Consider the following 142,866-nt stretch of genomic DNA (forward strand, 5'->3'; position numbering starts at 1 on the left):
CAGACAATTCTTCTCGAAGCTGAGGTTGAAGTTTATTCGGAGATACACGGCAAAACAGATACAGAATAACAGAGGAGTCGGAATATGCGGGCAAAAACAGGAATGCAGACGGGCAGAGATTCGCTAGGAGGTCTGGCGGTGATAAGGCCCCGTGCTAGATCATGGTGTGGCACGATGGCATGATGGCGGTGGAATGGCAACAAGCAACAATAACAGGAGCTTCTTATACATTATGAGAACAAAGAAAGCTGCATTTTGCCGCAGAGGGCGTTAACATTATAATTCTAAGGCGTTTACATGGTAATTCTAGAGAAACGTGGTTTAGAACAGAGAATATAATGACATAATATGAAGATATTAATTAATGTTTCTCCAAGCAACACTAAAACCCATAAGTCATTGGTATCTATGGCTACTGTCCCAAAATCTTATCACTGCTTTCAGACTTGATACATAAATTCATGCATTTGACATTTTAATGATTCTTCTCTCCACCAACAATATCACATAAACACACATTGACCATATATTTGGTGACCCTATTCCCCTATTGATCCAATCTTCCTCTATGCACATCTACTGAGGTTGGTAGGAGAAATTATCTCATTTTCCATCCTCCATTTAGTATATTTTATTAGCTCTTTTGTAAAAGTTGAATCTTCTCTAACTTTCGACAAGATGGCTGCTAGAGACAATATGGCCGCTCAGTATATTATGGCTGACCATTCTCTTACACTCTCCAAACGTGACATGGCTTCCGATCTGAATTCCAGCCAATTTTGCATTGAAAAAGTCAAACGGCGCTCCTTCCATTCTGAGCTCTGCCATGCGCCGAAACAGTGGTCCCCCCACATATCAGGTATCGGCGTACTCAGGACAAACTGCACAATAACTTTTGTGTCCAATTTCTCCTGTTACCCTTGGTAAAATAAAAAAAATTGAACCTGAAGTTTGGTTTTTTTTGAAAAAAAGTTAAATGTTCATTTTTTTTAAATATTCAAAAAAAATTCCAGTGACGCACCTGACGGGTTAATAAAATTCTTGAATGTGGTTTTGAGCACCTTAAGGGGTGCAGTTTTTAGAATGGTGTCACTTTTGGGTATTTTCTATCATATAGACCCCTCAAAGTGGCTTCAAATGTGATGTGGTCCGTAAAAATAAAATGGTGTTGCAAAAATGAGAAATCGCTGGTCAACTTTTAACCCTTATAACTTCCTAACAAAAAAAAATTTTGGTTCCAAAATTGTGCTGATGTAATGTAAACATGTGGAAAATGTTATTTATTAAGTTTCTTGTGTGCCGTATCTCTGTGATTTAAGGGCATAAAAATTCAAAGTTGGAAAATTGCGAAAGTTTAAGAATTTTCGCCAAATTTCCGCTTTTTTCACAAATAAACGCAAGTTATTTGAATAAAATTTTACCACCAACATGAAGTACAATATGTCACGAGAAAACAATGTCAGAATCACCGGGATCCATCGAAGCGTTTCAGAGTTATTACCTCATAAAGGGACAGTGTTAAGAATTGTAAAAATTGGCCCGGGAGTTAACGTGCAAACCACCCCTGGTAGTGAAGGGGTTAATATTATGACCAGGTATTGGAAAATTTGGCTGTGTTATTTGTGATGTTTTGGGGGATTTGATATTCTTTCTAGTGAATTGCATATAACAGTAGGTACTATATTGATCACCTAATAATGTGTACAGTCATGGCCGAAAGTGTTGGCACCATTGAAATTGTTCCAGAAAATGAACTATTTTTCCCAGAAAACTATTGCAATTACACATTTTTTATTTCCTTTGTGTGTACTGGAACAACACAAAAAAACAGACAAAAAAGGCAAATTGGACATAAGGTTCCCATTTTTATTGTACATTATCCAGAATGTTCCTCCTATATCCATGCATGTTATATGCCACCCCCCGTATCATCTGAGCTACACATAAGCAGCCAGTTCTTTAGGCTTTCAAGTAGGGTGGATTCACACACATTTTTCTTTTTTACAGCATTTTTGCTGTTTTTATTCTAAGAAGCTCTTCGTGCTGTTTATACCCGTTCACCACCGTGCCTGGTAACAGGTGATCGGTGGTGGTGCCGGATGTTGACCCTCACCAATCTGGTATTAACCCCTTCACGACCTTTGACGCCACGTAGGCGTCATGAAAAGTCGTTGCAAAACGACCCATGACGCCTATGCGGCGTCATGAAAAGATCTCCCTCCTGCGGGTCGGGTGAGCGGGTTCAATGAAAGTTCACCCGACCCGCCGGTACAGGAGGACCTAGACTTGACCCCAGGGGGGGTGGCTTCGCCCCCCCGGGGATACGATCACTCCCAGTGACCTTTTTGTCACCCCCCTCGCATCTGATTGGAGCTAGCGTCCATGTGACGCTAGCCCTCCAATCAGATGTGGAGGGGCGGGATAAAATCATGGCTGCCTCGTTCCTCAACTTCATCCTGTCCGTGGAAGCTGAGGAACGAGGTGCCAGACTGCCGCCCTGACCTGCGATCGCCGCCACCGCCGCCGCTGTCATCGCCGCTGCCGCTGCCACCACTGCCTTCCGGTAGTATAACTTCCCCTCCACCTCCTAATTCCAGCCCCTCCCACCTCCGCTCACTCACCCCTGCCCCCTGATCCTCCCCCCAGCACCCCCGATCTCCCCCCAGCACCCCCGATCTCCCCCCAGCACCCCCGATCTCCCCCCAGCACCCCCGATCTCCCCCAGCACTCCCGATCATCCACCTGCTGTTACCTCTGCGCTCCTCAGCCGCCTACTGCCTTCTGTGACTGTGCCGCAGTAATCACCCTCATTAACCCCTGCCCCCCTGATTAACCCCTGCCCCCCTGATTAACCCCTGCCCCCCTGATTAACCCCTGCTGCTGCAGGTTTTTATTTCTTTATCTCCTCCGCCACCTCCTGCCCCCGGTGCCTGACAGCTCCCCTCTGCCCCTGATCATCCCCCAGCACCCTTGATCCTCCCCCAGCACCCCCGATCTCCCCCAGCACCCCCGATCTCCCCCAGCACCCCCCGATCTCCCCCAGCACTCCCGATCATCCACCTGCTGTTACCTCTTCTGCGCTCCTCAGCCGCCTACTGCCTCCTGTGACTGAGAGCCCCAGTAATCACCCTCATTAACCCCTGCCCCCCAATTAACCCCTGCCCCCCAATTAACCCCTGCCCCCCCGATTAACCCCTGCCCCCCTGATTAACCCCTGCTGCTGCAGGTTCTTTTATTTCTTTATCTCCTCCGCCACCTTCTGCCCCCCCCGGTGCCTGACAGCCCCCCTCTGCCCCTGGTGATCCCCCAGCACCCTTGATCCTCCCCCAGCACCCTTGATCCTCCCCCAGCACCCTTGATCCTCCCCCAGCACCCTTGATCTCCCCCAGCACCCCCGATCATCCACCTGCTGATCCACATCTGCGAGCTCCTCAGCCGCCTACTGCCTCCTGTCTGAGAGCCCCCTCCTGTGTCCCAGTGATCACCCTCATTAACCTCTGCCCCCCCTGATTAACCTCTGCCCCCCCTGATTAACCCCTGCCCCCCTGATTAACCCCTGATTATCCCCTGCTGCAGGTTTTTTTATTTCCTTATCTCCTCAGCCACCTCCTGCCCCCCGGTGCCTGACAGCCCCCCTCTGCCCCGATCACCCCCCAGCACCCCTGATCACCCCCACTGTTGCTGCCACCGCTGGTTCCGTCTCCACCTAATTCTCCTCAGCGCCCCCTGCGCGCCTGACAGTCCCCTCCTGCCCCCCGCGCGCCTGACAGTCCCCTCCTGCCCCCCGCGCGCCTGACAGTCCCCTCCTGCCCCCCGCGCGCCTGACAGTCCCCTCCTGCCCCCCGCGTGCCTGACAGTCCCCTCCTGACAGCCCATTCTCCAGTAAAAAGTTTCACCAAACACTCGCACATACACACGCACACGCACACTATAATAAAGGATTTTTACACACGCACACACACCACACGCACAATGTCCCGCTCATCCCAGTCCCAAAGGGTCTACTCAGTTGAGGAGGCATATGAAATTATTGCCTCTGATACTGATAGTGAGAGAGATGACCCCACCTTTCTCTATTCCTCCCACGCTTCCTCTTCCAGCGACACAGACTTGCCACCACCGAGATGTCGCAGGACGAGAAATCGTCCGGAGCCCAGAGAGGAAGAGTCGGAGGCCTTAGAGGAAGAGTCGGGTATCTTGGAGGAAGTCTCACAGCCAAGTGTGAGTTTCCCCCAACCTAGTGCTAGTGACGCCCAACCTAGCACTAGTGCTCCCTCCTGGACCCCCGTCCCTGAAAATTTTGCTCCACGGATTCCTGATTTTGTTCCCCAATCAGGAATCCAGTTTGAGACTGCCAACTTCAGGGAAATAGACTTTTTCAAAGTCTTTTTCTCGGAGTCAATCGTCAGTCTCATGGTGGAGCAAACAAACTTGTATGCCCAACAATTTTTGGCGGAACACCCAATTTCTTCATTCTCTACTTGGAGTCCTGTGGACTCTGTAGAAATGATTAAATATTGGGGACTGGTCCTTCACATGGGGATTGTGAAGAAACCAGAAATTCGCCAATACTGGAGTACTGATATTTTATATCAAACTCCAGTATTTGGCATGGTGATGACTCGGAAACGGTTTGAGGCTATTCATAAATTTCTTCATTTCAGGGACAACACTGAAATCCTTCCCCGCGATGACCCGAATTTTGATAGACTGTTCAAAATTCGGCCAGTCGTCGAACACTTCAACAACAAGTTTGCTGAAGTGTACATTCCCGAAAGGGAAATTTGTGTGGATGAATCCCTCATCCACTTCAAAGGGAGGCTTCAGTTCCGTCAGTACCTGCCCAGCAAAAGGGCAAGGTACGGGATGAAACTCTACAAGCTGTGTGAGAGTACCTCAGGGTACACTCTCAGCTTTAGAGTTTACCAAGGAAAGGACAGTAGGATCCAGCCCCCAGAATGTCCACTTGCTTTGGGGGTGAGTGGGAAAATAGTGTGGGATTTGGTCCACCCTCTGCTTGATAAAGGTTACCATCTGTACGTTGATAACTTTTATACAAGCATCACACTATTTCAATCCCTCTCTGCCAGAGCTACCGTCGCTTGCGGTACCGTGCGCAGAAACCAGAGGGGTCTCCCTTTGCCGCTAATTGAGCAGCCTCTCCGAAAGGGTGAGACTCGAGCCCAATGTAGCGGCAACATGCTTGTGGTCAAGTTCAAAGACAAAAGAGATGTCTTTGTCTTGACCACAATCCATGGTCCCGGCACCACGGCCACCACCATTCGAGGTACCCCAGTACCGGTCCACAAACCGGACTGTGTCCTGGCGTACAACCATCACATGGGGGGGGTTGATCTTTCTGATCAAGTCCTCCAGCCCTATAGTGCCATGCGGAAAACGAGGGTGTGGTACAAAAAACTGGCTGTGTACCCCGTACAAATGGCACTGTATAACGCATGCGTGCTATCACGATGTGCAGGCCAGAACCACTCCTTCCTTGATTTCCAGGAGGCGGTGATAAAGGCCATGATTTTTGGAGAGGAGGACGGAGCGCGCCCCAGCACCCCTGGAACTCAAGTTTCCCGTATGGTACCAGGGCAACATTTTCCCCGTGAGGAGAGAAAAAAAAAACGGTGCCGGGTATGCTATAAAAGGGGGACAAGAAGGGAAACTCGTTTCCAATGTGAAACGTGTCCCGACAAACCTGGACTGTGTTTGAATGAATGCTTCAGAATTCATCACACGTCCATGGACTAAACACATCCTGACACTCCACTACAGAACTCACCCACACCAGCCTGACATACACCACACCACACACACCAACCTGACGTACACCACACCACACACACCAACCTGACGTACACTACACCACACACACCAACCTGATGTAGTATCAGGTTGGTATGTGTGGCGTAGTGTACGTCAGGTTGGTGTGTGTGTGTGTGTGGCATTGTGTACTTCAGGTTGGTGTGTGTGGTGTATACTATACCACACACAGCAACCTGACGTACACTACACTACACCACACCACACACCAACCTGACGTACACTACGCCACACACACCAACCTGATGTAGTATCAGGTTGGTATGTGTGGCGTAGTGTACTGTACGTCAGGTTGGTGTGTGTGTGTGGCGTAGTGTACATCAGGTTGGTGTGTGTGTGTGGTGTGTACTACACCACACACACCAACCTGACGTACACTACACCACACACCAACCTGACGTACACTATGCCACACACACCAACCTGATGTATCAGATTGGTATGTGTGGCGTAGTGTACGTCAGGTTGGTGTGTGTGTGTGGCATAGTGTACATCAGGTTGGTGTGTGTGTGGTGTATACTATACCACACACACCAACCTGACGTACACCACACCACACACCAACCTGATGTACACTACGCAACACACACCAACCTGATGTAGTGTCAGGTTGGTATGTGTGGCGTAGTGTACGTCAGGTTGTTGTGTGTGTGTGGCATAGTGTACGTCAGATTGGTGTGTGGTGTATACTATACCACACACACCAACCTGACGTACACCACACCACACACCAACCTGACGTACACTACGCCACACACACCAACCTGATGTAGTGTCAGGTTGGTATGTGTGGCGTAGTGTACGTCAGGTTGGTGTGTATGTGGCGTAGTGTACGTCAGGTTGGTGTGTGTGTGTGTGGTGTGTACTACAACACACACACCAACCTGACGTACACTACACCACACACCAACCTGACGCACACTACGCCACACACACCAACCTGATGTAGTGTCAGGTTGGTATGTGTGGCGAAGTGTACGTCAGGTTGGTGTGTGTGTGTGTGGCGTAGTGTACGTCAGGTTGGTGGGTGTGTGGTGCATACCCTACCACACACACCAACCTGACGTACACTACATACTTTCCATAAGCGACCTGGTGTCCGCTAATGATTGGAGCTAACTTTCCATTCAAAAAGTCAAATGGCGCTCCTTCCCTTCAGGGCCCTGCCGTGCGCCCAAACAGTGGTTTATGACTACATATGAGGTATCAGTGTACTCAGGAGCAATTGCCCAACAAATTTTAGGATCCACTTTATCCTGTTGCCCATGAAAAAATGAAAAAGTGTAGGCAAAAAGAAATTTTTTGTAAAAAAAAAGTACTTTTTCATTTTTACAGATCGATTTGTGAAGTACCTGCGGGTTCAAAGTTCTCACTATGTATCTAGCTAAGTTCGTTGGGGTGTCTAGTTTCCAAAATGGGGTCACTTGTGGGGGTACTCCAATGTTTAGGCACACAGGGGCTCTCCAAACGCGACATGATGTCCGCTAACTATTGGAGCTAATTTTCCATTCCAAAAGTCAAATGGCGCTCCTTCCCTTCAGGGCCCTGCCGTGCGCCCAAACAGTGGTTTATGACCACATATGAGGTATCAGTGTACTCAGGAGAAATTACCCAACAAATTTTAGGACCCATTTAATCCTGTTGCCCAAGAAAAAATGAAAAAATGTAGGCAAAAAGAATTTTTTTGTGAAAAAAAAAGTACTTTTTCATTTTTACAGATCAATTTGTGAATTACCTGGGGGTTCAAAGTGCTCACTATGCATCTAGATAAGTTCGTTGGGGTGTCTAGTTTCCAAAATGGGGTCACTTGTGGGAGTACTCCAATGTTTAGGCACACAGGGGCAGTCCAAACACGACATGGTGTCCGCTAACTATTGGAGCTAATTTTCCATTCCAAAAGTCAAATGGCGCTCCTTCCCTCCAGGGCCCTGCCGTGCGCCCAAACAGTGGTTTATGACTACATATGAGGTATCAGTGTACTCAGGAGTAATTGCCCAACAAATTTTAGGATCCATTTTATCCTGCTGCCCATGAAAAAATGAAAAAATGTAGGCAAAAAGAAATTTTTTGTGAAAAAAAAAGTACTTTTTCATTTTTACAGATCAATTTGTGAAGTACCTGGGGGTTCAAAGTGCTCACTATGCATCTAGATAAGTTCGTTGGGGTGTCTAGTTTCCAAAATGGGGTCACTTGTGGGGGTACTCCAATGTTTAGGCACACAGGGGCAGTCCAAACATGACATGGTGTCTGCTAACTATTGGAGCTAATTTTCCATTCCAAAAGTCAAATGGCGCTCCTTCCCTTCAGGGCCCTGCCGTGCGCCCAAACAGTGGTTTATGACTACATATGAGGTATCAGTGTACTCAGGAGAAATTGCTCAACAAATTTTAGGATCCATTTTATCCTGTTGCCCAGGTGAAAATGAAAACATTGATGCTAAAAAAATAATTTTGTTGGAAAAATTAAAATGTCCTTTTTTTCCTTCCATGTTGCTTTAGTTCCTGTGAAGCACCTGAAGGGTTAATAATCTTCTTAAATGTAGTTTTGAGTAGCTTGAGGGGTGCAGTTTTTAGAATGGTGTCACTTTTGGGTATTTTCTGCCATATAGACCCCTCAAAGTGACTTTAAATGTGAGGTGGTCCCTAAAAAAAATGGTTTTGTAAATTTTGTTGTAAAAATGAGAAATCACTGGTTAACTTTTAACCCTTATAACTTCCTAACAAAAAAAAATGTTGTTTCCAAAATTGTGCTGATGTAAAGTAGACATGTTGGAAATGTTATTTATTAACTAGTTTGTGTCACATAACTCTCTGGTTTAACAGAATAAAAATTAAAAAATTGAAAATTGCAAAATTTTCAAAATTTTCGCTAAATTTCCATTTTTTTCACAAATAAACGCAAAAATTTTCAACCTAAATTTACCACTAACATGAAGCCCAATATGTCACGAAAAAACAATCTCAGAATCGCTAAGATGCGTTGAAGCGTTCCTGAGTTATTACCTCATAAAGGGACACTGGTCAGAAATGCAAAAAATGGCCAGGTCATTAAGGTCAAAATAGGCTGGGTCATGAAGGGGTTAATAACTTATCCTAAGAGAAGGTCATTAACCCCTTCATGACCCAGCCTATTTTGACCCTAATGACCTGGCCATTTTTTGCAATTCTGACCAGTGTCCCTTTATGAGGTAATAACTCAGGAACGCTTCAACGGATCCTAGTGATTCTGAGAATGTTTTTTCATGACATATTGGGCTTCATGTTAGTGGTAAATTTAGGTCGATAATTTTTGCACATATTTGTGAAAACAACGGAAATTTGGCAAAAATTTTGAAAATTTCGCAATTTTCAAATTTGGAATTTTTATTCTGTTAAACCAGAGAGTTATGTGACACAAAATAGTTAGAAAATAACATTTCCCAAATGTCTGCTTTACATCAGCACAATTTTGGAAACAAAACTTTTTTTTGTTAGGAAGTTATAAGGGTTAAAAGTTGACCAGCGATTTCTAATTTTTATAACAAAATTTACAAAATCATTTTTTTAGGGACCACCTCACATTTGAAGTCACTTTGAGGGGTCTATATGGCAGAAAATACCCAAAAGTGACACCATTCTAAAAACTGCACCCCTCAAGCTACTCAAAACTACATTCAAGTGCTTCACAGGAACTAAAGCAACGTGGAAGGAAAAAATGGACATTTTAAATTTTCCAACAAAAATTTTCTTTTAGCATCAATTTTTTCATTTTCACATGGGTAACAGGATAAAATGGATCCTAAAATTTGTTGGGCAATTTCTCCTGAGTACACCGATACCTCATATGTGGTTATAAACCACTGTTTGGGCGCACGGCAGGGCTCAGAACGGAAGCAGCGCCATTTGACTTTTTGAATGGAAAATACAGTTGTGGCCAAAAGTATTGACACCCCTGCAATTCTGTCAGATAATACTCAGTTTCTTCCTGAAAATGATTGTAAACACAAATTCTTTGGTATTATTATCTTCATTTAATTTGTCTTAAATGAAAAAAACACAAAAGAGAATGAAGCAAAAAGCAAAACATTGATCATTTCACACAAAACTCCAAAAATGGGCCGGACAAAAGTATTGGCACCCTCAGTCTAATACTTGGTTGCACAACCTTTAGCCAAAATAACTGCGACCAACCGCTTCCGGTAACCATCAATGAGTTTCTTACAATGCTCTGCTGGAATTTTAGACCATTCTTCTTTGGCAAACTGCTCCAGGTCCCTGATATTAGAAGGGTGCCTTCTCCAAACTGCCATTTTTAAATCTCTCCACAGGTGTTCTATGGGATTCAGGTCTGGACTCATTGCTGGCCACCTTTGAAGTCTCCAGTGCTTTCTCTCAAACCATTTTCTAGTGCTTTTTGAAGTGTGTTTTGGGTCATTGTCCTGCTGGAAGACCCATGACCTCTGAGGGAGACCCAGCTTTCTCACACTGGGCCCTACATTATGCTGCAAAATTTGTTGGTAGTCTTCAGACTTCATAATGCCATACACACAGTCAAGCAGTCCAGTGCCAGAGGCAGCAAAGCAACCCTAAAACATCAGGGAACCTCCGCCATGTTTGACTGTAGGGACCGTGTTCTTTTCTTTGAATGCCTCTTTTTTCTCCTGTAAACTCTATGTTGATGCCTTTGCCCAAATAGCTCTATTTTTGTCTCATCTGACCAGAGAACACGCTTCCAAAACGTTTTAGGCTTTTTCAGGTTAGTTTTTCATTCAGACGCCGACAGATAGTAAGGGTGGACACTGGTGTACCCTCGGACTGCAGGGCAGCTTGAACTTGTTTGGATGTTAGTTGAGGTTCTTTATACAACATCCGCACAATCTTGCGTTGAAATCTCTTGTCAATTTTTCTTTTCCGTCCACATCTAGGGAGGTTAGCCACAGTGCCATGGGCTTTAAACTTCTTGATGACACTGCACACGGTAGACACAGGAACATTCAGGTCTTTGGAGATGGACTTGTAGCCTTGAGATTGCTCATGCTTCCTCACAATTTGGTTTCTCAAGTCTTCAGACAGTTCTTTGGTCTTCCTTCTTTTCTCCATGCTCAATGTGGTACACACAATGACACAGGACAGAGGTTGAGTCAACTTTAATCCATGTCAACTGGCTGCAAGTGTGATCTAGTTATTGCCAACACCTGTTAGGTTTGATTTAGTTTTTGCCAACACCTGTTAGGTGCCACAGGTAAGTTACTGGTGCTGTTAGTTACACAAATCAGAGAAGCATCACATGATTTTTCGAACAGTGTCAATACTTTTGTCCACCCTCTTTTTTATGTTTGGTGTGGAATTATATCCAATTTGGCTTTAGGACAATTCTTTTTGTGTTTTTTCATTTAAGACAAATTAAATGAAGATAATAATACCAAAGAATTTGTGTTTGCAATCATGTTCAGGAAGAAACTGAGTATTATCTGACAGAATTGTAGGGGTGTCAATACTTTTGGCCACAACTGTATGCTGGAATATTTAGCGTTTGCCATGTCGCGTTTGGAGAGCCCCTGTGCGCCTAAACATTGGAGCTTCCCCACAAGTGACCCCATTTTGGAAACTAGACCCCCCAAGGAACTTATCTAGATGCATAGTGAGCACTTTGAACCCCCAGGTGCTTCACAAACTGATCCATAAAAAAAAAAAGGACTTCTTTTTCACAAAAATTTTCTTTTAGCCTCAGTTTATTCATTTTCACATGGGCAACAGGATAAAATGGATCCTAACATTTGTTGGGCAATTTCTCCTGAGTACACAGATACCTCATATGTGGTCATAAACCACTGTTTGGGCGCACGGCAGGGCCCGGAAGGGAAGGAGCACCATTTGACTTTTTGAATGGAAAATTAGCTCCAATCGTTAGCGGACACCATGTCGCGTTTGGAGAGCCCCTGTGTACCTAAACATTGGAGCTCCCCCACAAGTGACCCCATTTTGGAAACTAGACCCCCCAAGGAACTTATCTAGATGTGTGGTGGGCACTTTGAACCCCCAAGTGCTTCACAGAAGTTTATAACGCAGAGCAGTGAAAATAAAAAATCATTTTTTTCCTCAAAAATGATTTTTTAGCCTGCTATTTTTTATTTTCACAAGGCTAACATGAGAAATTGGACCACAAAAGTTGTTGTGCAATGTGTCCTGAGTACACCGATACCGCATATGTGGGGGGGGGGGACACCACATGACACTGGTCATAAACCACTTGGCGCATAGGAGAGCTCAGAAGGGAAGGAGCACGATTTTGGAATGCAGACTTTGATGGAATGTTCTGCGGCATCATGTTGCGTTTGCAGAGCCCCTGATGTGCCTAAACAGTAGAAACCCCCCACAAGTGACCACATTTTGGAAACTAGACCCCCCAAGGAGCTTATCTAGATATGTAGTGAGAACTTTGAACCCCCAAGTGCTTCACAGAAGTTTATAAATGCAGAGCTATGAAAATAAAAAATATTTTTTTTCCTCAAATTATTTTTAGCCCGCTATTTTTTATTTTCACAAGGGTAACAGGATAAATCGGACCCCTTAAGTTGTTGTTCAGTTTGTCCTGAGTAGGCTGGTACCCAATATGTTGGGGGAACCACTGTTTGGGCGCACGGCAGGGCTCAGAAGGGAAGGAGCGCCATTTGACTTTTTGAATGGAAAATTAGCTCCAATCGTTAGCGGACACCATGTCGTGTTTGGAGAGCCCCTGTGTGCCTAAACTTTGGAGCTCCCCCACAAATGACCACATTTTGGAAACTAGACCCCCTAAGGAACTTATCTAGATGCATAGTGAGCACTTTGAACCCCCAGGTGCTTCACAGAAGAGTATAAGGCTATATTCACAAGTGGCGTTTTTGCAGCGGTTTTAACCACTCGATTTTGCCGCGAAAAATAAGCATCCCATGCATTCCTATGGGATTCCACAATGCTGTGCTAATGCTGCGGTTTTTACCGCGGCGGAATCGCTTCGTGGCAAAAAACGCAGCATTCTCATTAATTTAGCGGTATCGCGGCGATCCTGCACCCATAAGAATGCATTGTTCTGCTTTCTTTCCGCATGTGGCTGTGCACACCATGCGAAAAGTAAGCAGAACATTTGCGGATGGTACCCACGGTCCGGAGGAGAGGAGACTGTCCTCCGGGCTTTGGGTACCATATCCCTGTAAAAAATAGAATTTAAAATAAAAAATATTGTTATTCTCACCTTCCGACGTCCCGCGCAGCCTTCCCGCCTCTCTCCACGCTCCCGGTCCCAGTAATCCTTTGCGAGCGATGACGGTAGTTCTCGCAGGATCGCGAAGTCTCGAGGTCATCGCGAATGACCGCGAGACGTCACGATCCCGCGAGAAAGGACGTCATCGCGGTAATTCTCACAAAGGATTACTGGGACCAGGAGCGTGGAGAGAGGCGGGAAGGCTGCGCGGGACGCCGGAAGGTAAGAATAACAATATATTTTTTTTATTATTATTTTCTACATTCTATCTTTTACTTTTGATGCCGCATAGGCAGCCTCAATAGTAAAAAGTTGGTCTCACTCGTCAAACACTATGTTTGACGAGTGTGACCAACCTGTCAATCAGTTCTCCAAGCGATGCTACAGATCGCTTGGAAAACACTAGCAATTCTGCAAGCTAATAACGCTTGCAAAATGCTAGTTTTTCCGCGGGAAGTTAAAATGCAATTTTCCCGCGGAATGGAATTCGGAATTCTCGCGGTAATTTCTGAGAGTTCCGCTACGTGTGAACGTAGCCTAACGCAGAGCAGTGAAAATAAAAATAATTTTTTTTCCCTCAAAAAATTATTTTTAGCCCACAATTTTTTATTTTCACAAGGTTAACAGGATAAATTGGACCCCAAAGTTGTTGTCTAGTTTGTCTTGAGTACGTACGCTGGTACCCCATATGTTGGGGGGAACCGCTGTTCAGGCACACGTCGGGGCTCGGAAGTAGTGACATTTTGAAATACCGACTTGATGGAATGGTCTGCGGGCGTCATGTTACGTTTGCAAAGCCTCTGATGTGCCTTAACAGTGGAAACGCCCCATAAGTGACCTCATTTTGGAAACTAGACCCCCTAAAGAACTTATCTAGATGCATAGTGAGCACTTTGAACCCCCAGGTGCTTCACAGAAGTGTATAACGCAGAGCAGTGAAAATAAAAATAATTTTTTTTAGCCCGCTATTTTTTATTTTCACAATGGTAACAGGAGAAATTGGACCCCAAAAGTTGTGGTCCAGTTTGTCCTGAGTACGCTGGTACCCCATATATGGGGAACCACTGTTCGGGCACACATCAGGGCTCGGAAGGGAAGTAGTGACGTTTTGAAATGTCGACTTTGATGGAATGGTCTGCGGGTGTCATGTACGTTTGCAGAGCCCCTGATGTGCCTAAACAGTAGAAACTCCCCACAAGTGACCCCATTTTGGAAACTAGACCACCCAAGGAACTTATCTAGATGTGTGGTGAGCACTTTGAACACCCAAGTGCTTCACAGAAGTTTACAATGCAGAGCTGTGAAAATAAAAAATCATTTTTCTCCCTCAAAAAATTATTTTTAGCCCACAATTTTTTATTTTCACAAGGTTAACAGGATAAATTGGACCCCAAAAGTTGTTGGCCAGTTTGTCCTGAGTACGCTGGCACCCCATATGTTGGGGGGAACCACTGTTCGGGCACACGTCTGGGCTCGGAAGTAGTGACATTTTGAAATACCGACTTGATGGAATGGTCTGCGGGCGTCATGTTACGTTTGCAGAGCCTCTGATGTGCCTAAACAGTGGAAACCCCCCAAAAGTGACCCCATTTTGGAAACTAGACCACCCAAGGAACTTATCTAGATGTGTGGTGAGCACTTTGAACCCCCAAGTGCTTCACAGAAGGTTATAACGCAGAGCCGTGAAAATAAAAGTTTTTTTTCCACAAAAATAATTTTTTTAGCCCCAAAATGTTTATTTTCCCAAGTGTAACAAGAGAAATTAGACCCCCAAAGTTGTGCAATTTTTCCTGAGTACGCTGATACCCCATATGTGGGGGTAAACCACTGTTTGGGAACACATCGGGGCTACGAATGGAGGGAGCGCTGTTCAACTTTTTGAACGCAAAATTGGCTGAAATAAGTCGTGGCGCCATGTCGCGTTTGGAGACCCCGTGATGCCTAAACAGTCAAAACCCCTCAGTTCTAACTCCAGCTATAACCCCAACACACCCCTAACCCAACCCTAATCATAACCCTAACCCCAACACACCCCTAACCCTAATCCCAAGTCTAACCCTAACCACAAGCCCAACCCTAATCCCAACCCACCCCTAACCCTATTCTTAACCCTAATTCTAACCCTAACCCTAATTCCACCCCTAACCCTAATTCCAACCCTAACCATAATTCTAACCCTAACCCTATTTCTAACCCTATTCCTAACCCTAACCCTAATTCTAACCCTAATGGAATGAAAAATGAATAGGCAGCCGGCAAATTCATTTTCCAAGATGGCGGCGCCCATGATCCGGGACGGCAGGACCCCGGGAGCCACAGCAGGACATCGGAGGTGCCGGGGGGGGTGAGGGAGGGATCGGAAGGTGGGGGGAGCAGATGATTACAGCGGCGACCGATCGCCCCCGCCAGTCGGTGTGGGGGGGTCGGGTCTCGGTGTCCAGCCATGTCCGATGCTATTGCAGCATCGGCCATGGCTGTATTGTAATATTTCACCAAATTTCATTGGTGAAATATTACAAATTGCTCTGATTGGCTGTTTCACTTTTGACAGCCAATCAGAGCTTTCATAGGCATGTGGGGGCTAAGCCACGCCCCCTGGGGGTTAACTCTCAAGTGTCCTCTGTGTGCGGGCCGGGTGACCTTTCAGTGACCCCGGTCACCTGACCCGCAGGGGGGCAATCAATTCATGACGCCACATAGGCGTCGTGGGTCGTATTGGCACAACTTTTCATGACACCTACGTGGCGTCAAAGGTCGGGAAGGGGTTAATATCGTATGCCAGGTTAACTCATTTATAAACCCACTTGTAAGCGGTGGAAAAAACTGAAGAAACCGGAGGAAACCCATGCAAACACGGGAAGAAGATACAAACTCCTTGCAGATGTTGTCCTTAGGGAGGATTCGCTATTAGCTGTATTGGAATATTGTAGTGGGATACTGTGGTAGTCGGTTACTACTCCACTTGGTAACAAGATCAGCAATAACTGGTCAGTGTGAGGGACATGAGCTTTTGAAAAATGTAAACGAAGAACCATTCTCACCATCATCAATGCTGGTTCTGGAGTGCGGAGAAGTGTTTTTGCTTGAACGCAATACGTAAGCAGCATAAAGAGAGGGATCCAGCTCCATGGAGTAAAATGGTCTTTATTAGTGTGCAATCAGACAGCAGTACAACACTGATGACGATTGCATTGCAGTGCATGGACTGGTCAGTGGCTCTCCTGACCCGAGTGTGATAGCATGTATTTCTACGCAGCAGTCACGCTTGGCTCAGGAGAGCCGCTGTCCAGTCCGAGCATTGCATCATTCGTCGTCCGTGCTATACTGCCGTCTGACTGCGCCTTTTTATTGAATGAACTCAATTACAAAGGTGAGAGTTAAAATCGCATATCGAAAGCATAGTATGATCATGATTAAGAGCGGATAACACCAGAAACGCTTAGATCGCCTGATTGATCGTTTGACCACGTAGTCATGGACTGTGCACCTACTTTTTAGCTTCGCTATGCCATGCTTTTGATATGACATTTTATCCCTCACCATTGGAATTGAATTCATTTACTAATAAAAAGAAAAAGGTTTTACTCCACAAAGATGGTCCCCTCTCTATGTTGAAAAATATGCAGAACAAAACTGGTATAATTAACAATCAAATACTTTAGTAATATAAATCCAATTAAAAAACAAACAACAGATACTGGACGTAGTAATGAGGGTCTCTAAAAATGTCAGGAATTCTAATCGTGTTTTAGGAATCAAAATGTATAGATATCTGGCATACAGAATCAAAATAAAGAACAAATCAATGACAATAGTGCCAAACAAACTGTACAGAGTAATACATGCTCCAAGAGAAACCAGTATAGAAACAGATGTGAAACAATCAGCGTATAGAAGCGTAATTATGGTCACCAACTGCAGGGACACATCAGACACACGTTGTACCAAATGCTTTCGCCCAGGGCTAGCTTGCATCGCTCACTTCTGCATTGGGAAGGCAGCGGTACTGACGACTTCGTGCCTGCAGTTATCAAGCGTGTGTTCCATTGTAATGAAAATACAGGTAAACGATGCCTTATAACTGTGCACGTATCACTGCAGGTGTGACATCAGTAGCAATGCATAAGTAAGCAACAAAAAAAGAAAACAAATGTCATGGTGAATGCAATTTATTTTTAAGTTTAGCGGGAGGCAATTTTGTATGTTCCAGTCCTGCCAATGAGGATGCCGAAATGCAGCCATATTACGACCATCCGAATAAGAATTTAACATCTTGCTTTCAAAAAGTATACCTTTTTTGAGTACAGTATACATGATTTTCTATGTCACTTGTTTCCAGTGGAGCATTGTTGAATTTATGGTAGAAAAGCTGGGCTCTTGCAGCTTCATTCTTCTCAATTCTTTACACAATGAATTACAATCACAGGTTAAAACCATTTTATGGTTTGTCAAATCTCGGAAAATTTCACAAAACTTTTTTTCGTAATTGCCAGTTTTGCATGAGTGAACCTGTTGTATTAAAGTCATTGATTGTTGCAAAAACATTTTTGATATAATGAGCATGGAAACAGCCCTTTCTCAGCCCTCTGATTTTTTTTTTTACAAAATACTTCCTATGGTATAAACAAATATGACTTTAAACAAGAGTGAAGTTTCTGATGGCTTGTTAGAGTTGATTTTTGAGTAAAACATTTTCCACATTCAGAACATGAAAACGGTTTCTCCCCTGTGTGAATTTTCAGATGCCTTACAAGATCTGATTTCTGGGAGAAAAATCTCTTACATTCCAAACATGAAAACGGCCTTTCCCCTGAGTGAGCTCTACGATGATAATCAAGTATAGATTTCTTGATAAAACATTTTCCACATTCAGAACATGAATATGGCTTGATTTCAGAGTGAATTTTTTGATGGTTAACAAGATATGATTTCTGGTTAAAACATTTTCCACATTCAGAACATGAAAATGGTTGCTCCCCTGTGTGAATTCTCTGATGATCCCTAAGTTTGGCTTTGGTAATAAAACATATTCCGCATTCTGAACACAAATATGGCTTTTCCCCTGTGTGAATCCTCTGATGTTCAACAAAAGAAGGTTTCTGAGCAAAACTTTTCCCACATTCAGAACATGAGTAAGGTTTCTCCCCTGTGTGAGTTCTCTGATGGTCCCTGACTCTGGCTTTACTAGAAAAACATTTTTGACATTCAGGACAAGAAAATGGTTTCTCCCCAGTGTGAGTTCTTTGATGTTGAACAAGGTGAGGTTTTTGGGTAAAACATTTCCCACATTCAGAACATGCAAACGGTTTCTCTCCTGTGTGAGTTGTTTTGTGGGTTAAAAGAAAGGATTTCTGATTAAAAGATTTCCCACATTCCAAACACGTAAACGGCTTCTGGCCTGTGTGAATCATTTCATGCTGAGTGAGACCCGATTTACGTGTGAAACATTTTCCACATTCTGAACAGGAGTATGGCTTCTTCCCTGTGTGAATTTTTTTATGTTGGAAAAGATTTGCATTTTTTGCAAATTGCTTTCCACATTCACCGCATTGAAACATTGCAGCCTCTGTCTGGCTTGTAACAATTTGTGATTGGTTAGGAGAATGCTCTTCAAGATTATAGAACTGCTCTGTAGTGTGAAGTTCCATATGTACATCATGGATGAGATTTTCTACTGATGAATGTTGCAAGGCATCATCTGCCACTTCTATATAATTTGGAGTTACACAGCAGCTTTCTTCCAAGTCCTTAGTGGGATTTTCAGCTAGATAAAAAATAGATTTGATTATACTTTTAGGTTTTACAAACCACAAAATAGACTTATTTCATAATACTTCTAAGATTATAAAAATTAATCCATTACAAAAACATGTATTTACAGGTATATGCAATAATTACCTTATCTGAACCTCCATCTCACCCTTGTTAGCATATTCGATCTACCCATACTGAGTATTCCAAATTATAACAGATTCCCTGAGTAAGGGGTATCTTTTCTCACAACTCTGGCCCATGGTTCAGGTCAGTCCTTTCTGGCTGTGAACAAGAGTTGTGCAAATTTCCTTACCTTCCGGGATCCCAGTCTTGGCTTATGATTAGCTTGGCTGACTAGATATTACCTGTACATTGAATCCCACACAGATAACATCACGTCAGACCAGTGAATCAAACACCATGCTGGGGAAGCAGAAAGCTCAGGAAGTTTGCGTAGCTCTTGGTCATGGCCCAAGAGCACTGATCTGGACCGTAAAACAGTTGCATGATGCGATCTGCTCATCTCGATACCTGAATATTATTTTTCTCTCTTTTTTCCAGGATAATTTCAACCCTTGTTATTTTTCGAATAGTTAATTTTAAGAGCATAATATGCTGTGTCACAGAATACACTTTGTTTGATTCTACTTAAAGTACCGATGAAAAGTTTGGACAGAGCTGTTCTTGCAATCATTTTTCTTATTATTATAGTAATGTGCACATTGTAGATACAGACTGAAGGCAGAAGAACCACAAAAACACACATATGAAAACAAGAAGTACATGTGAAACAAACCAGAATATGGTTCAGATTCCTCAAAGTACCCCTTTTTTTACTCTCCACATCCTTTGGCATTCTGCCCAGCAGCATCAGAAGGTAAAGCCACTTTTGGATTTTCTGGTTTGGTCAGAATGAAGTCCTGTGTCCCTGCATTTCGTGAGCAGTATGTGGCCAGCTGGCTGCAGCTTCCCTTTTTACTATTTAGTCACCTGGTACGCCTTTTGAAATGTACTGAAGTTTTTACCAGAGGTTCTAAGCACATGTTGGCTGCTTTATCTTCGCTTTGCTGGACAACTCATCCCAAACTATCTCAATTGGGTTGACGCTGGGAGATTATGGAGGCCACATTTTCTGACTAATCCTAGCGAACATATAGTTCACAGGGAGCGTTCAAGCCAAGCTCCAAACCAAATAATATCAATCATTCACATAGAATGATGATTCAATTGAGAAATTATTTTTCTCTTTAACTTACTTTCAATACCATATTACTAATTATCTTTATTGTAAAAAAGAACATAAAAATACATAAATACATTTCCAAATGTTCACCGCAACCTGCCCAAACTCAGCTGCACGCATATAAAGCGACACTGCAGCAGCCAAGCACACATCCTTCTCTCAACTGGTGCTGCCACTCACCACTGTGGATCAGTGTAATGAGTGGACACAGCAGACAGGAGAGAGGGATGTATGTGACTCATGCACTGACACTGTGTGCACTTTGCTCATGTAATGTCAGTTTGTGTGTGCAGGGATAACTTTTCAGTCCATAGTGATTAATATATAGCACTCCGAAAGTGTAGATTGGTGCCCGGGTAGGGTTCCAATTCGTAGCAGTATGTAAATGAAAAATTGGTAATCAGATAAATACAAGGAACAGAAGATATTTATTCATACAATCCAACAGATCCAAAATAATATGACGCTTCGGTCCAGTGTCTGGCCCTTCATCAGAATGAGACTGATTGCGTAAGGAATAGGATTGGGCATGTTTCCAGCGCTGAGGCAAGTGCGATGTTAGTCACTATCAGTAAGGAGCTGACTAAGTGTTTATCTGTTCATTGCATCAGTCTGAGGGCCGAGTTTTCATCTATGACTTTCCTTTCCACGTATTACTTGCTCTAGACAAGTGAAAGCTATCAAAAGAGGAGGCGGCGGAATGAAAAACGGAGAGCTTGGCCACAGCAAGGAAGCATCCAGCATAAGTCCCTTATATAACTATTTGATTAGTTCAAGTTGAGTTTTAGGGGTCTCAAATTCCCTTTAACATGTCATAATGGAATAAAACCCCAAGAGGTTCCACAAAAATCATAAGGTCCCATAACAAAAGTCCAAATTGCCACCCTTCACCCAGTAAGGTTGTAGCGCATAGAAGAATCTGTCCAGAAAGGTCTGTAGGTTCAGTTGCCTATTGGCATGTCCTGGGAGTCCGTACCACATTGGCAGAAGTGGCCGAACAGATGCTAGTCAGGGGTGGAGCGATTCAGCAGCTGCATGGTATGTCTCCATTGAGGGTCCACCACTGTATACAGTAACAGAGAAAAGTAATATGGTCCAGGATATGGCAAAATGACAGGTACATGGGCTGTAACATCTGTGCTGATAGTGCAAAGACAGAAGGCATTTCTCTACAGGGTGCACACTTTTTGACTATATCGGTATGATCCTTGCTGATGCTACATATTACAAATATTTATGTAGTCTGATAGGGGACAAGACCATTAGAAACTGGACTCCCCCAAGTTACAGGCCTCACAGCAGTTGTGTGACCTACTGCTATTGGTAGTACGCATAAGCATTATATAGTTGTAAATGAGTCTTGTGAAACCTCAGATTTAAAAAGCAGAAGTGGAGGTTTGTTGTGGAAAAAAAGAATCAAAAACACAAAAAACTGTATTAAAATGCAATGAAACAAGGATCAGTTCTGCTGAGTGCGATTATAAGGCTATGTGCACACGATGCATTTTTTATGCGTTTTCACGGCATTTTTTTCCACGCGTAAATGGTCCAAAAACGCAATGGAATGCTTATGCTAGGGGAAGAGTCCTGAGATCATTTGCATATTCCCAGTGCCTTCTGGGATAAGTGAAGAGTCTCCGCAAGCTCAACGATCACTGGATTTTGGCCGTTGCAGCTGAAAGAGGAAGTCGGTAAACCGCGCGCCGAATTTTGACTAATTTTTCAAATCACCTTAAACAATAACAATATGGAAGAGGCCAGGAGCCATTTGGTGAGCTGCATTTCTTGCTACATGTTCACAGACTTACCAGTGGAAAAGCCAAACTTCACATGCCACAAATGCAAGCTTGTGTCCCTGTTGGAGGAAAAGTTGCAAAATCTCGAAGAGAGGTTAGCTACGTTGAAGATCATTAAGGAAGGTGAACAGTTTCTTGGACAGAGCAGAATTATCTCTTCATGTTACAGAAAGAGAAGAAATTCGAGGTGCACCTGAAGAAACAGAGGAATGGAAAAATGTGACCCAGAGAAGCAGGAGTATCAGGAGGCAGTCAGCACCCATACTGCTCAGGAACCAGTACCAGGCTCTCACGCAGGAAAACGATGAAGAAATACATCAGGATAAGACTTTGCCCACAAACAGCAACCTTGTACGCCTTCAGAATCTTCCTGGATGGAGAAAGAAAAATGTTGTGAAGAAGAAACGGAGAGTGGTGGTCATGGGGGATTCCCTGTTGAGAGGAACAGAGGCCGCTATCTGCAGACCGGATATAACTTCAAGAGAAATGTGCTGTCTTCCAGGTGCAAAAATTAAAGATGTGTCTGACAGGATATCAGGACTCTTCAGACCTACAGATGACTACCCATTCCTGCTAATACATGTGGGGACAAATGACACAGCAAGAAACAACCTGGAAACCATCTGCAGAGACTTTGAAGACTTAGGCAAGAAAGTGAAAGAACTGGGAGCGCAGGTGGTCTTCTCTTCCATCCTCCCAGTGGATGGCCATGGAACAAGGAGGTGGAATAAGATTCTGCAGGTGAACAACTGGCTACGTCGATGGTGCCGTCAGCAAGGATTTGGATTTCTGGATCACGGAGTGAATTACTTATACGATGGACTACTTTTCTAGAGATGGGGTGCACCTTACGAAGACTGGAAAACATGTATTTGGAAGTCGCCTTGCTACACTCATCAGGAGAGCTTTAAACTAGGACAATGTGGGAAGGGAAGCAAAAGGCCAGAAAAAGCCATACACCTGACAAATGCTAATGGGAACTCTGCTATTAGAAGTGGGAGGAAAGAACAAAGACAAAAAAATCTAAATAATAAAAATATTGGAGAAAGAGAAACCAATCACAAACTAAAATGTTTCTATACTAATGCACAAAGCATGGGCAACAAACAAGGAGAATTGGAACTACTAACACAGGAAAAGAAATATGATGTCATTGGAATCACTGAAACTTGGTGGGACAATACACATGATTGGAATACAAGGCTAGAAGGATACAACTTATTTGCAAGAAACAGACTTGATAAACGAGGAGGAGGTGTCGCATTGTATGTTAGAAAAGCGTATATCTGCACAGAGATTGAAGCTTCAGAGACTGGGAGTTCTGTGGAAACTGTTTGGGTAAGAATACAAGGACAGAACAAAGGAAAGGACACCATTGTAGGCATTTACTACAGGCCGCCTGTGCAAGCTGAAGATATGGATGAACTCTTTATGAATCAAATGGCCAAGTTCTCCAAAAAATATGACATAGTTGTCATAGGAGATTTCAACTATCCAGACATTTGTTGGGAATCTCAGGCAAAACTAACAGGTCAAGGAAATTCTTATCCTCTCTTGCTATCAACTTTATCTTCCAAAAGGTAGGGGAGAAAACAAGGGGAACTGCTACCTTGGATCTAATCCTTATAAACAGGGAGGAAATGGTTGAGGAGGTAAGAGTGGCTGGGACCCTAGGAGGTAGCGACCATGCTATTTTAGAATTTTGGATAACTAGAGGAGGAAGACCTGTGAAGACTCAGACGTCAAGGTTAGATTTCAGAAAGGCAGATTTTAAGGGATTCAGAAAGAATTGGAGGGATCCAATGGCTGGATATCCTTAAAGACAAAAATGTACAGGAAGGATGGGAAATCTTGAAAAATGAAATTCTCAAAGCACAATTATTAACAATTCCGAAAAGAGGGAAGAATAGGAAGCATTTAACGGTACCAGGATGGATGAACACAGAACTTAAGCACATGCTAAAAAGAAAGAAAAAAATGTTTATAAAATGGAAAGAGGGAGGCATATCTAAAGAAGAATATAATGCTGTCTGCAGAACCTGCAGGGCACGAATCAGATTACTAAAGCTGACAATGAATTGAGGTTTGCAAGAGACGTCAAAAGCAATAATAAAGGATTTTAATTTCCTTTTATGACAGAATCACTGATTGGGTGGAACAGGGAAATTCTGTAGATACAGTATAGTATATCTTGACTTCAAAGCATTTGACAAAGTATCTAACACAATCCTTATTGAAAAAATGGCTAAGTATGGAATGGTCAAGGCAACTGTTAGGTTGATTCATAACTGGCTTAGTGATCGGACCCAAAGAGTGGTCATAAATGGCTGCACATCCAGTTGGAAGAATGTCTCAAGTGGGGTACCACAGGGCTCTGTCCTGGGCCCTGTATTGTTCAACATCTTTATCAACGATTTAGATGACGGAATTGAGGGTATACTAATAGATCACAGACTGAATATGAGTCAACAGTGTGATGCAGCAGCAAAAAAGGCAAATGCAATTCTAGGATGTATTAACAGAAGCATACAGTCTAGATCACGTGAAGTGATTATTGCCCTCTACTCCTCTTTGGTCAGACCTCATCTGGAATACTGTGTCCAGTTTTGGGCGCCACATTTTAAAAAAGACATCAACAAACTGGAGCAAGTTCAGAAAAGAGCGACCAGAATGGTGACCGATCTGCAAACCCTGTCTTATGAGGAAAGGCTGCAGGATTTGGGAATGTTTAGCTTGCAGAAGAGAAGACTGAGAGGATACTTAATAGCTGTCTACAAATATCTCAAGGGCTGTCACATTGTAGAAGGATCATCTTTATTCTCATTTGCACAAGGAAAGACTAGAAGCAATGAGATGAAACTGAATGGGAGGAGACACAGATTAGATATTAGAAAAAACTTTTTGACATTTTGACAGTTAGTGATCAATGAGTGGAACAAGCTGCCACGAGAGGTGGTGAGTTCTCCTTCAAGAGAAGTCTTCAAACAGAGGCTGGACAGACATCTGTCTGGGATAATTTAGCGAATCCTGCTTTGAGCAGGGGGTTGGACCAGATGGCCCAGGAGGTCCCTTCCAACTCTACGATTCTATGATACTAATTCAATGACAATCCTGAAGAGTTGTGCACATGATCCAGAAATTTCCATCCGTATTTGCAGCATTTTATTTTTTGCAGCATGTCAATTCTTTTTGCGTTTCTGCAGTGTTTTTGACTCATTGACTTCAATTGAGTCAGTCAAATCTGCAGCAAAAATGCAGGTGTAAAAAGGTTTGCGTCTTTGCTGCGTATTTACTGTTTATTTGCTGCAGATTTTCTGCCAAAAACGTTGCGAATTGTCAAAGGAAATTATGTCAGAAGGAGGAAGAGGGTGTGAGCGGAGAATGTGTGCGTTTCTGTGTGTGTCCATGTGTGTGTCCCCATGCAACAAACAGTCCACAGCGATTGTACTTAGGCATCGTCTGATGGGACAACTACTCCCATCCGGCTACGTCTTTTGTTACATATAACAGAGACCGCTTGAGCCGATGATGGGAGAATAGTCCCATCATCGGCGCCTGAGTTCAATTGTAAAGAAAAAAATCAAAACATTTAGATAATTACATACATATCCACAAAAAAATACATGTTTGCCGAATGCCTAATTCCCGATGCACACGTTTCCTGCAAACAATCAAAAATAATAAACCAACATATACTCCCCTTTCTGCCGTAATCCATTTACTCCCGAGTGTCCCATGGTCATCTCACGTGTAGAACAGTCACATCAAGAGATAAATAAATATATATATATATATATATATATATATATATATATATATACACATATAATATCACTTATATTTGTTTTGTGTGTGCAAACATAAATTTGAACATGGTATGTAATGACATTATGGTCTTCAATGGAGAATGAAAAAGAAGAGGTTGGACAAGGTAATGACCTCACAATTCTTTTTTTTTTTTAATAATATATCTTTAGTTCTATGGATTTACAAAAACGCAAGCAAAAACGCATAAAAAAGTGCATATTTTCCACTGTGTTTTTCTGCCAAGAGATGGAGAAACATTACAGAAATTTCTGCAAGCAAATACGCAATGTGCACACATAGCCTCACAGTCAGTCATTACATGTCCCACACTGTTAATGACCCTTGTCATTCAGTGTCCGGTCCATAGCCTGGCACAGCTCATCTACATATAAGAATGTGGATTTCTCTAGAATAAGACATCAGATTGCAGATACCAAGGTGTCATTTTATTCAGCTTCCTCTGACCCATATAGATGGCTTAGGAGGGTTGATCCTACTGACAGATTCCCTTTAACAAATGTGCGCCATGGCATATGGCGTTTCTGCTCAGTCTGGGCGCAGTGATGAAGTCTGAAGTTCCATGACAATTATATACACACCTTTTTAAGGACGAATACATGGGTGAAAATCCAGATCCCTAACAGAATATTAAATATGACAAGATGAAACATTATTGGAAGAAAACGCTGTTCCTTACCCATTCCAATATCTAATGGCATTTCCTCCTCCTTACACTGCGGATCAGCCTTCACATTAGTGGCCTCGTCTTCTCCGATAACTTCAGCCTTGATATCACACAGATGTTCACTCTGAACAGACAAGGAGGAAATATAGAAAGAACATGTAAGTTTGGTCTGCAGATGGAAGGTTATTATAGGAGGATATCTGACGTGCCTCCTACCTGACCGCTCTGCAGGACACCATATTTCTCTGCATTATCTGGAGAACTTAGAGGACTGGGGCTTCTGTCTGGTACATTTGTGCCCGTGGCGCCATCTGTGGTGGAAACAATGACACATTTATCAAGAAGTCAGTAATGAGGTGTAACTAAGGAAAGACAACTTGCATGCTCGGACACCGGTACTGTTATGTGAGCTTCAGTGGCCACTTACTCTTAAAGGGAATCTCTTACCCTGTTTTCTCTACCCCATCTGAGAGAAGCATAAAATCATTGTCTTATCTACTGCTGATCTACCAATTCTCTGGCATAAGGCCAAGTAGTCTTCTAGTGATAATCTACTGCTGATAAAATACTGATTTTACAAAAACTGCATCCAAGCAGCCCACTGAATGATACATTGATGGAATCAGGGTCTGTGTCCCTAAATCATGCTGCTCTCAGATTACATATTTCAAACCTCATGACTAATTGCCTTAAAACTTAGCTCCTGTTATATCTGTGTCCTCAGCGACTAGCACTAAGATGGCAGCTGCTTGTGGGAGCAGTAGTGAGGTGCCAAATTAAAAAGAGGTGACGAACATCTACAGGTGCCAGGATGATTTAGTGAGGTTAAACTTCAACCTACAGAGGGCAGATTTTTTCACACATGTGGATCCATTGCAAATGGTGGTGTGAAGGTTTCAACATGGCCCTTGTATGCATGGACTTACAGGAGTCTAAGTGTGGAGCCTGAATAAAAGCATATTTTGCACTGAGCCTGTCAGGAATCCTATTTTGCGATCCCACTTTCCAGTTCCGGTTAGGAACTTGCAGCTCTCTGGTGCCTCCCTCATCCTCAGGTCCATCAGGGAACTACATCTAGGGTAAGTAGTCACCAGAAAGGCTGCCTTGCCATGTACTAGCTATCAGGCACTCTGCAGTGAGGGCGGTATGTATATCCCCAGTCTCAGGCTGGAAATACACACTTAAAGGGAATCTGTCACCCCTTTTTTGAGATCATATAATGATATCATTCAATTGTGTGTCACATAAGGATTCTCTTAGTACTTTTGCTTCCCCCTGACCCCGCACCTTTCATGCATAAATACCTTGTTTATATCGGTTCAGATGTATGTAAACTGCCGCTGTCAGGTCCGCTGGGCGGGGCTTATTCAACTGCTCCTCCCCTCCCTGTCTTGCTCTATGCATTTCTTCTTGTGTAGAGCAAGACAGCGAGGGGGGAGCAGGTGAATAAGCCCAGCGGACCGGACAGCGGCAGTTTACATACATCTGAACCGATATAAAAAAGGTATTTATGCATGAAAGGTGCGGGGTCAGGGGGGAAGCAAAAGTACTAAGAGAATCCTTATGTGACACACAATTGAATGATACCATTATATGATATCTCAAAAAAGGGTGACAGATTCCCTTTAAACTTCAGTTCCGTCACAGCCGGGGTCTCCAAAATTCCCCAGAACACTTTGCTGCCACCAGCTCCTCGTTCGACATGAAAGCCAATATGGGGCCAGGAGCCCACCCACAGGGTAATGTAATTTAGCGTGGAGGTCGAGGTGGTTCGTTCTTAGAGCAAGGAAAACGAAACAAGTAAATTTTATAGATTTACTCCAGAAATTATAGGCAGTGTTTACAAAAATACAAAAAATGTTACAAAAGAGACAAAATACAGTATGTACAAACAGTTAGAAATAAAATGGATTAAAATAAGAACATACACATCTCAGTCCCTGGTATGACGTGTTGATGGTGGGAGAAGCACCTTCCACAAGGGAAAATGGTCTATCAGCACAGCTCCCTAGCTGGCACTCCGGGCGATTGACAACTTCCTCATGGAGCGGGTCAGCTTTATGCTTTTTTCCCTGCTCACTTCACGAGGTGGGCTGAGTTAGAGAATGCACATCTCTTTCTTAAAAGTTATTAAAACTTCTACTTGCCATATCTCTGGCCGTGGGGTTCACAGAGTGACGCCTGGGGTATCATATGTTTGCTTACGAATTTCTCTTTCATTTAAGACCGAACACCATATGTCTATGTATGACTGGGAGGCATATACCCTTTTCTCAGCTTCTGGTGGACGCACAAGTCGCAAAACGCTGCTGGGAATAGCTTTAATTATGCAGATTCAGGAAATATATGTGTCCTGCCCCTATGTTTAATCTGTGTTATTAAATTCAAGTTTGAATGAACAAAGAACATGTGCTCTAAACTTTACTTCCAGCTTGAGCCGGCAGACCAGGATCTCACATTACAAGAGGTGGTATAGCTGGTGGGAAGGGGCGAGTGGACATTCCATCAGGGGGAAAAGGAGAGAGGTTGATAGAATTATACTGTTTAGGGAGAGAGAACTGCAGCTACATGGCTGTACATGAAAAGCTCAGAGCTATACTGCACAAACGAGATGGGGGAGGGGCAGCAAGAGTCCTGGAAGTGTACATAGAATCTTAGGAATTATTCATATTTTCCTGACAGAGCTGAATACAGTTTTCCCTACCTGGTGATGTGAGAAGATGGTCAGTCATGATGTCCTTGTACAGATCCATGTGTCCTTCTATATACTCCCACTCCTCCATGGAGAAATGGACAGTGACATCCTGACACCTTATAGGAACCTGACACACAATGATACAGTCATCACCCAGACACATCATCCCTTGTGTTACTGTATAATGTCCCACTATTCTCAGCAGCGCTCACCTCTCCAGTCAGCAGCTCAATCATCTTGTTGGTGAGGTCCAGGATCTTCTGATCACTGTATCTCTCAGGTATCAGTGAGTGAGGCAGAGGCTCCATGATGGGGCTGTGGGTTCTGCTCCATTCTCCAGACACAGGATGATGGCTGCTTGGTGTGGCAGACTCAAATGTCTTCTTAGTTAATATGTAATCCTGAGTGCAGAGGGAAAAGATAAATATCACTTGGTAAATTCAAATGACAAAATGATATTAGATGTCAATTATTTCCCAAACATCCCAGCTACCAGCATGACACAGAATGGGAGGAGACACAGATTAGATATTAGAAAAAACTTTTTGACAGTGAGGGTGATCAATGAGTGGAACAGGCTGCCACAAAAGGTCTTTAAAACATCTTTAAAGATGTGTGCCTACTACTGGTATTCATGCTATTATAAATGTGATTGACCATTGGCAGTCATGATTATTTAGCATTTGTGCTTCCTTTTATTATTTACTTGTACTGCCTGCAGCTAAACACATGGCCATATTCATGTGTAACATATAGGATTGTAAAAGTCTTTCAATATATACCAATCTAATATTTATGGTAGCACCTAGCACTTTATCCCTTGTTAATAGGTAAACCTCTCTAGTCTCCATACTACGACCTTATTTACTGGTTTCCATAATGCTCCCTTCTTTGGGGATCATTGTGGGGTCTATAAATATATCCATCCTTTTCTGCACTTTCCCCCCTAGGAGGTCTTTTCCCCACCCTATCAATTAACTGTTTGTACAGATGTTATTAGTTTTAATAAAATGATTTGTATCTTTTACTTATGCTAGAATCTCTTGTTATTGACAGCAATAAATCTAGCTGCTATCAATTTGGTAACCATTCTATGATTCTATAACATTGTTTTCATTGTGTAAAAGCAGCAAAAAAAATCTATTTACAGTAAATCTGGTATCGCTGTAATTGTACTGACCCGAAGAGTAAAGCTACCTCATCACTTTTACCACATGGTGAATGGCATAAAAAACAACAAAACAATTCCTGAATTGTTGTTTTCTTGCATACTCTGCCGCCCAAAAAATGTAAAAGAAAGCGATCAAAAAATGTTATGTGCCCAAAAATCGTACCAATAAAAAACCCTACTCATTCCACAAAACAAAAGTTGACGCTCTTGGAAAAAAATTGGAAAATTTATATCTCTTAAAATTCGGCGATGCAAAAAACTTTTTCTATTGTGCAATTGTAGCAAAAAAGAAAAAAATATATTAATCTGGTATTCTAGTAATTGTAATCACCAGAAGAATAAATCCATCTAACATAGAAACATAGTTTTAAAGGCTGAAGGAAGACCTTATGTCCATCTAGTTCAGCCTATTTTTAGTGCAGCTGTTCTTCATTGTTGATCCTGGGTAAGGTAAAAAAAAAACTCACAGAGTAGAAGCCAATTTTCTCCATAGGGAAAAAAATTCCTTCCCCTAAGCTGGGTCAACCATCTACCTATAATATTCTGTTATTCGTAACCTTCTATATTGTTACTCACAAGAAAAGCATCCATTCCTTTCTTAAATTCATTCAGTGAGTTGGCCATCACCACTTCCTCAGGAAGAGAATTCCAGAGCCTCACTGCTCTTACCGTGAATAACCCTCTTCTATGCTGGTGCCGAAATTGTCTTTCCTCCAAACGAAGAGAATGCCCCCTTGTTCTTGTCACAGTCCTTGGTACAAACAGTTCATTGGAGAGATCTCGGTATTGCCCTCTGATATACTTGTACATATATATTAAGTCTCCCCTAAGTCTTCTCTTTTCTAGAGTAAATAGACCTACTTTTGATAACCTTTCTGGGTATTGTAGTGAACCAACTCCATTTATCATTTTAGTAGCCCGCCTTTGAACCCTTTCAAGTTCAGTAATGTCTTTCTTGAGCACCGGCGTCCAAAATTGCACACAATACTCCAAGTGTGGTCTGAAGAGTGATTTGTACAGAGGGAGAATTATGTTTTCATCTCGTATCCCCAGACCTCTTCTAATGCATCCCATGACCCTATTTGCTTTGGTGGCAGCTGCCTGACACTGGGCACTCCAATTTAGCTTCTTATTGACTAAGATGCCTAAGTCTTTTTCCATGTCTGATTTCCCCAGTAGTTTCCCATTTAGTAAGTAATTGTAGCATCTGTTTCTCCTTCCCATGTGAATAACCTTACACTTATCTGTGTTAAATCTCATTTGCCATTTTTCAGCCCAGTTCTCCAATTTACTCAAATCTGTCTGTAGTTGCAAACTGTCCTCCTTTGTGTTAACTACCTTACATAGTTTTGTATCATCTGCAAATACTGATATTTTACAGTGTAAGCCATCCACTAGATCATTAATAAATATATTAAATAGTAGGGGGCCCAATACAGAACCCTGTGGTACCCCACTAGTAACCCTGGCCCAATCTGAGTATGCACCATTAATAACCACTCTTTGTTTTCTATCACTAAGCCAGCTACCTACCCATCTACACACATTGTCCCCTAGCCCAAGCTTTCTCATCTTACTTACCAATCTTTTATGTGGGACAGTGTCAAATGCTTTAGAGAATGCGAGATAAATGACAGCCAACGATTCTCCTTGGTCCATTTGAGAGCTTACATCCTCATAGAAGCTGATCAGGTTAGTTTGACAGGAGCGATCCTTCATAAATCCATGTTGATATGGAGTTAAACATTTATTAACATTGAGATATTCCATAATGGTATCCCTTAGAAACCCTTCAAAAATTTTACCCACAACAGATGTTAAGCTTAAACAAAATGATACTCGCGCTATGAATCAATGGAGAATAAAAATATATATATATAGTTACCTGTAGGATCAAGGCAATAAACTCATAAGCATTAGATGTTAGAGGATACTGAGTATTGATGGATCAAACTTGCACATACACCCACTGTGACTATTACCTCTGAATAGGAGTGCAGTGGGAAACGCCCGATGGTTCACTAATGTGAACAGACTTTTAAACAGTAGATTCACCGCTGTGAGTGGACTTTTGCTTTTGAGCGGTAGAAGCCAGCGGCATATACTTGCTAATCGTTTAGGAAGTCTCTCAATCAGTAGAAAAAAAACAAATAAAACACCGAGCTCTGTTCCGGCCGGTAACAGGCTCCAGGTGCTGGCAAACGTCCGATAATTCTCCGATAGTGATAGATCCCGCGTGAATGGCGTGAGAGCAGGGAAACGAGCATAAATGATCGCTCACCGAAGTAGACACAGTCCAACGGCGGTCAGCATACCAGCCGCATTATAGATTGTAGACACCCGCGGTCAGTGTGGTGTGAATCTGGCAGGACCTGAGATGATAATCCAGATCAACGAGAGGCGCGCAATCACGTGATGTCTGATAACAAGAGTGCTGCTTGAGCCAAAATTCCAACTATTTTCGGAATATCACAGATTCCTTCCTCAGGGATGGCTCATCATGCACTCGGTGGGGTTAAATACCCTTGGCTCAGCAATGAATAGCTAGTACAAACAGATGATGTTAATCAAAAGCAAACAGTTCCACCTCATTATTAAGTCCCCTCGGTTTTAAAGTGTCCAATTCAAAAATCCACCTGGTTTCTTCTTTTGACAAAATTTAATAAAATCCCTATTGCGCCAGTGTTTATGGACCTTTTTGATACCCATTATTTTAATACCCCGCAAAGACCCCTTGTGAACAGAGGAAAAATGTCTAGATAGAGGATGATTGTCAGACTTAGATCTTATATTGCGAAGATGTTCCCCTATACGCTTATTAAGCGGCCGCTTAGTGCGTCCCACATACCGTACATTTTTCTGCACGGACATTCTATAACATAAATAACGCCTTGAGTAGTGCATGTAATGAAATCTGTTATTGGAAATTGTATATTATCATTTGAAATTACACTCTGCTGTTTAGTAGGATTGAGTGTTTTACACACCTTGCACTTTTTACAAGGAAAAAAAGTGCAAGTTTGAATTTTGCCACAGTCAACAAACCTTCTCTCCCACCTGAAACATGTCTCCCGAGGCTCTCTTTTTGTCCACAAAATATTTGTATCTCCCCTGGGCCCGAGAGATATTACGTCTGACTTCAGCCCAGAGGTTTTTTAAACATTGAACAGACCCCTCTGCCCCTGGACAACCAGAATCCACCCGAGAAAACTCCCCAAAATGCGGATTAAACCCATAGTTAATCAGGAATGGGGACATGTTGGTGGACTGACTCACCCGGTTGTTAAAAACGAATTCAGCCAACGGTAACGCATCACACCAATCCTCCTGTCTGGCGGAGGTCAGACACCTGAGAATTTGTTCCAGGGATTGATTGGTGCGTTCTGTCTGACCATTACTCTCCGGGTGACATGCCGACGAGAAGGAGAGTGAGATGCCCAATTTCATACAGAACGCCCTCCAAAATTTGGCCACAAACTGCAAACCTCTGTCAGACACAACATTCAGGGGTACCCCATGCAATCGGACCACATGCTGCACAAACAACCTTGACAATGTTTCTGCTGAAGGTAATGCTGCCAAGGGAATGAAATGGGCCTGTTTAGAAAACCTATCCACCACCACCCAGATCATGGTATTGCCCCTGGAAGGTGGAAGGCCGGTAATAAAATCCATGGAAAGATGAGTCCATGGCCTATCAGGAACCGGTAAAGGTATGAGTTCCCCAGCCGGTCGGTTATGCAAGCTTTTAGAACGGGCACACATGCCACAAGCAGAAACAAATTCCTTGACATCGGACCTTAATGAAGGCCACCAAAAACCCCTGGCTACTGCCTCTCTAGTGGCCGTGATACCTGGATAAGCACTCAGCCTAGACTCATGAAACTCCTGCAGAAGTCTAGGCCGCAATGAATCTGGAACAAACAGTTTATCCCCTGGCCTGGTTGCAGGACCTAGGGCCTGAGCCCTTAGAATTTCTTGTTCCAACTCAGTTGAGACCCTCGCCACTACCACCCCTGGGGGAAGAATGGAGGACGGCGGCTCAGGGGGAGACACTGGATCAAAACTTCTGGACAGGGCATCCGCTTTAACATTTTTGGACCCTGGTCGAAAAGTAATGGAGAACTGAAATCGTGAAAAAAAAAGTGACCAACGGGCCTGTCTAGGAGTAAGCCTCTTAGCAGATTCAAGGTATGCCAAATTTTTGTGATCCGTGACAACCGTGATAGGGTGAGCCGCCCCTTCCAAAAAGTGCCTCTATTCCTCAAACGCCAGCTTGACCGCAAGAAGTTCCCTATTGCCTACATCATGGTTTTTCTCAGCTGAAGAGAACTTCTTGGAGAAGGCATAGGGTTTGAGATTGGTAAGGGTGGCCGGACCCTGGGACAGCACTGCCCCCACCCCCACTTCAGAAGCATCCACCTCCACAATGAATGGTTTGGATGGGTCAGGTTGTACCAACACCGTGGCAGACATGAAACATTTCTTAATCGCTGAGAAGGATTCCTTAGCGAATACAGACCAATTTTTTACATCAGCGCCCTTCTGGGTAAGATCCGTGAGTGGTTTAACCATTTGTGAGAAACCTTTAATGAATTTCCGGTAATAGTTAGCAAATCATAAGAAGCGCTGGAGCCCCTTGAGATCTCGAGGCTGAACCCAGTCAGCGATCGCCAGCACCTTCTTAGGATCCATACGAAACCCCTCACAGGACACAATCAACCCCAAAAAAGACAGCTCCAGTACAAAAAACAAACATTTTTCCAATTTAGCGAACAATTGGTTCTCCCTGAGTCTCTGGACAACTGTCTTTAGATGTTGCAAGTGAGATTGACTGTCCGGGGAATACACCAAAATATCATCCAAATAAATAATAACAAAACGGCCTATCAGATCAGAAAACACAACATTGATGAAATTTTGGAAAATAGCGGGTGCATTAGTTAACCCAAACGGCATTACCAGGTTCTCAAAGAGTCCTTCTGATGTGAGGAATGCCGTTTTCCACTCGTCCCCTTCCCAAACCCTTATCAGATTGTAGGCCCCCCACAGATCTAACTTGGAGAACCATTGGGCCCCAGCTAACTGGTTACATAAGTCTGGGATGAGGGGAAGCGGGTAAGAGTTCCTAACCGTTATCTTGTTCAGTTCCCGAAAGTCGAGGCACGGCCGCAAACCACCATCTTTTTTTCTTCACAAAGAAGAACCCTATTGCCACAGGTGACACAAAAGGCCTGATATGCCCTTTGCGGAGGCTCTCCGCTATGTACTCCTTCATGGCTTGGCGCTCAGGCCCAGACAAATTGAACAATCGAGCCTTAGGTAACTTGGCTCCGGGTACTAAATCAATGGCACAATCATAGGGTCTATGTGGTGGCAGCGCCTCAGCCTCACTTTCGGAAAAAACGTCTTCGAAATCCTTCAGGTACCCCGGAATACCTTCAAGACTGACAGGCGACACAGACACGGATTTAACAGCGTTAACAAGATGTCCCAGGTTACCACATTTATTATTGCATCCCCATTGAGTGATTTCCCCTGTAACCCAATCAATGGTAGGATTATGGCGTTGAAGCCAAGGCATCCCCAGTACCAGTCCTGCAGGCAAGTTATCTAGCACAAGACAACTTAGTTTTTTCCACATGAGTGGAACCCACTTTTAGAGAAAAAAGTTCAGACCTGCAACAGATACCGTCTTGGGTAAGAGGAGATGAGTCAATTGCCACAAGTTTAACAGGATCGTGAAGCCTGATTGTCCCTATCTTATTAAGAGTCATAACCTTGGTATCAATCAGGTTCACAGCAGAACCGCAGTCAATAAAAGCAGTAGTCTGAACAGGACCATAACCAAGTTTCAGTTCCACCTGCAGCACCATTTTTGCACATGAGGAAAATTGTACTTGAAGGTCTGGGTAGCCTCCTCGACTACTACCCAGACCTAGTCGTTTCCCGCCATCTTGGAGGATGACGGACAGGAGGGGCAGTCCTTCTTCCAATGTCCAGATTTCCCACAATAGAAGCACAAATACTTTTCCCAGCGGCGTCTTCTTTCCTTTCCCTCACAGGTGACAGCGCTCACCTCCATAGCCATAGGAAGAGTCCGGGTCTCATCTCCACTGAAGAATAATGGTGTTTCCTGTTGCATAATGCCTCTAGCCCCCAGCCTGCGATCCATGTGAACCGCTTGGATCATGGCATCCTCCAGGGAGTCAGGCGGAGGATGAAGTGCCAAAGCATCCTTCAGACTTTCACAGAGGCCGAAGGGCAGCATCACTCCAGGAAATCTCGGCTGCCCAACGTCTGAATTCAGTACAGAACCATTCGGCCGAGTGCTCCCCCTGACAGACACTCATCACCTTGTCCTCAGCCAACCGCACTCTATCAGGCTCATCATAAATAAGCCCTAAGGCTTCAAAAAACGCATCCACAGACACTCTCTCAGGGGCAGAAGAGGAAAGCAAAAATGCCCAGGCTTGTGGGGACCCCCTAAGCAGGGACATCACCACCCCCACCCTCTGTTTCTCATCCCCAGAGGACCGGGGTCTTAAAGAGAAAAAGAGCTTACAGCCCTCCTTAAATGCCCTGAAATCATCCTTGTTACCAGAAAATGTATCTGGCAATTTAACCGGGGATTCGGGTGGGACTAAAATGACATCTCTATTCCCCACCTGCTGGAAGCCTGCGGAAAGCACCCCCTGAACTGAGTCCTCCACCCGCCATTGGGACAGGGCAAGAGGTTGGTGTTTCAAACTAAGCTTCTGCAGTGACTGAGTCAAGCATTTCACCTGCTCAGATAAAGCACACATTTGGTCCATGCTGCAGAAGTGAGGAGAGAAAAAAAAATTGTAGGCCAGTTATAATGTCAGGAACACCGCACTGAACTTGCTCACTGAGCCAGTGCGCGTGTCCTGAGTAAAGCGAACAGTGGTCAAAGATACCTGTGGAGCGGGCAGCAGCCGAGTAGATGTGTACTTCAGAGCCGCAGGACCTGAAGCACGTGACTGCTAGGGGCGTGGCCTAAACTCCACAGAGCTAGGAGCTGCAAGATAACTCCTAGCAGGGTAACTGCGAGACAAAGTTACCAGGGGGCATAGACAGGGAGAATAGTCAAGACGTAGCCAGTGAATCACACACAGAGATAGCTGGAAGGTACAAGAGGGGCGAGCAGAGAGTAGTCAGGTCACAGGCAATGAGTCATACACAGAGATAATAACGCAGTACAAAATCAACAGGCAAACTCACAACGGGAAACAGAACTGGGTCAGAACCATATAAACAAGCTATAGCAACAAACAGGCACACAGGGGTCAGCACACTAGGCCAAAAGGCAAAAGTATAACTGGCAGGGATTGACGCTTCCCAGGGGTTTAAGAAGCTCTCCCAGAACCAGAAAGAGGCCACAATTATTAAACCCAGGTGTGCAGGTCAAAACCTGCACCGAGCTCCAGACATTAACCCCAGGTGTGCAGCTCAAAAACCTGCACTGGGATCATGACACAAGTTGTGACAGATAATTATCCTTGGTCACTGACAGAAATTGGTTTCCTTTCTGAGATACGCAGGTTTCAGTTTCCCAGTCTATGTCGGGGTAGTTGAAGTCCCCCATAATAATCACCTCATTGTGATTTGCTGCTTTGTCTATTTGTTTCAATAATACATTTTCAGTGGCGTCTGTTATATTTGGTGGCTTATAACAAACCCCTATGAGGATTTTATTACTTTTCCCTCCTTGTATCTCCACCCATAGAGACTCCACCTCTTCATTTCCCTCTTGTATATCTTCTCTTAGTGTGGGCTTTAAAGTGGACTTTATATATAGACAGACTCCACCCCCTTTCCTATTTTTACGATCCCTCCTAAACAAATCATATCCTTGCAAGTTAGCCGCCCAGTCAAAGCTGTCGTCTAACCTTGTCTCAGTTATTCCTACTATGTCGTATTTTTCCTCATACATTACCAACTCCAGATCTTCAATCTTATTGGTCAGGCTTCTTGCGTTGGTCAGCATGCAGGAAAGAAGTTTTGCTTCCTTTTTCTTAGCTTCCTTCTGAGTACCCTGTCTTGGGTCCTCTTTACCACATCTAGTATCCTTGATTAGTTTGTCCTTCTGCTGCATGTTCTTGTCTGCTGTTTTTCCTCCCATCCCCTCTTCTTCTAGTTTAAAGCCCTCCTGATGAGTGTGGCAAGTCTTCTGGCGAATGTGTGTTTCCCAGGTTTTGCGAGGTGTATCCCATCTCTTGTGAGAAGTCCATCGTAGAGGTAATTCATGCCATGGTCCAAGAATCCAAATTCTTGCTGCCTGCACCACCGTTGTAGCCAGTTGTTCACCTCTAGTATCCTATTCCATCTTGATGCCATGACCATCGACTGGGAGGATTGATGAGAAAACAACCTGTACATTCCGTTCCTTTATTTTCTTCCCCATAATTTCAAAGTCTTCGCAGATAGTTGGTAGGTCATTTCTTGCCGTGTCGTTTGTGCCTACATGTATCAGTAGGAAAGGGTAGTCGTCCTTGGATTTGAGGATAGTTGGTATCCTGTTGGCCACATCCTTGATTTTTGCTCCTGGGAGCCAGCATACTTCTCATGCGGTTATGTCCAGCCTGCAGATAGTTGCCTCCGTGCCTCTTAGTAGTGAGTCGCCCATAACTACCACTCTTCTTTTCTTTCCGGACGCACTGCTTGTTGCTCGTGAGTGTTTTTGAGTGTCATTTGTTTCCGCTTTTGTTGACAGAGTAACTTCTTTTGTTGATAGTGTGTCTTCTCTTGCAGATACGGTATCATCCTGAGCTGTGCCATTTTCGTTCTCCAGCATGAGGGCTTCATATTGGTTGCTAAGCTGTGTGGGTGGTGATGACCACTTGATCCGTTTGCTTCTTTTCGTCACATGGCTCCAATTTTCAGCCTCTGTATGTGCTCTGAAGCTTTTCTTACTTTCCGTATCCTGAATGGTTGCTTCAGCTTCATCCAAGAAGTCCTCATGTTGCTATTCTTTCTTCCAGTCCCTGCACCTTTTCCTCTAAGAGGGCAACAAGTTTGCACTTCTGACAGGTAAAGTTGAGTTTTTGGGCTGGAAGATCCATAAACATGTAGCATGTGTTGCAGGTGACCATGTGGATTTTCTTCTCTTCCATATTGCTATTGCAGATGCAGTCTATGATGGGTGGAAACTCAGCGAGACCTGGCAAGTCCCAGCGATCGATCAGTTTATGGCGACTCGTCTCCTCTTCCCAGAATGCACCGGAAATATGCAGATGAGCTTCCTGCTTCTCCAATCCCATCTCATCACATACTTCATGGTGAATGGGGTAAAGAAAAAAAAAAAAATCTCGACCTGCTGTTGATTTGTTTATTCTGCCTCCCAAAGATCGCAGTAAGGCTCGACTCACATTTGTCCTGCATTCTGCACTGAGTGCTTACAACGTGGTGTCCATGTAATGTCTGAAAGATGCACAAAATCCCCAACAGAACATCTAATATATAAAGCTCAAAGTGTGTATGTATGTGTGTATGTATGTGTGTATGTCCGGGATAGGCATCCGCACCGTCGCAGCTACAGCCACAAAATTTGGCACAGTCACACGTCTGGACCCCGAGAGTGTCCTAAGCTATGTTGTGAGGTGAAATTTTAACCCCGCGCGTTCCAATTCACCAAACAATTTTGCCCCTGTCTACATACTGGGGAAAAAGTGTGTGCGCGTCAAGCCCCGCCCCTCATTATGATGTCACAATGGTTGCCATGGCGACGCTGATGTCATCATAGGTTGCAAGCCCTGCCGCCGCTCATTATGATGTCATAATGGTTGACCATGGGATGGAGGATGTGTGATGGGTATATGGGCACTGGACTATGGGATGGTGGATATGTATGACGGGAATATGGGCACAGGACTATGGGATGGAGGATGTGTGATGGGTATATGGGCACTTGACTATGGGATGGAGGATATGTTTGACGGGTATATGGGAACGGGACTATGGGATGGAGGATATGTTTGACGGGTATATGGGCACAGGACTATGGGATGGAGGATATGTATGATGGGTATATGGGCACGGGACTATGAGATGGCGGATATGTATGATGGGTATATGGGCACGGGACTATGGGATGGAGGATATGTATGATGGGTATATGGGCATGGGACTATGAGATGAAGGATGTGTGATGGGTATATGGGCACTCGACTATGGGATGGTGAATATGTATGATGGGTATATGAGCATGGGACTATGGAATGGAGAATATATTTATGATGGGTATATGGGCATGGGACTATGGAATGGAGAATATGTATGACGGGTATATGGGCATGGGACTATGGGATGGAGGATGTGTGATGGGTATATGGGCACTGGACAATGGGATGGAGGATATGTATGATGGGTATATGGGCACGGGCCTATGAGATGGCGGATATGTATGATGGGTATATGGGCACTCGACTATGGGATGGCGAATATGTATGATGGGTATATGGGCATGGGACTATGGGATGGAGGATGTGTGATGGGTATATGGGCATGGGACTATGGGATGGAGGATGCGTGATGGGTATATGGGCACTCAACTATGGGATGGAGGATGTGTATGATGGGTATATGGGCACGGGTCTATGGGATGGAGGATGTGTGATGGGTATATGGGCACGGGACTATGGGATGGAGGATAATTATAATTTGTTATAACTAACCACAGTTAGTTACTATGCCCGGGCAGCGCCGGGCTCTTCAGCTAGTTCCCTATAATAATGCAGATGGAGTCATTTTGGACTCCGTCTGATCTTTTATTCAGTGGTGTCCGTCTTTTTAGGTGTCCTTTTAGGCATGCACAAAAGCAAGATCGACCACAGTTTAATGCACCTCTGAAAAGACGGACATCGCTGAAAAGCCAAATAGAGTCTGGAGTAAATCATTGTGGCTCTTTAGTGAATGAATCTGTCGGGGGTTTCATCTGAATCACTTATTTTGGAGATTTAGATGGAAACATCAATGTACTGTAAGTGCTTAGCGTAAATCATAGGATAAATGTTATCCCAAATATTATGTACTCCAAAATGCTACCAATAAATGCTTCAACTAAACCCACAAAAACTAAGCCCCCACTCAAGTCTGTTGTCTGTTAACAGAAATATAGAGGGTTTTCACATTACTGGTAGCAAAAAGCCTCTGGAAAAGTGACAAAGATCCCATCAAAAGAAATCCAGTGATCTCTGTGTTCCAAATCCAAATGCCCCACTCTCTTCTGAGCCCCACAGTATGCCTAAACCGCAGCGGTGAGCCCACATCTTTACTGGCACATGTCAGCTGTTTTAAATAGCTGACATGTGACCAGAACAGCCGTGGGTGGAATCGCGATTCACCCACGGCTGTTATCTGGTTAAATGCTGCTGTCAAACTCTGACAGTAGCATTTAACGCGCACTTCCGGCAATCGAGCTGGAAATTCTGCCCATCGGTGACCCCGTCAGGTGATCTCGGGTCACCAATGGGTCGGCATGACAACCAGAGGTCTCCTCGAGATCTCTATGGTTGTCAATGCCAGACTGCTATGAGCACCACCCGGTGGTCGGCACTCATAGCAAGTCAACAATTCTGCTACATACAGGCGATCTGATCATCATGAGTAGTACAAAGTCAGGACGACAAAGAATAGCAGCAGGTGCATGTGGAATGAGAAATTGAGTTAGGCCGGGGTCACACTAGAGAGGAATACAGACGAGTGAGAGGTGTTAAAAGCACGCATTACACACGGACAAATGATTCTCCATGGGGCAGCTCCCAACAGCTGTATAATTCTCGTCCGTATTCTACAGTCCGTAGTACGCAAATGCAAGTCTATGGGTGCGCAAAAAATACGGATTACACACGGACCACACGTGTGACTTGCGAGAAATACGCAGGTCTTTTGGCAGGTGACAGGAAATGGGCCAATCCATCATCAGGAAGCCTAGACATGCTAATTAGCTCAAAAAGCGCTCCAGACATCCAGGAAGTACGCACCATCATGGCGCCATATTTCCTCAATGTGGAGATGCTGATTGTACTAGTGCTGGAGCGCCCGGAAATCTGGGACCAACGTGATGCCCATTATGCCAACCGGGCAAGAAAGGAGGCATCATGGAGGCGCATATGTCGCCAGATGTTCCACGATTTTGCTGATCGGCCACATGAGGAGCAGCAGCAACTGAGTAAGTACTACCCAAAAAATGTTTAAAATTACCTCACATCAAAAAAGGCATTTAGAATCAGTACCCTCCTTCCTGTGCTTGGACTTTTTGCCTCATGAGGCGGGTAGATTTTTATGTGACCCATGGTTTTACACTGCCATAATTTGGCCCAGGCCACAAGCTCCTCATCCTCCTAGCCAACCAAGTTATTAAGTGTAGTTACTTGATACCTGAACTATTGTGACCCTGTGTATCTGGCCTGGATGCCCCAATTATATATGCCACCCTGGGTAGAAAGCACACCCTAGAAGGCCACATGCCTAGGCTACTGGTAGCAAATCTGACCTAGCAAATATGTTAAATTGAGAATATTTCCTGTCACATTGCAGAGGAAGATGTGACGAGACACTGGTGCAGCATCCGCCACCAATAAAGGCGGGAACGTCAGCAGCGGGCCAGGAGTGGTGATGCGGGCCACACAAAGCGAAAATATATCTATTATGACCGCCTCTCCTTCCTCGCTCCAATTCTGGATCTGAGACCGTAAGTAAATACCTCACACCACATTACACAGATACTTTACAGGGCCAAAAAAATGGATTTATTTTTGGCTCTGTTCTATTTCATAACAGAACTCAGTCCAACCTTACGGAGAGAAACTGGCTCAGATACCGAGCCCATCATAGATCCTGGGTCTGTAGGGTAAGAGGTGGTTGGCCCATCTTCTCCCCCTCCAAGAAGCATGGGTGAAGATTCCTCTCAGGAAAACCCAGTGCCTGCACCACATACCCCACCACCAGGACCACATCCACAAGCAGGACCGTCTGCTGCTGCACCATCAGCCATACAGGAGGAGCAGGGCAACATCAGCAGCAGCCCAACTGCACAGATCCGGGGATCCCCACAGCCTGCTGGACCATCCCAGCGAGGAAGAAGAAGGCGCCAGATCCCTGCCCAAGATACCCGTACCAATGTGGACACAGGGGTACTGAACTATCTGGCTAGAGTCAATAATGATGATGGCGAGGAGGCATACACACGCAGAATGGCCCTTTATCTTCGTACCCTTTCCCGTGAGGTGAGGCTACGTATTCGAGGATGTTTTCAGATCCTGCTTGATGCAAGCACACACCCCAATCCCCCATATGAGTTATTTGAATATCTGGAGAGGTGGCAGCTTTTCCCCAGGAATCTGATGCGCCTTAGACACCCCACACACATGCTTGCTCAAGCAGGCTCTGAAGATCCTCAAATACGTGGGCCTACACCTCACTCCCTTCCTCCCCCTACCCAACCTTTCCTACAGCAGCCACATATGTCTGGCTCTAGCCAACCTCACCAATATGGCCACTTGTTGCCACCCAGTGTTGGAGGCTGGTCCCAACCTGGTTGGGGACGACATGGCTAATTTTGGTGGGTATGAGACACGGGCCTACCAGCCCCAACAAGAGGCCCCTCTCCAGTATCAATCTGGCCAGTACAAACCACAATCCCAGGAGGCAGTACACTACCCACATCATGGGCAACAGTATGCCCCCACAGAGGGCGATGGCCAAGTTGGGCAAAGTAGCCAGCAGCAAACAGAGGCTGGTCTTCCGCCTTCTCCTCCCCCGACCTACCAAAATTTATAATGTTGCCATTTTGGTATTGGCTAATGGTTTTGTGCTTGTTTTGTTTGTCAGAAAATGTTATTTGTTCCCAATTTTCACATCTGCACAAAGGCCAATTTGGCCCATTGCCACATTGATCATACTGCAATAATATATTTTTCTAAAAAAACAAATAAGGCAAAAGTAAACATTTGTCTACTACAATTTACGTTTCTGGCTCAATTCTAAAAAAAAAGGTGTCAGCATACTAACATACGCTTACCAATGCAATTAAACAGTCATAGAATCATAAGGGGTTTAAATATATATATTTAGACAGACATAAACCAAAAATTATAACAGACACAGCATGCTCATGCCAAGAAGTTTCCCCCTCAGGTGACATAGTAATCTGTGAAAATATCATGCACTTTGAGCCCAGAGAGCGGTCTACGTTGAGGGTTGATAGGTGGTCTCGCCCTACGCACATTGTCCGACTCACGCACAACACCAGCAGAGGAGGAACAATCATGTATCCTGATGAAGTTATGAAGAACCACACAGGCTTTAACTACTTCATTAACATTTTGTTCACTCAGCTGAATGGCAGACTGGAGTACCCGCCATTTGGCACAAAGAATGCCAAAGGAACACTCCACCAGTCGCTGAGCACGTGCTAGGCGCAAGTTAAAAATTCAGCGCCGGTGGTCCAGGTTGCGCCGGGGATATGGCCTCATGACATTGCGCGTTAACTAAAACGCCTCATCTGCCACAAGGACATAAGGGACTGATTCTTGAGTGGAGCCTGGTAGCTGGCATGGTGGTGGTAGATCCAACTGATTGGTGCGTAGCCGCCACCCATAATGGAAGTATTGAAGACTCGAGTGTCTCCCGTCCTTCCATAGGCCCCAATGTCGACAATTATAAACATGTATTGAGGGTCGGCCAGAGCCGACAATACAGCAGAAAAGTATTGTTTATAATTGAAGAATTGGAAGCCAAAAGTTCGGCGGCTTACGCACCCGGATATGTTTGCCATCAAGGGCCCCAATACAATTAGGAAACTGGCATTCCTCCTCAAAGTCCCTTGAAATCCTCAACCAGTCTTCCATCCTGGGCTCGGGCATGACGAGTTGATGTAGTCTTGACCATATTTCACTACATGTCGACCTGACTATGCCAGAAATGGTAGATCTTCCAATGAGAAACTCATGGTGGAGGGCGGCATAAGACAGGCCAGTGGACAGGAAGCTGAAGAACAACAGGAATGGAACATTTTAGAATGCACAAATTAACAAAACATCAGGTACATACTGTACACACAAAACTTTTTATTGATTCATATCTACTAACACACATATATTTGGTCGCACAATGACTACGTAATATTCCGGACATATTACACATAACATTCTGGTCTGTAAGTTTAAATATATCTGGAATAAGATGAGAGTATAAAACTTAGTCCAAAAATCAAAAAATACATACTTTGGGCAACACATCATGAACATAGAGAATGTGGTTGTGTAGTACATACCGTAATGTGAGTAGAAGTCGCTCCTCTGCAGATACAGCTTTGCACATCCTTGTGTCCTGAAAGGATATCCCAGGGCGCACTGTCTCCAGTAGTAGATCCAATGTTACAAGGCTCATGCAACAGTATTGGTAGAATTTAGCCGGGTGCTCCCGCAGAGAAGAATAGAGGTGGTGAAAATGACCTCTTGTGAGTCGTTGCCTCAAAAGTGGATGGACCCACATGCGTCTCCTCCTCCGCGGATCCACTATCACTGGGTATGGTTGGCCAAAGCGGCGTGACAAAAGCCAGTTGAAGAGAACCTGCTCAGTTGTGTTGAAAGTCAGACTGTCTGCCATGTTGCACATACAACAGCAACAGACCTAGTGAAGGCAAGGTCACAAATGGACAGAATGGAGGCAGCCACCTGTTCCTGAGCCAATAAATAGGGTGCAGGCTAATGACTTAAATAGTTTGCAGGCCTCAAAACCGTTAAATGTCCATTTCATGCAAGTAAATCTCGCCATACGGATGGCATACGGATTACATACGGATGCTGACATGCGCAAAATACGCGACCACACCTTGCTTACGGATGAGATACGGAGAACTATTTAGGGGTCATTCATCCGTATTACGCATGTAAAATACGTATTTTGCGTCGGTTAGTGTGACCCCGGCCTTAGTGTCATCCCCTGCCTGAGGTTAAACTTGTGTGAAATTGAAGATGATGAAGACAGCACGAGACCTGACAATCAAGCATCAAAGTGGAGTGTGTAAAGAGGATCAATGGGCTACCTGTCATGCTGACATGGTAAGCTGTATGCTCAATTGCTTGTGGATGACAGGTGTATAGTTAGCATCAAGCACAGAGACGAATATGGGATAGCCATGCTTTTAAACCCGCATCATAAAAGCAAAATAGGGAAATTGTCAAAATGGCTCATGCCAATAATTAAATTGAGCTTAGCATCTTTCTCCCTGTACATTGTGTTCTGTATTGTTCTTTTGCCACCAGTGTCTATGACCCCAGCCCAGACGAGCATTTACTGTCTGTCCATCATGTTATTCCTATTGCGTCCCTCAAAACCCTGGCAGTCGACATCAACAAAAGGGAAAAGCTTGCTCTGTACCATCCAGACAGGAGAGACAGGATCACTTCAGGAGCCCATGCAGCTTAAGGCCTGTTTCACACTTCAGTTTTTCGACATCAGTCAAAATCCGCCAAATTTTGAAAATGGCGGATACACCGTTTCTTCCCATTGAATTACATTAGTGGCGGATTTTGGCGGATGGTCGTCCGTTACGTCCGCTATTCGGCGGATCCGCCAGATTTCTGGTGGATTCCATCTGAGGTGGACGGACTTTGTAACGTTTTTTGTCTGCGTCAAAATGGCGGATCACGGCGGATCTGCCATCGTCCGCCATTCGATAGAATGGTCGCCTATGGGCGGCGGATCTGCCATTTAGCGGAATCCGCCGGCGGAATCCGCTTTTTCACACTGAGCATGCTCAGAAAAAAAGATACTTTTCCAGACAGTCCAAAAACTATATAAGGTGGGCTAATTGGGCCCAGACATGCAGTACCAGCATCAAGACGGAAGAGAGAAGATACCAGACACAGCCTGTCAGCCAGCCAGCATCTGCCAGCATCAAGAGGCCTGCCACAAGAACCAGCACCTGCTAACAGCAAGTCAGGACCAAGAGGCCTGCCACCACCGAGCCAGGACCGAGAGGCCTGCCAGTGCCAGCACCAACAGCCTGCCAGCAAAGACGCCTGCAAGTGTGAGTATAACCTATTTGTGTGTGACATTTCTGTGTGTGTCTGTGGCTTGTGTCTGTGTGTGTGGTTTGTGTGTGTATGTGTGTACTACCTGTGTGTGTGTGTACTACCTGTGTGTGTGTACTACCAGTGTGTGTGTACTACCTGTGTGTGTGTGTACTACCTGCGTGTGTGTGTGCTACATGCGTGTGTGTACTACATGCGAGTGTGTGTGTACTACCTGTGTGTGTGTACTACTTGTGTGTGTGTACTACCTACACGTGTGTGTGTGTGTACTATCTGTGTGTGTACTACTTGTGTGTGTACTACCTGTGTGTGTGTACTACCTGTGTGTGTGTACTACCTACACGTGTGTGTGTACTACCTGTGTGTGTGTACTACCTGTGTGTGTGTGTACTACCTGCGTGTGTGTACTACCTACACGTGTGTGTACTACCTGCGTGTGTGTGTGTGTGTACTACCTACACGTGTGTGTGTACTACCTGCGTGTGTGTGTGTACTACCTGCGTGTGTGTGTACTACCTGTGTGTGTGTACTACCTGTGTGTGTGTGTACTACCTGCGTGTGTGTACTACCTACACGTGTGTGTACTACCTGCGTGTGTGTGTGTGTGTACTACCTACACGTGTGTGTGTACTACCTGCGTGTGTGTGTGTACTACCTGCGTGTGTGTGTACTACCTGTGTGTGTGTACTACCTACGTGTGTGTGTGTATTTTTATTATGCGTTTTTTTTCATAGTTTACCTGTTTTATTTTTGTTGCATGTGTACTGCATTTTATTTTCATACTACTGTAATTTTATTTGAATATTTTAAAGTGTGCTGTGATTGTGTGTATTGTATGTGGTGTTACTGGTATTGTATGTGGTGTCACTGTAGCATGTGTTCAGCAATTTATTTTTTTTCATGTACTGTGGTATTTAAAATAAAGAGCATAGTAGCTCCTACTTGTCAAAAAATAAAATGAAAACAAAAAAAATTATAATAAATAAAAACTGTCTCCAAAAACTGTCAGTAGTATCATTGTAAAACCAGGTAACGTTAAGTGTTGGCATACGTGCAACAAGGTCACGTTAAGTGTTGGTATACGTGCAATACCTAAACAAGGTCACGTTAAGTTTGGGTATACGTGCAATACCTAAACAAGGTCACGTTAAGTGTGGGTATACTCTCACTGATAGATTCTCAGTTAACTCTGCATCAGGGAATTACACACATGCAATGCCAAAACAAGGTCACTTTAAAGTGTGGGTATACTCTCACTGATAGATTCTCAGTTAACTCTGTATCAGGGAATTACACACATGCAATACCAAAACAAGGTCACTTTAAAGTGTGGGTATACTCTCACTGATAGATTCTCAGTTAACTCTGTATCAGGGAATTACACACATGCAATACCAAAACAAGGTCACTTTAAAGTGTGGGTATACTCTCACTGATAGATTCTCAGATAACTCTGCATCAGGGAATTACACACATGCAATACCAAAACAAGGTCACTTCAAAGTGTGGGTATACTCTCACTGATAGATTCTCAGTTAACTCTGTATCAGGGAATTACACACATGCAATATCAAAACAAGGTCACTTTAAAGTGTGGGTATACTCTCACTGATAGATTCTCAGATAACTCTGTATCAGGGAATTACACACATGCAATACCAAAGCAAGGTCACTTTAAAGTGTGGGTATACTCTCACTGATAGATTCGCAGTTAACTCTGCATCAGGGAATTACACACATGCAATACCAAAACCAGGTCACTTTAATGTGTGGGTATACATACAATACCAAGGGTTTTTTTTAAAGGGTAACACGAGGTTTAGGGTTGGGAAGGTTGCGCATTTCACATATCAACATTCAATTTTTTGGGGTGTTTTTTCAATCAAAATATATCTGAACATTTTTTTTTAATCTTATTACAAGTGTGTTTATACTTGCAGGTCCATTCACAAAGAACCCGCAAACCATACTGCAGCAGACCCGCCATACCGCAGCACACCCACCAGACCGCAGCAAACTCAGAGAAAAAACTTAAATTTTCCCAGTAAGTATAATCTGAAAGCTTTTGTTATCCTTTGTATAGTAGCTTAACAAGTGTGTTTATACTTGCAGATCCATTCAGGAAGTACCGCAAACCGGACTGCAGCAGACCCGCCAGGCCGCAGCAAACCCAGAGAAAAGAGTTAAATTTTCTCAGTAAGTATAAAGGCCTGAAAGCTTTTGTTATCCTTTGTATAGTAGCTTAACAAGTGTCTTTATACTTGCAGATCAGTTCAGGAAGGACCGCAAACCGGACCGCAGCAGACCCGCCAGGCCACATCAAACCCAGAGAAAAGAGTTAAATTTTCTCAATAAGTATAAAGGCCTGAAAGCTTTTATTGCCAGAGAATATGGGAAGCAAGGTGTGCCACAGTCCGCGCTGCTGAGTCCACAAAATCACCTGGGATGCAAGATGTTGTAACAAAGTACTTCTTTATTCCTTCCTACGCGTTTCGGCGCCCTTCCTGGCACCTTCCTCAGGGATATTACACCAGCCATAGGAGCAGGGATTTTATAGCCCCTTCCATTAGCAATTATGGGTGTGTTCTGTTTACATATGATGTCATAATGGTCATCACTGGGGGAGGGGCCAGCATTTTTGGCACAATTTCACACAAATAACATAATAAAACAAGAAAATCCTTCACATCGTAGTGTCACTAGTGATAGGGCACTATTGCGCCTCTTGTTCCCCCACCCTTTTTGTATTGATACAGTGAATCATCGTTTCTGTGGGAGAGTGACGGTGGTTAGGGCTTAGCATCCCGTTTTGGAACAGAGTGCTGCATAAATTTTGCGTGATAAGATGGACTATTTGCGTGGAAGATTTGCTTCCAGAGAGAAGTTGATACAACGCACCATAGGTACTGGTCGAACATCTTCTGAGGATAATGTGACTGGTGGTGAGAACTTTAGCGATGAGGAACTTAAGACTATGAAGGAACTTTTGCATGCTTTGGAGGATGCCCTCAAAAAGGAGGTGCAGTATGGCATTGATGCCTGGTTTTTGACTGTTTACATAGAGGAGAACATCTGCCCCAGGGGGCTAAGACTGGTATTGAATTTTCCTTTTCCTGATGATAATGACTTTACCACAAATTGGAACTTTGTTTTGAGAAAATGTATGAACACGCTGTTGAGTATTTTATGTGATAAAAGGTCAAAACTTACAGATGCTGCAACAGAAGAAATTAACATAATCAGTGCAAGCTTGAATAGGTTTAATGCATGTACTGAATTTAAAAGAATATATTCTAATATCAGCACTAGTTTGACGCAAATCGAACACGATACAGTAATTAGGAAGTCCAGGAAGCTCAACAGAGATAGACAGGACTATTTCCAGTACAAACCTGATATGGAGAATAATACATATAGGAGGAATAGAACTCCCACACACCACAAAGAGCATAGAGGAAGGAGTTTCTCCAACAGCTCCAGGAGGGGTAAGACCCCTGGTGAGAGAGACACAAGAAATAACACTAGTAATAGTCAAGACAGTCAAAACACTATAGATTTTAGGAAGAATAATACGGAGATAGCACCTACCGGGAACAAAATGCAGACAGAGACAAAAACAGTGTCCAGGCACGGCCCTGAAAAATCCAGCACACAGGGACTGAACCTAAGATCCACGGTGACTGTGAGCACTAATGAAATTGAGACAATGGATGAGGAGGAAATAGATAGCAAAGAGGAGTCAAGCCTTTTTCCAGATGAAATATTTGATGATGAGGGTTTTATCGTGATAGAAAAATTACCTAGCAGCATGACAAGATTAATCAATGGGGATAGGAATATAAACAAAGAAGCATCCAATAACGAGCCAGCTAGCAGCAATCAAGTCATTACTGTAGCACAAGTACATACTAATGCAGAGGATCCAAAACCTGTTGGAACTGGAACAGTTAATGTTGATGAACATCTTAACAAAATCAAAGAACTCATCGATAGAATCAACAGAGAGAGGCCCCTAGACCCAATCATATTACATGACAATAATAAGCCATTGAAAAACAATAAAAACCCTGTACCCGACTTAATGATTATTACAGAAACTGATCAGAACCAGGAGGATTTAATCAGTATAGTAACACCAACACCTATAGAAACAAGTAGCAATACCCCTACACAAAAGGTTATATTAGACAACTCAAAAAATCAAAATAATGGCATAGTTCCTTTTTTAGCCGCTGTAAACGTAACAAATCAAAATATAACGAAATTTTTCAGTCCCACTCTTGGAAAAAGAAAAAAAGGGGAAAGAGAGGAAGAGGAAATAAAGAAAAAAGCAAAGATCACTTTTCGGGATTAAAACAGATAACGGTAACTAATAATAATGTCATTAATTTATCAGACTATTCATTGACAGAAGAAGAAAAGGAGCTTCTGAATAAGGGCTTACTTTTCTGCCCCACGAACCAACCAGACGATTTTAAACTTTTTATAGATGTGCATCAGTTTATTAGGAGGTTGACTCTCAAAAGGCATTTCTTATTAAAGCCAGATGACACGGAAGATAACAAAAGTGAAGCACCATCTGACCCTACTCTGAAAACAAAATCCAATTTCTATCCCTTGGAAAGTAGGGGCCATATACTAGAGACGTTCCAAGACTTACTATTAAAAGATCTTAAAAAGGACACCTTAATGAAGAAAGCCGGCAACATAAGGGGGGATAAGAATAATCTCACGAAGAAAGAGAGAGAAGCCCTGAAAAATTTGGGTAAGAATAGTGAAATAGTGATTCGGGCAGCCGATAAGGGGGGCGGCATAGTGATACAAAACACCAATGATTATAAAAAAGAAGCATTAAGATTATTGTCGGACACTAAATACTATGAGAAAGTAAAAAATAACCCGTACCCCACATTAACAAAAATACACAATCAAAAAATAAACATGGCATTCCAACAGGGGATAATCAATAAGGACTTAAAGAAGTTTCTAATAAAAAGGCAACCCCCCATTCCATTCCTATACCACTTGCCCAAGATTCATAAAAGGTAGGACAATCTCCCTGGGCGACCAATAATCTCAGGAATTGATTCCCTGACAAGTAACCTTGCCACCTACATTGATAGAAATTTACAGAAATACGTGGTGAAATTAGAAAGCTATATTAAGGATTCTACGGATATGATCAGGATTTTGGGAGGAATCACATGGAAAAAATCATATAGATTTGTCACCATGGATGTTACATCATTGTACACGAATATAGGTCATGAAATAGGATTACTCTGTATTGAATACTATCTAAAAAGAGACATACAATTGGATATAAGGAACATCAACTTCATTCTGGATGGCCTAAATTTCATATTAAACAATAACTTTTTCACCTTTGATGGTGACATGTACCATCAAAAGTATGGTACAGCTATGGGTTCGAAAACAGCTTGCTCGTACGCTAATCTTTTTATGGGTCTTTTTGAAGACATACATATATATGGAAACAAATACAAGAATGGCTTGGTTTTATATAAAAGGTTTATTGATGACTTATTCCTGATCTGGGACACGGAAGTTGGCGACATGGAGGAGTTTTTCAGTGACATAATTAATAACCACTGGGGGATAAATTTTGAATGAACAATACATGAAGAAAGCATCAATTTCCTGGACCTAACAATTTTCTCTGATGGCACAAGGATACATACAAAAACATACTTTAAGCCTACGGACAGGAATTCATATATTGACTTCAGGAGTGGACATTACACAAAATGGCTGCGTAATATACCGGCCAATCAATTTAGAAGGATAAAGAAGAATTGCACTTCCAAGGATGACTACGCTTCTCAATCTGAAATACTCAGAAAAAGATTCCTAGAGAAAGGATACCCAAAAAAATTGATATCCAGCACACAAAAGCACAGTGGAGAAATCCCGCAAGAAACCTTCCTTATACAGAAAGACAGAAAAGGGACAGAGAAGAACAAAGCATTTAATTTTATAACGACTTATAATAATTGTCACAAGTCAATCAAAAAATGCCTTCATACACACTGGCACTTACTTCTAAGTGATCCAATATTAAAATCCATTGTACCTGATAGACCAGGAATTACTTTCCGCAGGGCGCCAAACATTAAAGGGATAATAGCTCCTAGTAGGCTCAAACAGAAGACAACCACGAATTATGCCAAAGTACTGCAGAAAAAGACATCAAAATGTAGAAAAAATAGATGCCTTTGTTGTCGGAGCATCCAACAGACAAGCAGCTTTAAATCCGCATCAACGAATGAATCCTTTACCATTAAACATGACATGAATTGCTCTAGAGTTTGTAATTTACCTGCTTGAGTGTCCATGTGGCATGCAGTATGTTGGTAGAACTATCAGACCACTTCATGAGCGGCTAAACAAACATCGTTCAAATATAAAGAGTGGGTATAGAGCACATGGAGTGTCATTCCATTATGACACGTATCATAACAGAGATGCAACAGCAATCAAGATAACCCCGATCGATCATATAGCAGTGAATATACCCAACAGATTCGAGCTGCTCAAAAAACGTGAAAAATATTGGATGTTTAAACTGGACACATTAAAACCGAGAGGGCTAAACATAATTTCAGAACTAATATAAATTATAATCCCCCAACCCCCTCTCTTGGTCACATCCTGAGTGGGTAAGAAAGGCGCACCATAGTAGGAGGAATTCCTGCATCCTTATGTCACACACTTAAGCAAACCTCACTTTATTTTCTCATTCTATCTTTTTTCGTCTGACTACTTTCTTGATCGCACGGGTATATCTAAACACTTAATGACATACACCTAATGACACATTTTTTTTGTTTAAATATATATCAAAGTTGGTATCCTATCTAGAATTTCACAATTCCCTAATTTAATATGCATAAGCTCACAACAATTTATAATTTTTCCTGATTGTCTTTTGTACTATGTCATTTATGCCTGCATGGAGACCTTTGACTTTCCTGGGGACTAGAACCCAGGTGTGCTAGACCAACAGACACATGTTTTATGGGAGACACCACCACAATTAATATATAAAATAGTGACCATAACTACACGGAAGATGATAGACACTTTTTTCAGGCCATTTTTAATAATACGATTATATAATAGTAATTTTTAGATAATTCTTTATTGATAATAAATAATAAAAATAAAAATGAAAATAAAAGTTGTTTTTTTTAAAAGCAGTTAATTTTAGAAATAATCTATTTTATGAAGTTTATTTAATAGTAGCATCGCTCCTTGATTCCCTCCTACAAAACAAAAATAAAGAAAATTGTTCATTGCAATTTTTTATAATAATTTTTTAACAAACCATAGTATCACATATTTAACAGGATAGTTTTGTGAAAAAATAGTTCATAGAACCTATGTTCCAAAGGCAATGATACCAGCAGGACAGTGGCGCTCAACATAAGTCACAAGAGAAAACAATGAAACCAGTAAACACATGGGTTCTACTACCCTGAAAGTCGGGAGATAATGTTTTTAAAAAAATTTTTTTGTTTTTGCATTGACAGTTTGGATACTTTGGCAATGTTTCCGCTGCAATTTTTATGAAGGTCTTCATATCATTTTACTGGTAGGATTTTTATGTACATTTTAGCAAGTATTTTGAAGGATTTTCTTGTTTTATTATGTTATTTGTGTGAAATTGTGCCAAAAATGCTGGCCCCTCCCCCAGTGATGACCATTATGACATCATATGTAAACAGAACACACCCATAATTGCTAATGGAAGGGGCTATAAAATCCCTGCTCCTATGGCTGGTGTAATATCCCTGAGGAAGGTGCCAGGAAGGGCGCTGAAACGCGTAGGAAGGAATAAAGAAGTACTTTGTTACAACATCTTGCATCCCAGGTGATTTTGTGGACTCAGCAGCGCGGACTGTGGCACACCTTGCTTCCCATATTCTCTGGCAGTTTTTCCACGTTGGAGTGGTCGGTGGAGGTCCTGCAGCAGCTGATACTGTGTTAAGTTTTCAAGCCAGTTGTGGGTCACACAACTGGAATAGGTGAGTGGAACTGCATTACACCACTCACATCGTAGTGTCACTAGTGATAGGGCACTATTGCGCCTCTTGTTCCCCCACCCTTTTTGTATTGAAAGCTTTTATTATCCTTTGTATAGTAGCTTAACAAGTGTCTTTATACTTGCAGATCAGTTCAGGAAGGACCGCAAACATCATCAGTGAACTAAGGTAATATAAATAATGTTTTTTTCTTACTCTTATTTTACACAATTTTTTTTTTTAACAATATATGCATGTATTATGTTTTCACAGGAAGCTGAATCTGAGGCGCTTCCAGGAGGAGACATGCAGGGTGGAGAAATGCAAGGAGGGGGCGCGCAGAGTGTAAGTTTAGCAGATACAAACACTTACATACATAACGCTACACCCAACACAAACATTCATCACAGCACACACAATAACTAGGCATCCATCCAAGCACATAACTTTTTTTTTTTTTACAGTCTTCACAATCCAGTGTCCGCACTAGAGCGACTCCCAGGACAACCCAGCGTCGTCGAGGTGATGCTTCCGGTGATCGGCGAACAGTAAGTAACCCTTTATTTGAGTGATTGATTAATGAACCTCATGTGTCTGAATTTAATATTCCTTTTTTTTTTCACAGGTTTCACAGCGTGCTCCCCACAGACCAGTAGAAGAGGGGATGATCATCGAGGCTGTGCAACCGTGGGAGCCGCTGTGGGACATGGCAAACAGCTACCATGCTGACCAACCAACCACCCGACGGCTATGGGATAAAGTGTGTTCGGAGGTTATAGAGAACTGGGAGGAGCTCGATGCGAGGGCCAGGGATTTTGTGCGTAAGTAGTCCAATTTCAGTAACTTAATAATACAGCATGTGAAGTTTTTAATACTAACCACTTTTTTTTTTTTCCCCTTCACAGGTGACAGGGTTATCATATGGTGGCGGTCACTCAGGGATCGCTTCAAGAGGGACTTCAACAAGGAGATGCAGGCCCCGAGTGGATTGAGAGGACGCTGGAGCAGCCAATATAAACATTACCGAGCCCTGTCGTTCCTCCGGTCAACGATGGTGAGCAGAAGGTAAATATTCCACACACCATTTCTGTAGTACAAATGTTTACATGTTTAACCTAATTATTTTTTCAGCAAGGCCAAATGAAATATCAATATATTAATTTATTTTTTTTCTCTTTTCTAGCACCATCTGCAGCACTCAGGAGCCTGCTTCTGAGTAGCCTCCCTCTGGAGGGATCCCTTCGGGCACCACATCGAGGTATCCGACCCCTCTGTACCTTCCCTTTTGTCTCGTCCCTCTATCCCCTCCACCAGCACTAGGGCAGACTTCATCACATGAAGCTGCTGGTGATGACTTACAGTACCCTTTACCCCACCCCTCTGACACTGCCGCAACATCTCGACCAACTTTTGGTTCTGGACGGCAGCATCAGAGATGTCAGGAAAGGATGACTTTGTCTGACTGTTTGAATCTGAATTCAACCGTCCAGAATGCATTCTGACTTTTAGGACAGCAGATAACTTCTGGGTTGAACATGATAAATCAAAATATCATGGAACTCAGAAGTTATATGGAGCGGATGAATTCAGAGTCAAACCAGGCGCTGAGACATATTTTTTTTCAGTCAGTTGTCCGGCAAATGGAAGATTTAAATCCTCACCTACAGATGCGTGTGATGTAAGCATGTCACCATGCTCTAGTGACTGCAGTATCTCAGGCCTCCCAATCTACCCATGCACCTATTCCATCACCTTCTCATTCCACCGTCCATCCTCCCTCCGTCCACCATTCCACCGTCCATCCTCCCACCGTCCATCCTCCCTCCGTCCATCCTCCCTCCGTCCATCCTCCCACCACTCCTTCTCCTTTCTCTAGTTCCCCCTTCCATTCCTCCCAGTACCTTCCTTCCTCACTGCATTATACCCCAATGACCTCACCGTACCCACCCCCAGCCACATCTTCAATGTTCCCACAAACCTCCTCTGTCCATCAACTCCCATCCCAACCTCATATTTTAAACCCCCCTTCCACTTCTGATCCTCACCAACCTTGTTCCCAGTCCTCCCCACCCCCCCTCGATGTGGTCAACCCTGTTAACCCCTACGATGATATCTCCACCCAACAATTCTGGCATTCGTAAATTTGTTAAAGTCAAAAAAATAAATTATTTTTTGTTTCAAAACAATTTTATTGTGTGGTTTAATTTTTTTCTTTAGTGTTAAGTAAAAAAAAAAAACACCAGTGGTGTTGAGGTTAAATACACAACACTTGGGTAAAGGTAATACACAACACTTTGGTAAATTTAAAAAAAGGTTAGAGGTACACCGGTGGTGTACAGGTATATACTCAACACTTGGGTAAAGGTAATACACAACACTTTGGTAAATGAAATAAAAGGTTAAAGGTACACCAGTGGTGTACAGGTATATACACAACACTTTGATAAATGTACCATAACTCTGAAACAAAAAAAAGGAAAAATTACAAAAAAGTTTTTCTTATACAAAAAAGGAACCTTGGTATAAAATAACCAAAAAAAAAAAAAAATTATACCTTGTCATCTTGCCAGTCAGCTGTTCCTTCTGGTGACACAAAATAATCAGCAAATGTGTCCCTCATTCTTGTCACTGACACAGTACTCCGAACACTTGTCTGGTGATAATCCCACAAGGTGGTTTCACAAACATTTTCTTGGTTCCTTTGAAATTACAAAATTGTGCAGGATCACACATGCCTACACCACCTCATCCACAGTCTCAGTTTTCATTTTTATGGCAGTTAACAGCACTCTCCATTTTGATGTTAAAATCCCAAAAGTGCACTCCGCCACTCTTCGCACTCTTGTCAATCGATAGTTAAAGATTTTTTTTGTGGGTCAATCCATGACTTCCATATGGCTTCAGAAGATGTTTTGACAGTTGAAATACATTGTCTCCAACACACACAAATGGCATTGGTGGGCCAGTTGTTCCAGGGAGTGGTCTTGGAGGTGGGAATTCAAAATTGTCTCCATACTAACGACGGCCCATCGCGGACATCTTGAATACCTGCGAACTATTGCATCGACCATACGCACCAATGTCCACCGCAATAAATTTGCATTTTGAGTCTGCAATGGCCATCAATACAATTGAGAAGAATTTCTTATAGTTGAAAAATTCAGATCCGGATCCAATGGGTTTCACAATCCTTATGTGCTTCCCATCCACTGCACCAACACAATTCGGAAACTGGCAGATTTCTTGAAAGTTGTCAGCAATCTCCAGCCACCTTTCCTGTGTTGGCTGTGGGATGTACTCCTCCTTTAGACAATCCCACAATGCCCGGCAGGTCTGTTGGACTATTCCAGAGTTTGTCGATATCCCAAGCTGGAACTGGTAATGGAGGGAAGTGAAGGATTCTCCAGTTGCCAGGAATCTGTTAAAAAAAGGGTAAAAAGTAAAATTAATACAAACTACAAGCAATAACATGACAATCAAAGTCTGCAGAATCAGAAAACTTTAAAAAAAAAAAGATAACTTACTGAAGGGTCACCATCAAACACTCAGCCGGTGATATCGACAAATCGCATGTACGTGTCCCTTCTCTGGATTTGCACTCCGACACGCTCCACCAAAATTTCAAACAGGTCCTGTCTCATCTGCACATAATTGAAGAACTTGTCCGGATTATCCCTCAATTCTAGATAAAGTGTCGAAAAAACTCCAAGGGTCAATCTCTGTGCATTTATAGGATGAGTCCACTGCCGTCTCTTCCTTCTCCGACGCAGGATTCACAGTCTTCTTTCCTCCGTCTGCTGAGCAAGGATTGCCAAACGATTGCACTCAAAATCAAAATCCATACAGATGCTATTAATATTCGCTATTACTCCTTCCATCTCTGCCACTAGCTCTACAACCTTTCAAAGATATTGTGTTAAAACACCCTAGATATAGTTTTCCCTAGTTTCCAGGATCCAATCACATTTGGGAGCATTTTCCAAGAGTCAATCATATTTGGGAGCATCCCATTTTGAAAGTGTGGAAAAACGGATCCGTCAGAAAACGGACCCAACGGATGGCAAAAACGGATGCCAGCAGATGGTACGGATCCGTTTTTTGACGGATCCGTATAAAAATCCGTATAGCGGATCCGTCAAAAAACGGATCCTTACCATCCGCTTGCATCCGCTTTGTCACATTTTTAGCGGATCCGCCATTTTCAAAATTTGGCAGATTTTGACTGATGTCGAAAAACTGAAGTGTGAAACAGGCCTAAGAAAGGGGAATCTTTGAGACAAAATGAAAGAGAACTATGCGCAAGGCACAAGTAGTATCTACCGTCCTGACTACATCTACTTACTTATGCCCTGTATGTGGGTGAGCCTTCATGGCCCATACTGGCCTCATAAGTCTCTTCTGAACTCACAGCAGAGTCTCTTCTAAACCCTGAAGTCATGGTCATCTTTGTCTATGAAGTTTTCCTTTTTTTCGTGCTGTTCCAATACACACAAAGAAAATAAATATGTGCATAACAAAACATGTGTAATTGGGCAGCACGGTAGCTCAGTGGATAGCACTGCGGCCTTGCAGCGCTGGAGTCCTGGGTTTGAATCCCACCAAGGACAACATCTGCAAGGAGTTTGTATGTTCTCCCCGTGTTTGCGTGGGTTTGCTCCGGGTTCTCCGGTTTCCTCCCACATTCCAAAAACATACTGCCTTCATGGCCCATACTGGCCTCATAAGTCTCTTCTGAACTCACAGCAGAGTCTCTTCTAAACCCTGAAGTCATGGTCATCTTTGTCTATGAAGTTTTCCTTTTTTTCGTGCTGTTCCAATACACACAAAGAAAATAAATATGTGCATAGATTGAATTTAGATTGTGAGCCCCATCGGGGACAGTGATGATAATGTGTGCAAACTGTAAAGCGCTGCGGAATATGTTAGCGATATATAGAGATTATTATTATTATTACCATATTATTAATTTGGGAAAGTTATAAAATGTCCTTTAAATGTCTGTTCTGTTCCTGATCTAAGGATCTAGGCTTTTAGTTGAGATGAATCTGTGCTGCACTTTATGTACATGCTCAGTAGCGAGTCAGTGCTGTAGAGTGGACTTACAGTCGGAGTCGGAAGTCAGGGAAATTGAGAATTGTATGAAGCACTATGTGGGGACATTATACAGTATGGAGCACTATGTGTGGCCTATTATACAGTATGGAGCACTATGTGTGGCCTATTATATTTGTATGGAGCACCAGGGTTGTGAAGTCGAAGTTGTAGTTTGTGTCCATTTTGGTGTAGTCGGAGTGGGTATAAAATGGACCGATTCCCAACTCTCAGTAGTGAGGCAGTGCTGTGCAGTTGGAGTTACAGTCGAAAGTCAGGGAAATTGAGAAGTACTGTATGGAGCCCTATACGGGGCTATTATACTGCATGGAGCACTGTGTGGGTCCATTATACTGTATGGAGCACTATGTGGGGCCATTATACTGTATGGAGCACTATGTTGGGCCATTATACTGTATGGAACACTTTTTGTGGCATTATACTGTGTGGAGGGCTGTGTAGGGATTACAGTTGGAAAATCATACTGTTATAGGGTCACCATTCTTTGTCGGGGGGGATTGAAGGAAGGGTCATCATACCGTGAGGGAGGAGGGTACTGAGGAGGAAGTCACTATGGAGGCATCATACTGTGTTTGGATGCACTTCTGTTTGCATCATACTTTATTAGTCAGTATTATTTATTAGGCCATTGGGCCATATGCTTTTTACTGTGCTTACATAACATATTATAGTATTCCGATATTTTATTCTAAGATCTATTAATTAAAATGTACTTTGTTCATGGGACAATCCCAATAAGTTTGTTTCCATATGAAAAAATACAAAGTTATGTTTACTAATAAGGAAAAACTTCCTCAATTGTAGACATTTAATAAATAGTCTCGAGCCAACCTTGATATGTCCAAGATTTTAATTTTGGCCCACTGTGTATTTCAGTTTGATATTCCTGCTCTACAGAGTAAATGAACCTGAAACTAATCACCAAAAAGGGATCGACCAAACAAGGCAAACCTTTACTGTTCCAGCACTCCAACCACTCCATATACCAGACCTCTGCCTTTCCCCAGTGGCGTAGCAACTGTTTGTGGCGCCCGGGGCGGTCGTAAAATTTGCCGCCCCTTTGGTCGTTGATAATTCGGAAGCATCCGAAGAGCCCACACTACACTCAAAGATCTAATTTTTAGTCTGCTACTAACTCTGCTATTATTTCTAAATTTCTAGACTTTCAACTTCTTGCAGTTCTCTATATATATGTATGTATTAGCTTGATGATGCTGGATGAAGACCTAATGGCTTTTTTTAATAATAATTTTTAATAATGTGACAGAAAAAAAAACAGAAAGTACAAATTATTTTGGCGGACAGGGGGCGGACACTGACAGCTTGGGGTCCCTGTGCAAGAAATGTGTCCGGGCCCCCCTCCTTTTATGGCGTCAAAGCTACGTGTGTGTGTATATATATATATAGATAGATAGATTATTGATATTATATAGCCACACACACACATACAGGTATATATTACATAGTCTCCTTTATTATGTATATTGCTGTCCCATACACAGTGCCTTCTCTTGTTATGTACAGTTCCGTCCCTTACATATTGGATTATATAGAGCCCTGTTTTTTATTACATACCGTCCTGTCTTGTTAGCTGTATAATGCAATGATGGCTGATGGAGCATGGGAAAGCTTCCTTTCTAATGGAGGAGCTGATGGACTGGTCGTCTGGTCACCGGCTCCTCGATCAGCAGTCATTTTATATCTAACAAGAGAGGGGACCATGTAATAAAAGAGGGCGCTGTGAATAACAAAAATAACAAAAATACACTATGTAAGAGACAGCACTATACATAACAGCAGAGGAAGCTATATAATAAGGGACGGCACCATATATAACTAGAGAGGATGGTAGGTAATAAGGGGCGGTGTTATACATAATAAAAGAGGAAACTATGTAACTAAGGATGGTGTTATACAGAATTAGTGAGTACACTATATACTAAGGGACTGTGTTAGACATAATAAACGATAATGTCTTCCTCCACCTCCCCCTGTTCCTAAGGCCATTATAAGTCCCCCTTCCTCCCATCCCAATCCCCCACACCCCTCATTGTCCTCCTCCCCTCGCATCCCATTATTGTCCTCTCCCCCACCTCCATCATTTTCTTCTCCACCACTATCTTTGCTTTCTCCCCCACCACTCCCATCATTGCCCATTCCACCACCTCCATCATTTCCTCCTCCTCCACCACCCCCATTTATTGCCCTTTCCACCACCACCATCATTGCATTCTCACCCACCACCCCATCATTGCCCTCTCGACCATCACCCCATCATTGTCTTCTCCCCATCACTGCCTTCTCCATCACCCCATCACTGTGCCTTCTCCCCATCACTCCCATCATTGCCTGCTCCATCACCCCATCACTCCCATCATTGTCTGCTCCATCACCCCATCATTGCCTGCTCCATCACCCCCATCATTGCCTGCTCCATCACCCCATCACTGCCTTCTCCATCACCCCATCACTGCCTGCTCCATCACCCCATCACTCCCATTATTGTCTGCTCCATCACCCCATCACTGCCTGCTCCATCACTCCCATAATTGTCTGCTCCATCACCCCCATCATTGCCTGCTCCATCACCCCCATCACTCCCCTCATTGCCTGCTCCATCACCCCATCATTGCCTGCTCCATCACCCCCATCATTGCCTGCTCCATCACCCTATCACTGCCTTCTCCATCACCCCATCACTGCCTGCTCCATCACCCCCATCACTCCCCTCATTGCCTGCTCCATCACCCCATCATTGCCTGCTCCATCACCCCCATCATTGCCTGCTCCATCACCCCCATCACTCCCCTCATTGCCTGCTTCATCACCCCATCATTGCCTGCTCCATCACCCTATCACTGCCTTCTCCATTACCCCATCACTGCCTGCTCCATCACCCCCATCACTCCCCTCATTGCCTGCTCCATCACCCCATCACTGCCTGCTCCATCACCCCCATCATTGTCTGCTCCATCACCCCATAATTGCCTGCTCCATCACCCCATCATTGTCTGCTCCATCACTCCCCTCATTGCCTGCTCCATCACCCCATCATTGCCTGCTCCATCACCCCATCATTGCCTGCTCCATCACCCCCATCATTGCCTGCTCCATCACCCTATCATTGCCTGCTCCATCACTGCCTGCTCCATCACCCCATCATTGCCTGCTCCATCACCCCATCATTGCCTGCTCCATCACCCCATCATTGCCTGCTCCATCACCCCATCATTGCCTGCTCCATCACCCCCATCATTGCCTGCTCCATCACCCCATCACTGCCTTCTCCATCACCCCATCACTGCCTGCTCCATCACCCCATCACTCCCATCATTGTCTGCTCCATCACCCCATCACTGCCTGCTCCATCACTCCCATAATTGTCTGCTCCATCACCCCCATCATTGCCTGCTCCATCACCCCCATCACTCCCCTCATTGCCTGCTCCATCACCCCATCATTGCCTGCTCCATCACCCCCATCATTGCCTGCTCCATCACCCTATCACTGCCTTCTCCATCACCCCATCACTGCCTGCTCCATCACCCCCATCACTCCCCTCATTGCCTGCTCCATCACCCCATCATTGCCTGCTCCATCACCCCCATCATTGCCTGCTCCATCACCCCCATCACTCCCCTCATTGCCTGCTTCATCACCCCATCATTGCCTGCTCCATCACCCTATCACTGCCTTCTCCATTACCCCATCACTGCCTGCTCCATCACCCCCATCACTCCCCTCATTGCCTGCTCCATCACCCCATCACTGCCTGCTCCATCACCCCCATCATTGTCTGCTCCATCACCCCATAATTGCCTGCTCCATCACCCCATCATTGTCTGCTCCATCACTCCCCTCATTGCCTGCTCCATCACCCCATCATTGCCTGCTCCATCACCCCATCATTGCCTGCTCCATCACCCCCATCATTGCCTGCTCCATCACCCTATCATTGCCTGCTCCATCACTGCCTGCTCCATCACCCCATCATTGCCTGCTCCATCACCCCATCATTGCCTGCTCCATCACCCCATCATTGCCTGCTCCATCACCCCATCATTTCCTGCTCCATCACCTCCATCATTGCCTGCTCCATCACCCTATCATTGCCTGCTCCATCACTGCCTGCTCCATCACCCCATCATTGCCTGCTCCATCACCCCATCACTGCCTGCTCCATCACCCCATCATTGCCTGCTCCATCACCCCATCATTGCCTGCTCCATCACCCCATCATTGTCTGCTCCATCACCCCATCATTGCCTTCTAGACCATCACTCCCATCATTGCCTGCTCCATCATACACACAGACACACACACACACACAGACATACATACATACACACAAGACACCACCTCTCTCCTCTCACCTGTCCGCAGCATCGCCCGCGCTTCCTCCCTCACACAGCAGCGGCCGCTGAATGATGACGTCATTCAGCGGCGCTCCTCTGTGTGAAATAGGAAGCGCGGCCTCCGGGCAGGAAGCAGGACGGACCCTTGCCGCTCCGCTCCTGCTATTCACTCTTGCAGGCAGCGGAGCTGCCGTGATCGCATCGCTCCCTGCCCGCCGCTGCACTGCACTGCAGGGTGGAATTGCTGCTGCCGCGCCGCCCCCACACACATGCCGCCTGGGGCGGACCGCCCCCCCCCGCCCCCCCCCACGCTACGCCAGTGCCTTTCCCTAATAACCTCCCTCTCCATCATCACTGAAGGAGAGCTTACCCATCTCCTTTCCAAATCACACCTCACCACCTGTGCACTTGACCCCATCCTTTCCCACCTGCTCCCCAGCCTAACTAACATGCTCATTCCAGCTCTAAACCATCTCTTCAACCTATCGCTATCTTCTGGTACCTTCCCACCATCACACCCATTCTCAAAAAAACAAACCTTGACCCAACTGCTATGCCCAGCTATCGCCACATATCACTGCTCCCGTTTGCTTCCAAACTCCTTGAGCAGCATGTCCATGTTCCACTTCCTCCCACCTCTCATCTAGCTCTCTCCTTGACAACCTCCAATCTGGCTTCCGCCCCCCCCCCACTCCACCAAAACTGCCCTGCCCAAAATTACTAATGACTTACAGCCAAAACTAACAGACAGTTCTCCATCCTCCTCCTTCTCGACCTGTCCTCTGCCATCGACACAGTTGGCCACGGTCTACTGCTACGGATTCTTTCTTCCCTTGGCATCAAAGAACTTGCCCCGTCCTGGATCGCCTCTTACCTTTCCGACCGCACATTTAGCGTTTCCCACTCCTGCCACCGCTGAATACCCTGTCCTACCTGTCTGGGGGCCGCAGCATCGACCCACTAAAATAAAAATGTTACAGCTCTCAGAATAAAGCGATGCAAAAATAATTATTTTGTAGATAAAATAGTTTTTATTGTATAAAAGCGCCAAAACATAAAAAAAATATATAAATGAGGTATCGCTGTCATTGTACTGACCCGAAGAATAAAACTGATTTATCAATTATAACACACGTGGAATGGTATAAATGCCCCACCCAAAAATCGTAATAAAAAGCGATCAAAAAATATGTGCCCGAAAATGTGGTGATGCAAAAACTATTTTTTGCAATAAAAAGCGTCTTTTAGCGTGACAGCTGCCAAACATAAAATCCCACTATAAATAGTAAAGCAAACCCCCTTTTATTACCCCTTTAGTTAGGGAAAAAATAATAAAATAAAAAAGATGTATTTATTTCCATTTTCCCGTTGGGGTTAGGGCTAAAGTTAGGGTTAGGGTTGGGGCTAAAGATAGGGTTAGGGTTTGGATTAGAGTTATGGTTAGGGCTGGGATTAGGGGTGTGTTGGGGTTAGAACTGGGGGGTTTCCACTGTTTAGGCCCATCAGGGGCTCTTCAAGCGCGACATGGCATCCGATCTCAATTCCAGACAATTTTGCATTGTAAAGTCAAACGGCGCTCCTTCCCTTCCGAGCTCTGCCATGCGCCCAAACAGTGGTTTACCTGCATATATGGGGTATCGGTGTACTCAGGACAAAATGTAAAACAACTTTTGGGGTACAATTTCTCCTGTTGCCATTGGTAAAATAAAAAAAATTGGACCTGAAGTAATTTTTTTTGCAAAAAAAGTTAAATGTTCATTTTTTTTTTAAAAAAACATTTCAAACATTCTTGTGAAGCACCTGAACAGTTAATAAACTTCTTGAATGAGGTTTTGAGCACCTTCAGGGGTGCAGTTTTTAGAATGGTGTCACTTTTGGGTATTTTCTATCATATAGACCCCTCTGTCAGGAACACCGCACTGCACTTGCTCACTGAGTACAAAAACACTGCTCAAAGATACCTGTGGAGCGGGACAGCAGTGGTGACGATGCGTGCTTCAGACTATCAGGACCTAAAGCACGTGACTGCTGGGGGCGTGACCTAAGCTCCACAGAGCTAGGAGCTGCAGGGAAACTCCTAGAAAGGTAACTACAGGACAAGTTACCAAGGGGCATAGACAGAGACAGAAACCAGATCAAGCCGGGGTCAAAGCACGAGATAGCAGGACAGTACCAAATGGTTAGATAGAGTGAATAGTCGGGACGTAGCAATAGATCAGAAAACCAGAACGGGCAATGGACGGTACAATAGGGACAAACTGTAACGGAGTAACAATAGCCAAGCCAAGAGGTAAGAACCGGAGAAGACAATAGTACCAAAACGAGAGACGGAGTTCAGAGTGAGGGGACAGACCGGGTCATACACGGGAATCAAACAAGCAATGCAGTATCCACGCACACCAGGGGGGTCAGACACACAGCCAGAATAACAGTATAGCTGACAGAGAATCCTAGTCTGGAGTGAGTATAAATACTCCTCCCAGATCCAAAGAGAGGTCGGCAAAAGTTAACCCTGTGAGAACAGGACATTAACCATGTCCTAAAAATGACACCCTCAAAGTGACTTCAAATGTGATGTGGTCCAAAAAAAAAAATGGTGTTGTAAAAATTAGAAATCGCTGTTTAACTTTTAACCCTTATAACTTCCTAACAAAAAAAAATTTGGTTCCAAAATTGTGCTGATGTAAAGTAAACATGTGGGAAATGTTACTTATTAAGTTTTTTGTGTGCCGTATTTCTGTGATTTAAGGGCATAAAAGTTCAAAGTTGGAAAATTGCAAAATTTTCAAAATTTTCGCCAAATTTCTGTTTTTTTTTCACAAACAAATGCAAGTTATATCAAACAAATTTTACCACTAACATGAAGTACTATATGTCACGAGAAAACAATGTCAGAATCACCATTGAAGCGTTCCAGAGTTATTACCTCATAAAGGGACAGTGGTCAGAATTGCAAAAATTGGCCCGGTCATTAACGTGCAAACCACCCTTGGGGGTTAAGGGGTTAATACATTCCTGACCCTATAGATTGATAATGTGCATTTTGAACATACGGTTAATAATTTGAGGGCTATGCAGTATTGTGATTCACGGTGAATTGATTTGCTGTTATTCAAATTTTAGCAAAAAATTAGATGAAGCTGACGAAATCCAATTTTCTTTTTAAATTGCTCATTTCTATTGGCAATCCATCATCATGACGCAATCATGGGAAGTGACAGTGGCATTTAAGTGGATAAACAGCTGGCTAAGCTAACACAGCCGACATCCGCTGTGTATGCTACAGGTTCAGCTCTTGAGTTTGCGCCATACACCTGCACCCAACATAAGACATACCATACCATAAAGGGCCTGTCACACTAAGCGATATCGATAGCAATATCGCTATAACTTGTGACGTTATAGTGATATTGCTAGCGATATCGCTGTGTCTGATACTTACCTACGACTCGCTCCCCCGCTGGTTATCGCTGATCGCGCGAGAACAGGCTGGACTGTTTCTCGTCGTCAGCTTCCTGTGGCGCTTCCTGCTGTGACGACGAGCGACGCGTGGAGCCAGGCGGGAGGACGCAGGATCGCCTAGCGTGACAGGTAAGTAGCGACCCCCGACCCCAGCGATGTCGCTGGTGAGATCTGCCTGTGTGGCAGCTCACTAGTGACCACTTAGCGATGCACCAGCGATCCTGACCGCGTCATATCGCTGGTCGGGATCGCTGGTACACCGCTAAGTGTGACAGTACCTTAACACCCTAACTCGGGAAGGAGTTAATATGCCAAGTCATGGAAGCACTTGTGTAAATGCTTACATGAGGTTTTTAGTGGAAAAAAAAAAAAGTACAGTGCTCTGGATTACCTTAAACAAAAGTACATGGCACTGTTGGCAACTATGGTTCACATGGAAAAATGATAAATGCTCATGGCTAAAATACGTCTTTAACAATCTGAAACAAATTCTGGAACTTTCTTTGCCTTGACTGTGAGATTATTTATGTCTATTTTTTTGCTCTTACTAGTGATGAGCGAGTATACTCGTTGCCTGGGTTTTCCCGAGCATGTTTGGGTGATCTCCGAGTATTTTGGCGTGCTCAGAGATTTAGTTTCCGTTGTGTTAACTGCATAATTTGCGACTTGTAGACAGGCTGAATACATGTGGGTATTCCCGAACAAACAGGCATTCCACACGTATATTCAAGCTGTCTAGCAGTCACAAATCATGCAGATGAGACGACCAAAACTAAATCTCCGAGCACGCCAAAACACTCTGAGGACACCCGAGCATGCTCGCTCATCACTAGCTCTTACCTCTTCTTTATCTAGTTAGGCCGCATCTTTTTTATTGGTATACGTTCCTGTTTTATACTATATAATTTTTATTTTCTTTTGTATTTCAGATGTCACCAATCACAAATATTACTTTCCTTTATCTTTGTTTAAACCGCTAAAAAGTCAATAAAGTTTAGAGAAATTCCTCCTCACCTCTCCGGTCAACAGGTAGATGATCTCCAGGGCAAAGTCTAATATTCTTTTCCTAACTGTATTATCGTCCTTCATTATTCTTATCAGTTCTGTTAAAAAAAGAGAAGAGAACCTGAGAATGCTGGATTAGTGGGACATTTCTTGTATTGCAAGCATCTTCATGAAAAGAGAAGAGGCTCCAAAATCATATGGAGGAATTAATGTGTGAAATACAGAACATCGTTTAGAGCAGTGTTCTCCAACTCTGGACCTCGAGAGCCACCAATGGTCCAGGTTTTCAGGATTTCCTTAAGGCCCTTTTACATTTAGCGATGCACCAGCGATCCGACCAGCGATCCGACCCGGTCAGGATCGCTGGAGCATCGCTAAATGATCGCTAGTGAGCTTTCACACAGAAAGATCTCACAGCGATGCAGCAGCGACGCAGCGCACGATACTCACCTTTCACACTCAGCGATGAAGACGTCCTCCCGCCCGCCTCCACGCGTCGCTCGTCGTCACAGCAGGAAGCCCAGCAGGAAGCTGACGACGAGAAATGGAGCCGCCCAATCTCGCGCGATCAGCGATGGACAGCGGGGGAGCCGGTCGTTGGTAAGTATCACACATAGCGATATCGCTAGCAATATCGCTATAACGTCACAAAATCAGTGACGTTTTAGCGATATTGCTAGCGATATCGCTTAGTGTAAAACCCCCTTTAGTACGGCACAGGTGATGGAATTCTTGCCTGTTCAGGTGATGCAATTATCACCTGGGCAATACTAAGGAAATCCTGAAAACATGACCTGTTGGTAGCTCTAGAAGACCAGGGTTGGGAAACACTGGCGTAGGGTTTGTGCATAGGACATCTTTTTCTGGTGGCAGTGCAACCAAGTTTATCTAGGTGAAACCACTACAGGAAAGCGTCATCATTCGTGTTCCTAAAGGAGCTTCAATGTTTTGCCATTGCTTTTTGCGACGGTTCTGCCACTGACATCTTTTTTTCTATTTTTTTCATTATAGTGGCCAAAAAATGAGCCTGGTACTTCTTTTAACGGCTTCTTGATTTCCAAACCCCAAAACAGTTAAAAGAAGTAACCAAAGATTGAACATGTGCACAGCTATGTCGTTTTTATATCTTGATGAAAAAAAACATTGTGTACACATATTTTGCTGAGAAAAATAAGATTGACAGAGTACAAAATGAGAATAGACTCATGTAAAGCAGTGGGGAAATGAAGATTAACTACCAAAGGAGTGAGAGGACCTAGTGTATGAAGAAGATAAAGGTGCGAAGTGAACTTCCTCCACAGTTTAAGTATGTTAAAGGGGGATAATTTTCTAGATGCCAAGTTTGTATCTAAGGATAACCAGAATAACGCTTGTGCCTGGATGGACAGAAACACAAATTATCATCAGTCCAGGCAGTTTTGATACTTCTACAGACAAAATTGGGTGCCATGAAGCCGTCACCCACTCTCCTAAACATACGGTACAGACCAAAAGTTTGGACACACCTTCTCATTCAAAGAGTTTTCTTTATTTTCATGACTATGAAAATTGTAGATTCACTCTGAAGGCATCAAAACTATGAATTACGGTAACACATGTGGAATTATATAATTAACAAAAAAGTGTGAAACAACTAAAAATATGTCTTATATTCTAGGTTCTTCAAAGTAGCCACCTATTGCTTTGATTACTGCTTTGCACACTCTTTTTTTTCTCTTGATGAGCTTCAAGAGGTAGTCACCGGAAATGGTTTTCACCAGGGCTGTGGGGTCGGAGTCGGAGAGTCGGAGTCGGTGCTCATTTTGGTGGAGTCGGAGTCGGTGCAAAATGGACCGACTCCTAAAATATATAATAAATTGGGTACAGTAGTTCAATGCAGAATGTGCTGAATATTTTTTCATAGGAATTTGGGAAAGTTATGAAATGTCCTATAAATGGCTGTTCTATTCCTGATCTAAGGCTACATTCTAAGGCTACATTCACACACAATTTTTTGAGGATACGTTTTTCATATTCATCACATGCGCAGTGCTGTGCACACGCTGCAGCTGGCAATAAGAGATAGTCTGCAAGATGCTGGAAATCTGATTGGAAAAGTGAGGAAATTGGTTAATAACGCCAGAACCCCTAAAAGTGATTCCATCTTGAATAGAAGTGCTGGGAAAGGGGCAATTGTCGATCAAGCCACTCGGTGGGGCAGCACTTATTTAATGATTGAGCGATTGCTTGAACTAAAACCGTTTCTTATAGATATGGCGAACCCTCAGGTAACCCTAAATGAAGGTCAATGGACACAGGTGGCTGAATTGAAGGAATTGCTTAATCACTCATTTACCGTGACTAAAAAATTACAAGCTGAGGATTTAATTCCTGGCATTTTCATAAGGGAGTGGAAGAACTTGCTATTTTGCCTGTCCCAAAGGAGAGGTTTAATCGCAGATGGCATTTCTGCTTCAATGAAACGGAGATAGACACAGCTATTGGAAAATAAATTTTTTCTGGCAGCTGTTTATGTGGACACAAGTCATCGTATACTGCTTGATGATCAACAGCTTACTAAAGGAAAAGAAGCTCTGACTGAGGTCGCAGTTAGGATGAGTGGCCTACACGAGGACTGCCAGGCGCAAGAGGACTTGGGTCCCAACAGTGCTACTGCTGCCATATCTTCATCCTCATCAGATGAGGAGTTTGACTTTGACAAGTATTTGGATGACATGGAGCAGGCAAAGCGTTGCCGCAAGGAAAAAGATTTCAAATTTTTACATATTTACAATTTATTACAGTTTTTTGTGTTCTAAAGTTGTATTCCAATAAATATATATTATGTTCTATCTAAATATCTTGATTATTTTATCATAAAAATGATTAAATGTCTGATGTTCACATTGTACTACAATAGATTTTTCATTTAAATATAAGCAATATATGTGGGAGTCGGAGTCGTGGAGTCGGTGTAAGGGAAATTGAGGAGTCGGAGTCGCAGGTTTGGCTTACCGACTCCACAGCCCTGGTTTTCACTTCACAGGTGTGCCCTGTCAGGTTTAATAAGTGGGATTTCTTGCCTTATAAATGGGGTTGGGACCATCAGTTGTGCTGTGCAGAAGTCTGGTGGATACACATCTGATAGTCCTACTGAATAGACTGTTAGAATTTGTATTATGGCAAGAAAAAAGCAGCTAAGAGAAACGAGTGGCCATCATTACTTTAAGAATGAAGGTCAGTCAGTCCGAAAAATTGGGAAACCTTTGAAAGTGTCCCCAAGTGCAGTGGCAAAAACCATCAAGTGCTACAAAGAAACTGGCTCACATGAGGACCGCCCCAGGAAAGGAAGACCAAGAGTCACCTCTACTGCGGAGGATAAGTTCATTAGAGTCACCAGCCTCAGAAATCGCAGGTTAACAGCAGCTCAGATTAGAGACCAGGTCAATGCCACACAGAGTTCTAGCAGCAGACACATCTCTACAACAACTGTTAAGAGGAGACTTTGTGCAGCAGGCTTTCATGGTAAAATAGCTGCTAGGAAACCACCGCTAAGGACAGGCAACAAGCAGAAGAGACTTGTTTGGGCTAAAGAACACAAGGAATGGACATTAGACCAGTGGAAATCTGTGCTTTGGTCTGATGAGTCCAAATTTGAGATCTTTGGTTCCAACCACCATGTCTTTGTGCGATGCAGAAAAGCTGAACAGATGGACTCTACATGCCTGGTTCCCACCGTGAAGGAGGTGTGATGGTGTGGGGGTGCTTTGCTGGTGACACTGTTGGGGATTTATTCAAAATTGAAGGCATACTGAACCAGCATGGCTACCACAGCATTTGGCATCGGCATGCTATTCCATCCGGTTTGCGTTTAGTTGGACCATCATTTATTATTCAACAGGACAATGACTCCAAACACACCTCCAGGCTGTGTAAGGGCTATTTGACCAAGAAGGAGAGTGATGGGGTGCTACGCCAGATGATCTGGCCTCCACAGTCACCAGACCTGAACCCAATCGAGATGGTTTGGGGTGAGCTGGACCGAAGAGTGAAGGCAAAAGGGCCAACAAGTGCTAAGCACCTCTGGGAACTCCTTCAAGACTGTTGGAAGACCATTTCCGGTGACTACCTCTTGAAGCTCATCAAGAGAATGCCAAGAGTGTGCAAAGCAGTAATCAAAGCAAAAGGTGGATACTTTGAAGAACCTAGAATATAAGACATATTTTCAGTTGTTTAACATTTTTTTGTTAATTATATAATTCCACATGTGTTAATTCATAGTTTTGATGCCTTCAGAGTGAATCTACAATTTTCATAGTCATGAAAATAAAGAAAACTCTTTGAATGACAAGGTGTGTCCAAACTTTTGGTCTGTACTGTACACATGTGGTCAAAATTGTTGGTACCCCTCATTTAATGACAGAAAAACCCACAATGGTGACAGAAATAACTTGAATCTGACAAAAGTAATAATAAATCAAAAATCTATGAAAATGAACAAATGAAAGTCAGACATTGCTTTTCAACCATGCTTCCACAGAATTTAAAAAAAAATAAAACTCATGAAATAGACCTGGACAAAAATGATGGTACCCGTGAAAATAATGTGACAAAAGGGACATGTTAAATCAAGGTGTGACACAAAGAAATGCATTGTGTGCGCGAAACGGCCGTCCAGTACTTTTTCACTCCATGTTCACCTGTTTTATGTTAAATTCAATAAAGAACATTTGATAACGGTGAGTGCCATTTGCACCTTTTTCTTTTCTGAGTATTATGGACATTGGCTTTTGCATTTCCTGAGGCTAGGCAGGCACCCATATGTCCTGATCCGGTATCACATTGAACGTCCAGGAACATTGCAGCAGTGCTGGTCTGTTTCTTCTTGCACATGTGGAACATCAGTGTCAGATCGCACCATTCATCATTGTATGAGCCAAAGCGGACTTCATAGGAGACGACCAAGGAGGACACCATTGTTGAAAATAAATCATAAAAAAGCCAGACTGGAATTTGCCCAACTACATGCTGACAAGCCACAAAGCATCTGGGAGAATGTCCTATGGACAGATGAGACAAATGGAACTTTTTGGCAAGGCACATCTGCTCTATGTTCACAGACAGAAAAATGAAGCATATCAAGAAAAGAACACTGTCCCTACTGTGAAACATGGAGGAGGCTCTGTTATGTTCTGGGGCTGCTTTGCTACATCTGGCACAGGGTGTCTAGAATCTGTGCATGGTACATTGAAATCTCAAGACTATCATGGGATTCTAGAGAGAAATGTGCTTCCCAGTGTCAGAAAGCTTGGTCTCAGTCTCAGGACATGGGTCTTGCAACAGGATAATGACCCAAAACACACAGCTAAAAATGCTCAAGAATGGCTAATAGGAAAACATTGGACTATTAAGAAGTGGCCTTCTATGAGCCCTGACCTAAATCCTATTGAGCATCTTAGAAAAGAGCTGAAACATACCTTCTGGAAAAGGCAGCCTTCAAACACGAGACAACTGGAGCAGTTTGCTCTTGAGGAGTGGGCAAAAATACCTGTCGATAGGTGCAGAAGTCTCATTAACAGTTACAGGAATCGTTTGATTGCAGTGATTGCCTCAAAAGGTTGTGTAACAAAATATTAAGTTAAGGGTACCATCATTTCTGTCCAGGTCTATTTCATGAGTTTTATTTTTTTTTAAATTCTGTGGAAGCATGGTTGAAAAGCAATGTCTGACTTTCATTTGATCATTTTCATAGATTTTTGATTATTACTTTTGTCAGATTCAAGTTATTTCTGTGACCATTGTGGGTTTTTCTGTCATTAAACGAGGAGGGGTACCAACAATGTTGACCACGTGTGTAATCAACCCGTGAAAAAGATTCACCAAGCACCTTTGTGTTGTTCACATATATAAGGCCCACTTACATTTTGGTTTCTCTATACAATACATGAGTCTACTTAATTTTCCCTACCCCACAATCCTATCACTTGACTCTCCAGGTTTAAAATATCCTACTTTCTTAGATGGCCAGTAAGGGTATGTGCACACGCTGCGGATTCTGCTGCGGATCCGCTGCGGATTTGGCCCCTGCGGATCCGCAGCAGTTCCGCAGACAGTGTACAGTACCATGTATACTAATAGATCACAGACTGAATATGAGTCAACAGTGTGATGCAGCAGCAAAAAAGGCAAATGCAATTCTAGGCTGTATTAACAGAAGCATACAGTCTAGATCACGTGAAGTCATTATTGCCCTCTACTCCTCTTTGGTCAGACCTACATAGTAACATACATAGTTATGAAGGCTGAAGGAAGACCTTATATCCATCTAGTTCAGCTGTTCTGCATTGTTGATCCTGGGGAAGGCAAAAAAACCCACAGAGCAGAAGCCAATTTTCCCCATAGGGAAAAAAATTCCTTCCCCTAAACTGAGTCAACCTTCTACCTATAATATTATGTTATTCGTAACCTTCTATACTGTTACTCACAAGAAAAAGCATCCATTCCTTTCTTAAATTCATTCAGTGAGTTGGCCATCACCACTTCCTCAGGAAGAGAATTCCAGAGCCTCACTGCTCTTACCGTGAAGAACCCTCTTCTATGCTGGTGCAGAAATTGTCTTTCCTCCAAACGAAGAGAATGCCCCCTTGTTCTTGTCACAGTCCTTGGTACAAACAGTTCATTGGAGAGATCTCTGTATTGCCCTCTGATATACTTGTACATATATATTAGGTCTCCCCTAAGTCTTCTCATTTCTAGAGTAAATAGACCTAATTTTGATAACCTTTCTGGGTACTGTAGTGAACCAACTCCATTTATCATTTTAGTAGCCCGCCTTTGAACCCTTTCAAGTTCAGTAATGTTTTTCTTGAGCACCGGCGTCCAAAATTGCACACAATACTCCAAGTGTGGTCTGCCGAGTGATTTGTACAGAGGGAGAATTATGCTTTCATCTCGTGTCCCCAGACCTCTTCTAATGCATCCCATGACCCTATTTGCTTTGGTGGAAGCTGCCTGACACTGGGCACTCCAATTTAGCTTCTTATTGACTAAGATGCCTAAGTCTTTTTCCATGTCTGATTTCCCCAGTAGTTTCCCATTTAGTAAGTAATTGTAGCATCTGTTTCTCCTTCCCATGTGAATAACCTTACACTTATCTGTGTTAAACCTCATTTGCCATTTTTCAGCCCAATTCTCCAATTTACTCAAATCTGTCTGTAGTTGCAAACTGTCCTCCTTTGTGTTAACTACCTTACATAGTTTTGTATCATCTGCAAATACTGATATTTTACTGTGTAAGCCATCCACTAGATCATTAATAAATATATTACATAGTAGGGGGCCCAATACAGAACCCTGTGGTACCCCACTAGTAACCCTGGCCCAATCTGAGTATGCACCATTAATAACCACTCTTTGTTTTCTATCACTAAGCCAGCTACCTACCCATCTACACACATTTTCCCCTAGCCCAAGCTTTCTCATCTTACTTACCAATCTTTTATGTGGAACAGTGTCAAATGCTTTAGAGAATGCGAGATAAATGACATCCAATGATTCTCCTTGGTCCATTTGAGAGCTTACATCCTCATAGAAGCTGATCAGGTTAGTTTGACAGGAGCGATCCTTCATAAATCCATGTTGATATGGAGTTAAACATTTATTAACATTGAGATATTCCATAACGGTATCCCTTAGAAACCCTTCCAAAATTTTACCCACAACAAATGTTAAGCTCACCGGCCTACAGTTTCCAGGTTCCCTTTTACACCCCTTTTTGAATATTGGTACCACATTTGCTTGCAGCCAATCAAAAGGAACAGACCCTGTTTCTATAGAGTCTTTAAATATAAGGAATAGAGGCCTGTCTATCACATTACTTAACTCCCTTAATACCCGAGGGTGAATGCCATCAGGGCCTGGTGATTTGTCAATTTAATTCTTACTAAGGTGGTTCTGCACTTCTCCCTGGGTTAGGCAGGTAATACTTAATGGGGAGATTACATTATCACTCTGCATTTCCCCTGGCAAATCCTTTTCCTGTGTGAACACTGTTGAGAAAAAAGTATTTAAAACATTTGCTTTTCCCACATCGCTCTCTATGATTTCACCCTCATTGTTCTTTAAAGGGCTGACACCATCAATTTTAATCATTTTACTGTTTATATAATTAAAGTATAGTTTGGGGTTTGTTTTACTTTCCTTAGCAATGAGTCTCTCAGTTTCCACTTTTGCTAAATGTATTTGTTTTTTACACATTTTATTTTTTTTCTCTATAACTTTTTAGTGCTTCTTCATTGCCTTCTTGTTTTAGCTTCTTAAATGCCTTGTTCTTGTTATTTATTGCCCTTTTTACATCCTTATTTAGCCACATTGGTGTTCTCCTGTTCCTAGCCCTTTTATTTCTGTACGGTATGGCTAGCTCACAGTGGGTGTGTAAAACTGATTTAAATATTTCCCATTTATTTTCTGTGCTCCTATTTTTGAGGACATTGTCCCAATCAATTCGGCGAAGGTCCTCTCTAAGCTGATCAAACTTTGCTTTCCTGAAATTCAGCGTTTTTGTAACCCCCTTCCAGGGCACCTTACTGAAGGACAAGTGAAATTGTATTAATTCATCTGGACCTCATCTGGAATATTGTGTCCAGTTTTGGGCGCCACATTTTAAAAAAGACATCAACAAACTGGAGCAAGTTCAGAAAAGAGCGACCAGAATGGTGACCGGTCTGCAAACCCTGTCATATGAGGAAAGGTTGCAGGATTTGGGAATGTTTAGCCTGCAAAAGAGAAGACTGAGAGGAGACTTAATAGCTGTCTACAAATATCTCAAGGGCTGTCACATTGTAGAAGGATCAACTTTATTCTTATTTGCACAAGGAAAGACTAGAAGCAATGGGATGAAACTGAATGGGAGGAGACACAGATTAGATATTAGAAAAAACTTTGACAGTTAGAGTGATCAATGAGTGGAACAGGCTGCCACGAGATGTGGTGAGTTCTCCTTCAATAGAAGTCTTCAAACAGAGGCTGGACAGATATCTGTCTGGGATGATTTCGCGAATCCTGCTTTGAGCAGGGGGTTGGACCAGATGGCCCAGGAGGTCTATGGGATTTACAATCTGCAGTACACATGCTGCATTTTTTTCACTGCGGAAAAGCTGCAGTTTTAAATCCGCAGAAAGAATTGACATGTCAGCGGATTCCGCTGCGGTTTACCATCTCCTCCATTGTCCAGGTGTCAAACCGCAGGGGAAAACCGCTGGCCAATCCGCAGGTAAAACTGCAGGTCAATTTACCTGCGGATCCGCACGGAAAAATCCGCTGGTGAATCCACAGCGTGTGCACATAGCCTAAAGCATACCAGGTATTTGGATGAGAGGTCTTCAGCTTTGCAGAGATTTTAATTCCCTGACACCTGGGTCAAATCTCCAATCTATGACTACTTATGAGAGGCTAGTCTTCTCTTTGGTAGGCACTGACACATGCCATTTGTTTGATCTGTAACATTGTAATGTCATAAATGAGAGGACAAATGTCTCAATTTTATGAGTCTGTAGAATAGGAAACATATTAGTTGAGCCATGGGCTAAATCTTTTTTCTTAACCCAAAAACTGTCAGTATCCTGTAAACTTAAGGAAATAAACTACAAGAGGCTGTCCAGATGGCATAGAACGCCTGTCAATCTATATAGGATGGCTCTTTATGTTACATGTTACAGACATTTATTGGAGGTGCTCCTCAACTCCTGGTACATTGATGTACATTTGGTGGAGTTGCCCAGGGGTCCAACCTCTCTGTAATGACATATTCTTTCTTTCTTTCTACTTGATTAAAGGAACTCATATATCACATGCAGATGTCACCAGAAGGAGCAGTTTTATTCATGTTTCCAGATTAAAAACGCCTAATAAGGTATTTTGTTCCAGCCACTCATCAGATTATCATCGGGCATTGGAAGTCGCAATCTCCACCAACTAGGATCATGAGGGGAGATGCTGCAGACTAAGGCTACTTTCACACATCAGTTTTTTGCCGTCAGGCATGATCCGGCTTTTTTTAGAAAAAACGGATCCGGCATAAATTTTGGAGAACTGTAGAAACGGATCCGTTTTTTTGCTGGATCCGTCTCTGTTCCTGGAGGCTGGCCAATTGGATCTGAGCATGCGCAGACTTAAAAAAACCGGATCCGGTTGCTGGATCCGTCTTTTTCTGGATCCGGCGCATTCCGGCGCCCATAGACTTTCATGGCGCTTCCGGCTTTTTCGCCGGAGACAAAAAAGTTACAGTAGACGTTTTTTCAAGACGCCGGAATGAGACAAGTTGCCGGATCCGGCAAAAAACGGATGAAACGCAATGCCATCCGGCACGATCCGGCGCTAATGCAAGTCAATGGGGAAAAACCGGATCCGGCATTGCATTTTGCCGGATCCGTTTTTTCAAAAAAAAGCCGGATCGCGCCTGAAGGCAAAAAACTGATGTGTGAAAGAGGCCTAACTTCAGCATTGTGATGCTGAGTCGCTACTCAAGGGCAAGCCTTGAGAAAGGGTAGTCAGGAGATCTGAGGTCAGATAGCAGGAGAGCTCGTAGTACAGAGGGGCAAGTCAAAGGCATGGTCAGGAGACAGTTCGTGTTCAAATGCCAGAAGGGTACATCAAAACCAGGGAGTAGAACAAACGGAAAGTCAGAGGCCAAGTCCAGGGTCAGATGTCTGAAGTCAGAGAGCGTCAAAAGCAGAAATAATATGCCACAAAAATTGTCACAACAGAAGCAAGGTCAAAAACAAGACCAGACGTCAGACAAATAGCAAGCGTACACACACCTACTTAAAGCAAAGCTACAACTGATTATCTGCTGCTCACATCAAGCCAGCTAAATACCTAGCAAATCATCTGAGGATGGGGGCACCTGAGGAAACACTCACAGATGAGAACAGATTGAGCAGCAGGGTTGTCAATAAAAATTCTGACAGCCTAGCACGCTCCAGGATCAGTTTGGATGATTGGAATGACACTCACAAAACCGACAGTCCAGAACACTCCAGATTCCAAAGGGAAGCAGAGCCGTCACTCACAGTGTCTCCAGGCCACAGTCAGTTATGAAACCATGACAAGCATATGAGCTAAGGCTGGTTTCACATTAGCGTTTTTTAGCGCAGCACATCGTGCGCATCCATGCGCCCTTATGTTTAACATGGGGGCGCATGGTCTAGCATTTGCACGCGTTTGTATGCGTTTTCGTGCGCAAGCGTTTTTTTTGCAGTGTGCGCCTAGGCGTGCCGGACGCAATCTGTTGCATTTTTGATCCGTCCAAACTGTGTCAAAAAATCGCATGCGCATGGAATGCGCCAAAATAACACATTACAGTCTATGGGAAATCGCATGTGTTTTAAGAGTTAACATGGCTAGAAACGCATGCGCCTAAAAAAAGCAAACGCATGCAAAACGCTTGATGCGTTTTTTGCATGCATTTCTATTGCGCACATAGCGCAGCGCTAAAAAAAGCTAATGTGAAAGTAGCCTAAGGGAATATATGATGACAAAGCAAAATGAATGGTTTACCACGTTGTACTATTATTCATAATTTAGAGTGTTTCCAGATTTCTCAACATAGCCATCTCGAGGCAAGCATCATGATTAAACTTTTCACATTTTTGTGACCCCTGGAATAAAAACAATGCATATAAACCCTGCTGTAAGTAAATAGTAACACATGTAAAAAAAGAGTAAAGTGTAAAAGCCATACCACTCTGATAATGTATACCCATTCACGATGGCCCCTACTATAGCGACTCAGCTGTCATGATGTGTTTTGAGTTTTGGGTAGGTGGTGCAGGAGTTAACTTTGAGAGCCTCTCTGTGGATCTGAGGAGGGTTCTTATAGCATCAGGGGAGAGCCGCCCCCTGTCGCTTATACTCCTATCTGAGTGTGCCCGACCCTGCTCTATCCGTGCTGCACGCCAATCATTGTCTGCCTGGTATTCTGACCCTGTTCTGTTACGGTTTAAGTCTTTGGTTTGCTGACTCTGTACCTGTCTTGCCCGTGCTGTGTATGACACTTGGCTTTGTCTGACCTCCCTTCTGATTATCCCTCCTGTACCGCACCTGCCCGTACTGTGTATGACCCTTGGCTTTGTCTGACCTCCCTTCTGATTATCCCTCCTGTACCGCGCCTGCCCGTACTGTGTATGAACCTTGGCCTTGTTTGACTACTCTCTGTCTATCCCTTGTCTCCTGTCACAATAGCGTTATGGGAGCTCAGCGATAGCTCCGCCCCCTCCTTCTGACGCGGGGTCATGTGACCACAGGTCCTGCGGGCTCTGAGCGCTTCCATACCGCTCTGCCCTCTCCGCAGGTCCTGGACCCGGCTTTGCCTGCACCCACGTGGTGCTCCAGTCTCCCTCTGCGAAGTAAGACGCTGGGTATCATCCAACCACCCTGTGTGCTTGCCCCCCTGAGCGGTCGGGCAGTAACCTGGTCTCTGTCTAAAGCTTGATATCAGCTTGCTATGTGCCAGTAGACCTCAAAATAGACGGGGGAACAGCTGGACAAGGCCCTGACTGTTTTACACCATGTAAAGATAACTCAACAAGAGATTTAGCACCATTGTCATAATGATAGCGTACATTCCAAAATCATATTATTCATGATAGTGCTCATATGGGGGCCTCATAGGCGAACCAATCGCCAATATAGACATAACAAGGACAGAAACAATGATCAAACAGGCCCAAAGTAAAAAGATATAATACACACAATATACATAATTAGCAGACAGCCATTGAATCAAATACTCAGAATAGAGACCAATTGCCCATAATCATTACCAATAGATATAATTGTCAAAGGCATGAAAAGAAACCCAAAATGGTAACCACAGCATTGAGCTTAAAAAGCAATCTAATGAAGCCAAGTATTGAGGTAAACCATACCTTACGCAAGTAGAGAATATAGATGGACATCGCAGAACCTGTGTTCACCCCAACACGTGTTTCGGCGGTGTCTTCATCAGGGGCACATATACACTTTTTTCTCCCCCACTCTACCTGTCCCTTGAATTACAATATGTAATAAAGTATTAATATCGTTTTACTTTGGACCTGTTTGATTGTAATTGTTTCTGTCCTTGCTGTGTTTTACACCAGCCTGTGGAAAGATGAGTAAATAAGATGCACAGCCCAAAGGGATGGCAACAACCCTAAATTACAAGAACCTGAAGCAAAACCAAAAACCAACAGTCAGCACACCAATAAGTGTAATAAGTAGGTACATATACATACGGTGGCCATTAACAAGCACAACCTAGAATAAAAACAATACATAGAAGGCTTACAGAACATTTACTTACTTTATGAATGCTATACATTGTTTTTATTCTAGGTCATATTTGTTATATTTATATTGTGCCCAAACTCCTCCGCTCCCCCCCTTTTCATTACCCTCTCTTCTTTCTTCCCCAAGTATGTAACCACACCCCCGCTCTTACTGACAGCCGACGCAGCACTCATGCACTACAGAGCTGGCTGTCAGTCAGAGCTGGAGTGTGGTTACAGACAACTCATTATGTTCTGAGCAGTGACTGAAGCCACGCCTGTATGACTGAAAGTCTTAAGCCCCCTTCACACATAGCAAGATCGCTAGCAATATCGCTAAAGCATCACCGATTTTGTGATGCAACAGCTATATCGCTAACGATCTCGCTACATATGACACCTCCGACCCGGCTACCCGCTGGATATCGCTGATCGCGCAAGAATGGGATGGTCCATTTCTCGTCGTCGGCTTCCTGCTGGCGCCGACGAGCGACTCCATGGACGCGGGCGGAAGACGTCACCCTCGCTGCGTGTGACAGGTAAGTGACGACCCCCGACTGCTGCTGCATCGCTGGTGAGATCTGCCTGTTTGGCAGCTCACTAGCGACCATTTAGCGATGCACCAGCGATCCTGACCGGGTCGTATCGTTGTCGGGATCCCTGGTGCATCGCTAAATGTAAGGGACCTTTAGACTCACCAAAAGAATAAAATTCATTTTCTCTCGGTGACCGGCCTTCCAGTGCGGTGGCCGCAAGGCTTCACAATGCTAAAAACCTGCAGAGTAACCCCAAATCTACAAGTGTTTTTGATTATTGACAGGTTCCCCTTAAGTACAGAAGAGGTCTTTAAAATATGACACAGCGTCTTCCTCTAGCCAGTGAGTCTACTGTGTAGAGACTCTTACCTGCGCAGCATGAGGGGGGCGATATGGATGTAATAGAGGGGAGTCTGGTTCAAGGCTGCTTTAGTCAATGACAGTACAGAGTGGCTCTACTTCTGGGGCCCCACCTGATTTGTGCACTACATATATAAAGCAGTGAGTTTTAGGTGAGGGCTACAGTGCAAAATAGAGATCACGGTGTAACATTACAATATCACGTCTATCTGCACCATATACTCTAAATGCTTTGCACAATTTTATGTTCTCTTTATGTTGTTTAACAAATCACATATTAATGCAAAATCAAGAAATAGAAGCGGTAACAATAATCAGCACCCCAAGTGATAATAGTCCGCTATTTCACAGTGTTCCTACATTAAGTCTACAATGTTTGAATAAGGATCAGGACCCCAAAAACCTTCACACAGCCTTGTGAGTGGGAACACATCATAGTGGCTCAGTGGTTAGCACTGCAGCGCCTGGGTCCTGGGTTCAAATCCCACCAAGGACAACATCTGCAAGGAGTTTGTATGTTCTCCCCGTGTTTGTGTGGGTTTCCTCTGGGTTCTCCAGTTTCCTCCGGCATTCCAAAGACATACTGATAGGGAATGTAGATTGTGAGCCTCGTCGGGGACAGTGATGATGAGGAAGCGCTGTGGAATTAATGGCGCTAGAGATGAGCGACTTTGCCTTTTTTCAGGTCGAGTTGGGTTTTGCGAAACCCGACTTTCGCAAAAGTCGGGTCGAACGAAATCGGCCGACTATAGGGAAAAGTCGGGGGTCCGACTGAAACACGAAACCCAATGTAAGTCAATGGGGAAGAAAAGTCGGCAGTGAGAGGAGGACAGGAAACACACCTACAGTGCCCATTTGAATGCCAAAAGCATAAATTCTTATTACTGAAGCTTGTCACCCTTTATTTACTTCATAATACTAGTTACGCACTGAAAAATGGGGGTTATTTGGCTAAAGTTGTGGGGGGGGTAGGGCTGGCTCCAGGTTTTCATGTGCCCTGGGCAAAAGAGCGCCCATTTAACACATACCACAACTCATGCTCCTCCGATACGGCAGAGAAATAGTGGTATACTACAAAGAAAAATACTACACTTTTTAGATCTCATGACGAGGCCCATCTATTTCTCCATACAGAATCATTGGTACCATATAATGTTTGAAACAGTATATGATGAGCTCCACATAATGCTACAGTATATGTTGGTCCCCATGGATGAAGCTCCACTGTCTTATGGGCCCAAATAATGCTCCAAACATAATGGGCCCCATTTCTAATGCTCTAGTGTATAATGGGCCCTGTAAATGCTGCTCCAGTGTCTGATGTCCACCTTTGGAATGTTCCAGTGTATGGTGGGCCCCATCTATCATTCTCCAGAGTATAGTGCTCCCCAAAAATTGCTGTCCCAACATTGAAAACAATGAAATAAGTCTCCTCGCTAGGGAATCCCTGTACTAGTCTGGACTCCTCCTCGTCCCCATCTTCCATCTCACTGCACAGTATTTCAACCTTGCATGTGCTGTGATCCTGAGCAAGCAGGGGGGGCCCACTCGTTGGCGACGGCACTGGCACAGGGCCCGATAGTACGGTGGTGTGTCTGACGGCGGGTGGGCCGAACCTGCACTTTCATCTGCAGCTTCCTCTTTGTCACCGTGTAAGATGGAACAGTATATGGGAAGGATAACCTGAGTTTCATCAGGGTCAGATTCAGGCCGTGTAGAGTGCGAGGGGAATGTAGTGGTCTGGGTCAATGTACCAGCAGATTCATCGAGCAGTGGCTGGGCATCAGTGCACTTGTGTCGCCCCCAGGAGTACGGTCGCCACAGTGGCATTACCTTCCTCCTAGGGAGTGTGATGTCATGCTTGGGAGCAACGAAGGATCTCTCTAGCAGGTTAACTGATTGGGCGGCGTTATTCCCACGAGTCACGACCCTCCAAACAGCGTTCATGGAGGCAAAGTGTTTGTTTTACGTGGGCAGTATGGTTGCAAAGCTGAACCTTAAAGGAATGTTCAGAAGGTCAGCACCAGGAGTGGAGCCTGCGGTGTAATTTGACTCAACATGGGCAACCTCAACCATCCAGCAACAAAAAAGATGCACACATTGCAAGCTTAATTCCGTTAACGAACGAGACTCCGTCATGCCCCGCGGTCCGAGACCGGCTTACTAGACGGACACGCGAGGCTCTGGCACGTGAGATTGGCCAATAACTGGTGTGTCATGCCCTTACATGTCCGTGGCTGCATGTGCACTACAATGAAAGGGCCAGCGTTTGTCGCTTACAGGTGCAGATAACCCGCTGAACACCGTTAGTGATGGGGATCTGGGATTACAATTATTACCCGCGAACGATGATTTCCCAGTAAGTGCAGGTCAACTGCAGTTCCGGAATTAGGCCTAACCGTCATTACTGAAAAAATGAAAAACTTACGTGTGCAAACCACAGGTGCTGTAGCTTGCTTAGCAGCTCGCCAGCCGTTCTCAGGCCCAGTATGGATTACACGTGATTGCACAAAGGTGAGAAAGGGTACCGTATCACCGGATAACATGTATGGATAGCATAGTGTACACATTCAAAATATATGTCTATAGATCAGGAGGCAGGCTCAGACAGTGTCAGGCCCAGTATGGATTACACGTGATTGCACAAAGGTGAGAAAGGGCACCGTATCACCGGAAAACATGTATGGATAGCATAGTGTAAACATTCAAAATATATGTCTATAGATCAGGAGGCAGGCTCAGACGGTGTCAGGCCCAGTATGGATTACACGTGATTGCACAAAGGTGAGAAAGGGTACCGTATCACCGGATAACATGTATGGATAGCACAGTGTACACATTCAAAATATATGTCTATAGATCAGGAGGCAGGCTCAGACGGTGTCAGGCCCAGTATGGATTTGACGGCCCAGACTACACAGTGGAGGAGCAGGGAGAGGTAAAGATTGCAAATGCTGGGGCCCTGCCCAAGCAAGGGGGCCCACTCGTGGGCGTCGGTACTGGCACTGGGCCCCTCATAGTACGGCGGTGTGTCTGACGGCAGGTGTGCACCACCACCGTCAGAGACACTTGATTGCAAGTGAGGGACCCTGTGCCAGTGCCCGCGTCCAAGAGTCGGCCTACCCACCTGTCCAGGGCAACGGCACTCGCATGGTTTCGTGCGCTAGGTTGTGACCCCGGCCATGGGGGGGAGGCAGCACAGTTAGGGAGTTTTAGAAAGTGGCATATGTTGATGTTGATTCAAATAAGGAATATATTCTTGGACTTTGAGTGCGCTGCTAGACGAATTCAATAACCACACAAGGTTAAAAAAGTTAACCCTTTAATCCCTACGCGTTTCGAAGCATAACGCTTCTTCTTCAGGGGTAGATACATGAATACAGAGAGCTGTCATCACATTTATACATACAAGATTCAAATTTGGCGCCCTCAGAGACACGAGGAAAGCCGCAAAAGGTCAAAGATCAAAGTAATTCAAGCATCAAGAGTTCATAAAGGTTAAACATTCTCTAATTAAAAATAACTCTTTATTATGTTTTGCAGATAAAAGAAAAAGAAGAAAAGAAAAAGGATGATAAAAAATAATATATATATAAAGAAAAACGAAAAAAATATATATATATATATATAAAATGAACCCACGACGTTAAAAAAAAGAGAATCAAAGTCCAGCGAACATACCACTATACCAGGGAAAATGTTGGAATTTAAAAGAGAATTTATAATCCGACCATTGGTATGAGACTCAAATATAAACATTTATAAAAGCGATAATTAGATGTATATGTATGAATAAAAATACGCTGATGGAATTGATGTGAATAAAATGATGAATAAAAATAAAAATAAAAATAATAAAAATGTGTTACTAGTTATTTCGTTTCAAATTCCATGAGAATTCCGTGGCGTGTACTGGAAGACAAAAATTAAAAAAGGAAGCAAAGAAAAAACTCAAATGGATGAAACCATGATCGAATACCGTCAAAGACATACAAAAACACTGTATATATTATATTAGGTTATTTGAACCTTGCAACTCGAATAGTCCTCTGTAATGAAATTAATTATGCGTTTTTCTGTTCAAAAAATGTCTTCATGCATATAGATTTTTTATAATTAATTCTTGTTCTGGTTATTCCTTTTTAATATATACAGTGTTTTTGTATGTCTTTGACGGTATTCGATCATGGTTTCATCCATTTGAGTTTTTTCTTTGCTTCCTTTTTTAATTTTTGTCTTCCAGTACACGCCACGGAATTCTCATGGAATTTGAAACGAAATAACTAGTAACACATTTTTATTTTTATTATTTTTATTTTTATTTTTATTCATCATTTTATTCACATCAATTCCATCAGCGTATTTTTATTCATACATATACATCTAATTATCGCTTTTATAAATGTTTATATTTGAGTCTCATACCAATGGTCGGATTATAAATTCTCTTTTAAATTCCAACATTTTCCCTGGTATAGTGGTATGTTCGCTGGACTTTGATTCTCTTTTTTTTTTAACGTCGTGGGTTCATTTTATATATATATATATATATTTTTTTCGTTTTTCTTTATATATATATTATTTTTTATCATCCTTTTTCTTTTCTTCTTTTTCTTTTATCTGCAAAACATAATAAAGAGTTATTTTTAATTAGAGAATGTTTAACCTTTATGAACTCTTGATGCTTGAATTACTTTGATCTTTGACCTTTTGCGGCTTTCCTCGTGTCTCTGAGGGCGCCAAATTTGAATCTTGTATGTATAAATGTGATGACAGCTCTCTGTATTCATGTATCTACCCCTGAAGAAGAAGCGTTATGCTTCGAAACGCGTAGGGATTAAAGGGTTAACTTTTTTAACCTTGTGTGGTTATTGAATTCGTCTAGCAGCGCACTCAAAGTCCAAGAATATATTCCTTATTTGAATTGTGGTACGGTTCCGTTGTGGACCGCTGGACGTGCAGCAGGCTGACTCACTATATAAGCTTTATTTTATCTTTGAGAAGGTGAGTTTAACACATTCAGTAATTGAATATTTTACCCGGATAAGACCCTATTGCGCTTTTGTTTCAACCTTCTAGTGAAAATAAACCTTAATATGTTGATGTTGGACATTCAGCTGATGCAAAAGGCGAAATTGTTCAATTCCCAGGAAGAGGAGGACCAAAGCAAGCCATTTTTCTGTCAACCTATGTGTCATCAGGGGAAGGTGGGACAAAATCCTTGGAAACCCATGCATGGTTCATTTTAATGAAGGTTAGATCAACCACATTTTGGGTCGACAGACGGGTCCTTTCTTCTGTCAGGATTGATCCAGCAGCACTGAAGACTCTTTCCGATAGCACACTTGCAGCTGGGCAAGCGAGCTCCTGTAGCGCATATTGTGCCAATTCAGGCCAGGTGTCCAGTTTAGCGGCCCAATAGTCAAAGGGGAATGACCTGTGAGGGAGAACATCGACGTGGGAGGAAAAGTAGTTTGTAACCATAGTTGACAAGTGCTGTCTCCTGTCACTTTCCATCGATGCAGTATTACCAGTTGTGTGAGCGGGACTTGAAAAATCAGTCCACAACATGATCATGAAACCCCTGTCTCCAACGCCACTTCTGATGTGTGCACCACGAACACCTCTTCCAAGCTGCCCCTGGCCCCTACGGCTCATGTGAGAACCATCACCACTGCTGTGTGCTGGGAATGCCTCAACCAACCGGTTTACCAGAGTAGCTTGTTTGTTAGGCAATATTAGGTCAAGGTTCTCCTGTGGCATGATGTTTTGGAATTTGCCTTTATAGCGTGGATCCAGGATGCTGGCCAACCAGTAGCCGTCATCGTTCATCATTTTGGCAATGCGGGGGTCCCTTTTTAGGATCTGCAAGGCATAATCTGACATGTGGGCCAATGTTCCCGGTGTCAATGATGCAGTGCGACTGCTTGGTGGAGGAGCACTTTCTGGCAAATCCACATCCCTCCAGTCACGCACAAACCCTGTACCAAACCTTGCCACGCCAACATTTTCTCTGGACATACGAGAAGCATCCTCCTCCCCATCATCACCCTGCTCCTCCTCTTCCTCCACCTCGTCCAAGAGAGGTCCCAGAGCAGACAATGGCTGACTGTCATCAAGGATTTCCTCCTCCTCTTCGTCAACCTCGGCTGCAGACGCCTGCTCCTTAATGTGCGTCAAAGTTTGCATGAGCAGACGCATAAGTGGGATGCTCATGCTTATGATGGCGTCGTCTGCGCTTACCAGCCGTGTACATTCCTCAAAACACTGAAGGACTTTACAGAGGTCTTTCAGCTTTGACCACTGCACACCTGTCAACTCCATGTCTGCCCTCAAAGTGCCTGTCCGGGTATGCTCCCACAAATGCATAATGGCCTGCCTCTGTTCGCACAGCCGCTCAACCATGTGCAGGGTGGAGTTCCACCTTGTTGCAACGTCAATAATTAGCCGGTGCTTGGGAAGGTGTAGCAATCGCTGCAGCTTCTGCATACGACTGGAGTGTACGGGCGACCGGCGGATGTGCGAGCACAGTTTTCGAACCTTCTGGAGCAGGCCTGTTAACTCTGGATAATTATTGAGGAAGCACTGCACCACCAGGTTCAAGGTGTGAGCCAAGCAAGGTATGTGTCTGAGTTTTGAAAGGGCTATGGCAGCCACAAAATTACGGCCGTTATCGCTGACTACCTTGCCTGCCTCAAGATGTAGACTGCTGTTATGATGAGTCACCGAAGGAGGAAAAAACAAAATACTACCTAAGTCCAGAAAAAACAGAGAGGTTGGCAGCTATCGGATTGCAGACCCCTGAACCTATCCACAACAACTAGCAGTAGCCGTGGGGGGTTCCTACGGTGCCCTAGACCCCTCGATCACAGCCGGAGAACTACATAGCCTAAAGACAGAAAGGGGAAAAACTAAACTGCCCCAGAGCATACCCCAAAGCAATAGGCAGCCCCCGACATATAATGACGGTGAAGCAAGATGAAAACAAAAAACACAGATAGAAAGATAGGTTGAGCAAATGATGGGGCCCAAGCTAACTAAAATAGGACAGGATAGGAAAGCTGCTGTGTGCCATCCGCAAAAACCCTATCCAAAATGTGCCAACCGACTGATAGGAAAAACAGGCCCTGAAGTCGCTAGGCTTCAAAAGACTAAATCAGCACTCAGGTATATTCTGAAGACAGAGCAAAAGATCAACAGATCAGAGACAAAAATGGAATTCAGCTCACCCCCGGCCGGGGATGGCAGAACTCCCAAAAAACAAGGCAAAACAAAACTGAAGTGTACGAAGCAGAGCAGAAAAACTTAGCTTTGAGACGCAGGAATCAGACTGGTCTCCAAGAATCCAGCAGGATCACCAGCAAGGCAGAAGGGCGTCGGCTGCCTTATATCCAGTCCTCAATTCCAGCCACCCAGTCATTATCTAGCTGCCCAGGTGTTTGGTAATCAGCCTCACTACCTTCCTTCACCAGGGGAAGGAGTTCATCAGACCTCAACGGTGAAGGGAAAAATGAACTCACAACAGACTGCCCAGCCATGACTCAGTTTGTTGCTGAAAGTAGTCGGCCAGTACCTCCGCGGTGTGTCTGTCGTCCAAACACATCATCTTCAACACAGCCTGCTGACGCTTTCCACTAGCTGATCGATAGGGGGACACCTCGTGTGCAACACTGGCAGCTGCGGATGGAGTGCTGCTGCGACTGCACTCTGGGGACGAGCTTTCGCTTCTAGAGGAGTAGGAGGAGGAGGGTCGAACGCCTACAGCCGTTTCCTATACCGTGGGCTAGGCAGCACAGTCCCACCACCGCTGTCCCCTGTGGACCCTGCATCCACATTAACCCAATGCGCAGTGATGGACACGTAACGGCCCTGGCCATGCCTACTGGACCATGCATCAGTTGTGAGGTGCACCTTTCCACTCACTGATTGCTTGAGTGCATGGACAATGCGGTCCTTCACATGAAGGTGGAGGGCTGGGATGGCTTTGCGAGAAAAGAAGTGGCGACTGGGTAGTTCATAGCGTGGTACTGCGTAGGCCATGAGTTCGAGGAAAGCTGCACTTTCCACCAACCGATAGAGCATCATCTCTAACGAGATTAGTTTGGCAATGTGGGCGTTCAAACCCAGTGTACGCAGATGAGAGGATGAGTACTTTCTTGTCCTACTCATAGTCTCTGGCAGGGTGAGCTGGACTTGAGAGATGCCTATGGTGGAACTAGCGGTGGACAGGGCGGACTGAGAGAGGGTAGATGATGGTGATGGAGTTGGTGTTCTTTCTGATGGCCTAGATTCAGTCTTTCGTTGATATAACATTGTGATTCCCTGACAGCTTTGGCCTTGCAACGACACCTCAACATTTGCTGCTGTGATAACCGGTGGGCTTACAGTGGGGGAAACAATGTAGCGTTGCTGACTACCTTCTTTGGGAGCATTTGCACATGTGGTACTTGAGGTTTGGTGTTCCGTCCACGCTTGCAAGTGCATGGTGGTTAAATGTCTAAGCATGCAACTGGTATTCAAATTTTTCAGATTTTTCCCTCGGCAAAAGGTCTTTGCGCACTTCTTACAGATAACCTTGGCCTGATCATTAGGATTTTGTTCAAAAAAGTGCCACACTGCACTCTTCCTACTATGGAAGACATTTTGCGTCCTTGCACGCTGTGCTATTTTGACCGTCTGGCCAAGCAGTCCAGCAACTTTTTGTAACCCGTTTTTGGACTGCTCCGTGCCTGCCAGATAACAGCTGTTGCGATGTCGATGCCTGCTGCGGATGCTCCTCCTCCTCTTCGGAGCTATTGGCAGCGGCACCCTCTTCCCCCAATGGATGCCAATCTGGGTCAACAACTGGGTCATCCATCACCTCCTTTTCAATGTCATGTGCACCTTCCTCTGTGTCACCGTGTACGGTGGTATAGTATGCGGGAAGGGGCACCTGAGTTTCATCAGGGTCAGAATCTGGCTCAGTACACTGCGAGGACAATGTCGTGTTCTGAGTGAATGTACCAGCAGAATCATCTATCAGTGGCTGTGCATCAGTGCACTCCATGTCAGATTCATCTTGGCCTGGGTAATTCACCATTTCACTTGATAACCCAGGCATGGTATGTTGAAACAGCTCCATGGAGTAATCTGTTGTGTGGCCTGCTGCATCCTTCAATTTTGGTTGGGGTGAAGGACACAAAGAAAGGTGTGGTTCATGACCATGAGCCTCCAAAGACGACTCAGTGCTTTTATTTTTTACAAGTTCAGAAGAGGAGGCGATAGAGCTGGATGCCGAGTCAGCAATGTAGGCCAAAACTTGTTCCTGAAGCTCCGGCTTTAAAAGCGGTTTACCTACTCCCAGAAAAGGGAGCCTTCGAGGCCTTGTGGAGCCAGACGATGACGCAGGCTTAACACCTCCTGCATTAGGTGTTATTTTGCTTTTGCCACTACCAGCAGATCCAACACCATCATTAACAGCTGGCAACCCCCGCCCACTAACACGGCCTCTTACACCACACTTCCTCATTTTTTTTAAAAATGTACCCACAATTCCACCAACGATATGGAACTGTAAAACAAGGTACAAGGTGTATATAGGACAGGGGAGAATTTAATTCTCCTACCACTTCTGGACACTGATGTATTGTGTCAGGCCAGTGTATATCACACCGCTGTATGACAGGCTGAATTTGGCTGGTGTGTAAAATGTGATATATGACGGGAGAAATGGAATGTCCTTACACACTTCTGGACACTGATGTATTGTGTGAAGCCCAATGTATATCACACCGCTGTATGACAGACTGAATTAGGCTGGTGTGAAAAATGTGACATAGGACGGCAGAAATGGATTGTCCTTACACACTTCTGGACACTGATGTATTGTGTGAGGCCCAATGTATATCACACCACTGTATGACAGACTGAATTAGGCTGGTGTGAAAAATGTGACATAGGACGGCAGAAATGGATTGTCCTTACACACTTCTGGACACTGATGTATTGTGTGAGGCCCAATGTATATCACACCGCTGTATGACAGGCTGAATTTGGCTGTTATGTAAAATGTGATATATGACGGGAGAAATGGAATGTCCTTACACACTTCTGGACACTGATGTATTGTGTCAGGCCAGTGTATATCACACCGCTGTATCACAGGCTGAATTTGGCTGGTGTGTAAAATGTGATATATGACGGGAGAAATGGAATGTCCTTACACACTTCTGGACACTGATGTATTGTGTCAGGCCAGTGTATATCACACCGCTGTATGACAGGCTGAATTTGGCTGGTGTGAAAAATGTTATATAGGACGGGAGAAATGGAATGTCCTTACACACTTCTGGACACTGATGTATTGTGTCAGGCCCAGTGTATATCACACCGCTGTATGACAGGATGAATTTGGCAGGTGTGAAAAATGTTATATAGGACGGGAGAAATGGAATGTCCTTACACACTTCTGGACACTGATGTATTGTGTCAGGCACAGTGTATATCACACCTCTGTATGACAGACTGAATTTGGCTGGTGTGTAAAATGTGATATATGACGGGAGAAATGGAATGTCCTTACACACTTCTGGACACTGATGTATTGTGTCAGGCCAGTCACACCGCTGTATGACAGGCTGAATTTGGCTGGTGTGCAAAATGTGATATATGACGGGAGAAATGGAATGTCCTTACACACTTCTGGACACTGATGTGTTGTGTGAGGCCCAATGTATATCACACCGCTGTATGACAGACTGAATTAGGCTGGTGTGAAAAATATGACATAGGACGGCAGAAATGGATTGTCCTTACACACTTCTGGACACTGATGTATTGTGTGAGGCCCAATGTATATCACACCGCTGTATGACAGGCTGAATTTGGCTGGTGTGAAAAATGTGACATAGGACGGGAGAAATGGAATGTCCTTACACACTTCTGGACACTGATGTATTGTGTCAGGCCCAGTGTATATCACATCGCTGTATGACAGGCTGAATTTGGCTGGTGTGTAAAATGTGATATATGACGGGAGAAATGGAATGTCCTTACACACTTCTGGACACTGATGTATTGTGTCAGGCCAGTGTATATCACACCGCTGTATGACAGGCTGAATTTGGCTGGTGTGAAAAATGTTATATAGGACGGGAGAAATGGAATGTCCTTACACACTTCTGGACACTGATGTATTGTGTCAGGCCAGTGTATATCACACCGCTGTATGACAGGATGAATTTGGCAGGTGTGAAAAATGTTATATAGGACGGGAGAAATGGAATGTCCTTACACACTTCTGGACACTGATGTATTGTGTCAGGCCCAGTGTATATCACACCGCTGTATGACAGGATGAATTTGGCAGGTGTGAAAAATGTTATATAGGACGGGAGAAATGGAATGTCCTTACACACTTCTGGACACTGATGTATTGTGTCAGGCCCAGTGTATATCACACCGCTGTATGACATGATGAATTTGGCAGGTGTGAAAAATGTTATATAGGACAGGGCAGGATTGGAATCTCCCTAGAGTGTAGGTCTGTAAGAACGGAACAACTCCTCGACTTATCCTTACAGAGTCACACCCTTAGCTTCACTGTGGCCGTGATAACAGCCGTTACACGGTACTGAGAGAGCAGCGTGCTCGTTAAATTGTCAAGCTCCGTGTTTTTTTAGTATACGGACTGACACGCTGTCTCTCTATAGTTTTGAATGTAATCAAACAGCAAATAGACTAGACTGTTTGAAAAACAGACAAAACTATAAGGTGGAGGTCTGTAAGAACGGAACAACTCCTCGACTTATCCTTACAGAGTCACACCCTTAGCTTCACTGAGAGAGCAGCGTACACCGCTGTACGGTGTGAAAAAATGCACGCTCAGTATCTCACCAGGACAAAAAAAAAAGGATTGCTTTTAAAAATGCAGTTTGCAAAGCAGTGTGAAACCAGCAATGCAGCTATCAGGTAGCCTTATAAGGCAGCCTAACAACCAACAGAGCTGATCCACCAAAATATAGCCTCCCCTTGCACTGCACACACAGTGACTGGTGTGTTGTACAGGCAAAATCGCTAGCAGCAGCAGCTGATTTTTTTTCTTCTTCCCTGCCTAACGCTCTCCCTACAGAATCTGCAGCAGCAGCATCTCTCCCTATACTGAGATCAGCAGAAGTAAGATGGCGGTCGGCGTGCACGCCCTTTTATACCCCCTGTGATGCCCCCCAAAGCAAGCCAATCACTTGCATGCCCTTCTCAAAGATGGTGTGGACCGCTGCCTATATCATCACGTTGCCCACAGTGTCCGTTCTTCCTCATTGGCTGAAAAAGGGCACTGAAGCATGTTTTGAAATGCGACTTTGGGGCTAAAGTCGCCAACCTCGTGGCCGACCTCACGCTGAGGTCGGGTTTCATTTTATGAAACCCGACTTTGGCGAAAGTCAGCGACTTTTGAATTTTTTCGACCTGTTTCGCTCAACTCTAAATGGCGCTATATCAGTGGGTATAATAAATAAATCTGGCAGCCAGTAGCGCCTCCATGCGGACCTGATGATATATTACTGTGATATAGCGGGCTATTATCACTTGGGATGAAGATTATTATTATTTCTGACATTTCTTTATGTTGCATTCATATGTGATCTGCAGATAACATTGTGTGCAGCATTTCTATGGTGCGGACCCCGTGGACGCACACGTGCCTCAGTGGTTGGGTTGGACACATGTGTGACATAACGTCACGTGTGACTTCTTACGGTGTCGCGTTCCGACCTGCGGCGGTTTCCATACAGTAACCTTTATATTACAACGTGTGGCCCAAACCTGACAAACCCTACAGAAATAACGGACAGTGCTGGCTCTATAGATCTATAACACCTCAGATCCGGGAGAAGGCGATGGCGGCCAAGCTAAACCTCCTACTCACTACTGACTGTGCTGTGGGTTGGGGTGAGGGCATCCCAGAGAGGATTCACCGTTGTTTACCAGCTCCATGGTAACCACAAGTGTTTGTGAAGATTTCTGGGCCATATAGCTGCATAGGTCTTCCCTTGTCCTATAGTATAGCGTCCTGTATACAACATCCAGAACACAACCCCGGTGACTACAACTCATACATACCCGGAGCTAGACCTCAGCTGCACCCTGCGCGATATATTGCTGCCTGCAGGACCTGTGGTGACGTCACCGTCACGTGGTCAGTGACAGCTGAGGAAAGTGACTGCAGGACCCGTGGGTGAGGTCATGTGATTGTCGTTATGGGGCGGAGCACAGCAGTGGGAAGTTGCGCTGTGAGTGTGAGAGTCTAGAGACTCTAGTGTGAGAGGGCTTCTGTGGCCCTATGGGGATTCCTGTGCCGTGTGTGTGGTGGGCTCTTGTGCCATGTGGGGATTCCTGTGCCATGTGTGTGGTGGGCTCTTGTGCCATGTGGGGATTCCTGTGCCATGTGTGTGGTGGGCTCTTGTGCCATGTGGGGATTCCTGTGCCGTGTGTGTGGTGGGCTTGTGTGTCCTGTGGGGATTCCTGTGCCGTGTGTGTGGTGGGCTCTTGTGCCATGTGGGGATTCCTGTGCCGTGTGTGTGGTGGGCTTGTGTGTCCTGTGGGGATTCCTGTGCCGTGTGTGTGGTGGGCTCTTGTGCCATGTGGGGATTCCTGTGCCATGTGTGTGGTGGGCTCTTGTGCCATGTGGGGATTCCTGTGCCGTGTGTGTGGTGGGCTTGTGTGTCCTGTGGGGATTCCTGTGCCGTGTGTGTGGTGGGCTCTTGTGCCATGTGGGGATTCCTGTGCCGTGTGTGTGGTGGGCTTGTGTGTCCTGTGGGGATTCCTGTGCCGTGTGTGTGGTGGGCTCTTGTGCCCTGTGGGGATTCCTGTGCCATGTGTGTGGTGGGCTCCTGTGGCCCTGTGGGGATTCCTGTGCCATGTGTGTGGTGGGCTCTTGTGCCATGTGGGGATTCCTGTGCCGTGTGTGTGGTGGGCTTGTGTGTCCTGTGGGGATTCCTGTGCCGTGTGTGTGGTGGGCTCTTGTGCCATGTGGGGATTCCTGTGCCATGTGTGTGGTGGGCTTGTGTGTCCTGTGGGGATTCCTGTGCCGTGTGTGTGGTGGGCTCTTGTGCCATGTGGGGATTCCTGTGCCATGTGTGTGGTGGGCTCTTGTGCCATGTGGGGATTCCTGTGCCATGTGTGTGGTGGGCTCCTGTGGCCCTGTGGGGATTCCTGTGCCATGTGTGTGGTGGGCTCTTGTGCCATGTGGGGATTCCTGTGCCGTGTGTGTGGTGGGCTTGTGTGTCCTGTGGGGATTCCTGTGCCGTGTGTGTGGTGGGCTCTTGTGCCATGTGGGGATTCCTGTGCCGTGTGTGTGGTGGGCTTGTGTGTCCTGTGGGGATTCCTGTGCCGTGTGTGTGGTGGGCTCTTGTGCCCTGTGGGGATTCCTGTGCCATGTGTGTGGTGGGCTCCTGTGGCCCTGTGGGGATTCCTGTGCCGTGTGTGTGGTGGGCTCTTGTGCCATGTGGGGATTCCTGTGCCGTGTGTGTCCTGTGGGGATTCCTGTGCCATGTGTGTGGTGGGCTCTTGTGCCATGTGGGGATTCCTGTGCCGTGTGTGTGGTGGGCTTGTGTGTCCTGTGGGGATTCCTGTGCCGTGTGTGTGGTGGGCTCTTGTGCCATGTGGGGATTCCTGTGCCATGTGTGTGGTGGGCTTGTGTGTCCTGTGGGGATTCCTGTGCCATGTGTGTGGTGGGCACCTGTGCCATGTGGGGATTCCTGTGCCATGTGTGTGGTGGGCTTGTGTGTCCTGTGGGGATTCCTGTGCCGTGTGTGTGGTGGGCTCTTGTGCCATGTGGAGATTCCTGTGCCATGTGTGTGGTGGGCTTGTGTGTCCTGTGGGGATTCCTGTGCCGTGTGTGTGGTGGGCACCTGTGCCATGTGGAGATTCCTGTGCCATGTGTGTGGTGGGCTTGTGTGTCCTGTGGGGATTCCTGTGCCATGTGTGTGGTGGGCTCTTGTGCCCTGTGGAGATTCCTGTGCCATGTGTGTGGTGGGCTTGTGTGTCCTGTGGGGATTCCTGTGCCATGTGTGTGGTGGGCTCTTGTGCCATGTGGGGATTCCTGTGCCGTGTGTGTGGTGGGCTCTTGTGCCATGTGGGGATTCCTGTGCCGTGTGTGTGGTGGGCTCTTGTGCCATGTGGGGATTCCTGTGCCGTGTGTGTGGGATCGTGTGCCCTGTGGGGATTGATTTCTGTGCCGTGTGCCATGTGTGTGTGGTGGGCTCCTGTGCCCTGTGGGGATTGATTCCTGTGCCGTGTGTGTGGTGGGCTCCTGTGCCCTGTGGGGATTCCTGTGCCATGTGTGGGCTCCTGTGGAGATTCTTGTGCCGTGTGTGTGGTGGGGATTCCTGTGCCATGTGTGGGGTGGGCTCCTGTGGCCCTTCCTGTGCCATGTGTGTGGTGGGCTCCTGTGGGGATTCCTGTGCCGTGTGTGGTTGGATCGTGTGACCTGTGGAGATTCCTGTGCCATGCGTGCGTGTCCTGTGGGGATTCCTGTGCCGTGTGTGTGGTGGGCTCCTGTGCCCTGTGGAGATTCCTGTGCCGTGTGTGTGTGGTGGGGATTCCTGTGCCGTGTGTGGGGTGGGCTCCTGTGGGGATTCCTGTGCCGTGTGTGTGTGGTGGGCTCCTGTGGGGATTCCTGTGCCATGTGTGTGTGGTGGGCTCCTGTGCCCTGTGGGGATTCCTGTGCCGTGTGGTGGGATCGTGTGCCCTGTGGGGATTTCTGTGCTGAGTGTGTGAAGGGCACCTGTGCCCTTTGGGGATTCCTGTGCCATGTGGAGATTCCTGTGCCATGTGTGTGGTGGGCTCGTGTGCCATGTGGAGATTCCTGTGCCGTGTGTGGTGGGCTCGTGTGCCATGTGGGGATTCCTGTGCCATGTGTGTGTGGTGGGCTCCTGTGCCGTGTGATGGGATCGTGTGCCGAGTGTATGAAGGGCACCTGTGCCATGTGGAGATTCCTGTGCCGTGTGTGGTGGGCTCGTGTGCCATGTTGGAGATTCCTGTGCCGTGTGTGGTGGGCTCGTGTGCCATGTGGAGATTCCTGTGCCATGTGTGTGGTGGGCTCTTGTGCCATGTGGGGATTCCTGTGCCATGTGTGTGTGGTGGGCTCCTGTGCCCTGTGGGGATTCCTGTGCCGTGTGGTGGGATCGTGTGCCCTATGGGGATTTCTGTGCCGAGTGTGTGAAAGGCACCTGTGCCCTGTGGGGATTCCTGTGCCGTGTGCCATGTGGAGATTTCTGCGCCATGTGTGTGGTGGGATCGTGTGCCATGTGGAGATTCCTGTGCCATGTGTGTGGTGGGCTCCTGTGCCCTGTGGGGATTCCTGTGCTATGTGAGCGTACCCTGTGGGGATTCCTGTGCCATGTGTGTGGTGGGCTCCTGTGCCCTGTGGAGATTCCTGTGCCGTGTGTGTGGTGGGGATTCCTGTGCCGTGTGTGGGGTGGGCTCCTGTGCCCTGTGGGGATTCCTGTGCCGTGTGCCATGTGGAGATTCCTGCGCCATGTGTGTGGTGGGATTGTGTGCCATGTGGAGATTCCTGTGCCATGTGTGTGGTGGGCTCCTGTGCCCTGTGGGGATTCCTGTGCTATGTGAGCGTACCCTGTGGGGATTCCTGTGCCATGTGTGTGGTGGGCTCCTGTGCCCTGTGGAGATTCCTGTGCCGTGTGTGTGGTGGGGATTCCTGTGCTGTGTGTGGGGTGGGCTCCTGTGCCCTGTGGGGATTCCTGTGCCGTGTGTGTGGTGGGCTTGTGTGCCCTGTGGGGATTCCTGTGCCGTGTGGTGGGATCGTGTGCCCTGTGGGGATTTCTGTGCCGAGTGTGTGAAGGGCACCTGTGCCCTGTGGGGATTCCTGTGCCATGTGGAGATTCCTGTGCTATGTGTGTGGTGGGCACGTGTGCCATGTGGAGATTCCTGTGCCATGTGTGTAGTGGGCTCCTGTGCCCTGTGGGGATTCCTGTGCCATTTGGGGAATCCTGTGCCGTGTGTGTGGTGGGCTCCTGTGCTATGTGGGGATTCCTGTGCCATGTGTGTGGTGGGCTCGTGCCCTGTGGGGATTCCTGTGCCATGTGTGTGTGCCCTGTGGGGATTCCTGTGCCGTGTGTGTGGTGGGCTCCTGTGCCCTGTGGGGATTCCTGTGCCTTGCGTGTGGTGGGCTCGTGTGCCCTGTGGGGATTCCTGTGCCGTGTGTGTGGTGGGCTCGTGTGCCCTGTGGGATTCCTGTGCCGTCTGTGTGGTGGGCTCGATACGATTCTCGCACGGTGCAGGCGTTCAGTTTTCGATCGTCTACACCAGGGGTGGGAAATCTTTTTTCTGACAAGGGCCATTTGGATATTTACACCATGCTTTGGGGGGCCGTACAAACTCCACCCACAAAGTACCTCCTGGCACTGGTGTCAGGACGTGATCTTTCATTGCATGATCTTCAGTGTCCAGTAGTGAACACTGCGTGTGTGTGCGCCCATAGAGCAAGAAGACATTAAAGAGCTGGTGGCAATCAAAATACAACTCCCTGACAAAGCATTGCAGTCCCTGAGAATCTGCCCGGGGGCCGGATAAAAAGTCATCGAGGGCCATAAATGGACCAGGGGCCTGAGGTTCCCCACCCCTGGTTTACACAGAAGCGCAGAGTCGTGTCCTTCCTTACGAGAACAATAGGGGCAGCCAATGGACTTTGGCTCTTTCGGATTACCCCACTGTGCATCATATGTGTCAACATCCCCTTCACGTCCCGGTACATTTGTGATGGGATCTGTCGATACAGTTCCCTAATGGGTGCAGTGTTTCCCGTAAGGATCTCGTGGGTGATAGCTGTGGTACACCCAAAATCATCGTCATGATGAGCAAAATTGTCCTGGTATAGCTCTAGCATGGCTTCTACCTGTTGTGGTGAGAGTTCAGTTAGCTCAGCCCGCATCTGCTCCAGAATTCAGTGTCCTTCTCTTGGGTGATTGGACTCTGGTTTGGAAGACACTGTTATGGTTACTGTCCAGGGATCCCCTGTTTTGCTGGCAGCTGAACAGCTTTTGGGGATATTAGTTCTTCCAGCATGCCCACAATCTGAGCTACTTTTCTTTTGGGTGGAAATGTGAGATTGGCCTCCCTGAGGTTGACACATTGCATCGGTACATTACCGTCGACTCCTTTCCGGCCCACATTTTTGTCGCACACCGTGATTTGCATCCAAACCGATTAGCAGATGTCAACTTGATCACTGGGCCCCATTCAGGCTGCATCATCTGGGGAAAATGGCATCTGAAGTAGGTCTCAGGCATAGTGGTGACTTGCGAACCGGAATCGACTAGGCAGCGGATGGCCCGACCATACATTTCGACCCATACCTGAAGACTCAGGGAAACTAAACTTGTGGGACTTCTTGTTCTCCTTCTTGACTGCTCAGTCTCCGAACAGCATCCCCCCAGCCACGGAGCCTGCTAGTTTAATGGACGACGCAAAAAGTCCAATGTCTCCACAATTGCAACAGGTCGGCTGCTCTTCTGTGCGAGGTGTGCTTTCCTGGCGAGGCTCAGGGTCAGTTCTGCTTCCGGATGAGTTCAGGGATACTGAAAATTTTTTCCTCGATTCAGACCATTCCTCTTGCATGTCCTGGATCTCTTTCCGAAGTTCTCTCACCCAACTTTGTTCGGTAGCCAGTGAAATGGATACCTCCCCACTCCGAACCTTCCCTGTTGGGACTGTTACCCCCTGCTCTTGCTGGCGTGCGCGTGCTTCGGCCCCCACTTCCAGAAAGGACATGTACAGATTTACTCGCAAGCGTTCTCGCAGGGCCTGCAGCGCATCCCTAAAGTCTGCCACCAGCTGATCTCGCAGGACTACATCAGGAGGTCCTACACCAACGCCATCCCGTTTAGCAATCGCAGCGTGGCTCTTCAGCAGTGCATTCGTGTACTGGGTCACAGACTCCCCCTCCCTTCGGATACAGTAAAACAAGCGCATGTGCAATTGTCCGACGCCTCTGGGGTCTTCGTGCATCTCCTCTAAGATCTGTAACACATTGTTGAAGGTAGCTCACTCATGGGGGGCCGTAACATGACAGAGCTCCTCGCCTCTCCGTCCAGAGCCATCATGGCAATCTCTGCCTCCATTGCGGGAGTCATGGGGTGCATCCTCAGCATACCCCTGACCCGCTCAGTCCAGTCCCACAACAGAATACTGCTTCCTGTAAATTTTCGGAGGTTACTCAACATTGTCCCCAATGATATGCTGGCTCTTGGGGCACCCCCAGCTGCTTGGTCTGTCTCCATGGTACCGGTGGACTGCATCCTGCCGACTACGCCAAATGTGAGAAGGTTGTGGGAGGCAGTGACGGCCAGGAAACAGAGCAAGGGTTAGCGCTTTTAATTAACAAAGGTATACTCCGTGCAGGGAGTTAACAGGTTACTTGGGGGGGAAACAGGCAGTTCGCAGGAGCAGGATATACTAATTTAAAGGAACAACGAACATGGTAACAGTATAGTTCAGTAAGGTGTAACATCCCGTCAGGCGGTCATCAGGCAGTAGGGACCACGCAGCAAATGTTGGCTCCAGCAGCGACCGGCGCGAGGTTGGTCCAGTAAAGTCCTTTAGATGACGATGGTCCAAGTCCCGGCGGCAGTGGTTAGTCTCTGATATCTTCTGTGGAGTTCTCAGTCCATCTGCTGATGTGACAGAAGGTGTACAGGCCACAGCATCATCTGAGCCCAATGTGGCTCGGTAAACATACACCGGGGGATCAGAAAAGCAGTTCACGGTCTCTCACCCGGTCTCTATCAAGTGGCACGTGCGCAGCACTAACGGGCCCAGAGCGTTTGGCAATTTGTCCTGCGGGGAACAACTGGCACACGTTACGTCTATGCTCACAGTCTCTGCGGATGTTAACTGGGATGCCCTTGCGCGGGCCTGCACTGCTACAGCACCCGAGGTACGGAGTGCCCGCTTTTCCCTGCTGCGCGCTGTCTGTTCCTGCCAAGACTGCCTGATTCTGCGCGTGCTCTGTCCCCAGCTGCTTAGCCACGCCCCCTACTTTCAGAGGCAAAGGTTGGTGCGGTCACCTAAGCTTTCCCCCGGACAACAGAAGAGATAGCCCCGACAGTTCCGGACCCAGCGCAGGGCAGGTATCCACGGTCCGATCCTTCTTCCTACAATTGCACCCAAGAAAAAGGCATAAATCATCACATCATTGCCTATAAGAGTGATGGCGTGAGGTCAATGAAGAGGTCTTCACAAAGGGAAATCACACTGGTTATACTCCTCGGGTTATAGTGCACAACCCCCATCTATGGACGTCGGGTACTCAGACCATCCTCATGGAGTCTGTATCTAACCATTTGTGCAGACACATGCACATTTGTGGCCTGCTGGAGGTCATTTTGCAGGGCTCTGGCAGTGCTCCTCCTGTTCCTCCTTGCACAAAGGAGGAGGTAGCAGTCCTGCTGCTGGGATTTTGCCCTCCTACGGCCCCCTCCACATTTCCTGGTGTACTGGCCTATCTCCTGTTAGCGCCTCCAGCCTCTGGACACTACGCTGACAGAAATAGCAAACCTTGCCACAGCTTGCATTGATGTGCCATCCTGGATGAGCTGCACTACCTGAGCCACTTGTGTGGGTTGTAGAATCCATCTCAAAACTATGAATTAACACATGTGGAATTATATAATTAAAAAAGTGTGAAACAACTGAAAATATGTTTCATATCCTAGGTTCTTCAAAGTAGCCATCTTTTTCTTTGATTACTGCTTTGCACACTCTTGGCATTCTCTTGATGAGCTTCAAGAGGTAGTCACTGGAAATGGTCTTCCAACAGTCTTGAGGGAGTTCCCAGAGACACTTAGCACCCCATCACTGTCCTTCTTGGTCAAATAGCCCTTACACAGACTGGAGGTGTGTTTGGGGTCATTGTCCTGTTGAAAAATAAAAGATGGTCCAACTAAACGCAAACCAGATGGAATAGCATGCCGCTGTAAGATGCTGTGGTAGCCATGCTGGTTCAGTATGCCTTCAGTTTTGAATAAATCCCCAACAGTGTCACCAGCAAAGCACCCCCACACCATCACACCTCCTCCTCCATGCTTCACGGTGGGAACCAGGCATGAAGAGTCCATCCGTTCACCTTTTCTGCGTCTCACAAACACACTGTCGTTGGAACCAAAGATCTCAAATTTGGACTCATCAGACCAAAGCACAGATTTCCACTGGTCTAATGTTCATTCCTTGTGTTCTTTAGCCCAAACAAGTCTCCTGCTTGTTGCCTGTCCTTAGCAGTGGTTTCCTAGCAGCTATTTTACCATAAATGCCTGCTGCACAAAGTCTCCTCTTAACAGTTGTTGTAGAGATGTGTCTGCTGCTAGAACTCTGTGTGGCATTGACCTGGTCTCTAATCTGAGCTGCTGTTAACCTGCGATTTCTGAGGCTGGTGACTCGGATGAACTTATCCTCCGCAGAAGAGGTGACTCTTGGTCTTCCTTTCCTGGGGCGGTCCTCACGTGAGCCAGTTTCTTTGTAGCGCTTGATGGTTTTTGCCACTGCACTTGGGGACACTTTCAAAGTTTTCCCAATTTTTCAGACTAACTGACCTTCATTTCTTAAAGTAATGATGGCCACTCGTTTTTCTTTGCTTAGCTGCTTTTTTCTAGCCATACTACAAATTCTAACAGTCTATTCAGTAGGACTATCAGCTGTGTATCCACCAGACTTCTGCACAACACAACTGATGGTCCCAACCCCATTTATAAGGCAAGAAATCCCACTTTATTAAACCTGACAGGGCACACCTGTGAAGTGAAAACCATTTCCAGTGACTACCTCTTGAAGCTCATCAAGAGAATGCCAAGAGTATGCAAAGCAGTAATCAAAGCAAAAGGTGGCTACTTTGAAGAACCTAGAATATAAGACATACAGTATTTTCAGTTGTTTCACACTTTTTTTTGTTAATTATATAATTCCACATGTGTTAATTCATAGTTTTGATGCCTACAAAGTGAATCTACAATTTTCATAGTCATGAAAATAAAGAAAACTCTTTGAATGAGAAGGTGTGTCCAAACTTTTGGTCTGTACTGTACATAATATGTTACAAAGGGATAAAGCAAGGGTGTATTTAGTGTATATACATTAGAGGCTATACATATATATACACACATTATAGTAATGTAAAGCAGGGTGTGTATATATAGGTGTGTATATATTACACAGGAGTATAGCAGGAAGGAAATATATACATTATAGGGGTATACAACAGGGTGTGTACATATTACTCAGGTATATAGCAGGGGGTGTACATATATATACATAATAGGGGTATACAGCAGGCTGTGTATATATTACTAAGGTATATAGCAGGGGTGTACATATATACACATTATAGGGGTATACAGAAGGGTGTGCATATATTACTCAGGTATATAGCAGAGGGTGTACAAATATACACACCCTGCTGTATACCCCTATAATGTGTATATATATTACCCAGGTGTATAGCGGGGTGTACAGTATATATACATTATAGGGGTATACAGCAGGGTGTGTGTATATTACTCAGGTACAGTATATAGCGGGGTGTACAGTATATATACATTATAGGTGTATACAGCAGGGTGTGTATATATTACACAGGTGTAGAGCAGGGGGTGTACATACAGTATATATACATTATAGGGGTATACAGCAGAGTGTGTATATATTGCTCAGGTACATAGCCGGAGTGTACAGTATATATACATTATAGTTGTATACAGCAGGGTCTGTATATATTACTCAGGTATGTAGCGGGGTGTACAGTATATATACATTATAGGGGTACACAGCAGGGTGTGCATATATTACTCAGGTATACAGCAGGAGTATACAGCAGGGTGTGTATATATTACTCAGGTATATAGCAGGGGGTGTACATATATATACATAATAGAGGTATACAGCAGGCTGTGTATATATTACTAAGGTATATAGCAGGGGTGTACATATATACACATTATAGGGGTATACAGAAGGGTGTGCATATATTACTCAGGTATATAGCAGAGGGTGTACAAATATACACACCCTGCTGTATACCCCTATAATGTATATATATTACCCAGGTGTATAGCGGGGTGTACAGTATATATACATTATAGGGGTATACAGCAGGGTGTGTGTATATTACTCAGGTACAGTATATAGCGGGGTGTACAGTACATATACATTATAGGTGAATACAGCAGGGTGTGTATATATTACACAGGTGTAGAGCAGGGGGTGTACATACAGTATATATACATTATAGGGGTATACAGCAGAGTGTGTATATATTGCTCAGGTACATAGCCGGAGTGTACAGTATATATACATTATAGTTGTATACAGCAGGGTCTATATATATTACTCAGGTATGTAGCGGGGTGTACAGTATATATACATTATAGGGGTACACAGCAGGGTGTGCATATATTACTCAGGTATACAGCAGGAGTATACAGCAGGGTGTGTATATATTACTCAGGTATATAGCAGGGGGTGTACATATATATACATAATAGGGTATACAGCAGGCTGTGTATATATTACTAAGGTATATAGCAGGGGTGTACATATATACACATTATAGGGGTATACAGAAGGGTGTGCATATATTACTCAGGTATATAGCAGAGGGTGTACAAATATACACACCCTGCTGTATACCCCTATAATGTATATATATTACCCAGGTGTATAGCAGGGTGTACAGTATATATACAGTATATATACATTATAGGGGTATACAGCAGGGTGTGTGTATATTACTCAGGTACAGTATATAGCGGGGTGTACAGTATATATACATTATAGGTGTATACAGCAGGGTGTGTATATATTACACAGGTGTAGAGCAGGGGGTGTACATACAGTATATATACATTATAGGGGTATACAGCAGAGTGTGTATATATTGCTCAGGTACATAGCCGGAGTGTACAGTATATATACATTATAGTTGTATACAGCAGGGTCTGTATATATTACTCAGGTATGTAGCGGGGTGTACAGTATATATACATTATAGGGGTACACAGCAGGGTGTGTATATATTACTCAGGTATACAGCAGGAGTATACAGCAGGGTGTGTATATATTACTCAGGTATATAGCAGGAGGTGTACATATATATACATTATAGGGGTATACAGCAGGGTATGTATATATTACTCAGGTATATAGCAGGAGGTGTACATATACATTATACGGGTATACAGCAGGGTGTGTATATATTACTCAGGTATAGAGCAGGGTTGTACATATACTGTATATTACACAGGTGTAGAGCAGGGGGTGTACATACAGTATATATGCATTATAGGGTATACAGCAGGATGTGTATATATTACTCAGGTACATGGCCGGAGTGTACAGTATATGTGCATTATAGGTGTATACAGCAGGATGTGTATATATTATTCAGGTATATACCAAGTCCATCGGAGCACCTCTACCAGTGCTTGCCGGGCCGAGCTGGGCAGATTCCCTCTACACCTAACGGTTCTAAAGAGGGCACTGTCATTCCGGGCTCACCTACGTAGGAGCAATCCAAGCTCCCATCACCATAAAGCCCTGACACATGTAGGTGAAACAGAAAAACCAGGACCCTCGGAAAAGCTCACCCAAACCCAACCTGACCAGAACACCAATCACAACAACCTGACAAAAGCCGGAATCAGGAAGATGGTAGATGAAGGCCAGAAGAGGTACGTGACTGGAAGAACGACATCATCAGCTCACAGAAACTGACCATGTACCGGAGTCTACAGAGAGACTACAGACTGGCCCCATACCTGGAGAAACTCCCGGACCCCAGAGACCGCAAGATCCTGAGCCGGTATAGACTCAGTGCCCACAGTCTGGCCATCGAGGTCGGCCGACACAGGCAGAGCTACAAGCCCAGGGAGGAAAGACTGTGCCAACACTGTGACCAGGAGGCCCTGGAGGATGAGACCCACTCAGCGGCGTAGGAAGGGGGGTGCGGGGGGGCGGGCCACCCCGGGCGGCACAGTGCGGGGGGCGGGCCGCCGGTGGTGCAGCAAATTTTTTTTTCCATGTAATTAAAGTTAGTCCCGGGAGCAGGGGCGCCTAGCGGGGAGATGTAGGAAGCCGTCCGCTGCGGTCCGCACTCACGCTCCAACTACAATTCAGCTCCTGGGCAGACAGCTCGTAAGCGTCCTGTGACAGGCGGCCCCGCCCCCCGCCGCTCCGCTCTGGCGGTATGAAGGAGCTTGCGGGGAAGTGGGCGGTCCGAACGACGCGACGGCAGAGTGTGTGAGGCGGGCGGCAGTTGGCAGTTCAGCTCCAGTTCGGCTCCTTCCTAACTAGTGAGTTCTAGAGTTGCAGGTAAAAAGTGTGCAAATAATGCAGAGGGTGACACAGTGACTAAAAAAGAGAATACTCCACATGTTCACTCTACTCTTACTATCTGTAAGGCTAACCAGCAGCGCTGTGTTATTCTTGGTGTGTGTTTAGGGGGTGCACCGTGCAGGAAGCAGACCTTTACTTTCTGGTATTCTTGTACAGTTCTGAAATTCTGTAATTGTCCTTTTCTGAAAGATTTCTTTATAGGGATTTATAAGGTACAAGAGACATAGAAAAGTCACAAAGGCTGGGTTCACGCTGTTATTTTGGTGTACGTTTTAGGCTATAAAAAATGCATAGGTTTCTGTACACAGAGATTAAAGGGGTATTCCCAGCAGACAGGATCAGTCTCCATCCTGTCTGCTCCGGCAAACGGCAAGCCGGGTTACTTCCGGTTTGCCGTGTGTCAGATGCGGCGCATTCATTCATAAATGCGAGTGGCAGGCTCCAACTCCTTTACAGCGTACAGGCTTTACCAAGTACTCCGCTGCCGGGCCGATAGGTCATTTGGTGGGAGGGCTAGGGCTGGACTATGTTTAGCAGCACCCAGACGTAGGCAGAAAGTGACATCATTCTGGGAATGCTGGAGTCAGTGTCTGCAAGCAGTCCCGCTCTCTTGCCGGCTGCAGGAGTGCCATCTTGGTGGCATGGGCACTGGCACTGCCCGGGCCCTGGTCTGACCTTACTTTGTTTTTTTGTTATTTTGTTAGGCTTAGATAAAATGAAGCGAAGAAAAGAAAGTGGTGCAATGTTTAGAAAAAAGAAAAAGGCTAAGGAGAAAGAATTGACAAAAAATGAAGGTGCACTACTAAAATATCTCAGCCGCGATACCACTACTCCTGCTGCTGAGGAGATTCCTAAATTCACAGCATTAGACACAAGTGCTCCTTCAACTTCAGGAACCAATGAGGAGTGTGATGACCAAAACATTGACCCAAGTGCTCCTTCAACTTCAGGAACCAATGAGGAGTGTGATGACCAAAACATTGACCCAAGTGCTCCTTCAACTTCAGGAACCAATGAGGAGTGTGATGACCAAAACATTGACACAAGTGCTCCTTCAACTTCAAGAAGCAATGAGGAGTGTGATGATCAAAATATTCCTGCTATTGACTTAAAAGATGTTGGTCTTTGGCCAAGTAAAATTAATAATGATACCAGGATCTTACTGGTACGTCAAGGTGCATCAGTGGTTTAGCATCTAGACTCAGACTTTGCTGAAGTGGTTCGTGAGGGTGTATCAATCAAAGGACAAAACAGAAAACTTAAACACAACTGGTTTTTTAAAACTTGCCAAATAATGAAAAAATGTTGAGGTCATGGTTGCTGTACTCTCCTTCCAAAAAAGCCCTTTACTGCTTTTGTTGCAGACTATTTGCAGATGCAGAAACAAGTCAGTCTAATTTAGATTCAGTGAATGGATTCAACACATGGTGGAAACTTAATCCTAAAGTATACAACCATGAATCTAGTGTGGCCCATGTAGAATGTTTCACAAAATGGAAGGAGTTGGAAATTAGACTCCAACGTGGCGTAACAATTGATAAAAAAGTACAGGAAGAAGTAGAAAATAATGTGAAGAAGTGGAGGGAGATACTTTCAAGATTGTTGGATATCATTAGATTCCTAGCTAAACAAAATTTGGCTTTACGGGGTCACAGAGAAGTAATTCATCATGAGTCTGATTACGAACCTGAATCAACTGGAAATAAGGGAAATTTTTTAGAATTAGTTCATTTGTTGGCGAAATATGATCCAGTGCTATGTGAACATATTCTAAGAATCAAGTTGGGAAAAAAGTTTGCTACATCATATTTGTCTCCTACAATTCAGAATGAGTTTATAGAAATTTTGGGGGGGAAAGTAAGAAGCAAAGTTGAGGAGCAAGTAAAATTAGCAAAGTATTTCTCTATGATATTTGACAGCACCCCTGATATTTCTCATAAGGATCAAATGTGCCAAGTTTTACGCTACGTTATGATCAATGGAAATAAAGTGAAGGTTGTGGAATCATTTGTTGATTTCATTGAAATAAAAGGTAAAACTTCAGAGAGTATTTCAACTATGATTTTGCAACAATTAGAAAAATACGGAATTGACATCCAAAATTGTAGAGGACAAGCATATGATAATGCTGCTGTAATGGCTGGTCAACATACTGGCGTTCAGAGACGCATCAAGGAAATAAACAAAAAAGCTGAATTTGTTGCATGTACTGTACAAATCACTCTCTGAATTTGGCAGGTGTACATGCAGCTTCTGTTGCACTGAGTTCGGTTACATTTTTTGGAACTGTGGAGCGTTTGTTCACATTTTTTTCTTCTACCACCCATCGCTGGGATGTTCTGATTTCAGTCACTGGTCAAAGTGTCAAGCGTGTATTAGAAACTCGGTGGAGTGCACGGGGAGATGCTGTGAGTGCAGTAAAAAAAAATTACTCCAAAATTTTACAGGCTGTAGAACATTTAACTGGTGAAGAAGAAAATAGAGTTACCAGGTCAGATGCTGGTGTGTTGCTTGTTGCATTACAATCTTTTTCCTTCCTGTACTTTCTTGGCCTGTGGGAATCTGTGCTTAAAGAAATTAATGACACACAGGTCTACCTACAGACCAAAGGATTAAATATCCAACAATGTGACACAAAACTTGGAGCATTAAAAGCATTTTTAACTGAAAACAGAGAGGAATTAGTTAGCATTCAGTAGCTAATGCAAAAGAAATTTGTGAAGATTTGGGAATAGATATGGATCGCCGCTCTAGAAAGAAGAAAAGGATGGCAGGTGAAGAATCACAAGACGCTGAATTGCCGTATGAAATGGAGTTGATGAGAGAAATGTACCTTTCGTTGGACAGAGTGATCCAGGAGATCACAACAAGATTTAAACAGCTTCATGCTCTTGCTGAAAAATATGCCTTCCTTACGCCATCACACCTTTTGGACGAGAAGTATGAGTGTCAGCTAAATCAAGATCACGATGATATTAATAAGGAAGAGTTCCTCATTGAGAGAAAAAGGCTTAAAAGTTTTCTTTCTGTTGCTGTTACACAAGACAAAAAAGAGACATGGAAGGAGGACAGTCCCCTTGAACTGTTGCAGTTTATTGTAAAATATAGTCTAGAGAACTCAGTTCCAAATATTGTGATACTCCTTCAAATTTTTCTCACTATTGCAATAAGTGTTGCTACTTGTGAGAGGAGTTTTTCTAAGTTAAAGCTGATTAAAAATTACCTTTAGATCCACAATGAGCGCCATGCATTTAGGAAATATGGCCATTCTGTCTATTGAACATCAGCTGAGTGAAAAAATAGACTTAGATGATGTTGTCAACGATTTTGCAAACAGAAAGGCAAGAAAAGTAAGATTCTAGAACAATTGAAATCAACTTTACTCCCAAAGTAACAATTTAAAGTTTCAGTTAAACAATAAAGAGTTTTGTTTCTGTGCGTGTTGTCCTGACTATTTTTTTGTAACCTTTGTGTGTATTGAGCCGGGGGGGGGGGGGCACCAAATTCGGGAACAGCCCCGGGTGGCAAAAGCTCTAGCTACGCCACTGGACCCACTTCCTGCTACACTGCCCCAAATACTCAGCAGTGAGGAACACTCACTTCAGGAGACTCACATCTCTTCCCGGATTTCATCACCATGAAGGAGGAAGAGAAAACATATATCCTGCTGGGGGAAGAAGAGAGAGCAGTGGAGATAGCAGCGCAATATGTGAGCGCATGCTATAGACTGCGAGAAAGAGAACTATGATATGCCATGGACTTCTATGGCCCCCACCCTGGATATGCTCCATCCCCCCATCCACCTTCCCTATGCCATGGACTTCTATAGCCCCCATCCTGGATCTGCCCCCATCCCCCCATCCACCTTCACTATGCCATGGACTTCTATAGCCCCATCCTGGATCTGCCCCATCCACCTTTCCTATAGCCCCTTCCCAACATCCCTATAGTCCCTATCCCTGTTCCCTTTTGTGCACTTGCTTTGGCAAAACTAATGTGTATTTAGTCCTGCCAAAAAAGCTTCTTTGAATCTAGAACATAGTAGGGGTGTACATATATATACATTATAGGTGTATACAGCAGGGTGTGTATATACTACTCAGGTATATAGCAGGGGTGTACAGTATATATACATTATAGGTGTATACAGCAGGGTGTGTATATATTACTCAGGTATATAGCAGGGGTGTACAGTATATATACATTATAGGTGTATACAGCAGGGTATGTATATATTACTCAGGTATAGAGCAGGGTTGTCCATTTACTGTATATTACACAGGTGTAGAGCAGGGGGTGTACATACAGTATTACAGGGGTATACAGCAGGGTGTGTATATATTACTCAGGTATAGAGCAGGGTTGTACAGCAGGGTGTATATATATATTACTCAGGTATAGAGCAGGGTTCTAAATATACTGTATATTACACAGGTGTAGAGCAGGGGGTGTACATCTAATATATAAAGCTCAAAGTGTGTGTGTATGTATGTGTGTGTGTATGTCTGGGATAGGCATCCGCACCGTCGCAGCTACAGCCACATAATATGGCACAGTCACACGTCTGGACCCCGAGAGCATCCTAAGCTATGTTGTGAGGCGAAATTTTAACCCCGCGCGTTCCAATTCACCAAACAATTTTGCCCCTATCTACGTACTGGGGAAAAAGTGTGTGTATCAAGCCCCGCCCCTCATTATGATGTCATAATGGTTGCTATGGCGACGCTGATGTCATCATAGGTTGCAAGCCCCGCCGCTCATTATGATGTCATAATGGTTGACCATGGGATGGAGGATATGTATGACGGGTATATGGGCACGGAACTATGGGATGGCGGATATGTATGATGGGTATATGGGCACTGGACTATGGGATGGAGGATATGTATGACGGGCAGGCCCGCCATCAGGGCATGACAGGCATTACACCTGTATGGGGCCCCATGATTAGGGGGGCCCGCCCGGGCCCGGCGGTGCCCGAGCACGCTGTGCACGCCGCTGGCAGCAGCCCTGTCTGCGCTCGCCGCTCGGGTCCCGGCCGGGCCCCCCTACAATTTGTTTAGCGTCGCTGCATCACAGCCCCCCCCCTGCTCTGGCTTCTTCTCCCTCATTGTGTGTTAAGCTGCAGCAGCTGCCAGAGAGGGTAGCTGCTAGACTGTATGGGCTCCTTCCAGGTGTGATGTCATTTCTGGGGGCGTGTCATACGGGGGGGCGTGTTCTGACAGCAAAGGCAGGAAGAGAAGATGCCATTACAGATGTGTCTCTGCTGTCTGCTGCAGGAAGAGAAGCCTCCATTACACACTGTCTCAGCTGTCTCTCTGGTGCCGGCGTCTGTGAGCAGTGTGGAGTTAGGTCAGCGGCGTCCGTGAAAGGCAGGAGGGTTTAGTAAGTAACAGGTTGGTGCCTTTTTAACGATGCTGAAGTTGGCTTCTTATTCGTTCAGTTTCTTATTCGGGCTGAACAAATAAGAAACCAATTTCAGCATCGTGTCTTCTTAGATGTTTGGTTGATGGGGGCTGATACTTGGGGCTAACTAGTGGGATTTGGGTGCTTATCTGGGAGATGTTGGGCTCCCGGAGGGGAGGGGGGATTAATGCACGCTGGTGGGGTCTGGTTGGGTCTGGGGGGTTAATGCATGCTTACGGGGTCTATTTGGGGTCCTGGGGGGTTAATGCATGCTTGTAGGGTCTCTGGGTAGGGGTTAATGCATGCTTACGGGGTCTGTTTAGGGTCCGGAGGGGTTAATGCTTGCTTGTGGAGTCTGCTAGGGCTCCCAGGGGGGTTAATGCATGCTTGCAGGGTCTATTTGGGGTCCGGGGAGGTTAATGCATGCTTGTGGGGTGCTTGGGTAGGGATTAATGCACGCTTACAGGTCTGTTTGGGGTCCGGGGGGGTTAATGCATGCTTGTGGGGTCTGTTTGGGGCAGGGGGCTTGGGGTATAATGCACACTTGTTGGGTCTGGTTGTACTTCGAGGGGTACTAATGCATGCTTGTGGGGTCTGTTTGGGGCAGGGGGGTGGGGGTTAATGCACGCTTACGGGTCTGATGGGGTCCGGGGGGTTAATGCATGCTTGTGGGGTCTGGTTGGGGCAGGGGGGTGGGGGGGTTAATGCACACTTGTGGGGTCTGCTTGGGCTCCCAGGGGCCTTAAGGCTGGCTTGTGGGGTCTGTTTGGGTCGGGGGGGGGTTAATGCACGCTTGTGGGGTCTGGTTGTACTTCGGGGGGTACTAATGCATGCTTGTGGGGTCTGTTTGGGGCAGGGGGGTGGGGGGGGTTAATGCACGCTTGTGGGGTCTGGTTGTACTTCGGGGGGGTACTAATCAGGGCTGTGGAGTCGGTAAGCCAAACCTGCGACTCCGACTCCTCAATTTTCTTTACACCGACTCCGACTCCACGACTCCGACTCCCACATATATTGCTTATATTTAAGTGAAAAATTTATTGTAGTACAATGTGAACATCAGACATTTAATCATTTCTATGATGCGATAATCAAGATATTTAGTTAGAACATAATATCTATTTATTGGAATACAACTTTAGAACACAAAAAACTGTAATAAATTGTAAATATGTAATACACTAAGTAATATCGATTACATACATACGTTACAGACCAAAGTTTGGACACACCTTCTCATTTAAAGAGTTTTCTTTATTTTCATGACAATGAAAATTGTAGATTCACTCTGAAGGCATCAAAACAATGAATTAACACATGTGGAATTATATAATTAACAAAAAAGTGTGAAACAACTGAAAATATGTCTTATATTCTAGGTTCTAGCCACCTTTTGCTTTGATTACTGCTTTGCACACTCTTGGCATTCTCTTGATGAGCTTCAAGAGGTAGTCACTGGAAATGGTCTTCCAACAGTCTTGAAGGAGTTCCCAGAGATGCTTAGCACTTGTTGGCCCTTTTGCCTTCACTCTGCAGTCCAGCTCACCCCAAACCATCTCGATTGGGTTCAGGTCTGGTGACTGGAGGCCAGGTCATCTGGCGTAGCACCCCATCACTCTCCTTCTTGGTGAAATAGCCCTTACACAGCCTGGAGGTGTGTTTTGGGTCATTGTCCTGTTGAAAAAGAAATGATGGTCCAATTAAACACAAACCGGATGGAATAGCATGCCGCTGCAAGATGCTGTGGTAGCCATGCTGGATCAGTATGCCTTCAATTTTGAATAAATCCCCAATAGTGTCACCAGCAAAGCACCCCCACACCATCACACCTCCTCCTCCATGCTTCACGGTGGGAACCAGGCATGTAGAGTCCATCCGTTCACCTTTTCTGCGTCGCACAAAGACACGGTGGTTGGAACCAAAGATCTCAAATTTGGACTCATCAGACCAAAGCACAGATTTCCACTGGTCTAATGTCCATTCCTTTTGTTCTCTAGCCAAACAAGTATCTTCTGCTTGTGGCCTGTCCTTAGCAGTGGTTTCCTAGCAGCTATTTTACCATGAAGGTCTGCTGCTAGAACTCTGTGTGGCATTGACCTGGTCTCTAATCTGAGCTGCTGTTAACCTGCGATTTCTGAGGCTGATGACTCGGATGAACTTATCCTCCGCAGCAGAGGTGACTCTTGGTCTTCCTTTCCTGGGGCAGTCCTCATGTGAGCCAGTTTCTTTGTAGCGCTTGATGGTTTTTGCCAATGCACTTGGGGACACTTTAAAAGTTTTCCCAATTTTTCGGACTGACCGACCTTCATTTCTTAAAGTAATGACGGCCACTTGTTTTTCTTTACTCAGCTGCTTTTTTCTTGCCATAATAGAAATTCTAACAGTCAATTCAGTAGCACTATCAGCTGTGTATCCACCAGACTTCTGCACAACACAACTGATGGTCCCAACCTCATTTATAAGGCAAGAAATCCCACTTATTAAACCTGACAGGGCACACCTGTGAAGTGAAAGCCATTTCTGGTGACTACCTCTTGAAGCTAATCAAGAGAATGCTAAGAGTGTGCAAAGCAGAAATCAAAGCAAAGGTGGCTACTTTGAAGAACCTAGAATATAAGACATACAGTATTTTCAGTTGTTTCACACTTTTTTGTTAATTATATAATTCCACATGTGTTAATTCATAGTTTTGATGCCTTCAGAGTGAATCTACAATTTTCATAGTCATGAAAATAAAAAAAACGCTTTGATTGAGACGGTGTGTCCAAACTTTTGGTCTGTACTGTGTGTATATATATATATATATATATATATATATATATATATATATATATATATATGTACTGTATGTGTATATACACACACACACACTATGACTTATCTCGGCTAAAACAAAGCCTAGATCTTCAGGCTACATTCACACCATGGGCGTAGCCAGGATCAAACCTGGGGGGGCAGAACCTCATACTGTACACCCCTACACTTGAAAAAAAAGCCTGCACCTTAAGAAGATGTGGTGGTGAATGCAGTCTATTTATTCCAACTATCAGTTGATCTTGATGTTACTGAAGACAAGCAATGCCTGTCCTGGGCGTCCTTTTGGGCAGCTATGATGTGTACCTGACTGGTGCTAAAAAAAAGGAGTGTTAGTCTGTGTGCTATCCGGCTTTCATTCTTTTTGGTACAGATAAGATATGGATAAACAGATATGGATAAATGGATATATAGATAGATCAGATTTCTAATCTGCTTTTGCTATTGAAAACATTCTCTATGAGCTCAAAAACCTTTCAGGTGATGCAGTTTTTTAAAAAGCTGATCTGCTTTTGCAACTGAAAAACGTATCCTCAAAAAACGCAGGAAAAACGCTGTGTGTGAATGTAGCCTTAGATCAGGAATAGAACAGTCATTTATAGGACATTTCATAACTTTCCCAAATTCCTATGAAAAAATATTCAGCACATTCTGCATTGAACTACTGTACCCAATTTATTATATATTTTAGGAGTCGGTCCATTTTATACCGACTCCACCAAAATGTGCTCCGACTCCGACTCCACAGCCCTGCTACTAATGCATGCTTGTGGGGTCTGTTTGGGGCAGGGGGGTGGGGGTTAATGCATGCTTACGGGTCTGGTGGGGTTCGGGGGGTTAATACATGCTTGCGGGGTCTGGTTGGGGCAGGGGGGTGGGGGGGTTAATGCACGCTTGTGGGGTCTGGTTGTACTTCGGGGGGGTACTATTGCATGCTTCTGGGGTCTGTTTGGGGCAGGGGGGTATGGGTTAATGCACGATTGTGCGGGTCTGGTTGTACTTGGGGGGGTACTAATGCATGCTTGTGGGGTCTGCTTGGGGCAGGGGGGGTGGGGATTAATGCACGCTTGTGGGGTCTGGTTGTACTTCGGGGGGTACTAATGCATGCATGTGAGGTCTGCTTTGGGCTCCCAGGGGGGTTAATGCACGCTTGTGGGGTCTGTTGGGTCAGGGGGGTGGGGGTTAATGCACACTTGTGGGGTCTGCTTGGGCTCGCAGGGGCGTTAAGGCTGGCTTGTGGGGTCTGTTTGGGTCGGGGGGGTAATGCACGCTTGTGGGGTCTGGTTGGGTCCTGGGGGAGGGGGTTAATGCACGTCTGCGGGGTCTGGTTGTGTCTCCGGGGGGTGTTAATGCACGCTCCTGGGGTCTGGCTGGGTATCAGGGGGTTAATGCACGCTTGTGTCTGGTAGTCCCGGGAGAGGGGGGTTAATGCACGCTTGTTATGTCTGGTAGTCCCGGGAGAGGGGGGTTAATGCACGCTTGGGGTGTCTGGTAGTCCCGGGAGAGGGGGGTTGATGATGCACGCTTGGGGTGTCTGGTAGTCCCGGGAGAGTGGGTTGATGATGCATGCTTGGGGTGTCTGGTAGTCCCGGGAGAGGGGGGTTGATGATGCACGCTTGGGGTGTCTGGTAGTCCCGGGAGAGGGGTTGATGATGCACGCTTGGGGTGTCTGGTAGTCCCGGGAGAGGGGGGTTGATGATGCACGCTTGGGGTGTCTGGTAGTCCCGGGAGAGGGGGGTTGATGATGCACGCTTGGGGTGTCTGGTAGTCCCGGGAGAGGGGGGTTGATGATGCACGCTTGGGGTGTCTGGTTGTCCCGGGAGAGGGGGGTTGATGATGCACGCTTGGGGTGTCTGGTTGTACTTCGGGGGGATACTAATGCATGCTTGTGGGGTCTGCTTGGGCTCCCAGGAGGGTTAATGCACGCTTGCCATGTCTGGTTGGGTCCCGGGGGGGTTAATGCACGCTTGCCGTGTCTGGTTGGGTCCCAGGTGGGTTAATGCACGCTTGCCGTGTTTGGTTGGGTCTAGGGGGGTCAATGCACACGCTTGCAGGGTCGGTAGTCCCGGGGGGGGTTAATGCGCGCTTGTGGGTTCTGTTTGGGTCCCAGGGGAGGGGGGGGTTAATGCACATTTTTTAGGTCTGGTTGGGTTCACGGGGGATTAATGCCCGCTTATGAGTTCTGGTTGGATCCCAGGGGTGGTTAATGTACGCTTGTGGGTTCTATTTGGGTTTCCGGCGGGATTAATGCATGCTTGTGGAGTCTGGGTGGGGTCCTCATTGTGGCGGAGATTAGTGCTCGTTTTTGTGGTTTGGTTGGGCTCCAGGGGGGGTTAATGTATGCTTTTGGGGTCTAGTTGGGCCCTGGGGGGGTTAATGCACATTTGCGGGGTCTGGGTGGACCCTGCATTAACCCACCCCAGAAGCCCACCAGATCCTACAAGCGCGGAGGGTTTAATGCACGCTTGTGTGTCTGGTTGGGCTCATGGGAAGGGGGTTAATGCATGCTTTTGTGGTCTGGGGAGCTCCTTGGGGGTCTAATGCAGGGCCCAACCAGACCTCTCAAGCGTGCATTAACCCTCCCCCGGGGCCCTACCAGACCCCACAAGCATGCGTTAATCTACCCCCCAGAAGCCCAACCAGACTCCACGAGCATGCATTATCCACAGTAGGACCCCCCCAAGTGTGCATTAACTCCTCCTGGTCTGGCTGGGATCTTGGGACAGGGGGGGATTTAATCAGGGCTGTGGAGTCTGTAAGCCAAACCTGCCACTCCGACTCCTCAATTTCCCTTACTCCGACTCCAACTCCGACTCCGACTCCCACATATATTGCTTATATTTAAGTGAAAAATTTATTGTAGCACAATGTGAACATCAGACATTAAATCATTTTTATGATACAATAATCAAGATATTTAGATAGAACATAATATTTATTGGAATACAACTTTAGAACACAAAAAACTGTAACAAATTGTAAATATGTAATACACTATGTAACATCGATTACAATATATATATATATATAGTGTGTGTATGTATGTATGTATATATATATATATATATATATACACTATGTAATAAACTATGTAAGTGGCAAAAATCAGTTTTCAACAAAAACATACTAAATAACATTTGTGCAGTCTATGAATTTGGTCTAAGTAATAAAATTGCCTCCATCAGATCCTCCTTCATAGATGACCTCAAATCTGACCTAATAATTTTAAGGCTAGAGAACAACCTCTCTACAGTAACTTGGGTTGGAGGCAAAGCCGTAACCACATGGGCAACATCTCTAACAATGTCAGGGTGTAAAGGAATTGCCTCATACAGTCAGTTTTGATGAACGGTTGAATTTTTCTATTTCTTTGAGAGCAAGTGAAACATTTTGCTGAAATATGGTCAATCTGCTTGCTATAGGAGACGGAGTGAAATCTTTTTCCTTGCAGCAACGCTTTGCCTGCTCCATGTCATCCAAATACTTGTCAAAGTCAAACTCCTCATCTGATGAGGATGAAGATATGGCAGCAGTAGCACTGTCAGGACCCGAGTCCTCTTGCGCCTGGCAATCCTCCTGTAGGCCATTCTTCCTAACTGCTACCTCAGTCAGAGCTTCTTTTCCTTTAGTAAGCTGTTGATCATCAAGCAATATACGATGACTTGGGTCCACATAAACAGCTGCCAGAAAAAATTTATTTTCCAATAGCTGTGTCTCTCTCCGTTTCATTGAAGCAGAAATGCCATCTGCGATTAAACAGCAAAATAGCAAGTTCTTCCGCTCCCTCATGAAAATGCCAGGACTTAAATCCTCAGCTTGTAATTTTTTAGCCACAGTAAATAGGTGATTAAGCAATTCCTTTAATTCAGCCACCTGTGTCCATTGACCTTCATTTAGGGTTACCTGAGGGTTCGCCATATCTATAAGAAACAGTTTTAGTTGATCAACAATTGCCCTTTCCCAGCACGTCTCTTCAAGATGGAATCAATTTTAGGGGTTCTGGCAGCAATAACCAATTTCCTCACTTTTCCAATCAGATTTCCAGCATGTCCCTCTTGCAGACTATCTCTTATTGCCAGCTGCAGCGTGTGCACAACACAGCACATGTGATGAATAGGAAAGTGTTTTGAAGCAGCTTCAACAAGATCATCTATTTCTACAGTATAATTTTGCTGTTCTTCTGTAGTAATATCTGTTTTTTCCTCAGTTACATGAACAGCACTGTGGCCTTCCATCTCAAACATATTGAATCCTAAATGTTCCTCTAGCTGTTGTTCATTACTCTCATTCATCAGTGTAATTGTACTTACTGTATGTTTGAAGCATTGTCTGTTACAATAGCAAGAACCTGTTCTTTTTTGAGTTTGTAATCTTGCAGAACTTTTGCCACTAAGGCCTGGAGAAACTGGCTGCTGTGATGAGCTTTAGTATCTTTTACTGCCAGCGTGTTGGTAACAATTTTTGTTGTCACAAACCTATCGAATATTGATGGCAAAATAGTTCACTCTGTGACGTGTGCAGGCATCCATTGTAAGAAACATGAAGCATCTTTTTAGAGTCTTTTTAAGATCTTCCTTTTGTTTAAGGCCTTCTTCAATCACTAATTTTCTAATACTTTCTCTTTCCAGAGAAACACCAAGTTTGCGGGCCATTTCTCCATTAAGAGCTGTAAAAGCTGGTCGTGCAAATAGTGATAATGGTACACCGTCCTTCACAACAAGCTGTATGAGCTGTCTTTTAGACATATCTGCTGTCATTGTTACAGTAACTTTGTCACTTACAAAATATCTTGTTAATGATGTTTGAGACGCTCTTTCCTCCTCCTTTGCCAGGCAGGAAGTGTTAGTCTGTGTGATACCCAGCTTTCATTCTTTTTGGTACCAATAAGATATGGATAGACAGAAATGGATAGATAGAGCAGATTTCTCTAGCAACCTTCCACGACAGCATAGGAGGATGTCTCCACGCCCTAATGGGGGACAGGAAGCACGAGAGGTTAAAAGGTCCCTCCCACCTCCCTATCACCAGTGACTTTCCTGTCCCCCATGGGGCATGGAGAGGTCTGGTGTGCTGTGTGGCCGACTGCTGCAGCATACCTCAGGATCCAAAGGCAAAGCCGGGCAGTGGTGGTCGGTGGCGCTGCCTCCCCTCCTCCGATCTGCTCCCGTCTCCTCCTGGATTTGGGACCATTCCTGGCCCTCCCGCGCTCCCCTATGGGGAGTAACGCGGGCCAGTGATCCCTGACCGGAGGCCTCCTGTAGCTCTCCGGTCTCTCCTCCTCCCCCTGCGTGCAGTGCGATACCCGGAAGTGACGTCACGCGCGGGTCACTTCCGGGGTATGTGGAGGACGCGCTGTCATGGCGGCCCCCATGCTGTTGCCGGCGCGTGGAGCTTGCCACCGCTTGCTGTGCCTGCTCCGGGACCCAGGGAGGAGGAGGGGAAAACGAATACTGCGCTGAGGGCAGGGTTAATCTGTTATTAACCCGCCGGAAGACGCCGACAGGTAAGATGAGAATCCCCTGTTAGCATGGACGGGTCATCCTGCCCTGCGTCTGCAGAGCCCAGCGCTGCCCCAGCCACAGTAAGTGTCCGGGGATGGGTCCTAGTGCTGCGGTCTCTGGGTATAAGTCCTCAAAATACTTCTCCCCCTTGTTTCATTGGGAGAAAAGTCTGCCCATAAGAGCACCAATACATCCAGCAAGTTGGTTAAATGTGCGATATGCAGCACAAAACTTCCCTCAAATTGGGAGAAAAAGCTATGTCGAGCTTGCACAGATAAGGTGGTTAGGGTTGAGCACCCGTCATTAATCGACGAGATCCGCAGCTTGGTTACCCATCAGGTTCAAACCTCTTTAGCTGCCCTGCCCCCCCTCCACCACCTCCGCTCCCCCCGATTGTGGGCTCACCACCCCCAAAAAGGCGGAAAATTCAAATAGAGGATTCGGAATCTGAATCAGAGGGATCATACAAATCGGGATCCGAGAATTGGGAACAACCAGGAACCTCTGGGTCAGCAGACATTAGAAGGTACCTCCTCTCCACAGAGTATGTGGAGGAGCTGGTCAGTGCAGTACGTGCCACTATGGGCCTAGAGGACGAACCCGTCATGCAGACAGCACAGGATCGCATGTTTGGTGGATACGAGGGGCCTAAACGAACAGGCTTTCCAGTCCACAGGAGTATAGCAGATATGATTTCCCAGGAATGGGAGTATCCAGAAAAACGCTACTCGGCCCCCTCAGAAATCCGACATAGATTTCCCTTGGAGGGAGAGGAATTTAAATGGGACATCCCGAAGGTTGACGTCCAGGTGACAAGAGTGGTAAAAAAGACGGTTCTGCCGTTTGATGATGCATCCCAGCTTAGAGATCCGATGGACCGTAAAGCAGAAAGCCTCCTAAGGAAGGCCTGGGAAATCTCTGCCTTTACCTTAAAGTCAGGAATCGCGTCCACTTGTGTCTCTAGGTCCCTCTTCCAATGGACTGAGGAACTAGAGAGCCATATCTCTCGTGGTACCTCAAGAAGTGACCTCTTTAACTCCCTCCCTATCTTGCAGAGAGCTACGGGTTTCCTGGCAGATGCATCAATGGAGATGATCCGTGCCTCTGCCAGGGCTATGGTCCAGTCAAATCCAGTCTGGCTTAAAACATGGAGCGGGGATGTTACATCCAAGATTAAACTCTGTTCCTTACCCTTCAAAGGTGAACATGTCTTCGACCCTGCCTTAGACGAATTTCTAGAAAAGGCCACAGATAAAAAGAAGGTGCTTCCAGAGCAGAGGACCACAAGAAAGCGTCTTTTTCGAGCCCCCCAGAGTCAGTCATCCCAACCGCGAGGAAAGGGAAAGATGGGAAGATGGAGCTACGCTAAAGGGAGAGGAAGGAACATGCTGGTCCCCCAGCAGCAGCAGCAACCACCACAAGAAAAACAATGACTCGACCCCGGTCGGGGGGAGGCTTTCGAGGTTCTTTCCTGCCTGGCAGTTGATCTCCAACAGCCCCTGGGTCCTCAGTGTAATCAGAGAGGGCCTACTGCTAGAGCTTGAATCCTCCCCCCCGCGGGGTATAAGAGTTACCTCCCTACCACCTCGGGAGTCCGCAGCACTAAAATCCGGCATTCGCCTTCTTCTACACTCAAATGCCATCTCTCGGGTCCCTGTGGAGGAGCAAGGAAGAGGGCATTATTCCAGATTGTTCCTAGTAAAAAAACCCACAGGGGAGGCAAGGATAATAATAAATCTGAAGGGCCTCAACCGACACATCGCATACCGCAAATTCAAGATGGAGTCAGTAAAGACCGCCATTCCATCTTACTTCATGGCAACTATAGATCTGAAGGATGCTTATTTCCACATCCCCATACATCCTTCCCACAGGAAGTATCTAAGGTTTGCGATTCGTCAGGGTCCGGAAGTCAAGCACTTTCAATATAATGTGCTTCCCTTCGGAATATCCTCTGCCCCTCGACTGTTTTCCAAAATTATGACAGAGCCTGTGTCCTACATCAGGAGCCGGGGAATATGTATTGTACCTTACCTGGACGACCTACTGGTAATAGGGTCCTCCTACCAGGCCCTGGAAGACCAGGTAGCCCAGACTCTAGACATTCTCCAATCATTGGGGTGGATCCCGAATATAAAGAAGTCGCAAATCCAACCCTCTCAGGAGATAAAATTTTTAGGAATCCTACTAGATTCAAAGAATCAAATGTCGTTCCTCCGCGAGGAAGATCAGATGTCTATAATGTCAAGAGTCTCAGATTTCATACGACAAAGATCCCCGACCCTCAGGGCAGCCATGTCCATACTAGGGTTAATGACCTCCTGCATCCAGTCGGTGCCTTGGGCGCAGGCCCACTCCAGAACACTCCAGTCTCATATCTTAAACTGGAACAGGGATCACACCTGCCTGAACAAAAGGGTCCAGACCCCGGGAACAGTGAAAGCTTCACTAGCATGGTGGATGGACTGCAAAAACCTGTGCAGGGGAATCAACTGGTCCCAGATCCCCCTGGTTACGGTAACAACAGACGCAAGCAAAAAAGGCCGGGGAGCTGTAGTGTCTCGTCAGCCATTCCAGGGGTTATGGAGCCAGAAAATGAGTGCAAGATCCTCAAACTTAAGGGAGCTGAAAGCAGTGGAGGAAGCTCTCCTGGCAGCAAGACACCTGGTCCAAGACCAACATATCAGAGTCTACTCGGACAACATAACAACAGTGGCACATCTCAGGCACCAGGGTGGCACAAGATCCAGCAACCTGGAGGGCCTCTCAGGCCGAATATTTTACTGGGCCGAAAGACACCTTCGTTCCCTGGCAGCAGTCCACCTAAGGGGTACGGACAATCTTCAGGCAGATTTCCTGAGCAGAAAAAGCATCCAGCCTGGCGAGTGGGCCCTGAATGGAAGAGTCTTTCGAACACTAGTCAGCAGGTGGGGCCTCCTGGAGGTGGACCTACTAGCCTCAGGAGAAAATGGTCAAGTGAGAAACTACTTCTCCCTGAACCCCAGGGACAGATCCCTGGGAGTGGACGCCTTCGCCCACAGGTGGAGTTTCCATCTGGCATATGCCTTTCCGCCAGTTCCAATCCTTGCTGCAACCCTGAGAAAAATCCGGGAGGATCAGACCCCAACAATTCTAGTAGCTCCGCTATGGCCAAAGAGGAGCTGGTACTCTTTAATAACAGAACTACAGGTAGACAGGCCATTCATCCTACCCATAAAAGACGATCTTCTCTTACAGGGCCCTCTGCATCACCCGAACCTCAGGGTAATGAAGTTAGTGGCCTGGTTTCTGAAGCCCAGATCTTGAGGGCCAGGGGGCTATCAGAGGCGGTAATTAAAACCCTCCAGAAATCTCGGAAGCCGGTCACCATTGCCATATATAATAAAATATTAACAACTTATCATAGTTATCATAGTTGGGAGGGACTGGAGGCCACACTTCAACTCAGGACTGGAGGCCATACTCCAAAGCAGAGATCAGAAGGGTCTGGAGGGACAGAGTCGGGAAGGAATGGACGACTTGTTATGAGTTCATTTTCTCCTTCACCTCTGATGTCTGATGAACTCCCTCTGCTGGTGAAAGGAGGTAGTGAAATTGATCTGGATGGGAAGAACCTGTCATCTGAACAGGTGGAGTGTGATTGGACATCCGGAATTTCTGAGTGGATATAAGGCAGACGAAGCCCTGCAGGGTTGCTGGTGATCCTTTCTGCTCTGAGCTCTGGGGCATCCAGTTTAGTTCCTGTCTACTAAAAGCTAAGTTTTTGCTCTGCTATTTTTCCATGAGATTTTGTCTGCTTACTTAGTGTTTGTGTTCAGCCTGCCCTGGTTGGGACGGGCTGAACTCCATTTTTGTCTCTGATCAGTTGATCTCTTTGCTCTGTCTTCAGACTATACCTGAGTGCTGATATAGTGATTTTGAAGTCTAGTGACTTGAGGGCCTTTTCTATCAGACGTGTTGGACATTATTTTTGGCAGAGTTTTTTTCGGATTGCAGCCAGCATCTTTTCTGTCCTTTCCTACCTAGTTAGTTGGGCCCCATCGTTTGCTCAGCCTGTCTTTCTGTCTGTGTTTGTGTTTTCATCTGTTTTTCACCGACAATACATGTTGGGGGCTGTCTATTGCTTTGGGGTCTGCTCTGGGGCAGTTTAGATTTCCCCTTTCTTTCTTTAGGCTTATTTAGCTCTCCGGCTGTGTCGAGGGGTCTAGGGCACCGTAGGAACCCCCCACGGCTACTGTTAGTTGTGGTGAATAGGATCAGGGGTCTGCAATCTGCTAGCTACCAACCTCTCCGGTTTTCTGGACTTAGCTTGTGTTTTTGTTTTTTCCTCCTCCGGTGACTCATTCATAACAGAGGACACATTGTGGTTCTGAAGTCCACAAACTTGGCTCTTGATAATGTTGCTTTGTCAACTCAGAGTTGGGAGGGAATGGAGGTAACACTCCAACTCAGAGTCAGGAAGGACTGGAGGCCACATTGCAACTTAGAATTGGGAGGTACTGGTTGTCAGTGGATTCCATCTTGGAGTCGGGAGGGACTGGAGGCCACACTACAACTCAGGGTCGGGAGGGACTGGAGGACACATTGCGGTTCTGAAGTCCACAAACTTGGCTCTTGATAATGTTGCTTTGTCAACTCAGAGTCAGGAGGGAATGGAGGCCACACTCCAACCCAGAGTAGTGAGCAACTGGAGGCCACACTCCAATCCAGAGTCGGGAGGGACTGGAGGCCACACTCCAATCCAGAGTAGTGAGCAACTGGAGGCCACACTCCAATCCAGAGTCAGGAGAGAATGGAGGCCACACTCCCGTCCAGAGTCGGGAGGGACTGGAGGCCACACTCCCGTCCAGAGTCGGGAGGGACTGGTGGCCACACTCCCGTCCAGAGTCGGGAGGGACTGGTGGCCACACTCCCGTCCAGAGTCGGGAGGGACTGGTGGCCACACTCCCGTCCAGAGTCGGGAGGGACTGGTGGCCACACTCCCGTCCAGAGTCGGGAGGGACTGGTGGCCACACTCCCGTCCAGAGTCGGGAGGGACTGGTGGCCACACTCCCGTCCAGAGTCGGGAGGGACTGGTGGCCACACTCCCGTCCAGAGTCGGGAGGGACTGGTGGCCACACTCCCGTCCAGAGTCGGGAGGGACTGGTGGCCACACTCCCGTCCAGAGTCGGGAGGGACTGGTGGCCACACTCCCGTCCAGAGTCGGGAGGGACTGGTGGAAACACTCCCGTCCAGAGTCGGGAGGGACTGGTGGCCACACTCCCTTCCAGAGTCGGGAGGGACTGGTGGCCACACTCCACCCCAGAGTCGGGAGGTGCTGGAGGCCACACTCCAGCTCATCATAGTTGGGAGGGATTGGAGGCCACACTCCAACCCAGAGTTGGAGGGAAATGGAGGCAACACTCCATCTAAGAGTTGGGAGGGACTGGAGGCCAGTGGACTCCATCTCAGAGTCGGGAGGTACTCATAGTCGGGAAGGACTGGAGGCCTCACTCCAACTCAGAATCCGGAGGGGCTGCAGGCCATACTCCAAATAAGAGTTGGGGAAGTACTGGAGGCAACATTCCATCTCAGAGTTGGGAGGGACTGGAGGCCAGTGAACTCCATCTCAGAGTCGGGTGGAACTGGCAACACTCCAACCCAGAGTCGGGAGGTGCTGGAGGCCACACTCCAACCCAGAGTCTCGAGGGACTGAAGGCCACACTCCATTCAGAGTCTCGAGGGACTGAAGGCCACAATCCAATTCAGAGTCAGGAGGGACTGGAGGCCACACTCCATCTCATCCTAGTTGCGAGGGAATGGAGGCCACACTCCATCTCATAGTCTGCAGGGACTGGAGGCCAGTGGACTCCATCTGAGTCGGGAGGGACTGGAGGCCACACTCCAACCCAGAGTCGGGAGGGACTGGAGGCAACACTCCAACTGAGAGTCGGGAGGGACTGGAGGCCACTGTCACGCCGTTCTGTTTGTATTTGGTTGTCGGCGTGACAATGCATGTTTTTTGCTTTAACCCCTTACTCCTTTCCCCCTAATTGAGCTCGGATACTGCTGGCTTTTACCAGTATGGAGCCTGCTCAGTTCCCTGCTCTGCTGCGTAGCTGCACATGTGTTGTTAGGTCTTTGTTCTGCTGCTTGACCATTCGCATGTGCGGTCCCTAGTCGCCACTGTGGAATCTGTCCGCGGGTTGTGAGGTCATTTGCAGCTGGTGCATGACTTTCCACGTGTGTCTAGGCTTGCAGACAATGCCAGGTGCTCTAAGCTGCAGATCCTGCACTGATTGTACTGCAGTGGTTTCTGTGTGTGCTTAGGGCGTGCGCAGCCACACCTTCCCTGCTTTTATCAGGGTTAGTGTGTGTACTTGAAATGCTGTCCCCAGCCATTTGCTGAAGGGCAGCCCCTTTATAAACTTACCCTGCCCTATTGACGGGGCCAGAGCTACTCACAGCTCACAAAGCTCCTGAACCTTGCCATGTGTGCCTCGTGTCTGTGTTCCTGGACCTCGTCTGTCTCTGTTTTGGTACCAAAGTCCCTGCCTTGATTCCTGCTTTGTCCTGTTCCCTCGTCCTGCCCCTGAGGCGGTATATCCGGGCCTGAATCCTTGATTCTGTACCTGTCCTGTACCTGACCCGTCTAAATTCGCCCTGGCTTAGAGGCGGTGTATCCAGGCTTGAATCCTTGATCCTGTACCTATCCTGTACCTGACCATGTCTGAACTGTCTGCTGTGTTATTTTCCTGGAATCCCTCTGTGTTTGGAGACCCACACCCAGTGACTCTGAGACTCTTGTAACCGGTGTTCCTGCTGAGCATCTACTATGCTGTGCTCTGACTACCATGCGGTGCTAGCTCCATGCAGGCCCAGCAATCCGGTGTTAGCACCATCACGCTTGAGTTCCTTCCTAGGTCCGATGCCCAGAGCCTGACGACCGCAGTCTGGAACCTGATGACCACTGCCTGGAGCCTGGATGACTGCAGTGGTGCCTGTAGGTCGTGTTGGATGTCTGGAACCAAACGACTCCCGTCTGATGTCTGTGGGTGACCCTGATGTCCTCGTGTGTCCTGATGTCCTGATGACCTCGTGTACCCTGATGTCCTGATGACCTCGTGTATCCTGATGAGCTCGTGTGTCCTGATGTCCTGCCTTTGTCCCGATGTCCCGCTTATGAGTGTCTCGGTGATCCAATGGTGCCTTGGGATCCACTGGGTGGTACCCTTCTGGGAGGTGTGGAATCGGGAGCCTGGTTTAGCCCTGTTTTGTCTATGTACTGTGACTTTACTTTAAGTAAACTTTACTTTATTTATACCTGAAGTTGTGCGGTGTTATCCAGTCCTACGTGTCTTCTTTGTCCACATGCTCAGCTGCCACAGAATCCTGGTCGCTGCCCTTCCCTAGTTCGGGTAGGCCCGGGTCCCCCTCTGTGGTATAGAGGGTCCATATTGCGTCCCCGGGGGATGCCCGCCCCTCGCCATTGGCGTGGAGGTGCCTGCTGGGCCGCGTCTGCGGCCGCAGTCATGACAGCCACACTCCAACACAGAGTCGGGAGGAACTGGAGGCCACACTCCAAATCAGAGTCGGGAGGGACTGGAAGCCAAACTCCATCTAAGAGTCGGGAGCGACTGGAGGCCAGTGGACTCTAACTCATAGTCGGGAAGAACTGGAGGTCTCACTCCAACTCAGAATCAGGAGGGGCTGGAGGCCAGTCTCCAACTCAGAATCAGGAGGGGCTGGAGGCCAGTCTCCAACTCAGAATCAGGAGGGGCTGGAGGCCAGTCTCCAACTCAAAGTCGGGAGGGACTGGAGGCCACACTCCAAATTAGAGTTGGGAGGAACTGGAGGCCACACTCCCATTCAGAGTCTCGAGGGACTGAAGGCCACACTCCAAATCAGAGTCGGGAGGGACTGGAAGCCACACTCCATCTAAGAGTCAGGTGGAACTGGAGGCAACACGCCATCTAAGAGTCGGAGGGACTGGAGGCCACACTCCAACACAGAGTCGGGAGGTGCTGGAGGCCACACTCCAATTTAGAGTCAGGAGGGACTGAAGGCCACACTCCAATTTAGAGTCGGGAGGGACTGGAGGCCACACTCCCACTCTGAATTCGGGAGGGACTGGAGGCAACACTCCATCTCAGAGTCGGGAGGGACTGGAGGCCACACTCCAAATTAGAGTTGGGAGGAACTGGAGGCCACACTCCAAATCACAGTTGGGAGGGACTGGAAGCCACACTCCATCTAAGAGTCAGGTGGAACTGGAGGCAACACGCCATCTAAGAGTTGGAGGGACTGGAGGCCACACTCCAGCACAGAGTCGGGAGGTGCTGGAGGCCACACTCCAATTTAGAGTCGGGAGGGACTGAAGGCCACACTCCAATTTAGAGTCGGGAGGGACTGGAGGCAACACTCCATCTCAGAGTCGGGAGGTGCTGGAGGCCACACTCCGATTCAGAGTCTCGAGGGACTGAAGGCCACACACCAATTCAGAGTCGGGAGGGACTGGAGGCCACACTCCAGTTCAGAGTCGGGAGGGACTCAAGGCAACACTCTATCTCAGAGTTGGGAGGGACTGGAGGCCACACCCCAACTCAGAGTCGGGAGGGACTGGGGGCCACACTCCAGCTCATCATAGTTGGGAGGGATTGGATGCCACACTCCAACCCAGAGTCGGGAGGGACTGGAGACCAGTGGACTCCATCTCAGAGTCAGGAGGTACTTATAGTCGGGAAGGACTGGAGGCCTCACTCCAACTCAGAATCGGGAGGGGATGCAGGCCATTCTCCAACTCAAAGTCGAGAGGGACTGGAGGCCACACTCCCACTCTGAATTCGGGAGGGACTGGTGGCAACACTCCAAATCAGAGTCGGGAAGGACTGGAGGCAACATTCCATCTCAGAGTCAGAAGGGACTGGAGGCCAGTGAACTCCATCTCAGAGTTGGGTGGAACTGGCAACACTCCATCTTAGAGTCGGGAGGGACTGGAGGTCACACTCCAAATCAGAGTCGGGAGGGTCTGGAGGCCACAATCCAACCCAGAGTCCGGAGGAATTGGAGGCCACACTCCAATTCAGAGTCTCGAGGGACTGAAGGCCACACTCCAATACAGAGTCTCGAGGGACTGAAGGCCGCAATCCAATTCAGAGTCAGGAGGGACAGGAGGCCACACTCCATCTCATCATAGTTGCGAGGGAATGTAGGCCACACTCCATCACATCATAGTTGTGAAGGAATGGAGGCCACACTCCATCTCATAGTCTGCAGGGACTGGAGGCCAGTGGACTCCATCTGAGTCGGGAGGGACTGGAGGCCACACTCCATCTCATCATAGTTGGGAGGGAATGGAGGCCACACTCCAACTCAGAGTTGGGAGGGACTGGAGGCCATTGCCACCATCTCAGTGTCGGGAGGGTCTCGGAGTCGGGAGGGACTGGAATCCATTGGACTCCAACCCAGAGTCAGGAGGTACTGGAGGCCACACTCCAAATCAGAGTCAGGAGGGACTGGAGGCCACACCGCAATTCAGATTTGGAAGGGACTGGAGGCCACACTTCAACTCTTAGATGTGAGGGACTGGAAGCCACGCTCCAACCCAGAGTCAGGTGTGTCACGCCTCTCTCACTTGGGGGCCGGACCTCAGACCCGACGTCGGCACTTCCGGTGCCGCGGCCGCTCCGGGAGTCCCGTCGGGTGTGCACGCGCACCTCTCGTACCTAGTCCCATGACTGCATAGTGTTCTTGGTGCGCATGCGCGCTCTTCTCAGCTCTGTCTCCAGTCTGTTCCTCTCTATGGTCCTGGAGGACCTGACCTGGAAGTCCAAGTGCTCATGTGCTATATAATGCTACCTCTTCCAATGGGAGGTGCCTGATTATTGTTGTGCTTCCTATCTTGGTCTGCTTTGTCCTTGCTTGGCTGCGCGCTGTACTCGGGTCCTCTGCCTGTACTCTGCCTTGTGCTTCGCTCCTGTACTCTGCCTTGCTTCCTAGCACATGCTCCGCACCTACGCTCTGCCTTGTGTCCTGTCGTGCCTCTTGGTACACCTCCTGCCTTGCTCTGTACTCACGTGTGCTTCCAGACATGCGCTCTGCCTAACCCTGTGCTCTTGCTTGCTCCCTTGCACGCGTCCTGTTTTGCCCGCTCCCAGGCGTGCTTGTCTGTGCGTGCCATACGTGCTCCCATGTACTCGCCTTACACTACCCAGTATCTAGCGCACTCCCGACACAGGCCTTGTATTGTTCTGTGTTAGGTGTCGGGTTCCTGCAGCAGCTCAGCAGGAATCCAGAGCTTCACATTCTGCGGTCTCTCATTGTCTATCGACCGCAGAGGAGATTGCTCAGCAGTCTCAGCGTCCCAGACACTCTGCCCAGACCTGTTCTGTGGGTCTGGCTATTGCTGCCACCTTTGGGTCAGCAATAGCAATGCAGGCTGCTTTGCAGCAAAGCGCTCCAGAGGCTGTCCCCTCATCGTGCTACTGGGCATGCTCACAAGACGATCTCTCATTGGAGATCAGGAATCACATGCTCAGGTCCTTTTCCTGATCTCATTGGTCCATCTCAGAGATCTGGAAGGTCCCGGAAGCACACGGCTATAAAAGGTCCGCATGGCCGTTCAGCCATGCTCTAATATAGTCTCTAGTTGCTACTGTGTGAATGATGATGGATGCCTGAACCTGCGAATGACTCATTAAGATCCCCCTTCCTCTGATATTACGAGTGTGTATTGGGACTTAGCTTTAGAGTCTGCGCCAGTCAGTGGCAAGCTACAATCCACAACAGCATCCTCCACAATGCTAGCGTCCGACAGTGCGCCTGCTACCGGGCATTGTCGATTAGCAGTAGTGTCTGTTGGCGCGCTGCAGTCTGCAACTCCTCCCGGCGTCCGCAGTTGCGACGCATTTCTCTGAGACCTGTGCATCCAACAGGCTCAGTATTTATGTTATTGTCTTCGGCGTCTCTGTGAAGCTAACAGATTATGCACAGCGCACTCCGGGTGACGTCTAACCCGCGTGCAATATACCGCCTCATTGGGTGTCTGCCATTATTTAGCAGCAGAGTTAACACCTTCTGCACGGTGGACCCCGAGCGGCAAACGCACTTTATTATTTATTTAGTGTGTTCCGCCGTTCCTAACAGTTCTGTATCCTCCGTGCTCCCGTACACTCCCCGGGTCGTCTGGCTTCCACCACAGAGTCCGTCTTTAACCTCCATCAGTGTACTTTATCGGTAGGACACTATGCCATCCGTTTTCGTACCTTGTCCTCCGAACTCAGAACAACGAGTCTCTCATAGGGGCCTTCTGGCGTGGCCTGTCCAGTCGGATTAAAGACGAACTGCCGGGTCGGATTACCCTGACCTCTTTAGAAGATCTGATCTCTCTTGCGATATGCATTGACCTGCGTTTCCAAGAGCGTACCCGAGAGGCAGCCAGGGAGAGAAGATCTCGTCTCACTCCGTCTACTTGCAGTCCTCCCCATTCGCGACCCGCGCCTTCTTCTGCGGTTCCCGCCTCTGAGCCTATGTAGGTGGACCGTTTCAAGATGGCCGAACGGCGTCGCAAGGAGAGGTTCACACAAGGACTCTGTTTTTACTGCTGGAGTCCTTCACATCTCCTTCGCTCCTGTCCCGAGAAGCCAGGAAACTTCTCGGCCTAGGAGTGGTAGGAGAGACCTCCCTAGGTATATGTGATTCCTCTCCTCCCCTGAGCGTGTCTATTCTGTTGTATTTGGACTCTAAGCATTTCTGCATTGCTCTGAAGAGGTTTATATAGACTCAGGAGTGGCAGGGAACTTTATTAGGCTTGAGGCGGTTAAAAAACATCGGATTCCTGTCAGATCCCTGGAGACTCTTCGGATGATTGCTTCAGTTGATGGTAAACTCTTGCAGGAGACCGTTACCCATATCACCGAAGAGATTGAGATGCAGATTGGAGCCCTGCACCGAAAGATCTCCTTACATGTTTTGTTGACTATGTCTCACAGGCTTCTTCTTGGTCTCCCTTGGTTATGGACTCATGAGCCAACCCTGGACTGGCGGTCGGGCAATATACTCCACTGGGGACCATCCTGTCAAAAGAAGTGCCTGCTACCCGTGCAACCGATGAATTCAGCCTGTCCATCCTCGGCACCTGCAGGGCTGTCGTCGGCTTACTGGTCTTTAACAGATGTCTTCGACAAAAAGGAGGCCGAGACTCTGCCTCCTCATCAGCCATTTGTCTGTCCGATTGACCTCGTTCCTGGCTCTTCCCCACCCAGGGGTAGAATATACCCGATCAGAAGAAAAAAACGAGGATATCTTCCAGGTCGACTACCACGCAGGAATAAAGCATATCCCGGAAGACATCATTCACGAACAGAGCCTGTCATTATGGGATATCACAGGACAGTGCACAGACAATAAGAGCCTGTCATTATGGGATATCAGAGAACATTACATAGAATATAAGAGGCTGTTATTATGGGATATCAGAGGACATTACATGGAATATAAGAAAGAGGCTGTTATTATGGGATATCAGAGGACATTACACGGAATAGAAGAGCCTGTTATTATGGGATATCAGAGGACATTACACGGAATATAAGAGCCTGTTATTATGGGATATCAGAGGACATTACATGGAATATAAGAGCATGTTATTATGGGATATCAGAGGACATTCCATGGAATATAAGAGGCTGTTATTATGGGATAGCAGAGGACATTACACGGAATATAAGGACCTGTTATTATGGGATATCAGAGGACATTACACGGAATATAAGGACCTGTTATTATGGGATATCAGAGGACATTACACGGAATATAAGGACCTGTTATTATGGGATATCAGAGGACATTACACGGAATATAAGAGCCTGTTATTATGGGATAGCAGAGGACATTACACGGAATATAAGGACCTGTTATTATGGGATATCAGAGGACATTACATGGAATATAAGGACCTGTTATTATGGGATAGCAGAGGACATTACATGGAATATAAGGACCTGTTATTATGGGATATCAGAGGACATTACACGGAATATAAGGACCTGTTATTATGGGATATCAGAGGACATTACACGGAATATAAGGACCTGTTATTATGGGATATTAGAGGACATTACACGGAATATAAGAGCCTGTTATTATGGGATATCAGAGGACATTACACGGAATATAAGGACCTGTTATTATGGGATATCAGAGGACATTACACGGAATATAAGGACCTGTTATTATGGGATATCAGAGGACATTCCATGGAATATAAGAGGCTGTTATTATGGGATATCAGAGGACATTACACGGAATATAAGAGGCTGTCATTATGGGATAGCAGAGGACATTCCATGGAATATAAGGACCTGTTATTATGGGATATCAGAGGACATTACATGGAATATAAGAGCCTGTTATTATGGGATATCAGAGGACATTACACGGAATATAAGAGTCTTTTATTATGGGATATCAGAGGACATTACACGGAATATAAGAGGCTGTCATTATGGGATAGCAGAGAACATTACACGGAATATAAGGACCTGTTATTATGGGATATCAGAGGACATTACACGGAATATAAGGACCTGTTATTATGGGATATCAGAGGACATTACACGGAATATAAGGACCTGTTATTATGGGATATCAGAGGACATTACACGGAATATAAGGACCTGTTATTATGGGATATCAGAGGACATTACACGGAATATAAGGACCTGTTATTATGGGATATCAGAGGACATTACATGGAATATAAGGACCTGTTATTATGGGATATCAGAGGACATTACACGGAATATAAGGACCTGTTATTATGGGATATCAGAGGACATTACACGGAATATAAGGACCTGTTATTATGGGATATCAGAGGACATTACATTTAATATAAGAGGCTGTTATTATGGGATATCAGAGGACATTACATGGAATATAAGAGCCTGTTATTATGGGATATCAGAGGACATTACATGAAATATAAGGACCTGTTATTATGGGATATCAGAGGACATTACACGGAATATAAGGACCTGTTATTATGGGATATCAGAGGACATTACACGGAATATAAGGACCTGTTATTATGGGATATCAGAGGACATTACATTTAATATAAGAGGCTGTTATTATGGGATATCAGAGGACATTACACGGAATATAAGGACCTGTTATTATGGGATATCAGAGGACATTACACGGAATATAAGAGCCTGTTATTATGGGATATCAGAGGACATTACACGGAATATAAGAGCCTGTTATTATGGGATATCAGAGGACATTACATGAAATATAAGGACCTGTTATTATGGGATATCAGAGGACATTACACGGAATATAAGAGCCTGTTATTATGGGATATCAGAGGACATTACACGGAATATAAGGACCTGTTATTATGGGATATCAGAGGACATTACACGGAATATAAGAGCCTGTTATTATGGGATATCAGAGGACATTACACGGAATATAAGAGCCTGTTATTATGGGATATCAGAGGACATTACATGGAATATAAGGACCTGTTATTATGGGATAGCAGAGGACATTACACGGAATATAAGGACCTGTTATTATGGGATATCAGAGGACATTACACGGAATATAAGAGCCTGTTATTATGGGATATCAGAGGACATTACACGGAATATAAGGACCTGTTATTATGGGATATCAGAGGACATAACATGGAATATAAGGACCTGTTATTATGGGATATTAGAGGACATTACACGGAATATAAGAGCCTGTTATTATGGGATAGCAGAGGAAATTACACGTAATATAAGGACCTGTTATTATGGGATATCAGAGGACATTACATGGAATATAAGAAAGAGGCTGTTATTATGGGATATCAGAGGACATTACACGGAATATAAGAGCCTGTTATTATGGGATATTAGAGGACATTACACGGAATATAAGGACCTGTTATTATGGGATATCAGAGGACATTACACGGAATATAAGGACCTGTTATTATGGGATATCAGAGGACATTACACGGAATATAAGGACCTGTTATTATGGGATATCAGAGGACATTACATTTAATATAAGAGGCTGTTATTATGGGATATCAGAGGACATTACATGGAATATAAGAGCCTGTTATTATGGGATATCAGAGGACATTACATGAAATATAAGGACCTGTTATTATGGGATATCAGAGGACATTACACGGAATATAAGGACCTGTTATTATGGGATATCAGAGGACATTACACGGAATATAAGGACCTGTTATTATGGGATATCAGAGGACATTACATTTAATATAAGAGGCTGTTATTATGGGATATCAGAGGACATTACATGGAATATAAGAGCCTGTTATTATGGGATATCAGAGGACATTACATGAAATATAAGGACCTGTTATTATGGGATATCAGAGGACATTACACGGAATATAAGAGCCTGTTATTATGGGATATCAGAGGACATTACACGGAATATAAGGACCTGTTATTATGGGATATCAGAGGACATTACACGGAATATAAGAGCCTGTTATTATGGGATATCAGAGGACATTACACGGAATATAAGAGCCTGTTATTATGGGATATCAGAGGACATTACATGGAATATAAGGACCTGTTATTATGGGATAGCAGAGGACATTACACGGAATATAAGGACCTGTTATTATGGGATATCAGAGGACATTACACGGAATATAAGAGCCTGTTATTATGGGATATCAGAGGACATTACACGGAATATAAGGACCTGTTATTATGGGATATCAGAGGACATAACATGGAATATAAGGACCTGTTATTATGGGATATTAGAGGACATTACACGGAATATAAGAGCCTGTTATTATGGGATAGCAGAGGAAATTACACGTAATATAAGGACCTGTTATTATGGGATATCAGAGGACATTACATGGAATATAAGAAAGAGGCTGTTATTATGGGATATCAGAGGACATTACACGGAATATAAGAGCCTGTTATTATGGGATATTAGAGGACATTACACGGAATATAAGGACCTGTTATTATGGGATATCAGAGGACATTACACGGAATATAAGGACCTGTTATTATGGGATATCAGAGGACATTACACGGAATATAAGGACCTGTTATTATGGGATATCAGAGGACATTACACGGAATATAAGGACCTGTTATTATGGGATATCAGAGGACATTACACGGAATATAAGGACCTGTTATTATGGGATATCAGAGGACATTACATGGAATATAAGAAAGAGGCTGTTATTATGGGATATCAGAGGACATTACACGGAATATAAGGACCTGTTATTATGGGATATCAGAGGACATTACATGGAATATAAGGACCTGTTATTATGGGATATCAGAGGACATTACACGGAATATAAGGACCTGTTATTATGGGATATCAGAGGACATTACACGGAATATAAGGACCTGTTATTATGGGATATCAGAGGACATTACATTTAATATAAGAGGCTGTTATTATGGGATATCAGAGGACATTACATGGAATATAAGAGCCTGTTATTATGGGATATCAGAGGACATTACATGAAATATAAGGACCTGTTATTATGGGATATCAGAGGACATTACACGGAATATAAGGACCTGTTATTATGGGATATCAGAGGACATTACACGGAATATAAGGACCTGTTATTATGGGATATCAGAGGACATTACATTTAATATAAGAGGCTGTTATTATGGGATATCAGAGGACATTACATGGAATATAAGAGCCTGTTATTATGGGATATCAGAGGACATTACATGAAATATAAGGACCTGTTATTATGGGATATCAGAGGACATTACACGGAATATAAGAGCCTGTTATTATGGGATATCAGAGGACATTACACGGAATATAAGGACCTGTTATTATGGGATATCAGAGGACATTACACGGAATATAAGGACCTGTTATTATGGGATATCAGAGGACATTACACGGAATATAAGAGCCTGTTATTATGGGATATCAGAGGACATTACACGGAATATAAGAGCCTGTTATTATGGGATATCAGAGGACATTACATGGAATATAAGGACCTGTTATTATGGGATAGCAGAGGACATTACACGGAATATAAGGACCTGTTATTATGGGATATCAGAGGACATTACACGGAATATAAGAGCCTGTTATTATGGGATATCAGAGGACATTACACGGAATATAAGGACCTGTTATTATGGGATATCAGAGGACATAACATGGAATATAAGGACCTGTTATTATGGGATATTAGAGGACATTACACGGAATATAAGGACCTGTTATTATGGGATATCAGAGGACATTACATGGAATATAAGAAAGAGGCTGTTATTATGGGATATCAGAGGACATTACACGGAATATAAGAGCCTGTTATTATGGGATATTAGAGGACATTACACGGAATATAAGGACCTGTTATTATGGGATATCAGAGGACATTACACGGAATATAAGAGCCTGTTATTATGGGATATCAGAGGACATTACATGGAATATAAGGACCTGTTATTATGGGATATCAGAGGACATTACACGGAATATAAGAGCCTGTTATTATGGGATATTAGAGGACATTACACGGAATATAAGGACCTGTTATTATGGGATATCAGAGGACATTACACGGAATATAAGAGCCTGTTATTATGGGATATCAGAGGACATTACATGGAATATAAGGACCTGTTATTATGGGATATCAGAGGACATTACATGGAATATAAGGACCTGTTATTATGGGATATCAGAGGACATTACACGGAATATAAGGACCTGTTATTATGGGATATCAGAGGACATTACACGGAATATAAGGACCTGTTATTATGGGATATCAGAGGACATTACACGGAATATAAGAGCCTGTTATTATGGGATATTAGAGGACATTACACGGAATATAAGGACCTGTTATTATGGGATATCAGAGGACATAACATGGAATATAAGGACCTGTTATTATGGGATATTAGAGGGCATTACACGGAATATAAGGACCTGTTATTATGGGATATCAGAGGACATTACATGGAATATAAGAAAGAGGCTGTTATTATGGGATATCAGAGGACATTACACGGAATATAAGGACCTGTTATTATGGGATATCAGAGGACATTACACGGAATATAAGGACCTGTTATTATGGGATATCAGAGGACATTACACGGAATATAAGAGCCTGTTATTATGGGATATTAGAGGACATTACACGGAATATAAGGACCTGTTATTATGGGATATCAGAGGACATAACATGGAATATAAGGACCTGTTATTATGGGATATTAGAGGACATTACACGGAATATAAGGACCTGTTATTATGGGATATCAGAGGACATAACATGGAATATAAGGACCTGTTATTATGGGATATCAGAGGACATTACATGGAATATAAGAAAGAGGCTGTTATTATGGGATATCAGAGGACATTACACGGAATATAAGCGCCTGTTATTATGGGATATTAGAGGGCATTACACGGAATATAAGGACCTGTTATTATTGGATATCAGAGGACATTACACGGAATATAAGGACCTGTTATTATGGGATATCAGAGGACATTACATGGAATATAAGAGCCTGTTATTATGGGATATCAGAGGACATTACATGGAATATAAGAGGCTGTTATTATGGGATATCAGAGGACATTACACGTAATATAAGAGGCTGTTATTATGGGATATCAGAGGACATAACACGGAATATAAGAGGCTGTCATGGGATAGCAGAGGACATTACACGTAATATAAGGACCTGTTATTATGGGATATCAGAGGACATTACACGGAATATAAGGACCTGTTATTATGGGATATCAGAGGACATTACACGGAATATAAGAGCCTGTTATTATTGGATATCAGAGGACATTACACGGAATATAAGGACCTGTTATTATGGGATATCAGAGGACATTACATGGAATATAAGGAACTGTTATTATGGGATATCAGAGGACATTACACGGAATATAAGGACCTGTTATTATGGGATATTAGAGGACATTACACGGAATATAAGGACCTGTTATTATGGGATATCAGAGGACATTACACGGAATATAAGAGCCTGTTATTATTGGATATCAGAGGACATTACACGGAATATAAGGACCTGTTATTATGGGATATCAGAGGACATTACACGGAATATAAGGACCTGTTATTATGGGATATCAGAGGACATAACATGGAATATAAGGACCTGTTATTATGGGATATCAGAGGACATTACATGGAATATAAGGACCTGTTATTATGGGATATCAGAGGACATTACATGGAATATAAGAGTCTGTTATTATGGGATATCAGAGGACATTACACGGAATATAAGAGCCTGTTATTATGGGATATCAGAGGACATTACACGGAATATAAGGACCTGTTATTATGGGATAGCAGAGGACATTACACGGAATATAAGGGGTTTTCATTATGGGATATCAGAGGACATTACATGGAATATAAGAGCCTGTTATTATGGGATATCAGAGGACATTACATGGAATATAAGGACCTGTTATTATGGGATATCAGAGGACATTACACGGAATATAAGGACCTGTTGTTATGGGATAGCAGAGGACATTACACGGAATATAAGGGGTTTTCATTATGGGATAGCAGAGGACAATACAAGGAATCTAAGGACCTGTCATTATGGGATATCAGAGGACATTACACGGAATATAAGGACCTGTTATTATGGGAGAGCAGAGGACATTACACGGAATATAAGGGGTTTTCATTATGGGATATCAGAGGACATTACATGGAATATAAGAGCCTGTTATTATGGGATATCAGAGGATATTACACGGAATATAAGGACCTGTTATTATGGGATAGCAGAGGACATTACACGGAATATAAGGACCTGTTATTATGGGATATCAGAGGACATTACACGTAATATAAGAGGCTGTTATTATGGGATATCAGAGGACATTACACGGAATATAAGAGGCTGTCATTATGGGATAGCAGAGGACATTACACGTAATAGAAGGACCTGTTATTATGGGATATCAGAGGACATTACACGGAATATAAGAGGCTGTCATTATGGGATAGCAGAGGACATTACACGTAATAGAAGGACCTGTTATTATGGGATATCAGAGGACATTACACGGAATATAAGAGGCTGTTATTATGGGATATTAGAGGACATTACACGGAATATAAGGACCTGTTATTATGGGATATCAGAGGACATTACACGGAATATAAGAGCCTGTTATTATGGGATATCAGAGGACATTACATGGAATATAAGGACCTGTTATTATGGGATATCAGAGGACATTACACGGAATATAAGGGGTTGTCATTATGGG

General features: G+C 45.1%; 1 protein-coding gene, 1 long non-coding RNA gene and 1 pseudogene across 3 annotated transcripts; 2 read left to right on the forward strand and 1 right to left on the reverse strand.

Moving 5' to 3' along the window:
* Positions 1-17,203: 17,203 nt before the first annotated feature.
* On the reverse strand, positions 17,204-96,687 carry LOC141100184 (uncharacterized). 2 transcript variants are annotated; one of them, XM_073588485.1, is made up of 7 exons: positions 96,521-96,687; positions 69,250-69,338; positions 29,243-29,431; positions 29,040-29,157; positions 26,552-26,646; positions 26,348-26,459; positions 17,204-18,814 (listed from the first exon to the last, which is right to left on the reverse strand). In XM_073588485.1, the coding sequence occupies exons 2-7, from the start codon at positions 69,322-69,324 to the stop codon at positions 17,664-17,666; spliced, it is 1,740 nt and encodes a 579-aa protein (XP_073444586.1). In that variant the 5' UTR covers positions 69,325-69,338; positions 96,521-96,687; the 3' UTR covers positions 17,204-17,663. The 2 variants fall into 2 exon arrangements, with proteins under 2 accessions (XP_073444586.1, XP_073444587.1); XM_073588486.1 differs by lacking the exon at positions 96,521-96,687 and adding an exon at positions 96,327-96,504.
* Positions 55,172-55,811, forward strand: LOC141100212 (uncharacterized). The gene is made up of 3 exons (XR_012234640.1): positions 55,172-55,309; positions 55,455-55,495; positions 55,580-55,811. It is a non-coding gene; the product is annotated as an uncharacterized lncRNA (long non-coding RNA).
* An 11,432-nt stretch (positions 96,688-108,119) lies between the features above and the next one.
* Positions 108,120-111,028, forward strand: LOC141100161 (zinc finger MYM-type protein 1-like; annotated as a pseudogene).
* Positions 111,029-142,866: the final 31,838 nt, after the last annotated feature.

Source organism: Dendrobates tinctorius, unplaced genomic scaffold (genome assembly GCF_039654945.1).
Source record: "Dendrobates tinctorius isolate UK_male_01 unplaced genomic scaffold, ASM3965494v1 ptg000103l, whole genome shotgun sequence".
NCBI classification, from domain to species: Eukaryota; Metazoa; Chordata; class Amphibia; order Anura; family Dendrobatidae; genus Dendrobates; species Dendrobates tinctorius.

Coding starts and splice junctions, on each gene's coding strand:
- LOC141100184 (XM_073588485.1), bottom strand. CDS start 69,324: ATGAAGGACGATAATACAGTTAGGAAAAGAATATTAGACTTTGCCCTG. Junction 26,647..29,039: donor CCATCTTCTCACATCACCAG/GTAGGGAAAACT, acceptor TTTCCACCACAG/ATGGCGCCACGGGCACAAAT. Junction 18,815..26,347: donor GCCATTAGATATTGGAATGG/GTAAGGAACAGC, acceptor TTTTTTATCTAG/CTGAAAATCCCACTAAGGAC.